The following is a 135,365-nucleotide window of genomic DNA, read 5'->3' on the forward strand; positions in this document are numbered from 1 at the left end:
GAAGCATCAAAGAGGAGAAACAAGGTGCATAGAGGACTGGGAGAGAAAAAACAGCATTAGAATAAGAGTAGTCCAGAAATAGGAGGGATCAGGCAGGGGAGCAATGCAAGGCAGACTAAGACAGGTTTAGAGTGCATGTGCGTAAATGCACGGAGCGTGACAAATAAGGTTGAGCACAGAGCTTGGAGATAGAACTGGATGAATCGCAATCGGAGTGGATCGCAAGCAGAGTGGAAGAATTTAGTGATAGTAGGAATCGGTGGAGAAGAGGAAGGCGGTTCCTCTTGTCCAACTCAAAAGAAAGTCACAGAATCAGTGGACTCTAAGTTAAGTATCTAGATATCTAATAGTTAGGTTCTTTGGGGGGGAAATTGAGTTGCTTTGCGTCTCTTGTTAGTGCCCCCAGGTGGCGCTAATGGGGAGCAAAGCCCCTAGTACCTGGGCGTGGCGCCACTAACGCATCTCGCGAAATTCAGTGGGAGGTTAGCGGCGGTGATAGCCGGTAGTGCCCTGCGGCGCTGGCGATGACATCAGTTTTAACAGCACTCTGGTAATTTTGTCAGAATTTGAATGAACATTCCCTTAATGCAGTAATATTGTAATAATAACATTGTTTACTTTTTCCAGCTAGTTTTAACCGTGCTGTACATACACGTAATAGATTATTGCTCACTGCAATTAGATTCCCACCACGATCCACTACACACTATTCCCAACCCAGATAGGACCAGATAGTATGCTGATGACACCCAGCTCTACTTCACCACCACTTCTCTCAACCCCTCCACGGTCTCTAAATTGTCAGACTGCCTGTCCGACAACCACTACTGGATGAGCAGAAATTTCCTCCAACTAAATATTGGGAAGACTGAAGCCATTGTTTTCGGTCTCCGCCACAAACTCCGTTCCCTAGCCACTGACTCCATCCCTCTCCCTGGCATCTGTCTGAGGCTGAACCACACTGTTTGCAACCTTGGTGTCATATCTGACTCTGAAATGAGCTTCCAACCACATATCTGCACCATAACTAAGACCACCTATTCCCACCTCCATAACATCGCCCGACTCCACCCCTGCCTCAGCTCATCTGTTGCTGAAACCCTCAACCATGCCTTTGTTACCTCTAGACTTGACTATTCCAACGCACTCCTGGCTGGCCTCCCATGTTCTACCCTACGTAAACTTGAGGTCATCCAAAACTTGGCTGCCCGTGTCCTAACTTGCACCAAGTCCCGTTCACTCATCACCCCTGTGCTCACTGACCTACATTAGCTCCCGGTTAAGCATCGCCTCGATTTTTAAATTCTCATCCTTGTTTTCAAATCCCTGTATGGCCTTGCCCCTCCCTATCTCTGTAATCTCCTCCAGCTCCACAACCCTCTGAGATATTTGCGCTCCTTTAATTTTGGCCTTTTGAGCATCCCTGATTTTAATCGCTCAACCATCAGTGGCCGTGCCTTCAGCTGCCAAGTCTCTAAGCTCTGGAATTTCCTTCCTAAACCTCTCCACCCCTCTACCTCTCTTTCTCCTTTAAGACGCTCCTTAAAACCTACCTCTTTGACCAAACATTTGGTCACCAGCCCTAATTTCTCCTTATGTAGCTCGGTGTCAAATTTTGTTTTATAACACTCCTGTGAAGCGCCTTAGGACGTTTTACTACGATAAAGGTGCTATATAAATACAAATTGTTATATTTCCTCCTCCTTCACCTGTGCTGCTGACCTGAGCACAAGGTGGAATGTGAGGGCAGGCCAGGGTGACCTATCATCTACCTGTGCCATTTTAAATATATATTTTCCCATACCTCACCACAAGGAAGTCCCTAGCCTCCTCTCTGTTCTTTTATTTCTCTCTTGCATTTTCTCTTGCTGTTTCTGTGCTATGATTTTGGAGAAGGTGACTGATATCAGTTGAATGTAACTGGGAGAGGCTAACTTGTTTGGGTTTGATGTCCAAATGTTCACATTTTCCAACAGGACATTGGATAGTGATCAGCTGCAGGAACCCTTGAAGAATTCCCCTGCCCCAGGGATACTGGGGCCAATTTAACATCTCGCTCATGGCCCAGCTGAAATCAGCTGACTGACCATGGAACATTATAGTTTCTGTGGTTAATCAATTACAAACTAAGCTATTGATTGGGCAATTGCTACTCTGCTTTATCAGATGGGATCGGAGCTTGTTCTCTGGAGAATCTCGGGTGCAAACCCCTTCCTGCTAACGCTGTCATACAGGACAGTGTATGTCAGCGTACTACAGGCTTGGTCTGCAGATAGGTATCGATTCACTCATAGCAGTAAGAGGAGATTAACCTTAATAGGAGTCAAAACTCTGATGGAATGGAGTCGAAAACACTGAGGGCCACAACTGAGGTTTGCAAGGGCTACATTTGGGCCATGCGCTGTATAATGCATACCCCTTTTTATGGTGAGCATCTGTCTCAGCTGATTTTGCAGTCCTCAATCAAGTGTTGCTGCAGGTCCAGCTCTTTAATCAAGATTTTCCTTTATCAGGAGGGACTCCCATTGCAAAATCTTGCACCACCCACTCCCAGTGCAGATGCAGTTACTTCATAACCTAGCATAATCACATTTTACGTGACTCAAAAAATGAGGGCTTATGATTCTGGTCTTCAAATGTAGACTTTATTTTTCAAAAATTGCTCTGCACATACACTGCTGGGTCAGTCTACACCCAGGCAGCTTGAATCCTTAAAAGTTTTCCAATCCACAAGCTATGCACTACCAAAAAATAATGTCCAGGATTGAGCCTAAGCAGCCAGGCCTGTGTGAACAATTAAACATTAGGAAGAGCAAAAGCATCTTCTTTGGCCCCTGCCACAAATACTGTACCCCTACAACAACAACAACTTGACACCGAGCCACATAATATCCACATAAGGAGATATTAGGACAGGTGACCAAAAGCCACAGATTCCATCCCCCTGCCCAAACACTGTCTCGGGCTGAATCATATTCTTTGCAACCTCAGACCCTACTTGACCCTGAGTTGAGCTTCTGATCTCATATCCTCTCCACCACAAAGATTGTCTACTTCCACCACCATAATATTGGCTGCCTCTGCCCATAGGGCAGCCCATCTGCCACTGAAACCGTATTGCTGCGCTTGTCAGTCACCTAGAATCATATAACACAGAGGCCATTCGGCCTATTGTGCCTGTGCCAGCTCACTGAAAGAGCTACCAATTTGTCCCACTCCCCTCCTCTTTCCGTATAGCCCTGCAAATTTTTCCTTTTTAAGTAGAGATCCAATTCCCTTTTGAAAGTTACTATTGAATCTGCTTACACCACCCTTTCAGGCAATGCCTTCCAGATCACAACAATTCGCTAAGTAAAAACATTTCTCATCCCCCCCTGACTTTTTTGCCAATTATTTTAAATCTCTGTCCTCTGGTTACTGATCCTCCTGCCAGTGGAAACAGTTTCTCCCTGTCTACTCTATCAAAACCCCTCATAATTTTGAACACCTCTATTAAACCTCCCTTTAAAATACTCTGCTCTAAGGAGAACAATTCCAGCTTCTCTTGCCTCTCCAGATAACTAAAACCTTGCACCCTCCATAAACCTGAGCTCACCCAAACCTCTGCTGCCTGTATCCTAACTTGCGCCAAGTTCCGTTCACCCGTCACACCTGTGCTCGCTGACTTACATTGGTTCCCGGTCCAGCAACGCCTTGATTTTACAATACTCAGCCTTGTTTTAGAAACATAGAAAAATAGGAGCAGGAGTAGGCCATTCGGCCTTTAGAGCCTGCTCCGCCATTCAATATGATCATGGCTGATCCTCTATCTCAATACCATACTCCCGCTCTCTCCTCATACCCCTTGATGCCTTTTGTGTCTAGTTTTCAAATCCTTTCATGGCCTTGATCCTCCTCTGGCCCTACAACCCTCCGAGATCTCTGCGCTCCTCCAATTCTGGCTTCTTCTGCATCATAGATTATAATCACTCCACCATTGTGGCCGTGCCTTCAGCTACCTAGGCTCTTAGCTCTGGAATTCACTCCCTCAACCTCTCTGCCTGTCTCTCCTCCTTTAAGATGCTCCTTAAAACCAATAAAGTTGTGCCTAAGAGTATAAATGAGAATCAATGAAAAGTAAATTTAGAAGAGATACCTGAAAAAATACAGTTTTGCTCAATGGTAAATGGTGTTGGATCCGTGATTCAGAGGATATGCTGTTATTCAATAATCACACGGATGCTGTATATTAACAATAAACAGGTCTTTACTGGAGGAGGGTAGTCTCAAGACTGGGGGTACAGAGGCATGCGCAAAGCTTATATACAGGTGTGGTCTCTGCCGGCACTACAGTATACAGGAGCTGTAAAAGTAGTTCTGACTTAAAGGCACATACACTACAATTCCTCCCCTTTTAGATTAGTAGTACCCCTAATATTCAAATAACAATTAACATGTCAACATTTACATTAAACAACAAAAGTCCATTTATAGATTCAGTCTTTGGGGCGGCTTCCTGACCCTTTCGGGATAGCGCCTTTCCAGAGGTTCTTGTTCTTGGTGCAGAGGCGATTCTGACCCCTTTTCATCGGGTAGTTCATCGGGTTCCACTGCTACTGGGTCTGAGGTAGATGCTACCGGTATGTTGGGTTCATCCCCAGGTACTCGAGACATGGGGTTGACGCGTTCCTGTGATGCTAAGATCTGATCGACGTGGCGTCTCACAATGTTCTCCCCGACATCCACTGTGTAAATTAATGGCACCTGCCTTGTACATATCGTTCCGGGTTGCCATTTCTCTGTTCGATAGTCACAGGCCAAGACTGGTTGCCCTACATTGAAGCTCCTTGTCGGCTTCTCATTGATGTGCTGGAATTGTTTGTCCTCAACATTTCTTCGCACATTTGGTCTGAGCAAGTCCAGACGAGATCTCAACCTTCGGTTAAAGAACATCATGGCCGGGGTCTGGTTGGTAACTGCATGTGTCGCATTTCGGTAGGCTAATAAGAAATTGTCCATCTTATGCTGTAGTGGAATTTCATCATCGCACATGGCCTTTATCGCCTTCTTAAAGGTTTGTACGAACCTCTCAGTCAATCCATTTGTGGCTGGATGATACGGGGCGGATGTGTAATGCCTTACCCCATTCCTTCTCATAAATTTTTGGAACTCGCCGGACACAAACTGTGGTCCATTATCAGAGCAAATCTGCTCTGGCAAACCGTTTCTGCAAATATGGTCCATAGGACTGCCATCGTTTTCTCTGTAGTGGTTGAAGACATTTTTATCACCTCAGGCCACTTTGAATGAGCATCCACTGCTATTAAGAACATTGAGTCCATGAATGGACCAGCGAAATCAATATGCACCCGTTGCCATGGAGAGGAGGGCCACTCCCATGGGTGTAGAGGGGCATGTGGTGGTGCATTTTGGACCTTCTGCCATCCTAAGCAGCTCTTAGTTAGGTCTTCGATTTGTTGATCGATTCCCGGCCACCACACATAAGCCCTAGCAAGGCTTTTCATTTTCACTCCCCCCAGATGACCTTCATGTAGCTCATTTAGCACTCTCTCCCTTAACTTGGGTGGAATCACCACTCTGGATCCACACATCACTGTCCCCTGGCATACTGACAGCTGTTCTCTTCTGGATGAGAATGCTGGCAACAGTGAGTAGCCATGGGTTGGCCATCCCCTCACCGTCAATTCATATACCCGAGACAGCGTCGGATCATTGCGGGTCTCCTTCTCTATGTCCGCGTTCGTTACTGGCAATCGTTCAATTATTGACGAATAAAATATCTTGATAGGGTCCACTGCTGGTGCTTCCTCCACAGTAGGCAGTGGCAGGCGCGATAGCCCATCAGCGTTCCCATGCTGTTTCGTGCCTTTATATTCTATTTCATATTGATTCGCCCCTAGAAACAGGGACCATCTTTGTAACCGCTGTGCAGTCATCACTGGAATGCCCTTCTTAGGATTAAAGATGGAGACAAGTGGTTGGTGGTCAGTCAGCAAGGTGAACTTCTGCCCATGCAGATAGTGGTTGAATTTTTTTACTCCCCATACTAGGCTGAGGGCCTCCCTGTCAATCTGGGCGTAGTTGCGCTCGGCTGAGGTTAGTGACCGAGACGCAAAGGCTAATGGCCTCTCCAACCCGTCTGGGAATTTGTGCGACAGCACCGCTCCAATACCATAGGGTGATGCATCACATGCCAAACGAATTGGTAGTGCTGGGTTGAAATGGGCCAACACCTCTTTTGATGTGATCAATTCTTTACACTTCTGGAAAGCTCGTCTACATTCGTCATCCCACTTCCATGGTACCCCTGTTTGCAGTAGGGTGTTCAGTGGGTGTAATACCGTAGACAAATTTGGTAAGAACTTGTGGTAGTAGTTCACCAGCCCGAGGAACGACCTCAGTTGTGACACATTTTCCGGTGCTGGAGCCTTGACTACTGCCTCAATCTTGTCAGGGGACTTATGTAACCCCTCTTCATCGATGACGTGGCCACAATACGAGATCTGTTTCTGGAAAAACTCGCACTTGTGGCGATTAGCTCGTAGCCCATACTCCTTTAATCTGGTGAGCACCTTCTCCAAGTTGGCGAGGTGATCACCATCATTTTCGCCCGTCACCAAGATGTCGTCCAAATAACACTGGGTCCCTGGAATCCCTTGCAGGACCTGATCCAGCACCCTTTTCCAGATAGCCGGAGCCGAGGCTACTCCAAACACCAGCCGGTTGTATTGATAGAGACCTTTATGAGTGTTAATCGTAAGGTATTGTTTCGAAGCTTCTTCTACATCCATTTGCAAGTACGCCTGGGCTAGATCAATTTTGGTGAAGCGTTTACCTCCAGATAGCGAGGCGAAAATATCCTCAATTCGTGGAAGCGGATATTGTACCGTGTGAAGGATTGGGTTCACTGTCACCTTAAAATCCCCACAGATGCGGACCTTCTTTGGTTCCCCAGGCGCATTACTCAACGACCTCTTCATTACAGGAATGATGGGTGTAGCCCACTCGCTCCAGTCCACATTGGACAGTACTCCTGAACGTTCCAACCCTTCCAGCTCTGCTTCAACAGCTGGCCTGATCGCATAAGGCACTGGTCTGGCCTTCAGAAACTTTGGGCTCGCATTTTCCTCTATTTTAATCGTTGCTGTTATTCCTTTTAGTGTTCCTAGTCCCTCCTGGAACACTTCTTTTGCGTCAGTTAGCATTTTTGAGAGTCGTCCAGGTGTGACGTCGTCATCCTTTTTTGCCTCAACCTTCAGTACCTGTATGGAATGCCAATCTAATTGTATCTTCCGGATCCATTCACGTCCTAGCAGTGGTGGTCCTCCATCTGGCAATACATATATATCCATTTTAGGTATTTCCTGGCCTTTATATGTCACTTTCACCCTTATTTTTCCTTTGGGGTAGACTTTTTGCCCCGTAGACGTCTTCAAGACAATCTCTGTAGCTTTCAAGGGTATGTGTGAAAATAGCCGCTTGTAGTCTCTTTGATTTATGACTGTTAGAGCTGATCCTGTGTCCAATTCCATTTTCAATTGGACTCCGTCTATCTTGAGTGTAACCCAGATAGTCTTGTGATCCTCCATTTCGGTCACCTTATGTAGTTTCAGACAACCCAGCTCCTTGCTTCCGGAGTCTGTGTCACTTTTCTGTTCGTCTGAACCACTGTCCATCACCTGGTGTACCTTTTTGTACTTCTCCTGTGGAGATTTCTTACTGTTGGTTTTCTTCCCAGACCTGCAGACTCTTGCTATGTGTCCTGCTTTCCCACACTGTCTGCACACTTGGTCCTTGAACCAACAATCTTTCTGGTCATGTGTTGTTCTGCCGCAGCAATAGCACTTCCCTGTTCCATAGGACATTTCATTGGTGCCATATTCTTGCGGTCTCCGTTGTATCTCTGCAGCGCCCCTTGCGGCTGCTTCGTGTGATACTGCCATACTGAAAGCTTTGTCCAGCATAAGATCCTTTTCTGATAGAAGCCGTTTCTGGGTTCCTTCACTTTGTAGCCCACACACAAACTTGTCCCTTAACGTATCTGCTAGTCCCGCTCCAAACTGGCAGTGTTTCGATAGCTTGCGCAGTTCCGTTAGGTACTCAGCATTGCTTTCGTCTTTGTGTTGGTTCCTTTTATGGAACTTAAATCGTTCTGCTATCAGCAGCGGTGTGGGGTTTAAGTGGTCCTGTAGGATTTCTACTATGCTTTCAAAATTCTTGTTCTCCGGCTTCTCTGGGGTTATTAGATTTTGCAGTAACCCATAAGTTTTTGCACCCATGGAATTTAACAGAACCAGTGCTTTATTAGCATCTGGCACTTCATTCGCCCTGCAGTACACCTCAATATGTTCCACATGTCGCCCAATCTTCGACTTCATTGTCGAACGTAGAGATACTGCCACTCTTCGGCATCCTTGGGTGTGAGTTAACTGTCAGAAATGGCGGCTCCCACGCTTCCCCTTCTTCTCCGCTGGCACAAAATGGCGTCTCCCGCGCTTTCCTTCCTTCCCGCGCTCGCCCTTCTTCTCCGCTGCGGTTTCTAAAAATGGCGTCTCCCGCGCTCTTCCTTCTTCTCCGCGGCTCAATGGCGTCTCCCACGCTCCCCTTTCTTCGCCCCGCGGACCCTGTTCAGCCCATGAGCCCTGGCTGTGCTCTGCGCGTTCTTCTTTTTTTTAATTTTTCGACGCCGCTCAGTCTAGAACCCGGCTGTTTCTTTACCCTCTCTCTCTCCGGTTTGTTTTATTTTTCTCGACGCCGCTCGGTGTTCAACCCCCGGCTGCGCCCTGCGCTCTTCACCCTCTGTCTTACCCCGTCGACGCTGCTCGGCTTTCTCTCCGCCGTCGGTCGGCTCCAGCCGCCGCTGCTCGGGAAGGGTCTGCGCTGGACCTGTCGTCGGTCTCTTGCTGATCATCGTGGCTGGGGAACCAAGCCCGGCTCTCCACAGCCTCCCCTGCGAAGTTCAATCTCTGCCTGACGGCTGGGCGGTTGCTCGTGGTCGACGCCCGTGTTCCTGGCCTCGACTATTTATTTATTTATTTATTTATGTATGTTGCAGGTAGATTCGAATTGACACTCGTCGCCACTGTTGGATCCGTGATTCAGAGGATATGCTGTTATTCAATAATCACACGGATGCTGTACATTAACAATAAACAGGTCTTTACTGGAGGAGGGTAGTCTCAAGACTGGGGGTACAGAGGCATGCGCAAAGCTTATATACAGGTGTGGTCACTGCCGGTACTACAGTATACAGGAGCTGTAAAAGTAGTTCTGACTTAAAGGTACATACACTACAAATGGTTTTATGAGAAGTTTGCTACAGCCCCATCTACTGGTTATAGTGAGACAAACAGTATTAAAAAAACTCGGCCCCATCTTGCCAACTGTCGAGATCTACACAGTACAGGCACTTGTCCAGTCCCTAGAATTCCACTGGCGTTGCCCAGATTTTAAGAATCTACCTAAACATTTTTAAGACTATACACTTTTCTCTAGTGAATTTGAATAAAAAACATGATTAATGATATACATGTGCGAAAGTACAATCAAGCTACATTTTCACAGTGCTGGTGCTGTTGAGGTCAATAACTCACTGTATGGAGTATCAACAGAAAATAATCCATCTCCAAGACCAATGATTTGCATTTTTCACAGAAAAATGGATGGAATTGTGGAAAACGATCTCCAAAACACCAGTAAACATCATACAATATCCCATAATCTCATAAGAACACAAATAGGAGCAGGAGGAGGCCATACGGCTCCTCGAGCATGCTCGGCCATTCAGTAAGATCATGGCTGATCTTCGACCTCAACTCTACTTTCCTGCCCAATCTCCATCTACCTTGATTCCCTTAGTGCCCAAGAATCTATTGATCCTACATTACAACAGTGACTTCACTTCAAAAGTACTTCATTGACTGTAAAGCGCTTTGAGACGTCCGGTGGTCGTGAAAGGCGCTATATAAATGCAAGTCTTTCTTTTCTTTTTTTGAATATACTCAACGACTGAGCATCCACAGCCCTCTGAGATAGAGAATTCCAAAGATTCACAACCATCTGAGTGAAGAAATTTCTCATCTCAGTCCTAAATGGCCGACCCCTTATCCTGAGACTATGCCCTCTGGTTCTAGACTCTCCAGCCAGGAGAACCATCCTCACAGCATCTACCCTGTCAAGCCCTCTAAGAATTTTATACATTTCAATGAGATCACCTCTCATTCTTCTAAACTCCAGAGAATATAGGCCCATGTAATAAAAACAAAAATTTTACTTATTCAGACACCATAAACCTTATTATAATCACCTAGGAGTCTGTGGTAGATTGATTGGTTGCTTACCTCTAGTTTTAACCATTAGAAATCTACAAAAGTAATGTTTTAGGTGATACAAGAGGTAATAATTTAGGGGGAGCACAAAATATGCTAAAAGAACTGTCCAAGGACAACATTGCAGCACCATTATAAATTTTAAGATTACCCTAATATTAAAGGGCAGTGGATTAAATTCTAGGACTAACCCAAATATGACTTACCTGTTTGACTACTGCAGTATTTTTTCAGCCTTCTGGTTGTATTCCAATTCCCCAAATAATGGGTTTCTAGCTTTAGCTGGATCATCAGTGGGAGGTGCAAAGTGGGGGCTCAAAACCCAGACAGAGGCAGAAGAAAAATAAAACAAACAAGTCAACTTGTGTGCTCTTTGTGGTCAACTCAAGATGGGGGGGGGGGCAGATCACCTCCCAGCCCCCTCAGTCAGCAAATGATAGATGTAGACCATTAAAAACTTTAAAAATATTCATAAAATGACTTGCGTAATTATTCAACATCAGCAGAGATAAATATTTGGAGTGACAGAGGCTAAGGTTCAGATGACTAATAACCCATTTGAATTTTACAAACAGAATTCCTCCATTAGATTATTGTACTGTCTTTGCAATCAACTCTCAACTATCCAGCATCCTTATGCATTTTGCCCAAGGTAATGACCTCGGGTAGATTATAAATGTTAAAAGTGCAAAAAAACTTTGAGAGACTTACAGAAGCTGGGAACATGCAAGCTTTGACTTTCAGACTCCAAGCCCCTGCCTGCATCAATGGCTTTATGCAGGTTGGGCAGAGTCCCCACTGCACAAGAACACACAGAAACCATGGAGCAAGATCAGGTCCGAGCACAATTTGCATCCTTTTTGCTGCACATCCACCAGGCTACAACTGGACTGTGCCAGAGGTACCGCAGAGTATTGGCCCCTAAGAATCTAGGCACTGCAGCTGAGACGCTGAAATTGCTCAATAGCCAACTATGTGGAGAGGCAGCCTCCCTCACAAGGAAGGATTTAGTGCCTCTACATTATGAGGAGAGATTTGTTGGACTTTATATGTTTTCATCAGAGAAAGAAAGATTGGGGGGAACTTGAGTCACATTTGATGTAGATGTAAGCAGGCTATTTGACTTCAGCTCTGATCATAGAATTTTAGGGCATTGGTCCAACAATAGCATGCCTTAAATAAGACCAGAGATTTAAAGAAACTTCCCCCTCCACACAGAGCAGTGGATATGTGGAACAGACAGCTGATGGGTTGGGAGATTATAAGGGGGCTAAGCAAATATTGAGATGATCAAACATTTAATGGAATACAAGATTCTTTGTGTTACTAAGACCAAGGGTGGGGGTTTGTCATCTGTGTAGGGCAGCAGGCTAAGGCTGAGTAACAGAATGCTGTGGATGGATAAATATTCTGAACATGTTTAATTGGCTTTGGGAATCAGGATATATTTACGCAGAACTTTCCCTCAGGAGATTTAAAGGGAAGCAAGTAGGCATTATGTGGTCTGTGGAATGAGTTGGCTAGAGATGCCAAATGGTCTTTCCACATTTCATGTACTTTTACATTAACGAATTGGTGATATATTAAAAGTGGTAAGTGGTCTCAGGATTTCAATGGTGCTGCCCTGGTACGTGATGCTGTCAACGTACTATTATGTGACAGTAAAAAGAATGGTGCACCAGCTAATGTTATGTGACACCCCAAACAGCGCTCTGAATCAATATTTGTCTCAGAAAAGAATCAGCGCTTGTGGGATCAAAAAAAATACAAATGAAGTAGGTAGTATATTTAATCCAACAGGACGATTTCATTGCGTTGAGCCTTTAAATTGAAGTCAAAAAGAAAAAGATTGCAGGATGTGCGCTCATGAATGCACGAAGGAATACAACCCATGGGTGGACACACATCTATATATTGAAGAGAAACAGAGCACCCTTAAAAATTCTTAGAGGACTACGGCTAGAAGTCCAAGTAGCTGGCGAGTAGCAAGAATCCTTGAAGCACCAGCGCCAGAGAGAAACAATCGACAAAGTTAAACCGGGACATGAACCAAAAGCCGATGATACCAAACTTGGAGGTGTGGCAAACAGTGAGAAGGATACCAATCGACTGCAACAGGACATAGATGGGCTAGCAGAATGGGCAGACAAGTGGCAGATGGAATTTAATACGGAGAAGTGTGATATGATGCATTTTGGCAGAAGGGATAGGGAGAGGCAATATACACTTAATGGCACAGTTCTAAAGAGTGTGCAGGGGCAGAGAGACCTGGGGGCTCGTGTGCATAGATCTTTGAAGGTGGCAGGATATATTGAGAGAGTAGTTAGCAAAGCATATGGGATCTTGGGTTTCATAAATAGAGGTATTGAGTACAAAAGCAGGAAAGTTATGCTGAACCTTTATAAAGCTCTGGTTAGGCCACAACTGGAGTATTGCGTCCAGTTCTGATCACCACACTTTAGGAAGGATGTGAAGGTGCTTGAGAGGGTGCAGAGATTTACCAGAATGGTCCAGGGATGAGGGATTTTAGCTACAAGGTTAGGTTGGAGAAGCTGGTGTTGTTCTCTTTGGAGCAAAGGAGGTTGAAGGGAGATTTGATAGCGGTGTATGAGATTATGGCGGGGTTGGATAAGGTAGACAGAGAAAGGCTGTTCCCATTAGTTGGTGGTACAAGGACTAAGGGACATAGATTTAAGGTTTTGGGCAAGAGATACAGGGGGGATGTGAGGATGAATTTTTTAACGCAGCGAGTGATAATGACCTGGAACTCGTTGTCGACGGAAGTGGTGGAAGCGGAGCCGAGCAATGATTTCACAAGGAAATTGGATAGGCACTTGAGGGAAATAAACTTGCAGGGCTACGGGGATAGAGCGGGGGAATGGGACTGACTGGATTGCTGCACAGAGGGCCGGCAAGGACTCGATGGGCCGAATGGTCTCCTTCTGTGCCGTAATGACTCTATGGGCAGGATTTTCATTGTGCCATGGAGTCGGGATTGGAGGCGTGCGGGGGGTTAAAATCCCGAAATCAGGGGTCCTGACCCCATCCCGCCCCCATGCCAGTTTCAAGGGAGGCGGGTACCCGCCCCGCACTGGGCCCACCTACCCGAGGTGGGAAGGGATTAGTGCCAATTAACTGCCTGTTAACAGGTAGTTAACAGGCAGTTTTTAGCCTAATCCCTATTTTTAAGGTTGAAGTGTGGGATTCCCGACGGCTCCAAACCACGCCAAGTTAGAGGAGGCGGGCCGTCGGGTTGAAGGACTTGGAGGGGTCGAGATGTCGGTGTTCAGGTGAGTGATGTGTGCATGAGTGCAAAGGTAAGTGTGTTTGGTGTGTCTAAAGTGATTAAAGAGTGTAAATTACCTTTTCTTACCTTTTCAGCCTTCCTTCCTTTAGGTTCTGGGAGTCTGTCATCTTACCGTCACAGAAAGCAGAATGGCCGCGAACTGTCAAAAGTGACAGCCTTCAGCTTTCTGTGCAGGAGAGATTTCTAACTGAGTCTGTGGAGAAGGACTCAGGTTAGAAGTAAGACTGTCAGTGTTTGACAGCTTCAAACATCTGTCAAAACCGCTTGACAGATGAAATTTTAGTCTGTGATGTCACCTGTGCCGGGTGGCCCTTAATTGGCCTGCTGAGCCCGCTGGGCAGGCTCAACAAGGTAAATCAAGTTAAAATCGCGTGGATTGGCCGCATCTCGATGGAGGCGGGACTACAACCCCGAAAGTTGTAGTCCCGTCTCCAACCCGACTCCTGAGTTAAATTCCTGCCCTATGACTCTAAAAGCTCCCTTCTGCTACCTGATAAGCAACTACTTCTACCTTGCCCTCAAACATAGACATTCCACCACCACCATCCCAAGCAATAATCATGGACCCCCTCCCACCACTGAGCAGTAAATTAACTTGTTGCATCTATCCTTCTAAATGCCAACCCCACCCTCCAATAGCTGCATACTGGCTGCAGTCTGTCACCAGCAAGACCACCTTACTTCATTCCCTCCCTTCGATGCTTTCCCATACATTTTTTTATTTGCTCCTGGGTTGTGGGCGTCGCTGGCAAGGCCAGCATTTATTGCCCATCCCTAATTGCCCTTGAGAAGGTGGCAAGCCACATTCTTGAACCGCTGCAGTCCATGTGGTTAGGGAGGGAGTTCCAGGATTTTGACCCAGTGCCGATAAAGGAACGGCAACATAATTCCAAGTCAGGATGGTGTGTGACTTAGAGGGGAACTTGGATGTGACGGTGTTCCCATGTGCCTGCTGTCCTTGTCCTTCTAGATGCTAGAGGTCACGGGTTTGGGAGGTGCTGATGAAAAAGCCTTGGCAAATTGCTGGTGCATCTTGCAGATGATTCACACTGCAGCCATGGTGCACCGGTGGTGGACCGAGTCAATGTTTAAGGTGGTGGATGTGTTGCCAATCAAGCAGGCTGCTTTGTCCTGGATGGTGTTGAGTTTCTCGAGTGCTGTTGGAGCTGCACTCATCCAGGCAAGTGGAGAGTATTCCATCACACTCCTGACTTGTGCCTTGTAGATGGTGGAAAGGCTTTTGGGAAGTCAGGAGGTGAGACACTCACTGCAGAATACCCAGCCGCTAACCTGCTCTTGTAGCCACAGTATTTATGTGGCTGGTCCAGTTAGGTTTCTGGTCAATGGTGACCCCCAGGATGTTGATGATGGGGGATTCTGCATTGGTAATACTGAATCTCAAGGGGCAGTGGTTAGACGCTCTCTTGTTGGAGATAGTCATTGCCTCGCACTTGTGTGGCGTGAATATTACTTGCCATTTATAAGCCCAGGCCTGAATGTCATCCAGGTCTTGCTGCATGCAGGCATGAGCTGCTTCATAATCTGAGGAGTTGTGAGTGGAACTGAGCACTGTGCAATCATCAGCAAACATCCACACTTCTGACCTTATGACGAGGTAAGATCATTGATGAAGCAGGATATACTTGGGAATTTTCCACATTGTTGGGTTGGTGCCAGTGTTGTAGCTGTACTGGAACAGCTTAGCTAGAGACTCAGCTAGTTCTGGAACACAAGTCTTCAGCAGGACAGCAGAGATGTAGTCCATAGTCTTTGCTGTATCCAGTACACTCAGCCCATTGTTGCTCACATAGAACCATTCTCCCCATTAGCTGTACTTCTCTGTCCCCAAATGCTAGATATCCAATTACCTCAATCCCTCTGTTATAAATCTCATCATTCATCAAGAAACTACTTGTGAAATAGCACTGGATGGCCAGCTGGTGGCGCCGTCCAAGGAGTATAAATACTCGGGCGTGGGCCCAGCCGGGCTTGGTTCCCCAGCCAAGACAAGGAACTAGTGAAGTACAACTAGACCTCCATGTTCTGAAACAAGTTGATTAAAGCCTTGCTTTATACTCAAACCAAGTGCGTAGTGAGTTTTATTACGTCACCCTCAACACCATGCTGTTCTAAATTCCCTTTTCTCAGCACACCCTACTTCTCCCCTTCCCTTTCCTACCTCCCCTCCTCCCCAACCCTGCTTGGCCTGAAAAATTTAAATTGGTCTTGACTACCCATGTGCAATGCCACAAGAATTCGACTAGTGCTTTATATAAATATAAAAGTTTTTGGAAGACAAGGTTATAGCAGAGGATAAATTTTCAAACTGTTTTCTACTTCAGCTATGGAATAGGCCCGAGTTTTGCTGCTATCACCTTTGGCAGTTGGGTCAGTTTGGGTCTGAGTCCCTGCTTGTGGGGAAATTACCAATCATAATCTTTTGACTTTGTTTAGTGTGTAAAATCGCAGTATATTTTGTTTGTTTTTTTAAAAAAGAAAAGTAATGTAGTGGTTTACCCGATTGAGACAAAATGCTGTGATTAATGTAGCCCCATATTAAGATGAGCAAGATTATGAATAGAAGTATCTTAATCCAGTTCTCCAGTACAAACCTGTCCATTATTCATTGAATTGTCTGCCTCACTGAAAAGCTAACAAAGTTAGCTGGTACAGAAACTAGCAATAAGGGAGGTGCTTTTCTAAGGTTTAGGGGAGAGTTAAGGTTTTTTGTTCAGGTGGCGTAGAGGAAACTCTGCATCTAACTCTTACAAGACCTTACGTAGTAGTAATAAGTACAACTAATAGGAAAATGTTCCATTCCCAAATATGAACATAACTCATCTTGGAACAAAAAAAAAATCAACCTTTTATTTTATTTTTTAAAAAGAAAATCTGTAAAACCAACAGTGTTTTGTCATAGCAAAGGTAAAGTTACTTTTTAATACACAGTTAATTCCATGGAAAAAGAAGAGGACATTCTCAAAGTAATACAGTCAGTGTCACTAACTGCTTTAAAAAGGGTTTATTTTCTTGAATGACAAGTTGTGTTAGCACAGATTCGATCCGTTTTTTTCTTCAGAGTTCAGCAAACAATTCTCAATCTGGATTGGCTTCCTTTGATAGAGGGTCAAAAAAATAAAGTTTTGCAGTTTCCTAATAAAACCAGACTGTTGGATAGCAAACTGGGCTACAGTCTTTTGAATTCAATAAGGAGCAACCAAACTCACCGGAAACAAATCTCATTGCTGCATTCAGAAATAGAACCCCCTCGAATGCGGTGCTATTTTGGATCCAGTGTTACTGAAGAAAATACTTCCAAGTGCAATGCAGACATGGTGAAAATGAACTTCCTATTCTGGAAAAAAAGACTTTAAATAACCACAACTGCAAATTAAGTTCTGGAAGAAACAAATTCAATGTTTTAAATACAAGGACAACTGAATCTTGGTTGTGGCTGCAATTCCATAAATTTGGTTCAGGTTATTACTGTGACATCTGAGCTTCCATTGCCTGCGCTGTCCACTCGGGGGCAGCCAGGCTGATCTTCTCCAGGAGATTGTTGACTTGGAAACAAAGGGACTGGATCTGTTTGTCCCATGTGGGCAAAGCTTCACGAGCTGGAAGAATAAGATATAGATATAATATTTTAGTCAAGTGCTAGTATGCCAATGGCAAAAAATATGCCCTTTGAAGAGTGCTGATGTACCAATGTACTGTGTCAGTGATAGAACTGTGATGCCCCAAACAGTAGGTTCCTGATTTTAGTTATGACAATGTAAAGTGGAGGGGTGGAGGGCAGGCAAAATTACATAGGAAGATAGGAACAGTAGTAGGCCATTCAGCCCCTCACGCCTATTCCCCCATGCAATTAGATCATAGCTAATCTGTACCTCAACCCATTTACCCAACTTTGCTCCATATCCCTTGGTACCCTTACCTAATCAAAATTGATCTATCTATATTAGTCTTGAAAATTTCAATTGACCTAGCATCCAGTCTTCAATGGGCTACAGAAAGGAGAATGAAATCAGTCAGGGCACCAAGTCCTAATCATTATCTGCTGACCCTCTGCTGGAATTCTGTGCTTGTGCATTCCTGGTAAGGGCAGGATTGGGCTCAGCACTAATAGCCCTGTTCGTCAAATAGTCAGCTGGTAATGACTGTCCAAGCCATCACATGAACAATGGCCACGTGGGTGAGGTATAGGATAGGCCACAGCAGTTTCCCAGCATCAGAAGAAAACTGGGAAAGGGTGAAAATTGGAAGGAAAAAAGTTAAAAGGTAGTTAAGAAAAAAAGACATTTTAATTTTTAAAAATGTGTGTAATTCAGAGGCCAGAAAATCTATTGTCCATTGAAGTTTGGTTTCCCCCTCCCCCCATGCTGCTCTTGGTTCAGATGACAGATGACCTCACCTCCAATAAGCTAATATCAGCCACTATAGATTTTCCTAATGCTACCTTCCAGTTTATTTTAGAAAAATTATTGCACCTTAATCATGATTTTTTTTTAATGTAAAGTATCCCCTACCACTTTTCCTTCCTCCCCCCAAAATACTAGATTAATTATTGACTATTTAAATTGGTCCAGTTCCTGTATATTCTATTCAGGGAGTTGCATTTCAAATCAGTTTTTTCTGACATTTAAACTTTTTTTTCCAATGGCAGTGCCTGGGTAGCTGTTAGCCAAGTTGTGACATGGAGTACGATTTCTCCATGAAAATACTCCATCCAGAATGGATAAGTGGGTTGGGAGGGAGGGGAGAAGAGAAATAATTAGTTGAAAATCAGTAGAATACTTTAGTGCTGAAGAATGTAATGCATTGTCACATCAGAAATCAACACAGAGGATAGCTGCTTGCAATTTCTTGTCTCCTTTACTTCAGAGAAAATAGAGCAGTAGGTGGTGAAGGTAGAGGGAAATTGCACATTTTAGTGAGAAAGGGATGGATGAATCAATTCAAATCTTTCCATGATAGGTGCATTCCACTAATAAAAATGCATCAAAAATACATTTTTATAAATAATTTTCTTTCCGCATATTTTAGTATCAATGTCAATTTTATTAAATGTATTCATTTGCATTTATGAATATCAACCATCAATTTTCTCCAGTTCCTTCTTCACCTCATTCATGTGTTAAGCCAACTGGGATTTCCAAAATATATAAGCACGCATCCATCAATTATGTTCAGCTAACCAACACAATTACCCCCTTTCCTAAAATAAATTCACTTTCACAATTTTACAGATTAAAAAAAAAGTTTTCCATGTGCAAATGCACCAAGACTTGAATAATTTTAGGGAATTATAAGCAAATTAACTGTCAAAATTGCTAAGGAGAGCGTATACATTAATAAATACTTAAAAAACAAGCTTGCTGCTTCCACTACAATACTAAAAGATAAAAGTAAAAATAGTGGGTAGGGTGAAAGGAGTAAATGCTCCACGCACACGCATATAGTCATCAATTTCCAGCATAATTTGATCTATAACTTCAGGAGAGTAAGCAATAATGTACTCTGTACTTTTATGAAATTTTGTAAAAATACAATTGTAATTAATTATTGATAACATTGCTTTTTCACAAGAAACTTAGGAAAAATACATTCTCTTCTCCAATGAATTATTATACAGGAAACTTTGGTTTATCCGGAGGTTATATGTCCGGAATACTCGGTCTAACGACCAAAATCAGGAGCCGTTTTCTATAAGTTTTTTTTAGTTCTCATTGCTTTTTTTCCCCAGTCAGGCACTGCAAGGTCTGTAGCTATAGCAACAGCTTCAGCTAGAGGCGCTTGCAGCTGCAGCCGACTGTTTAGAAGCTGTTGCTAAGCAACAGTGTTTGTTGTCAGATACGGAGATGAAAACTGTTGTGTATGTACCTTTAAGGGAATAACTGGTCTCAGACTGCAGTACCGGCAGTGACCACCCCTGTATAAAAGGCGCTAGCAGCCTTCTGTAGTCTCAGTTTCCCGATTATAACAAGTCTTTACTGAATGGAGACAATCAACTCCTGCTGTCCGTGTCTCAATTATACACGGACATAATATTGGCGACGAGCAAATACGAACTTACCTACAGTCTGCACCACCTCATGGGATCCATTCCTGAAGTGAAGTGAGCAGAGGTCGAGGCCAGAAGGAAGAAAGAAGCAGTAGAAACAGGCGTCTACGGTGGGCATCCGCCCCTGAGTCAGCGGAGTTGAAGATTGCAGGAGAAGCTGTCGAGAGCGGGGCTTGGTTCCTGTCGACGGTGCTTCAGCTAATCGGGCTGGTGGCAGGTAGTACACTGATCCTTCCTGGGCTGCTGCGGTCCAGAACTCGAGCGGGTGGCTTGCAACGGGGCCGAGCAGCGTTGTCGGGAAGAGGAGAGGGTGGAGCACACAGGGCGCGGCCGGTGCTACGAAGCCGGGCAGCGTACGGACCCGAGAAGAGGGAGGCAAGAGTCCCACAGGGTTGTTCCATGACGGCAAAATAATTTTAAAAAAATTTAAAATATTAAACGTGCAGAAAGCCGCGAGAAGCTGCAGGTTGCAATGGAAACCGCGGAAAGCAGCGCTAGCAACAGCGGGGAAGAAGGCAAAGCATGTGAGGCGCCATCTTAATCCAGCGGGGAAGAAGGCAAAGCGCGGGAGGCGCCATCTTAATCCAGCGGGGAAGAAGGCAACGCGCGGGAGGCGCCATTTTGTTAAATCGGGGAAGAAGGCAAAGCGCGGGAGGTGCCATTTTAGATTTCCAAGATGCCGAAGACTGGCTGTATCACTGCCTTTGATAATGCAATAGAGGACTGGACCATGTATGTGGAAAGAGTCGAGGTATATTGCGAGGCAAACGAAATAGCCGATGAGAAAAAGGCATCGGTACTGCTAAACTTAATGGGCGCAAGAACGTACGGCCTATTGCGGGACCCGATTACTCCAGCCAAACCGAAGGCGAAGAGTTTTAACAAAATTGTTGCTATCCTACAGGAACACCTAAACCCTGCACCGCTGCTGATAGCAGAAAGATTTAAATTCCACAGGAGAACTCAGCATAAAGATGAGAGCAATGCTGAGTACCTTACGGAACTGCGCAAGCTATCAAAAGCACTGCCAGTTCGGAGCAGGACTGGCAGATACCCTACGGGACAAATTTGTCTGTGGACTCCCGAGTGAAGGAACACAGAAAAAGTTACTCTCAGAGAAAGAGCTGACGCTAGATAAGGCTTTCAGCGTGGCAGTATCGTACGAAGCAGAAGCCAGGGGAGCTGCGGAAATACAACAAAAGCCACAGGAATACGGCACCCACGAAATGACACGGGGATTTGCAAAATGTTATCGCTGCGGCAGAACTAACCATGACCAGAAGGACTGCTGGTCCAAGGACAAAATATGCAGGCAATGTGGAAAGATGGGACACATTGCACAAGTTTGCAGGTCTGGGAAGAAGACGAACGACAACAAAAAGGCTACTAAGGAACCGTACAAGAAAGTACAAAAGAATCTATATTAACGATTTGGAGGAGGGGACCGAGTGTAACATATCAAAGTTTGCAGATGATACAAAGATGGGACGGAAAGTAGTGAGTGAGGAGGACATAAAAAACCTGCAAAGGGACATAGACAGGCTAAGTAAGTGGGCAGAGATTTGGCAGATGGAATACAATACTGGAAAGTGTGAGGTTATGCACTTTGGCAGGAAAAATCATAGAGCAAGTTATTATCTTAATGGCAAGAAACTGGAAAGTACTGTAGTACAAAGGGATCTGGGGGTCCTGGTGCACGAAACTCAAAAAGTTAGTATGCAGGTGCAGCAAGTGATTAAGAAGGCCAATGGAATGTTGGCTTTTATTGCTAGGGGGATGGAATATAAAAACAGGGAGGTATTGCTGCAGTTGTACAAGGTATTGGTGAGACCGCACCTGGAATACTGCATACAGTTTTGGTGTCCATACTTAAGAAAAGACATACTTGCTCTTGAGTCAGTACAAAGAAGGTTCACTCGGTTAATCCCGGGGATGAGGGGGTGGTCATATGAGGAGAGGTTGAGTAGATTGGGACTCTACTCATTGGAGTTCAGAAGAATGAGAGGCGATCTTATTGAAACATATAAGATTGTGAAGGGGCTTGATCGGGTGGATGCGGTGAGGATGTTCCCAATGATGGGTGAAACTAGAACTAGGGGGCATAATCTTAAAATAAGGGGCTGCTCATTCAAAACTGAGATGAGGAGAAACTTCTTCACTCAGAGGGTGGTAGGTTTGTGGAATTTGCTGCCCCAGAAAGCTGTGGAAGCTACATCATTAAATAAATTTAAAACAGAAATAGATAGTTTCCTAGAAGTAAAGGGAATTAAGGGTTACGGGGAGCGGGCAGGAAATTGGACATGAGTCTAGGTTCAGAATGGTCATGGCCCTGTGGGTAGTGGAGTGGGCCCAGGGGCCGTGTAGCCTTGTTCTGCTCCTACTGTGTTCTAATTCTGTGTTAGATTTCAGGAGATGGTTTTATTCCTGTTCCTGGCTGGGGTGGAGATCGCCTTTACAGAAGGTAAGTACTGTAGAAAATATAGGGACAGAGTGATCTCCTGGAAGAATTTCGATCGCCTAGATGGGTCGGAGAGGAATTTCCCAGATTTTTTTCTCCCAAATTGGCCATTGGGTCTTCATCTGTTTTTTCGCCTCTCCCGGGAGATCACATGGGTTCGGGTGGATGCAGAGTGATAGAAGATTTGAGGTTAGGATCAGATCAGCCATGATCTTATTGAATGGTGGAGCAGGCTCGAGGGGCCGATTGGCCTACTCCTGTTCCTATTTCTTATGTTCTTATGTAGTAGTTCCGAAGACCAGATGAGCGATAGTGAATCCGGGAACAAGAGACTAAGCTGTCTCAAACTTCACAATGTAATCGCAAAAGAGGATCACCGAACCATTTGGGTCACCCTCACGATAGCAGGGTCCCAAGTTAAAATGGAATTGGATACAGGATCAGCGCTAACCGTCATGAATCGACGAGACTACGCGCGGCTATTCTCACACATACCCTTGAGAGAGACATCCATCGTCTTGACGACGTATACGGGGCAAAAAGTATACCCCAGAGGAAAAATAAGGGTGCCTGTCGAATACAACGGCAAGAAAATACGGAAATTGTATCTCTACATACTGCAAGATGGTGGGCCACCGTTATTGGGACGTGAATGGATCAGAAAGATAAGCTTAGACTGGCACTCCATTCAGGCAATGACGGTGGATGGTAAAAAAGATGACGACGTCACTCCTGGACGATTGTCAACAATCTTAGCTAACGCCAAAGAGGTATTTCAACAAGAACTGGGCACTCTTAAAAGCGTAACCGCCTCGATAAAAATAGAAGAGAATGCAATTCCCACGTTTTTCAAAGCAAGACCGGTACCATATGCAATTCGCCCAGCCGTCGAGGCAGAGCTGGAGAATCTGGAGAACGCAGGCGTGTTGTCTAAGGTAGACTGGAGCGAGTGGGTGACACCCATCGTTCCTGTCATGAAGAAAACGTTAAACAATAAGTCTGAGGAGCCAAGGAAGGTTCGCATCTGTGGGGACTTCAAGGTGACGGTGAACCCAGTCCTTCACACAGTACAATATCCTCTTCCAAGGATAGAAGATATCTTCGCCTCACTATCTGGAGGGAAGCGTTTTACAAAAATTGACCTAGCACAAGCGTATTTGCAGATGGAGGTTGAAGAATCCTCTAGGAAGTATCTCACGATAAACACTCACAAAGGTCTTTACCAGTATCATCGATTGGTATTCGGAGCAGCATCAGCTCCGGCGACATGGCAAAGAGCGATGGAACAAGTCCTGCAAGGGATTCCGGGGACTCAGTGTTACTTGGACGACATCCTAGTGACAGGTGAAGATGACAGTGAACACCATAACAACCTAGAACAGGTGCTCACTAGACTACGGGAACATGGGCTACGAGCCAACCGCCCCAAGTGCGAGTTTTTTAAGAAACAGATATCGTATTGTGGCCACGTGATTGATGAAGAGGGGTTACATAAGTCCCCTGACAAAATTGAAGCAGTTGTTAAGGCCCCAGCGCCTGAAAATGTGTCGCAACTGAGGTCATTCCTCGGATTGGTGAATTACTACCCTAAGTTTTTACCGAATTTGTCCACAATTCTGCACCCACTGAACGCCCTACTACGAACGGGAGTAGCATGGAAATGGAGCAATGACTGTAAGCGGGCCTTTCAGAAGAGTAAGGACTTAATCACTTCAAGAGAAGTATTGGCTCACTACAACCCATCACTACCAATAAGACTGGCGTGTGATGCGTCTCCCTACGGCATTGGGGCGGTACTGTCACATAAATTCCTTGATGGTTTAGAGAGGCCGATAGCTTTTGCGTCACGCTCGTTAACTTCAGCCGAGCGTAACTACGCCCAGATTGACAGAGAGGCCCTCAGCCTAGTGTGGGGGGTGAAGAAGTTCAATCACTTCTGGTTGGTTGGTTTTCTTCCTTCTCTTCTCTTTCATACCTTTAAGTTGGTAAGTCCGATTGAATAGTGGTGTGATATTATCATATATATCCGGGCAGGGTCTTCATAACTAATAATAAGAAATTTAATTAATTATATAGAATGGAGCAGGTGATGTGTTACTGTTGCGAGATGTGGGAGCCGGTGAACCCCATTGAGGCTAACGGTGATTACATCTGCGACAAGTGTTTGCTGCTAGAGGAACTCAAGTTCCATGTTATGGAGCTTGAGACCGAGCTTCGGACACTGCGACACATCAGGGAGGGGGAGAAGTTCCTGGACTCTATGTTTCAGGAGATGGTCACACCTATGAAGTTAATTACTGCAGATGTAGTCCGTGGTCAGGGACAGGACGGTGTGACTACGAGTGAGGAAGGTACAGGGATCCAGGATGTAGTGTTGAAGGAGACGCAGCCCTTGTTCTTGTCCAGCAGGATCGAGGTTCTTACTCCCTGTGAGGGCAGGAGCGGGGACTGCAGGGAGGATGAGCAACCTGGCCACAGCACCGTGGTACAGGGGGCCATTCAAGTGGAGGGAGTAAAAAGAAATGTTGTAGTGGTAGGGGATAGTATCATTAGGGGGATAGATAGGGTTCTCTGCAGTCAAGAGCGGGAGTCCCGAAGGCTGTGTTGCCTGCCTGGTGCCAGGGTTAAGGATATCTCTTCTGGGCTGGAAAGAAACTTGCAGTGGGAGGGGGAGGATCCAGTTGTCGTGGTCCATGTTGGTACAAACGACGTAGATAGGACAAGGAAGACGGTTCTGTTAAAAGAGTATGAGCAGCTAGGGGTCAAATTAAAAAACAGAACCTCAAGGGTAATAATCTCTGGGTTATTACCTGAGCCACGAGCGAATTTGGCTAGGATAAATAAAATTAAAGAGTTAAATGCGTGGCTCAAAGACTGGTGTGGGAGAAATGGGTTTTGCTTCTTGGGACACTGGCACCAGTACTGGGACAGGAGGGAGCTGTTCTGTTGGGACGGACTCCACTTGGCCAGTGCTGGGACTAGAGTCCTGGCGAATCATATAACTAGGGCTGTAGAGAGGGCTTTAAACTAATTAGTGGGGGGGAGGTTTCTAGAGAGCAAATAATAGAAATGACAACAGAGAACGTCATAGACTTAGGTAGCAGTGGGGGAATTAAAAAACAGAATGTGTCAGGAAGGGACAGAAGGTATGGAGTAAAAAGTAAAGTACTAAAAAGGGAAAAAACAGGAACTAAGTGTTACAAAACATATTTGAAAGTCCTTTATCTGAATGCACGTAGCATTCGTAACAAAATGAATGAGTTAACAGCACAAATAATGACATATGGGTATGATCTTGTGGCCATTACAGAAACATGGCTGCAGGGTGCCCATGACTGGGAATTAAACATACCAGGTTATTTAACAATCAGGAAGGACAGGCAGGAAGGGAGAGGAGGTGGGGTGGCTATGTTAATAAAGGAAGGAATCACTATAATACAGAGAAATGATATTGGGTCAAAGGAGCAGGATAGTGAAAAAGTTTGGGTGGAGGTAAGGAATAATAAGGGGAAAAAAACACCAGTGGGTGTAGTCTATAGGCCTCCGAACAGTTGCAACTCTGTTGGACGGAGTATTAATCAGGAAATAGTTGAGGCTTGTAATAAGGGAAGCGCTATAATTAGGGGGGATTTTAATTATCATATTAACTGGACAAATCAAATTGGGCAGAGCAGCCTTGAGGAAGAGTTCATTGAGTGTATTAGGGATGGGTTTCTTGAGCAGTATGTAACTGAACCGACCAGGGGGCAAGCAACCTTAGATTTGGTCCTGTGTAATGAGACAGGATTAATTAAAAATGTCCTAGTAAAGGATCCCCTTGGAATGAGTGACCATGACATGGTTGAGTTCCATATTCAATTAGAGGGTGAGAAGGTTGGATCTCAAACAAGCGTGCTGAGCTTGAATAAAGGAGACTATGAAGGTATGAGAGCGGAATTAATTAGAGTGGACTGGGAAAATAGATTAAAGGGTAAGACGGTACATGACCAGTGGTGTACATTTAAGGAGTTATTTTACAACTTCCAAAAAAAATATATTCCACTGAGGAAAAAAGGGTGTAAAAGAAAAGATAGCCATCCGTGGCTAAGTAAAGTAATTAAGGATAGTATCCGACTAAAAACAAGGGCATATAAGGTAGCCAAATCTAGTGGGAGGATGGAAGATTGGGAAGTCTTTAAAAGACAGCAAAAAATAACAAAAAGATTGATTAAGAAAGGGAAGATAGATTATGAAAGTAAATTAGCAAAAAATATAAAAACAGACAGTAAAAGTTTCTATAGTTATATAAAAAGAAAAAAGGTGGCTAAAGTAAATGTTGGTCCCTTAGAGGATGAGACCGGGAAATTAATGGTGGGAAACATGGAGATGGCAAAAACACTGAACAATTATTTTGTATCAGTCTTTACAGTAGAGGACACCAAGAATATCCCAACACTGGACAAACAGGGGGCTCTAGGGGGGGGAGGAACTAAATACAATTAAAATCACTAAGGAAGTGGTACTTGGTAAAATAATGGGACTCAAGGCGGATAAATCCCCTGGACCTGATGGCTTGTATCCCAGGGTCTTGAGGGAAGTAGCGGTAGGGATTGTGGATGCATTGGTAATAATTTTCCAAAACTCACTGGACTCAGCAAAGGTCCCGGCAGATTGGAAAACTGCTAATGTAACACCCTTATTTAAAAAGGGTAGTAGGCAGAAGGCTGGAAACTATAGACCGGTTAGCCTAACATCTGTGGTTGGTAAAATGTTAGAGTCCATTATTAAGGAGACAGTAACAGGACATTTGGATAAACATAATTTAATAGGACAAAGTCAGCATGGTTTCATGAAGGGGAAGTCATGTTTAACAAATTTGCTTGAGTTTTTTGAGGAAGTAACATACAGGGTGGATAAAGGGGAACCAGTGGACGTAGTGTATTTAGACTTCCAAAAGGCATTTGACAAGGTGCCACACAAAAGATTATTGCTCAAGATAAAAAATCACGGGATTGGGGGTAATATTCTGGCGTGGGTGGAGGATTGGCTCTCTAACAGAAAGCAGAGAGTTGGGATAAATGGTTCGTTCTCAGATTGGCAACCAGTAACTAGTGGTGTTCCGCAGGGGTCAGTGTTGGGTCCCCAACTCTTTACAATCTATATTAACGATTTGGAGGAGGGGACCGAGTGTAACATATCAAAGTTTGCAGATGATACAAAGATGGGACGGAAAGTAGTGAGTGAGGAGGACATAAAAAACCTGCATGGGGACATAGACAGGCTAAGTAAGTGGGCAGAGATTTGGCAGATGGAATACAATACTGGAAAGTGTGAGGTTATGCACTTTGGCAGGAAAAATCATAGAGCAAGTTATTATCTTAATGGCAAGAAACTGGAAAGTACTGTAGTACAAAGGGATCTGGGGGTCCTGGTGCACGAAACTCAAAAAGTTAGTATGCAGGTGCAGCAAGTGATTAAGAAGGCCAATGGAATGTTGGCTTTTATTGCTAGGGGGTTGGAATATAAAAACAGGGAGGTATTGCTGCAGTTGTACAAGGTATTGGTGAGGCCGCACCTGGAATACTGCATACAGTTTTGGTGTCCATACTTAAGAAAAGACATACTTGCTCTCGAGTCAGTACAAAGAAGGTTCACTCGGTTAATCCCGGGGATGAGGGGGTGGTCATATGAGGAGAGGTTGAGTAGATTGGGACTCTACTCATTGGAGTTCAGAAGAATGAGAGGCGATCTTATTGAAACATATAAGATTGTGAAGGGGCTTGATCGGGTGGATGCGGTGAGGATGTTCCCAATGATGGGTGAAACTAGAACTAGGGGGCATAATCTTAAAATAAGGGGCTGCTCATTCAAAACTGAGATGAGGAGAAACTTCTTCACTCAGAGGGTGGTAGGTTTGTGGAATTTGCTGCCCCAGAAAGCTGTGGAAGCTACATCATTAAATAAATTTAAAACAGAAATAGATAGTTTCCTAGAAGGGAATTAAGGGTTACGGGGAGCGGGCAGGAAATTGGACATGAGTCTGGGTTCGGAATGGTTATGGCCCTGTGGGTAGTGGAGTGGGCCCAGGGGCCGTGTAGCCTTGTTCTGCTCCTACTGTGTCCTAATTCTGTTAGATTTCAGGAGATGGTTTTATTCCTGTTCCTGGCTGGGGTGGAGATCGCCTTTACAGAAGGTAAGTACTGTAGAAAATATAGGGACAGAGTGATCTCCTGGAAGAATTTCGATCGCCTAGATGGGTCGGAGAGGAATTTCCCAGATTTTTTTCTCCCAAATTGGCCATTGGGTCTTCATCTGTTTTTTCGCCTCTCCCGGGAGATCACATGGGTTCGGGTGGATGCAGAGTGATAGAAGATTTGAGGTTAGGATCAGATCAGCCATGATCTTATTGAATGGTGGAGCAGGCTCGAGGGGCCGATTGGCCTACTCCTGTTCCTATTTCTTATGTTCTTATGTACTACCTGCACGGTCAAAAATTTACTCTACTAACTGATCATCAACCTCTTGTCTCCATTTTCAACCCTCATAAGGGCGTACCGATAATAACAGCACAACGGCTACAGAGGTGGTCCCTTTTCCTAGGGGCACACCAATATGACATCGAGTACAAAGGAACTAAACAGCATGGGAATGCTGATGGATTGTCGCGCCTACCGTTGCTGACGGTGGAAGAAGAACTTGCAGTGGATCCAATGGAGTTATTCCACTCGACCATAGTCGAATGTCTCCCTGTGACGAATGCAAACATAGAAAAGGAAACACGAAATGACCCGACACTATCCTGGGTCTATGATTTAACGGTGAAGGGATGGCCAGCACATGGCGAACCACTGCTGCCAGCATTTTCGCCGAGAAGAGAACAGCTGTCAGTATGCAGAGGAACCTTGATGTGTGGATCCAGAGTAGTAATTCCACCCAAATTGAAGGATAGAGTGCTCAATGAGCTTCATGAGGGTCATCTGGGAGGGGTAAAAATGAAGAACTTAGCTAGAGCGTTTGTGTGGTGGCCGGGAATCGATAGAGAAATCGAAGAGATGACCAAGAGCTGTACAGGATGCCAGAAGGTCCAAAACGCCCCACCACAAGCCCCTCTACATCCATGGGAGTGGCCCTCATCTCCATGGCAAAGGGTGCACATTGATTTTGCTGGTCCCTTCATGGACTCGATGTTTTTAATTGCGGTGGATGCACATTCAAAGTGGCCAGAGGTAATAAAAATGTCCTCAACCACCACAGAAAAAACTATCACAGTCTTACGAACCATATTCGCCAGAAATGGGCTGCCTGAACAGATTTGCTCTGACAATGGACCACAGTTTGTGTCTGAAGAGTTCCGGAGGTTCTTAAAGAACAATGGTGTTAAGCATTACACGTCTGCCCCATATCATCCAGCCACTAATGGACTGGCCGAGGGGTTTGTCCAAACATTCAAGAAGGCTATCAAGGCAATGTGTAATGAAGATATACCCCTACAACACAAGGTGGACAACTTCTTGTTTGCCTACCGGAATGCGACACATGCGGTTACCAACCAAACTCCAGCCATGATGTTCTTCAATCGAAGACTACGATGCCGCTTGGATTTGGTTAAGCCAAATGTCCGAAGAGATGTGGAGAACAGGCAGTTTCAGAATATGAATGAAAGGCCGACCAGGAGTTTTAAGATAGGTCAACCAGTTTTGGCCCGGGACTACCGCACAGAGAAATGGCAGCCAGGAACGATCTGTACACGGCAAGGACCTCTCATGTATACCGTGGACGTTGGAGAGAGCATTGTAAGACGCCATGCTGACCAGATTCTAGAATCACTGGAAAACGTCAACTCCACACCACGATCTGATACACCTGGCGATGAAACCGACGTACCAATTGCATCTACCGCAGAATCGGTGATATTGGAAGCAGATGAACCAAACAACGACACTGATCCCGACTCAACCTTACCAGAAGAACCTGATACCCCAAAGAGGCGTTATCCAGACAGAATCAGGAAGCCTCCTCAAAGACTGAACTTATAATTGCTTAACCTCAACCAATGTATCTAGCAACCGTAATTGTGATTGTAATTAGTTATCATTTAGTTGTTAAATGAATGTTATGTACTGTTTATCTAAAAGGGGAGGAATTGTTGTGTATGTCCCTTTAAGGGAATAACTGGTCTCAGACTGCAGTACCGGCAGTGACCAGCCCTGTATAAAAGGCGCTAGCAGCCTTCTGTAGTTTCAGTTTCCCGATTGTCTCCATTCAGTAAAGACTTGTTATAATCAACTCCTGCTGTCCGTGTCTCAATTATACACGGACATAATAAAAACCTCCGTATGCTTCAACATTAACTTTGTATGTCCGGCAATTTTGATAGATCGGCAACAGCTCGGTCCCGTCAGTGCCTTATATCACAAAGTTTCCTGTAAAATGTAAATTAACTTTCCCAGTGGCTCATTTCACAAAGGCAGCACGTAGCTGAGCCATACAGACTGGGAAAATTCCAGGTTTGATCTCTAGTCTGTGTTGAGTTAGCAGCAGGAGTGCTACAATTGGCCTCCATGCTCCTGGCCTAGGAAGCGAAAATCAGCCAGACTCCCTGTTCTTGATTGCTATTCAGTGACTCCTGTTGAAAGGAAGTCAGGGGAGAACAGGATCATGCTATGTTATCTCCCGCAGTCAAAATGCCTATTGATTTCACTGAGTTGAGCCACAGGAAGAAGATCAAGGTCAGAGTAGAACTGTTCTAATATCTATTAATCAATGGAAGGCAATCATTTAGCAAGCAATCCTTAAGAAATCTGCTGGGATAGGTTAAAACACCTCCTGCTTGCATAGGGCGGACACCTGGGTTAATCTTCTGCTCACAACATTGGGATGACTGAGCTGAATAAGGTGCCCTCCAATGGTTCAGTTAGTGAACATTGTTAGCTCATACAAATTAGGAAGGATGCAGGATCTATCTACAGTCGTTGCTGAATGAGCTATCAATTTGAACAGCAGTTAGGCCTCCACAATTAACCTCAGCACACCTGGGCTATGGAAGGAGTGGAGAGAATTCGGCCAAATTTCCACTCCTGAATGATGTCCAATGGCCCCTGCTGGAAAGTGAGCTTGTAGACATGAGCCGAGGGTAGCATTAGTCTTGACTGGGATGCCTCCACAGTTTAACAGCCTGCCATTCAATGTTCCCTTTAATTTTTTGGGGGTGTGCGCCCCCTTTAAGGGGCTGCGCGGCCCATTCAAAATACCACACATGCACTGTTTTTCCTATTTAAAAGCCGGTGAACCAGCTGCGTGGGAGCTGCAGAGCGCTGCGCGGCCTTAACTGTCTAGTTTCACAGATGAAGAATGGGCATATGAATAAGGTAGAGACGTATGGTTAGTACCCGTGGAACCCAGCATAAATCACTGCCTGCAGGAGAAATAGGGACAAAATTAGGGGAATTTAAACTGAAGATACTTGGTGTGTACCGTAAGAAGTCCAGATCTCAATTTGGATTAGGACTGTCTTTGGTTTGGAGCACTACTAGATTATAAACCAGCCTTTAGTGTGCAACACTTTGATTGGGCCAAATCTTGTTGGAGCGCAGCATCTTCCAGTGTACATCGTTAGTTAGACTTTTTCCTGCACCCTTTCAGCTCGAATTCTTTTTGAATCATAAATTGTTGGAAGTGTGAGCTGATAATGTCATGGCAAGGGCAATAGGGCATCTGGGGCCTAAGTGAATGGCAGGACCAATAGCCTATCTCCTTAACCAATGAGATTTAAGGATCGAGAAAGAAACAGAGGGACAACGGAGAAGGAAGGTGAATTAGAGTCAAATCAGGTACAGAAAAGAGAAATAAAGAGAGGGAATGAACGATCGGATTAAGAGAGGAAAAAAAAGGCAGAAAGGAAAAGTAAGAAAAAAATTAAAAATTTGAAATTTTTTAAATCTCAAGAAAAATTTACTACATGCAGGAATGAGATGGAATAGTTTAAATTGATCACTTTCTGGGCTGGAGAGATTGGCATTGTATTAACAATTACCATGTCGTTAAAAGGGTACTTGCGCTCTTAATTACCAGCCTAACTTTCTGCGGCGAGTTTAATGGGCTCTTAAAAATAATGGGGAGGCGAAGGGTGAGATGCTGTGTATGCGAAGCAAACGGCGAAGGGATGTAAATTGACCAGAAAGATCTGGAGAGTCGCATCTCTTAATCCCCTGGACTTGCTGGCCGATTTGTGCATTAATAATGGGCTTGTAACACACCGTTATTTTTCCAGCAAAATTTGGCCCAATATCTTTGAAAATTATGAGGGGGCCAAATCAGGAGTCAACAATGGCTCACAGTTGGTAACACTCTCGCTTCTGAGTCAAAAGGTTGTGGGTTCAAATCCCACTCCAGATACTTGAATACATAATCCAGGCTAACACTTCTGTGCAGTACTGAGGGAATACTGCACATTTGGAGTTACCATCTTTTGGATGACGTTAAACTGAGGCCCTGTCTGCCCTCTCAGGTGGATGTAAAAGATCCCATGGCACTATTTCAAAGAACAGCAGGGGAGTTCTCCCTGATGTTCTGGCCAATATTTATTTTTTGTTTGCTTTGCAATGTTAGAAAGAGGAATTATACAGATTGAGTGCTTCAGAAACTTCAATTGCAATATAGGCAAGAACAGTAGAGAACTTACCAGGCTTTCAGCAGGAGCGCAAAATTGTGAATTTATAGTCACTTTTGAACATGCCTCTATTCTAAAAATGAACTATAAGTGATCATTCGCAACTTTCCTTCTTTCCCTCTGCTATAAGCTTACACATTCTCTCAGGTACAACAGTGCTAGTCACTCCCGCAAGTGGTCTGAGCACCTTAAAATTAGGAGAATGCCATACTGCCCAATACCTAACTATATGTTAGCATAACCCAGGGGTGTAACAATTGTGATCTGAACTTGATATTCATGTCTTTGACACGTGCCATCGTATGCGCCTCGACAACCTTTTAGAAGATGAACCGAGAAAACACTTGGTAAGACAAGACCAGATACAAATCATTAAGCTCTTTATTTCATAGCAAGTGAACATACAGAGCAAGAGTCATGATTGGACTCACTTAGTTCAAATGGTACAACTTGTCTTTGCGTAATACAAAATAATGAAATTGCTATGATTCCCCACATTAGTGGGTTGTCTTACTTGACTGAAATAAAATAACTTCTAACTGCCCTCCTTCATTCTAACTTTGACTCTATGGAAAGCTTGCCCTTGCAGTTTTCAGTTTTTAAAAACCTGACTGCCAGCTTGTGTTCCTGTTACTTTTGTCTCTCGCTGTTCATAACCAGAGGAGAGAGCTTATAGCAGACAACTCCTGCAAAGTACCCATGACTAGGGACCTCTCAACGTGAGGTGTTCATCAATTACTGAGACAGGTAACAAATTGCTTACTGTTTTCAGTCTTTGGGGAAATAACTTCAAGATTATTCCATTAGAATTTTAACTATCTTTTGTCTTGGTTTTTAAAAAAAATAAACTTATGTGAATACACTTTACTTTAAAAACGAAGCATTTAAATGTAACTCTCTTCCAAATCCTCAATGGAAAAATGGTCAAAAAAATCCTGACATCCTCCCTGTGAAAAGCACTTCCCTCATATTCAGTTCCTTTTCCCATAATAGATGGGAGTTCACCACAATGGAAACAATAGGCATAAAAGTCTGCCATACACTGATATATTATACTATCAGGTTGTCACAGCATGTCATCATTTAAACATGTAGGATTCTCTGTGTTATGAAAACTCAAACTATAGAAAGAGGAAAATTTCAGAAGAGAGGCACTTACAGAAGCACTTACTTTCAAAGTGTACAATTCCATCAATTTGATCAATAAATCCATTCATTCGCCCCTCAGTGATCATTTGAGAGGCAATTTTTTCTGCCTAGTGGAGAAAATACAAAAGGAAGCAATTCATTTACCAGCTCACCACAGATAGCAGTAAAACAGAAAAGGCAGAAGATCTATGCAAATCAACAGCTGAGAGGTGTTTAGCAAACCAAGGAAATAGCTAATTAACACTTTTATCATTAAAACTTTTAAATGAGCTAGAGAGAGAACTTTTTCATAATCATTACTGTAGATTTTTCCAGTTAAAGCTAGATACAGAATGAATGGTATTGCAAACTTACAACTTACTACTGTAATTTGCTTTGTACTTGGAAGAGATTCCAAGAGGTCGCCTGGGATGAAACTAAGACTTTGTTTCCCCATTCTACTGAAATATTTAGTCTAATCTCCTTAAATAAAAGTTAAAACTGTCATTTTTCATGTACTAGTATCATGAGAAGTAGTATTTGGAATTGAAAAATTGAAAAAAAGTTAAAGCTTTAATAATTTTGGCTTGGAACTCATTTGTATGTTACAGTTTTAGGTTTTTCTAAATCCTCCTTGTGTCCATGATTGGAAAGGTGTACCTTTTTTATACTCTGTCCTCAGAGGTGGTACCCGAGGGGATCAACAATTACGGTAGATCCAGTTATCTGCTTAATTCTGCTACGCTACCAAATTCTCTCTGAAATGGCGGATATTGCTGTAGAGACTAGGGCCTCAATTTTACCCCCCACCCCCCCTCATCTGGCAGGGGTTAAAATATCAGGATTGAGCAACCAGGTCCATTCCCCCCCCCCCCCCCCGCCCACTTTCAATTTTAACATACAGAAATCAGGCCATTGACGAGGTTCTCGCAAAAGGCAAGCGGTGTTCTAATTAACATTCCAAAGTCGCAGCCTGATGACATCATTGGTGGCACAATTTAAATTTAACTGGAAGGGAGAGGGAGGCCCGAGCTGTTGGCTGCCCAGCAGCTGATCCGAAGCGCGAGTTGCTGACTCCCGAAGATAAGTGCTAAAGATCTGCTCTTTTAGCACTCCTTGTGGGCCAGAAGCCTGCCCCTCTACCCCAATTATGGTCCCATCTCCCCTCCCTCGCCGATGTCCAGCCTCCCACTATCCCTCCCGATTGCAGGGCGGAGCTGATACTACCCGAGTGCCAGGGACCATCCCCAAGGGTCTTTGGCTACGGCCTCCTGCCGCTAGTTTTCCCTACCGCCCGCCGGCCAAGCTGTCAATTTGGGTACTTGCCGGGCGGGAGGCGGATCAACAATATTCTAATGAGGCCACGCCGTTAAGATCAACAGGGTCTTCATGTCCCCAGCCTTGCCAGGTTCTTCGCTCAATTAAATGCTCCCCCTCACCTTGTTAATATTGGGTCCCAGATGTTTACATAATGAAGCAAAAAAAGTCTCTATTTACAATAGTAAAATGAAGTACAAAAATTGGAGAGATATATATATATATAGCTAGATATAGATATACAATGAGAAAGTTTGCAATGAGTCAATCTCCCCTCCTAAACAGCATATATATTACATATAAAAATCCAAGATAAATGTCCAACTAAGTTTTGATGCTATAGGGTGAGATTAGCCTATTTCACTCTTTCATAAATCTTCAGTACAAACTTAGTGTGTCCCTTAAGCAAGGAATGAAACTATGTACCAGAATACATCCCGTTTCAAATTCTTGCTTTTTCCTTTTTAGATGTCAGAACCAACCCTCATTTAATGTATAAGTTCTTGGACAAACTCATCAATACTTCATCATACATATACAAAGGTACCAGGGAAAACAGGTGTAACAAATACTATGATGCATATCACAAAAGACATGATTACTTTAGATGTCTCTGATCATATAAAACCATACGATGGAACAAACATTCGCAACTCCTCAGATAATGAAGCAGTCCATGCCCGCATGCAGCAAGACCTAGACCACATTCAGGATTGGGCTGATAAGTGACAAGTAACATTCGCGTCACACAAGTGCCAGGCAATGACTATCTCCAACAAGCGAAAGTCTAACCACCGCCCCATGACATTCAACAGCATTGCCATCGCCAAATCCCCCACCATCAATGTCCTAGGGTCAACATTGACCAGAAACTTAATTGGACTAGACACAATTACTGTGGTTACAAGAACAGGTCAGAGGCTGGGTATTCTGCAGCGAGTGACTCACCTCCTGACTCACCAAAGCCTTTCCACCATCTACAAGGCACAAGTCAGGAGTGATGGAATACTCTCCACTTGCGTGGATGAATGCAGCTCCAACATCACTCAAGAAGCTAAACACCGTCCAGGACAAAGCAGCCTGCTTGATTGGCACCCCATCCACCACCTTAAACATTCACTCCCTCCACCACCGGCGCACCGTGGCTGCAGTGTGTACCATCTACAAGATGCACTGCAGCAACTCGCCAAGGTTTCTTCGACAGCACCTCCCAAACCCACGACCTCTACCACCTAGAAGGACAAGGGCAGCAGATGCATGGGAACACCACCACCTGCAAGTTCCCCTACAAGTCACACACCATCCTGACTTGGAAATATACTGCCGTCCCTTCACCGTCACTGAATCAAAATCCTGGAACTCCCTACCCAACAGCACTGTGGGAGTACCTTCACACGGACTGAAGTGGTTCAAGAAAGCGGTTCACCACCAGCTTCTTAAGGGCAATTAGGGATGGGTGGTAAATGCTGGATTTGCCAGCAACACCCACATCCCATGAATGAATTAAAAAAAAGTAGCTCCAAGCACTGGAGGATAAAAATGTAGTTCCAATATTGAAAGAAAGTAGTAACCTCCGTTCAGTCCGTAAGGGTGACCCTGAACTTCCGGTCACCAGTCACTTTAATTCACCGCTTCACTCCCACTCGGATGTCTCTGTCAGCCTATTACATTGTTCCAATGTAGCTCAACGTAAGCTCGAGGAACAGCACCTCATCTTTCGATTAGGCACTTTAAAGCCTTCTGGCCTCAACATTGAGTTCAACAATTTCAAACTATAACCCCTGCCCCCATTTTTCATGCTGTATGATTTTGCCATTCCCATTTGCAACATTTTATCTTTCCTGCCTCTTACAAAAGCACAGTATATTCCTTCAATTCCTTCCTCCCCTCCTAACCCCACCCCCAGCCCACCCCCCGATTCTGCACCTGCTTAATATGTTACATATCCAGCTTTTTCCAGTTCTGATGAAGGGTCCCAGACCTGAAACATTAACTCTGTTTCTCTCTCCACGGATGCTGCCTGGCCTGCTGAGTTTTTCCAGCGTTTTCTGTTGTTATTTTATATTTGAAAGAACGTAGTATGGCTCAAACCTGGTAATTACAAGCCAAGCAGCCTAACATCCACATTGAGAAAATGTTTGCGAGCATTCTATAATAAGATGGTATAAATGAATATATATGTCCGTATTTTGCGGTAAGAATAATGGTGAGGCCACAGTGCTCACCGTTATTAAGGAGTAAATCAGACGGCAACTTCTGGCATCCGCATATGTGCAATAAAATGTGGCAATCCGGAAGTTGCTGTCTGATTTGCCCTGCTCCTCCACAAGCTGCGCTGCACCAGTACCTCGCGGATAGACTCAGCATTGAAATCCATGTAAGGGTGTGAAGTTGCAGTACTTCCCACTAGTTACCCACTAAATATGCCAGAAAAAGTTAGGTCTTGTCCATTCAAGTGTAAGTGAGTTTTTAATGACGTGATATGTCTTAATTATTACCAAACAACCTCTCAGGCACTGAAAATTTAAACTTTTACAAGTGTGGAATCTCATTCCTTCAGAAGTTATTATTGGAGATTTTTTTTTTAAATTTAAGTTTTTTAAAACTTTTTCTTTCTGTTTCTTTTATCTCTCTTAATCTCATCTTTCTTTTCCTCTCTTTATTTTGCTTTCTGTACATGATTTTACATTGAATTAAATATTCTAAATTACACTTCCTGGTTTAGACTATGTGTGTCTCAGTGAGGATTCATCAATCTGGTTGAGGAGACACGCTGTTGCTTGTCCTGTTCACACAGATCCCAGATCTCCTGTAAAGGGCGCCGTGCTGTTTCAGACACCCGATGACCACAAGTTGCCGCTCAAAAGCACAAAAAGAGTCTGGCCAGCTGCAAGCGTAATGAGTGGCGAGTGCCGTTCATTTGCTGCTGACTGCAAATTCCAGGCCAATAATGTTTACAGGTAACATAAGCAGCATTGAGTGTCATTTTAGAAATACATTGTCATGCCATATAACCCAAATGAAATTCTTTCAGGGTAGCTAGGGTTTTAAAAGAGGTGGCTGCAGAGATAGTGGATGCACTGGTATTAATCTTCCAGAATTCCCTAGATTCTAGAACAGTCCCCAAGGATTGGAAGGTAGCAAACATAATCCCATTAATTAAGAAGGGAGGAAGAGAAACAGGGAACTATAGGCCAGTTAGTCTGACATCAGTAGTAGGCAAAATGCTAGAATCTATTATTAGGGACGTTGTTACAGGGCAGTTAGAAAATCGTAATATGATTAGGCAGAGTCAATATGATTTTATGAAAGGGAAATCGTATATGACAAATCTGTTAGAGTTTTTTGAAGATGTAACTACTGTAGTAGGATGGATAAGGGGGAACCAGTGGATGTAGTGTATTTGGATTTTCAAAAAGCATTCAATAAGGTGCCACACAAGAGGTTATTATCGCAAGGATCAGTGTTTCGGCCTCGGCTATTTACAATCTATATTAATGACTTAGATGAAGGGACTGAGTGTAACATAACCAAGATTACTGACGATACAAAGTTAGGTGGGAAAGTAAGCTGTGAGGAGGACGCAAAGAGACTACAGAGCGATATAGACAGGTTGACTGAGTGGGCAAGAACATGGCAAATGGAATACAATGTGGGGAAGTGTGAAGTTATCCACTTTGGAATGAAAAACAAAAAAGCAGAATATTTTTTGAATGGCAAGAGGCTGGGAAATGTTTGCATTCAGAGGGACCTGGGTGTACTTGTACATGAATCCCAGAAAGTTAACATGCAGGTATAGCAAGCAATTAGGAAAGCAAATGGTATGTTAGCTTTTGTGACAAAGGGATTAGAGTATAAGAGTAAAGAAGTCTTACTACAATTATACAGGGCATTGGTGAGGCCACAACCTGGCGTACGGTGTGCAGTTCTGATCGCCTTACCTAAGGAAAGACATACTTGTCTTAGAGAGAGTGCAACAAAGGTTCACTAGACTGGTTCTTGGGAAGAGTGGATTGCCCTACGAGGAGAGATTGAGTAGACTCGGCCTATATTCCCTAGAGTTTAGAAGAATGAGAGTTGATCTAATTGAAACATATAAAATTCTTTAGGGGCTTGACAGGGTTAATGCCGAGATGTTTCCCTTGGCTGGAGAATCTAGAACATGGGGTCAGTCTCAAAATAAGGGGTTGGCCAATTAGGACTGAGATGAGGAGAAATTTCTTCACTCAAAGGGTTGTGAATCTTTGGAATTCTCTACCCCAGAGGGCTGTGGATGCTCAGTCGTTGAGTATATTCAAGACAGAGGTTGATAAATTTTTGGGAACTGAAGAAATTAAGGGATATGGGGATAGTGCAGGAAGGTGGAGTTGAAGTAGAAGATCAGCCATGTTCTTATTGAATGGAGGAGCAGGCTCGAAGGGCCAAATCGCCCACTCCAGCTCCTATTTCTTATGTTCTTAAGTTCACAGATGAGAGTAATCCAGTAGATGTAATTTACTCGTATTTTCAAAAGGCACGTGATAAATGTTCTCGTGAGAGACTGCTAGGAAAAGAGAAGGCATGGAATAGATGACAAACTATCTGGATGGATTAAGAATCACATTAATAACATAAAATGGAGCCGATGATAGTAAAATGCTGTACCTGGGAAAAGGTAACCAAATACAAAATTCACAAGCCTCAAACAAGGTTCGAAAACACCACCACCCACCCCGCCCCTTTCCTGGCCACGGATAGTGAACATGTGGAAGACTTCCAGAGAAGACAGTTAAGTTGAGTCAAAGAGGCAGAATGATGTCTGCTGAGCAGGATCGCAGGGTGCAGAGATACTAACAGTGCTTTTTTTTAGTGGACGTAGGTGAGGGAACTTAGTGTACCTTAGTGTAAGGGATGAACAATTGTGCGAGAGGGCAGCCCATGGAAGAATAATCATAGTGGTCTCTGGATGAAGGACAACTGATGGATCAATTAGCCTTTTTTTGCTCTGAGTACAAATGACTATTGCTCAACAGCCATGTAATTTAGTTCAATCCAGATAAGTTTAGGGCAGCTGAAACAGAACTGAAAGTATCTTGCTTATCAATTTATTTTTCCAATTTTCTTTCCTGTTTTACTGGTGATTCATACTGGGCGAATGGTTCCACAGGCACCCGAATGTACCAACAAAATCTCACTTACTTGGCAATCCTTTATGTTTGAGCTCAGATAGTGAGTGTCAGCAGACTATTTGATAGTGGGGGGGCACTTCCCAACATGCGCCACTGGAAAGTGAACAGAAATGGGAATGATGACTGATTTTTTCAATCTTCAGCGAGACAAAGGCCAATGGTCAGATACTGTACCCTTCCCCTTGAAATCTGCCATCATCACCCACCTTCTCAAAAAATCCACCCCTGACCCTTCTGTCCTTGCAAACTACCGCCCCATCGCCAATCTCCCTTTCCTCTCCAAAGTCCTTGAATGTGTTGTCGCCTCCCAAATCCATGCCTATCGTTCCTGCAACTCCATGTTTGAACCCCTCCAATCAGGTTTCCACCTCACCACAGCACTGACATGGCTCTCATCAGTTACAAATGACATCCTATTTGACTGTGACCATAGTAAATAATCCCTCCCCATCCTTCTCGACCTGCCTGCAGCCTTTGACACAGTTGACCACGACATCCTCCTCCAACAACTCGCCCCCATTGTCCAGCTGAGTGGGACTGCCCTTGCCTGGTTCCATTCCTATCTATCCAATCATAGTCAGAGAATCTCATGCAATGGCTTCTCTTCCCGCTCCTGCACCATTGCCTCTCGAGTCCCCAAGAATCTATCCTTGGTCTCCTCCTATTTCTCATCTACATGCTGCAGCTCGGCAACAACATCCAAAAACACATCAGGTTCCACATGTACGCTGACGACTCGCAGCTCGACCACACCATCACCTCTCGACTCCTCCACTGATTTGTTTTTATCATGTTGCTTGTCCAACATCCAGTATTGGATAAGCAGAAATTTCCTCCAATTAAATATTGGGTAGACCGAAGCCATTGTCTTCACCACAAACTCCGTTCCCTAATCACTGACTCCATCCTCCTCACTGGCCACTGCCTGAGACTGAACTGGACTCTTTGCAACCTCGGCGTCCTATTTGATTGAGCTGAGCTACCGACCCCATATCCTCTCCATCACCAAGACTGCCTACTTCTACCTCTGTAATATCACCTGTCTCCGTCCCTGCCTCAGTTGATCTTCTGCTGAAACCTTCATCCATGCCTTTGTTACCTCCAGACTCAACTATTCCAATGCTTTCCTGGTCAGCCTCCCACCTTCCATCCTCCATAAACTTGAGCTCATTCAAAGCTCTGCTGCTCGTGTTCTAACTTGCACCAAGTCTCATTCACCCATCACCCTTGTGCTCGCTGACCTACATTGGCTCCTGGTCCAGCAACCCCTCCATTTTAAAATTCTCATCGTGGTGTTCAAATCCCTCCATGGCCTCACCTCTCCCTTTCTCTGTAACCTCCTCCAGTCCTACAACCCTCAGATATCTGCACGCCTCCAATCCTGGCTTCTTCCACATCCTCCTGTGGTTGATGTACCATTGGTGGCCGTGCCTTCAGCTGCGGAGACACTAAGCTCTGGAATTCCCTCCCTAAACCTCTCCGCCTCTCTATCCTCCTTTAAGTTGCTCCTTAAAACCTACATCTTTGACCAAGCTTTTGGTCACCTGTCCTAGTATCTCTTTATGTGGCTCGGTGTCAAATTATGGCTGATAATGCTCCTGTAAAGCACCTTGGGACATTTTTACTATGTTAAAAATGCAAGTAGTTGCTCCCACTACTGTCCTGACTGAGATCAGTAAACTTGGTAGAGCAAGAATCAAACTGATAACTTGTCTGGTCAGGCTTGGCTCTTTACCACAGTACTTACACATCAGGGAATTATAAGAAAACAGTTAATTCTTATTAACTTTTAGCTTTTGTCTGTAAAGTAAATTTCTGTTAAAAGGACAGTTTAAATTAAAAGGAATTCCAGTCAGAGCGTTAGCTGTTAACAAGTTACAGCACAGGCACAGAACAAGCAGGGACAGTCTTTGCTGATGAGAGATTCAGCAGAGGCAACAAACTGTCTTTGTTAACTTTGACTTGAAAAGGCACCTGCCATATTTCTGGAAAATTAGGGAGTGCGAGTCAAGTTATGGGAGTTATTCTTGTTAAAACATTAGTCCAGCTAATTGGATGAGGTAATACTTTGAAACATGTGGATTTTCACGTAGCCAGAGTGAAAGAAAAGTATAAAAAGAGGGTTATTAGAATAGATACTTCAGAAATTGACAAGGACTGATCAACCATTAAACCTTCCAACTCGAAACCTGTGACGCGGTGAATTCTCTGGTCTTGTATCGTAAGTTTGACCTTAAGTATATGTATAGTTATCAATAGTTATCATGGTATATGTGTCATTATTGGTAATGCTAGTTATCATTATATACTTATTCCCTATGAAAGCCAATAAATGTCTTTGAAGCTTATTATATTGTGCAATAACTTACACACCTATAAGAACATCCATTCCCTAACAAAATCATTCATCACTTTTTAATAACACTCATTACAAATCTCCTGTGGTCTATGTACCATTGGTGCTCCGATACATCAACAAAATGTATCATGCCAATTAGGGAAACGCAGGATCTATTATCCATATCACTGATTCCTGATCTCAGCCACGTTATTTCAAGGACTGTGAAACGGATGTACTGCATCACAAGGGAAAAATAAATGGTTGCTAGTCTGCTGTTGCACACCCATCAACCAGCTCAAGAGCAGCATGGCACAGATCTGAAAGCAGGTCCTCTAGAAACTCTACAGTATGGTATGCAGAGACCTGACCAGGGGAAAAAACTGGAAAAGGTAATTGTACACACCTCAACAAAATATTAATTTGTAGGCCCGATATAAGTTAGTTACAGCATGCTTCAAGTGTTTCAATGGTGTTTTAGGCAGATGTATTCTAGGCTAGGAATTTTCCCTTTTCTACTGTTGCTCCTTCTACAACAAAGATTCGCCCCTTTCATTTGTCGTTGTTCCTTGGTACTTGCAGGGGAGAACAAACTAATCACACAGCCAATGGGGACAGGAGAAGGAGAAGAGAAAGCCATAATTTCAGAGCCCGTGGTGTAGGGATAAATGGGTCATTTTCCAGTTGGCAGGCTGTAACTAGTGGGGTGCAGCAAGGATCAGTGCTTGGGCCTCAGCTATTTACAATCTATATTAATGACTTAGATGAAGGGACCGAATGCAATGTATCCAAGTTTGCTGACGATACAAAGCTAGGTGGGAAAGTAAGCCGTGAGGAGGACGCAAAGAGCCTGCAAAGGGATATAGAGAGTAGTAATCTCAGGATTGCTACCAGTGCCACGTGCTGGTCAGAGTAGAAATAGAAGGATATTTCAGATGAATACGTGGCTAGAGGAACGGTGCAAGGGGGAGGGATTCAAATTCCTGGGACATTGGAACCGGTTCTGGGGGAGGTGGGACCAGTACAAACCGGACGGTTTGCACCTGGGCAGGGCCGGGACCGATGTCCTAGGGGGAGTGTTTGGTAGTGCTCTGGGGGAGGGTGTAAACTAAAATGGCAGGGGGTTGGGAACCTGAGCAGGGAGACAGAGGAAAGGGAAACAAGGATAGAAGCAAAAGACAGGAAGGAGAAAAACAAAGGTGGCAGTCAGAGAAATCAAGGGTTTAAATCAAACATGGCCACAGTAAATAATAATTCTAAAAGGTCTAAGAGTGTTAAAAAAACAAGCCTGAAGGCTTTGTGTCTTAATGTGAGGAGCATTCGTAATAAGGTGGATCAATTAGCTGTGCAAATAGAGGTAAACGAATATGCTATGATTGGGATTACGGAAACATTGCTCCAGGGTGGCCAAGGCTGGGAACTCAACATCCAAAGGTATTCAATATTCAGGAAAGATAGGCAAAAAAGAAAAGGAGGTGGGGTAGCATTGCTGGTTAAAGAGGGGATTAACACAATTGTAAGGAAGGATATTAGCTCTGATGATGTGGAATCTGTATGGGTAGAACTGAGAAATACCATGGGGCAGAAAATGTTAGTGGGAGTGGTATATAGACCTCCAAACAGTAATGCAGAGGTTGGGGATGTCATTAAAAGGGAAATTAGAGAAGTGTGCAATAAGGGCACAGCAGTTATCATGGGTGACTTTAATCTACATATAGATTGGGCTAACCAAATTAGTAACAATACTGTGGAGGAGGAATTCCTGGAGTGCATACGGGATGGTTTTCAGGACCAATATGTCGAGGAACCAACTAGAGATCAGGCCATCTTAGACTGGGTATTATGTAATGAGAAAGGATTAATTAGCAATCTTGTTGTGCGAGGCCCCTTGGGTCGGAGCGATCATAATATGATAGAATTCTTCATTAAGATGGAGAGTGAAGCAGTTGACTCAGAGACTAGGGTCCTGAATTTAAATAAAGGAAACTACGATGGTATGAGGCGCGAGTTGGGTAGGATTGATTGGGGAATGTCACTCAAAGGGTTGACGGTGGATAGGCAATGGCAAGCAGTCAAAGATCGCATGGATGAACTACACAATTTGTTCATCCCAGTTTGGCATGAAAATAAAACAAAAAAGGTGACACAACCGTGGCTAACAAGGGAAATTAGGGATAGCATAAGATCCAAGGAGAGAACATATAAATTGGCCAGAAAAAGCAGTAAACCCGAGGATTGGGAGCAGTTTAAGATTCAACAAAGGAGGACAAAGGGATTAATTAAGAAGGGGAAAATAGAGTATTGAAACATAGAAGATAGGAGCAGGAGTAGGCCATTCGGCCCTTCGAGCCTGCTCCATCATTCAGTGAAATCATGGCTGATCATCCAAATTCAGTACCCTGTCCCTGCCTTCTCCCCATATCCCTTGATCCCTTTAGCCTTAAGAAATATATCCAACTCCTCCTTGAATATATTTAATGAACTGGCCTCCACCGCCCTCTGTGGCAGAGAATTCCACAGGTTCACCACTCTCTGGGTGAAGAAATTCCTCCTCATTTCAGTCCTAAATGGCTTACCCCTTATCCTTACTATGACCCCTGGTTCTGGACTCCCCGGCCATCCGAAACATCCTTCCTGCATCTAGTCTGTCCAGACCAGACAGAATGTTATAGGTTTCGATAAGATCCCCTCTCAATCTTCTAAACTTCAGTGAGTATAAGCCCAATCGACACAATCTCTCCTCATACGCCATTCCTGCCATCCCAGGTATCAGCCTGGTGAATCTTCGCTGCACTCCCTCCATGGCAAGAACGTCCTTCCTCAGGTAAGGTGACCAAAACTGAACACAATACTCAAGGTGCGGTCTCACCAAGGCCCTGTACAACTGTAGCAAGACATCCTTGTTCCTGTACGCAAACCCTCTTGCTACTAAGGCCAACATGCCATTTGCCTTCTTAACCGCCTGCTGCACCTGCATGCTTACCTTCAGCGACTGGTGCACAATAACACCCAGGTCTCTTTGCACCTCCCCTTCTCCCAATCTATTGCCATTCAAATAATAATCTGCCTTCCTGTTTTTGCCACCAAAGTGGATAACCTCACATTTATCCACATTATAGTGCATTTGCCATGTTTCTGCCCAATCACCCAACCTGTCCAAATCGTACTGGAGTTTCACAACATACTCCTCACAGCTTACCCTCCCACCCAGCTTTGTGTCGTCTGCAAATTTGGAGATATTACATCCAATTCCCTCGTCCAGATCATTAATATATATTGTGAACAGCTGGGGTCCTAGGACCGATCCTTGCGGTACCCCACTAGTCACTGCCTGCCACTCGGAAAACGACCCATTTATTCCAACTCTTTCCTTTCTGTCCGCCAACCAGTACTCTATCCAAGTCAATACCTTGCCCCCAATCCCATGTGCCTTAATTTTGCACGCTAATCTCTTATGTGGGACCTTATCGAAAGCCTTCTGAAAGTCCAAATACACCACATCCACTGGTTCTCCCTTATCTATTTTACCAGTTACATCCTCAAAAAATTCCAGTAGATTAGTCAAGCATGATTTACCTTTTGTAAATCCATGTTGACTTTGTCCGATCCTGTCACTGCTTTCCAAGTGCTCTGCTATTACATCTTTTAGAATAGACTCTAGCATTTTCCCCACTACCGATGTCAGGCTTACCGGTCTATAATTCCCCGCTTTTTCTCTACCACCTTTTTTGAATAGTGGGGTAACATTAGCTACCCTCCAATCCATGGGTACCATTCCAGAGTCTATTGAGTTCTGGAAGATGACCAGCAATGCATCTACTATCTCTAGGGCCACTTCCTTAAGTACCCTGGGATGTAGACCATCAGGCCCTGGGGATTTATCGGCCTTCAGTCCCATCAATTTTCCGAACACCATTTTCCTACAAATACTGATTTCTTTCAGTTCCTCCCTTTCATCAGATCCTATGTTCCCCGGCATCTCTGGGAGGTTATTTGTGTCCTCCTTTGTGAAGACAGAACCAAAGTATGTATTTAGTTGGTCAGCCATTTCCTTGTTTCCCATTATAAATTCCCCTGATTCTGACTGTAAGGGACCTACGCTTGACTTCACCAATCTTTTTCTCTTCACATATCTATAAAAGCTATTACAGTCAGTTTTTATGTTCCCAGAAAGCTTACTCTCATATTCTATTTTCCCTTTCTTAATTAATCCCTTTGTCCTCCTTTGTTGACTCCTAAACTGCTCCCAATCCTTAGGATTATTGCTTTTTCTAGCCAATTTATATGTCCTCTCCTTGGATCTTATGCTATCCCTAATTTCCCTCGTTAGCCACGGTTGTGTCACTTTTTTGTTTTATTTTTATGCCAAACTGGGATGAACAAATTCAGTAGCTCATCCATTCGGTCTTTGAATGTTTGCCATTGCCTATCCACTGTCAACCCTTTGATTGCCATTCCCCAATCAATCCTATCCAACTCGCTCCTCAGACCATCGTAGTTTCCTTTATTTAAACTGAGGACCCTTGTCTCTAAGTCAACTACTTCATTCTCCATCTTAATGAAGAATTCGATCATATTATGATCGCTCCGACCCAAGGGGCCTCGTACAACAAGATTGCTAATTAATCCTTTCTCGTTACATAATACCCAGTCTAAGATGGCCTGATCTCTGGTTGGTTCCTCAACATATTGATCCAGGAAACCATCCCGTAAACACTCCAGGAATTCCTCCTCCACAGTATTGTTACTAATTTGGTTGGCCCAATCTATATGTAGATTAAAGTCACCCATGATGACTGCTGTGCCCTTATTGCACGCTTCTTTAATTTCCCTTTTAATGCCATCCCCAACCTCCATCTTACTGTTTGCAGGTCTATATACCACTCCCACTAATGTTTTTTCCCCTTAGTATTTCTCAATTCTACCCATACAGATTCCACATCATCAGAGCTAATATCCCTCATTACAATTGTATTAATCCCTTCTTTAACCAGTAATGCTACCCCACCTCCCTTTCCTTTTTGCCTATCTTTCCTGAATATCGAATACCCCTGGATGCTGAGTTCCCAGTCTTGGCCATCCTTGAGCCACATTTCCGTAATCCCAACCAAATCATATTCCTTTACCTCTGTTTGCGCAGCCAATTCATCCACCTTATTACAAATGCTCCTCGCATTAAGACACAAAGCCTTCAGGCTTGTTTTAACGCTCTTAGACCCATTAGAATTATTATTTACTGTGGCCACGTTTGATTTAAACCGTTGATTTCTCTGACTGCCACTTTCGTATTTCTCCTTCCTATCTTTTGCTTTTATCCTTGTTTCCCTTTCCTCTGTCTCCATGCTCAGGTTCCCAACCCCCTGCCATTTTAGTTTAAACCCCCCCGAACAGCACTAGCAAACACTCCCCCTAGGACATCGGTCCCGGCCCTGCCCAGGTGCAAACCGTCTCATTTGTACTGGTCCCACCTCTCCCAGAACTGGTTCCAATGTCCAAGGAATTTGAATCCCTCCCCCTTGCACCATTCCTCTAGCCACGTATTCATTTGAAATATCCTCCTATTTCTACTCTGACTAGCACATGGCACTGGTAGCAATCCTGAGATTACTACCTTTGAGGTCCTATTTTTTAATTTACCTCCTAACTCCCTATATTCTGCTTTTAGGACCTCATCCCATTTTTTACCTATATCGTTGGTGCCTATGTGCACCACGACAACTGGCTGTTTGCCCTCCCCCTCCAAAATGTTCTGCAGCTTCTCCGAGACGTCCTTGACCCTTGCACCAGGGAGGCAACACACCATCCTGGAGTCTCGATTGCGGCCGCAAAAACGCCTATCTATTCCCCTTACAATTGAGTCCCCTATCACTATAGCTCTTCCACTCTTTTTCCTCCCAGCCTGTGCAGCAGAGCCACCCATGGTGCCAGGAAGTTGGCTGCTGCTACCTTCCCCTGATGAGTCAGCCCCCCCAACAGTATTCAAAGTGGTATATCTGTTGGAGAGGGGGATGGCTGCAGGGGTTTCCTGCACTACCTGCCTGCGCCTCTTACTCTGCCTGCTGGTCACCCATTCCCTTCCTGCCTGTACGCCCTTTACCTGCAGTGTGACCAACTCGCTAAATGTGATATTCACGACATCCTCAGCATCGCGAATGCTCCAAAATGAATCCATCCGCAGCTCCAGTGCCGCAATGTGGTCTTCAGTAGCTGCAGCTGGACACACTTCCCGCACACATGGTCGTCAGGGACGCAGGAAGCGTCCCTGATTTCCCACATAGAGCAGGAGGAGCACACTACGGGGCTGGACTGTCCTGCCATGACTTACCCTTTAACTAATTAATTAAAATTAAATGAATCCCACCAATTTCACTACAGTTAAATGATATATTTAAGGGCCCTGGTTTACAAACTGCCCACGCTACACCACAGAGACCTTAAAAACTGTAAACCACAGACTTAAAGTTTTAAAACGAGAGAGCGTGCAGGGGACATAAAAACTGACTGTAAAAGCTTTTATAGATATGTGAAGAGAAAAAGATTGATGAAGTCAAGCGTAGGTCCCTTGCATTCAGAATCAGGGGAATTTATAATGGGGAACAAAGAAATGGCTGACCAATTAAATACATACTTTGGTTCTGTCTTCACAAAGGAGGACACAAATAACCTCCCAGAGATGTCAGGGAACATAGGGTCTAATGAGAGGGAGGAACTGAAAGAAATCAGTATTTGTAGGGAAATAGTGTTAGGGAAATTGACGGCATTGAAGGCCGATAAATCCCCAGGGCCTGATAATCTACATCCTAGGGTACTTAAGGAAGTGGCCCTAGAAATAGTAGATGCATTGCTGATATCTTCCAAAATTTGATAGACTCTGGAACAGTACCCATGGATTGGAGGGTAGCTAATGTTACCCCACTATTCAAAAAAGGTGGTAGTGAGAAAACAAGGAATTATAGACCAGTAAGCCTGACATCGGTAGTGGGGAAAATGCTAGAGTCCATTATAAAAGATGTCATAGCAGAGCACTTGGAAAACAGTGACAGGATTGGACAAAGTCAACATGGATTTACAAAAGGTAAATCGTGCTTGACTAATCTACTGGAATTTTTTGAGGATGTAACTGGTAAAATAGATAAGCGAGAACCAGTGGATGTGGTGTATTTGGACTTTCAGAAGGCTTTTGATAAGGCCCGCATAAGAGATTAGCGTGTAAAATTAAGGCACATGGGATTGGGGGCAAGGTATTGACTTGGATAGAGAACTGGTTGGCAGACAGAAAGCAAAGAGTTGGAATAAACGGGTCTTTTTCCGAGTGGCAGGCAGTGACTAGTGGGGTACCGCAGGGATCGGTCCTAGGACCCCAGCTATTCACAATATATATTAATGATCTAGACGAGGGAACTAGATGTAATATCTCCAAGTTTGCAGACGACACAAAGCTGGGTGGGCGTGTGTGCTGTGAGGAGGATGGCGAGAAACTCCAGTATGATTTGGACAGGTTGGGTGATTGGGCAAAAGCATGGCAGGTGCAATAGAACGTGGATAAATGCGAGGTTATCCACTTTGGTGTCAAAAACAGGAAGGCAGGTTATTTTTTGAATGGCAATAGATTGGGAGAAGGGGAAGTGCAACGAGACCTGGGTGTCCTTGTGCACCAGTCGCTGAAGGTAAGCATGCAGGTGCAGCAGGCGGTTAAGAAGGCAAATGGTATGTTGGCCTCCGTAGCAAGAGGGTTCGAGTACAGGAACAAGGATGTCTTGCTGCAGTTGTACAGGGCCTTGGCGAGACCACATCTTGAGTATTGTGTGCAGTTTTGGTCGCCTTATCTGAGGAAGGATGTTCTTGCCATGGAGGGAGTGCAGCGAAGATTCACCAGGCTGATACCTGGGATGGCAGGAATGACGTATGGAGAGAGATTGGGTCGATTGGGCTTATACTCGCTGGAGTTTAGAAGAATGAGAGGGGATCTCATTGAAACTTATAAAATTCTAACAGGACTAGACAGACTGGATGCAGGAAGGATGTTCCCGATGGCCGGGGAGTCCAGAACCAGGGGTCACAGTCTAAGGATAAGGGGTAAGCCATTTAGGACAGAGATGAGGAGGAATTTCTTCACCCAGAGAGTGGTGAACCTGTGGAATTCTCTACCACAGAAGGCAGTAGAGGCCAATTCATTAAATATATTCAAGAAGGAGTTAGATATATTTCTTAAGGCTAAAGGGATCAAGGGATATGGAGAGAAGGCAGGGACAGGGTACTGAATTTGGATGATCAGCCATGATTTCACTGAATGGCGGAGCAGGCTCGAGGGGCCGAATGGCCTACTCCTGCTCCTATCTTCTATGTTTCTATGAGAGGTTAAGTGATTGGGCAATAAGGTGGCAGATGGAGTATAATGTGGGGAAATGTGAGGTTATTCACTTTGGTAGGAAGAATAGAAAAACAGAATATTTTTTAAATGGTGAGAAACTATTAAATGTTGGTGTTCAGAGAGATTTAGGTGTCCTCGTACAGGAAATACAGAAAGTTAGCATGCAGGTACAGCAAGCAATTAGGAAGGCAAATGGCATATTGGCCTTTATTGCAAGGGGGTTGGAGTATAAAAGAGTAAGGAAGTCTTACTACAATTGTACAGGGCTTTGGTGAGACCACACCGGGAGTACTGTGCACAGTTTTGGTCTCATCGGAGAAAGGATACACTTGCCTTAGAGGCGGTGCAACAAAGGTTCACTAGATTGATTCCTGGGATGAGAGGGCTGTCCTATGAGGAGAGATTGAGTAAATTGGGCCTGTACTCTCTGGAGTTTAGAAGAATGAGAGGTGATCTCACTGAAACATATAAGATTCTGAAGGGGATTGACTGGGTAGACACTGAGGCTGTTTCCCCTGGCTGGAGTGTCTAGAACTAGGGGGCATAGTCTCAGGATAAGGGGTCGGCCATTTAAGATTGAGATGAGTAGGAATCTCTTCACTTAGAGGGTTGTGAATCTTTGGAATTCTCTACCTGAAAGAGCTGTGGATGCAGAGTCCTTGAGTACTTTCAAGGCTGAGATCAATAGATTTTTGGACTCTAGGGGAATCAAGGGATATGGGGATCGGGCAGGAAAGTGGAGCTGGGGTCGAAGTTCACCCATGATCTTATCAATTGCAGGCTTGAAGGGCCATCTGGCCTACTCCTGCTCCTAATTCTTACGTTCTGATGTAGGAGGTAGGGGAAGAGAGAGAAAGAGGTGCGAGGAATCAATTCAGCTCCAGAGAAGATGCAGAAAAACTCATTTATATAGCTCATCATCACATTTCTTGGAAAATCCCAAAACGTTTCAAGTATAATTGATTTGTTTGAATGCAGTAATTGTTGCTAAACAGGCATATGCAGATGCCAGTTTGCACAGAAATAGTAATGTGATGAATGACATTACATTTTTGATGATATTGATTGGTGGAACAATATTAATCAGGACACCAGGAGCACTTACTGCTGTTCTTCAAATAGTGCTTTTGAATGACTTTGAATTCTGTGCATTGGGAGGAGGGAGCCACTGGAGGTCAACAAGAGCAGCGATGATGGGTGAGCGGGACAAGAAGTGGGTGGTGGAGTTTTGGAAAATTTGGAGTGCATGTAGGAAGCAGCTTAGTGGCAAGGAGGACATTTAGAAAGGAACAAAAGCATGGGTAAGCATTTCAATGCAAGATTGGATGAGGTAGGCACAATGGCAGGTATTGTTACTGATGTGGTAATACCCGAGGTGGTCTTAGTAATGGGTAGGATATAGGATTTGAACATCAGCTCCACGTCCAGTAAGACAGTGAGGTTGTACACCTTCTAGTTCAATCTGAGTGAGTAACCAAAGTGGGGAAATGAGTGAAGAGCAAAAATGTAGAGTTAGAGCCAAATAAGACAGCCTCAGATTTCCTTCAAGTTTTGGTTCATACACATCAATGTCTAATAGGCGGTCTGACAAGTGGAGGTTGTCATGGAAAGATAGAGTTGGGCATCATTGGCAAACATATGAAGATTGACCCAGGGTCTGTGGATAACAGCTCCAAAGAGCAGAGTAAATAAGAAAAGGAAGGAGCAAAGGATTTAACTGTTGGATATTCCAGAGGTAACTGTGCAGGCAAATGGATTGGCTCAAATGAGTCCAGTACCACTGGAGGATAATGTATTGTCAAGCAATCTTGGTTCAACAAATGATCACTTGAATTTCTGTACGCAATGAAGAAAGCTTGAGGTGATGGCACAATATAGGAGAATTTCAACGGCATAAAAAAGTGTGTGAAGCTTCACTATTGATATTCCAGATCTTCTAGACCAATACAACTTGAGACATGGCTATACTATTTTTGTGATCCTGACATAGACAGGTGGTGTGTGTCTAGCTTAAATGCTATAAGCTATTGTCGTACTGTCCCAGTCATAATTTGGAAGATGACTGACATTCCACCTTCAGTTTGACACAAAGCAGGCAATCCTCATCAAGCCTATTGGTCGAACGTACGATAAATAACAAAAGACCAACTGGTCCATCCAGCCTGTTCCATTCTGACCCCCAAAGGTAAGCAAGCTCCACGAGCCTGCAGACAAGGTTGAAACATTCGCAACCATCTTCAGCCAGAAGTGCCGAGCAGATGATGCGTCTCTGTCTCCTCCTGAGGTCATTGACAGCGCTATCAAGCGGCACTTACTCACCAATAACCTGCTCACTAATGCTCGGTTTGGGTTCCGCCAGGACCACTCGGCTCCAGACCTCATTATAGCCTTGGCCCAAACATGGACAAAAGAGCTGAATTCCAGAGGTGAGGTGAGAGTGACTGCCCTTGACATCAAGACAGCATTTGACAGAGTGTGGCACCAAGGAGCCCTAGTAAAATTGAAGTCAATGAGGATCAGGGGGAAAACTCGCCACTGGCTGGAGTCATACCTACCACAAAGGAAGATAGTTGTGGTTGTTTCAGGCTAATCACCTCAGCCCCGGGACATCACTGCAGGAGTTCCTCAGGGCAGCATCCTAGGCCCAACTATCTTTAGCTGCTTCGTCAATGACCTACTCTCCATCATAAGGTCAAAAGTGGGAATGTTCACTGATGAATGCAGTGTTCAGTTCCATTCACAATTTTTCAGATTATGAAGCAGTCCGTGCCCGCATGCAGCAAGACCTGGACAACATCCAGGCTTGGGCTAATGAGTGGCAAGTAACATTCGTGCCACACAAGTGCCAGGCAATGACCATCTCCAACAAGCGAGCATCTAACTACCTCCTCTTGACATACAATGGTGTTACCATCGTCAAATCCCCCACTAATACCACCCTGGGGGTCATCATTGACCAGAAATTTAACTGGACCAGCCACATAAATACTGTGGCTACAAGAGCAGGTCAGAGGCTGGGTATTCTGTGGCGAGTGATGCACCCCATGACTCCCCAAACCTTTCCACCACTTGCAAGGTACAAGTCAGGAGTGTGATGGAATACTATTCACTTGCCTGGACGAGTGCAACTCCAACAACACTCAAAAAGCTCGACACTATCCAGGACTAATCAGTTCACTTGATCGGCAACCATCCACCACCTTAAACATTCACTCCCTCCACCACCGACGCAACTTGGCTGCAGTGTCTACCATCTACAAGATGTACTGTAGCAACTTGTCACGGTTTCTTTGACAAAACCTCCCAAAGCTGTATATTCTGGCAATCTATTCCAGGAGTCAATGACTGTGAAAAGAAGTACTTCCTGCCATCTAACTGAAATTTGTGTTTTCGTATTTTGTACTGATGCAACCTGCTTCTCTCCTATCTAGCTCAAATAAGCTATCCACCAGAACAGAATCCATTCCCAACATCATTTTAAAGACCTTAACTACATCTCCTCCAAGCCTACATAACTCCAGTGAGGAAAAAACTGAGCCTGTCCAGATAATAAGAGCCCTATTCTGACTCTTCTCTAGGGTCTCAATATCCCCAAGCACGAGGATCAAAACTGACAAAACCTTTAAGCATATTTCAGGGTCCTTAAGCTTTGGCTCTGCCAAGCTAGGCCTCAGTTCTTTGGAATTGGGTAAGTAAGGTGTGCCTCTATGGGGAAAGACTATGCACTCTATCATGCAAACAGATACTCCAAGTATAGATTTCTCAACAGTTGGATTCAGACAGTCTTGGGGTCCACTTATACAACACCATGCAAACCAACAGTGAATCACTCACAAGTTTGCATCAGGTTTATAGAGCCAATTTACACTTGCTCCTCTAAAATCTGAATTCAACTTTCAGTTTTAAATGGGAGTGATTATCTGCACGAACATGTTTGTGGCCTGCCACGCATGCGCACCCGATCCCCTTCTGCGCATGCGCCGTGCATGCGCAGTACCCAACAGTTGCGGCTTACACTGTGGGCCACGCTTTCCTCAGCTCCATAAGGAGGTGGTCACTGGATCCGTTGGTGGCCGGGGGGGGGGGGGGGGGGGGAATCGGGGTGGGGAGAGAGAGAGAGGGAGGAGCGGGGGCAGGGGGGAAAGAGAGAGAGAGAGCGCGAGAGAGAGGGATTGGAGGGGGGGTAGATAAAGAGAGAGTCTTCGACAGCACCTCCCAAACCCACAATCTCAACCATCTAGAAGGACAAGGGCAGCAGGCGCATGGGAACACCACCACCTCCAAGTTCCTCTCCAAGTCACACACCATCCTGACTTAGAAGTATATTGCCATTCCTTTATCATCATTGGGTCAAAATCCTGGAACTCCCTCCCTAACAGCACTGTGGGAGTACCTTCACCACACGAACTGCAGCGGTTCAAGGCAGCAGCTCACCACCACTTAAGGGCAATTAGGGATGGGAAATAAATGCTGGCCTTGCCAGCGATGCCCACATCCCAGGAACAAATTTTAAAAATGTTTTTTTAAAGTAGCATTCAAATTCTGTGAGTTAATAAATTTGCATAATTATCAGCAAAACCAGGCACAGGTGTGGGTGAGTTTAAAGAGCATACGGGTCATAGGAACAGAAAATTGTCTAAGTGAAACTTTAAAAAAAATGGGGACAATTAAAGGGAAATGTCACATTAAATATAGCATAGAAACAGGCCATTTGGCCCACTAGTCTGTGTTAGTGTTTACACTCCACATGAGTCTCCTCCCATTCCATCTATCTCATCTCAAAATTCTGAAAGCCTTTAGAAAGATGCAAAGTTTATCTTAACCTATTAGCAATCTATGCCAAGACTAAAGGGGCAGGAGATTAAATAACAGGTAAACATGAAAAGAAAGGGAATCCAAGGTGCAAACTTGTGCCTGCAGGGAAGCACACAACCTCCTATTGGATGACTGCTGCTGTGAAGGTGGTGTTGCATGGGTGGTTGTGAAGAAAAATGTCCTCTGTGCCACTCCACAGCACCATTCCCATCAGTCTGTATTGCAACATGCCGGGAAAGACATGGATGCAAGCTTAAGGACACAACTAACTTGTACCTGTCACTGTCTGTGTGAGCCCTATGGTGCATGTCAACAGCACATGTCCTTACAGTAGATGGAGCAGCCATGCATCTGGTTCTCTGTTTACCTGTACACTGTGAAGACAGTTCCCCACAATCATAGCCAGGTAGTGGAACACAGCATGCAAAAATGGTTTGTGACATCTTGGTGTGTGCAGCCAATCAGAGTTTGCTGGCTCATAATCACCTTGACATACCTTTTTTCATGCAGTAACACAAAGCATGGCCTATCACAAAGCAGTGCAATGTCAACTGTGGCTCAGTTGGTAGCATTTTTGTCTCTGAATCGGTAGGTTGTGGGTTCAAGTCACACTTCAGAGACTTGAGCACAAAATCTAGGCTGATACTTCAGTGTAGTGCTGAGGGAGTGATGCACTGTTGCAGGTGGCGTCTTTTGGATGAGACGTCAAACCGAGGCCCTGTCTGCCCTCTCAGGTGGACGTAAAAGATCCCATGGTATTATTCAAAGCAGCACTAGGGAGTTCTCCCGGTGCCCTGGCCAACATTTATCCCCCAACCAACATCACTTAAACAGATTATCTTGTCATTATCTCATTACTGTTTGTGGGACCTTGCTGTACACAAATTGGCTGCTGTGTTTCCTACAATACAACAGTGACTACACTTCAAAAGTACTTCATTGACTGTAAAACGGTTTGGGACATCCGGAGGGCGTGAAGTCTTTCTTTTTATATTATGGTTGATGTGTTTCTGAAGAACCATCCAGTTTAATAGTTAGTCAGGCTTTCACACACATCTGTGCCATTAGCCCTGCTTTCAGAATTTACCTCAAGAGCTGGTTCCTCAGCAAGCACTGATCTCCTGCCAAAGCAAGGTAAGTTCTTCTCTGTCTACAGATGCAGGTGTATGGCAACTGCTCATTGGGCAAAGAGCACCCCTCACCCAGTCTGACCTATCTGCTATCCCATCGTTGGTCATCGCTTTTTTTCCCCCAAGCACTTCAGATAGGGGGATTCCCCTTGATGCCAGCAATGATATTCAGGGGGGAAAAAAAACTAGCATAAAGACTCACAAGAACCTAAGTGCCATCAGAAAAATCTTTTGAAGAAAAATAGTTCAGAATTGGCTTAAAATCTGTTGACTTTATCTTGATGTGTAAGATAATCCACTTTGGATCCAAGAAAGACAAATCAGAATATTTTCTAAATGGCGAGAGACAAGAAACTGGAGGAGCAAAGGGATTTGAGTGTTCAGGTAGACAGATCACTAAAAGCTAGTGCACAGATGCAAAAAGTTATCAAAAATGCTGATGGAATGTTGGCCTTTATCTCGAGGGGACTGGAATACAAATGGAGGAAGTGATGCTTCAGTTGTACTGAGCCTTTGTCAAACCCTAACTGGAGTATTGCATTCAGTTCTGGGTAGCACACCTCAGGAAGGATATATTGGCCTTAGAGGTGGGGTGTAACACAGATTTACCAAAATTATACCGGGACTTAGAAGGGTTAAATTGAGGAGAGATTGCATACACTTGGATTACATTCCTTTGAGTTCAGATGGTTGAGGGTTAATCTCATTGAGGTGTTTAAAATGATGGAGTAGGTGGAGAGAAGTTATTTCCTCTGGTGGGGAAATCCACAAGGGGGCACAATTTTTTTTCACACAAAGGATTGTGGAATTCTCTTCCCTAAAAGGCAGTGGATGAAGGGTCAGTTGAAATTTTCACGACTGAGATCGACAGATTTTTATTTGGTACGGGTATCAAGGGATATATGAACAATGACAGAGAGGAAAAGATCCTCTGGTCCATCCAGTCTGACCCACACAATTGTGACACCTTGTGTATCACAATATATACCTTCTCTACTCCATTAAAAACTATGTGATTTCCTAGGAGAGGCAAAAAAACAGATTCAAAACCCAGGCCAACTTGTTTGGGGGTGGGGAGCGGGGGAGAAATCTGGGCAATTCCTCTCCAGGTGATCAAAACTAGTCCAGGAGACAACTCCGGCTCTGATAATTACTTGCAGTACCTACCTTTTGTAAGAGGTGATCTCCACCCCAGCCAGAAGTAGGTCCAGCTCTCGCTTGAAGGAAATCAGCGGCATTCACCACACCGAGCCGGCAGCCTGTTCCAGAGATCCATTTTTCTCTGGGAAAATAACCACTTCCTGACATCTAACCTCGATCTGGCCTCATACAACTTAAAATTGTGAGCCCTGGTCCTCCCTAACCTATTTAATTGGAACAAACGGTCAACTGGAACACAGTCTATTCCCTTCATTATCTTACAAACCTCGATCAGATCACCCCTAAATCTACGCTTCTCTAAATTGTGAAGTCCCAGCTCTTTTGGCTTATCTTGTTAACCAAGATGCTTTAAACTGGGAATTAGTCTAATGACCATCCTCTGCACCCTTTCCAAAGCCTCACTATCACCCACCATTTGAGGAGACCAAAACTGGACACAGTATGGTAACTGAGGCCTGATCAAGGTCTTGTAAAAGGACAAAAAGATATGGATCAACGGTGGGGAAATAGGGCTGAGATACAGAGCAGCCATTGTGGTGTATGTGCCTTTAAGAGCCCCTGTATACTGTAATGCCGGTAGTGGCCACTCGGGCTATATAAGCCTGTATAGTGTCTTGTATCTGTTAGTTCACCTCCAGACTTTGTTCAGTAAACACCTGTGAAACCTACTCCTGCATTCCGTGTCTCCATTAACACACGGACACAACAGTGGCAACGAATTGGAAACGGACTTACCTGCAATTCGGCAGCACCTCAAGGAGATCGATTCCTCAGACAAAAGTCGAAGAAAAACAAGAAAGAAAAGAGAAAAGTGAAAGGCTGTGGTTTCACCGGCTGGCCGAGCTGGTGGCAGGTACTGCAGTGGTCCTTCCTGGGCAGCGGGCTGAGGCTCCATCGGCTGGCTCTGCAGCGGGGCCGAGCAGCGAAGGCGGAGGCAAACAGAGACAGAGGGGGTGAGCACTCTGGAGACGGCCGGCGCTGCAAAGCAGGTCGGCGTTCGGACAAAGCAGAGGAAGGGAAATGTCCCAGAGAGTCCGGCGGGAACGAGTCTCCACCTATTGAAAATAAAAACCGCGGAGAACAGCATTGTCAGCAGCAGCGGCGGGAAAGCACGGGAAGCGCCATTTTTTTCTGCAGGGAAGAAAGGAAAGCGCGGGAGGCGCCATTTTGTTTTCAGGATGCCTAAGGCTGGCAATATTAATGCTTTCGATAGCGATATAGAGGATTGGACCACATATGTGGAAAGAGTGGAGGTATATTGCACAGCAAATGAAATAGAAGATGATAAAAAGGCATCAGTACTTCTAAATCTAATGGGCGCAAGGACATACGGGCTGTTACGAAACTTAATCACTCCAACCAAACCAAAGGACAAGAATTTTAAGGAGATTGTTGATACCCTACAGGAACACTTAAACCCAACACCGCTGCGGATAGCGGAACGATTCAAATTCTTCAAGAGGAATCAGCACGAGAATGAAAGTAACGCTGATTACCTCACTGAATTAAGGAAGCTGTCAAAGCACTGCCAATTCGGGGCAGGACTGGCAGATTCTCTTCGAGACAAATTCGTCTGCGGTCTCCTAAGCGAAGGAACACAGAAAAGGCTACTTTCTGAGAAAGATTTGACACTGGACAAGGCTTTCAGTATGGCTGTATCATACGAAGCAGCCGCAAGAGGAGCTGCAGAGATACAGCAAAAGCCACAGGACTTCGGCACCCATGAAATGACACAGGGTTTCGAGAGATGTTATCGCTGCGGCAGATCCACCCATGACCAGAGGGACTGCTGGTTCAAGGACAAAGCATGCAGGCAATGCGGAAAGATTGGACACATTGCACATGTATGCCGATCTGGACACAAAAAATCCACGGACAGGAAAAAATCAATAAGGAAAAGTACAGAAAGGTACAAATGATGACGGACAGTAGCTCCGAAGACCAGAAGAGCGACAGCGACTCCGGAAACAAGAGACTAAGCTGTCTCAAATTACATAATGTAATTGCCAAAGAAGATTACCAGACCATTTGGGTTACCCTCATGATAGCGGGGTCCCCAGTTAAAATGGAGCTAGATACAGGATCAGCTCTGACCGTCATAAGTCGACGGGATTACGAGCGGCTATTTCCGCATATACCTTTGAAAGACACATCCATTATCTTGAAAACATATACGGGCCAGAAAGTATACCCCAAAGGAAAAATAAAGGTGCCTGTTGTATACAACGGCAAGGAAATACAGAAGTTGTATTTATACATTCTGCAAGATGGTGGTCCACCGCTGTTGGGACGTGAATGGATCAGGAAGATACGTTTAGACTGGCACTCCATTCAGGCACTGACGGTGACCAGTAAGAAAAAAAATGATGATGACGTCATACCTGAACGATTAAAAGACATCTTGGCCAACGCCAAGGAAGTGTTTCAACAGGAACTAGGAACCTTCAAAGGCGTCACCGCCTCAATAAAAGTGGAAGATGCGGCAATTCCCAAGTTTTTTAAGGCAAGGCCGGTGCCATACGCAATTCGTCCAGCAGTCGAGGCAGAGCTGGAGAATTTGGAAAAGGCAGGCGTATTATCCAAGATAGATTGGAGCGAGTGGGCAACACCCATCGTCCCGGTCATGAAGAAAACGTTGAATAATGATAAATCTGAAGAACAGAGAAAAATTCGCATCTGTGGGGACTTCAAGGTGACTGTAAGCCCGGTCCGTCACACGGTACAGTATCCTCTTCCGAGGATAGAAGATATTTTCGCCTCACTATCTGGAGGAAAACGTTTCACCAAAATTGACTTGGCTCAGGCATATCTACAGATGGAGCTTGAAGAGGCCTCTAAAAAGTATCTCACGATAAATACACACAAAGGCCTGTACCAGTACAATCGACTGGTTTTCGGAGTAGCATCAGCTCCAGCTATCTGGCAAAGAGCTATGGAGCAAGTCCTCCAAGGGATTCCGGGGACTCAATGCTACCTAGACAACATCCTTGTAACAGGAAAAAACGACAACGAGCACCTTGCCAATTTGGAGCAGGTGCTCACTAGGCTGAGAGAACGAGGCCTACGAGCAAATCGCCCCAAGTGCGAATTTTTCCAGAAACAAATATCATATTGTGGCCACATAATTAACGAGGAAGGGTTGCATAAGTCACCTGAAAAAATTGAAGCAGTCATAAAAGCCCCAGCACCTGAAAATGTCTCACAATTAAGGTCGTTCCTGGGATTGATAAATTACTATCATAAATTTTTACCGAACTTGTCAACTCTTCTGCACCCTCTTAATGAACTGCTACAAACGGGAGTAATTTGGAAATGGAGCGAAGACTGTAAACGTGCCTTCCATAAATGCAAAGGCTTGATCACGTCCAAGGAAGTTTTGGCTCATTACAACCCATCACTGCCAATCAGACTGGCGTGCGATGCATCCCCTTACGGCATAGGAGCAGTATTATCGCATAGATTCCCTGATGGCTCGGAGCAGCCGATAGCTTTTGCATCACGCTCATTGACCTCAGCTGAGCGTAACTATGCCCAGATCGACAGGGAAGCACTTAGCCTGGTATGGGGAGTGAAGAAATTCAACCATTACCTACACGGACAAAAATTTACCTTGTTGACTGACCATCAACCCCTCGTCTCCATATTCAACCCTAAAAAGGGTGTTCCCATTATGACAGCGCAAAGGCTACAGAGGTGGTCCCTTTTCCTAGGGGCACACCAATATGACATAGAATACAAAGGATCAAAACAGCATGGGAATGCTGACGGTTTATCGCGCCCACCATTGCCAACGGTAGAAGAGGCACCTACAGTGGACCCAGTGGAGATGTTCCACTCAACCATAGTGGAATGTCTACCAGTAACAAATTCTGCCGTTGAAAAGGAAACAAGAAATGACCCGACTCTCTCACGAGTCTACGATTTAGCGGTGAAGGGATGGCCAGCACATGGCGAACCACTGTTGCCAGCATTCTTGCAAAGAAGAGAACAGCTGTCAGTGTGCCGATGAACCTTGATGTGTGTATACAGAGTGGTGATTCCACCAGGATAAAGTGCTAAAGGAGCTTCACGAGGGGCATCTGGGTGGAGTGAAAATGAAGAACCTAGCCAGACCGTTTGTGTGGTGGCCAGGTATCGATGGAGACATCGAAGAAATGACCAAGAGCTGCCTAGGATGTCAGAAGGTCCAAAACGCCCCACCACAAGCCCCTCTACATCCATGGGAGTGGCCCTCATCTCCATGGCAAAGGGTACACATCGACTTTGCTGGTCCATTTATGGACTCAATGTTCTTAATCGCGGTGGATGCACACTCCAAGTGGCCGGAGGTAATAAAGATGTCCTCCTCCACCACGGAAAAAACCATCACAGTATTAAGGACCATATTTGCCAGGAATGGGCTGCCGGAACAGATATGTTCTGATAATGGACCGCAATTTGTGTCCGAAGAATTCAGGAAGTTCTTAAAAAACAATGGGGTTAAGCACTACACGTCCGCCCCATACCATCCCGCCACCAATGGATTGGCTGAAAGGTTTATCCAGACCTTCAAGAAGGCCATAAAGGCCATGGGTAATGAAGACATAAAACTTCAGCACAAGGTAGATAACTTCTTGTTTGCATACAGGAATGCAACACATGTGGTTACAAACCAAACTCCCGCCATGATGTTCTTCAATAGAAGCCTAATATGCCGGCTGGATTTGATCAAGCCAAACATCAGAAGGGACGTGGAGAACCGGCAATTTCAAGGCATGAATGAAAGGCCAACTAGAACCTTCCAGATAGGTCAACAAGTTTTGGCCCGGGACTACCGTACCGAGAAATAGCAGCCTGGAACTATTTGCACACGACTAGGACCGCTGATGTATACCGTGGACATTGGAGAAAGCATAATAAGGCGCCATGCTGACCAGATCATAGAGTCATCCGAAAAGGGACAACCTACACCACAACTCTATACGCCTAATGATGAAGCAGAGATACCCATAGTATCTACCTCCGATCCGGTGATACTGGAACCAGATGAACCCGACACTGGCATTCAAGCCGAATCGACCTTGCCAAAAGAACCTACTACACCACCAAAACCTACTACACCACCGAGACGTTATCCGGACCGAGTCAGGAAGCCTCCAGAGAGACTGACTTATAATTGATTAACTGCAGCAAATGTGTAGATTATTGTTCTTGTAATATGTTAATTAATGATTACTTAAAATATTATGTACTGGTTGTCTAAAAGGGGAGGAATTGTGGTGTATGTGCCTTTAAGAGCCCCTGTATACTGTAATGCCGGTAGTGGCCACTCGGGCTATATAAGCCTGTATAGTGTCTTGTATCTGTTAGTTCACCTCCAGACTTTGTTCAGTAAACACCTGTGAAACCTACTCCTGCATTCCGTGTCTCCATTAACACACGGACACAACAGCCATGATCTAATTAAATGGCTGAACAGGCTCAAGGGGCTGAATATCTTTCTCCTGTTCCTCTATTCTTACTAGTTCCCTTAACTTCTATATGTGACTCAGCACCTTGTAACCCTGGACACCCATTTATATGGGCATGATTTGGAAGCGACATGGGCCTGACAAAGGCTAGAAAAAGATACGGGAGGAGATATTACATCGCTCCCATGTCATTTGAATATTATAATGAAGCTCTCACTGATTTCAGGTATGAGCTTCTTCCACCCACTCCTGGAAATGCAAGTTATGCACAAAAGGGGAAGTGGCTGAGTATTATAGATTTCTGCCCCATTTTACATCCCATAAGAGGAAAATTGGCCTGGTGGTGTAACATCTGTCTTATCCACTGAGGTATGGCATGCAACCTAACTGTTTCCAAGAGAAGTGAAAGTGAGTTTGGCCTGGCATCAGATTTGACTATCTTTCATCAGCGGTACAAGGCTGTGATAAACTTCAAGGCCTGAACAGCTGATGGCATAAGAACATAAGAAATAGGAGCAGGAGTAGGCCAATTGGCCCCTCGAGCCTGCTCCGCCATTCAATAAGATCATGGCTGATCTGATCCTAACCGCCAATCCACTATGACAGGACTATCTCCTGAATCTAACAGAATTAGACACACGAAACAGGAGCAGGATCAGGCTACACGGCCCCTGGGCCTGCTCCGCTACCCACAGGGCCATGACCGATCCGAACCTAGACTCATGTCCAAATTCCTGCCCGCTCCCCGTAACCCTTAATTCCCTTTTCTACTAGGAAACTGTCTATTTCTATTTTAAATTTATGTAATGATGTAGCTTCGACAGCTTTTTGGGGCAGCATATTCCATGGACCTACCACCCTCTGAGTGAAGTAGTTCCTCCTCATCTCAGTTTTGAAAGAGCAGCCCCTTATTCTAAGACTATGCCCCCTAGTTCTAGTTTCACCCATCATCGGGAACATCCTCCCCGCATCCACCCGATCCAACCCCTTCACAATCTTATATGTTTCAATAAGATCGCCTCTCATTCTTCTGAACTCCAATGAGTAGAGTCCCAATCTACTCAACCTCTCCTCATATGTCCATCCCCTCATCCCCGGGATTAACCGAGTGAACCTTCTTTGTACTGACTCGAGAGCAAGTATGTCTTTTCTTAAGTATGGACACCAAAACTGTATGCAGTATTCCAGGTGCGGTCTCACCAATACCTTGTACAACTGAAGCAATACCTCCCTATTTTTATATTCTATCCCCCTAGCAATGAAAGCCAACATTCCATTGGCCTTCTTAATCACTTGCTGCACCTGCATACTAACCTTTTGAGTTTCGTGCACCAGGACCCCCAGATCCCTTTATACTTCAGTACTTTCCAGTTTCTTGCCATTAAGATAATAACTTGCTCTACGATTTTTCCTGCCAAAGTGCATAACCTCACACTTTCCAGTATTGTATTCCATCTGCCAAATCTCTGCCCACTTACTTAGCCTGTCTATGTCCCCATGCAGGTTTTATGTCCTCCTCGCTCACTACTTTCCCTCCCATCTTAGTATCATCTGCAAACTTTGATATGTTACACTCGGTCCCCTCCTCCAAATCGTTAATATAGATTGTAAAGAGTTGGGGACCCAGCACTGACCCCTGCGGAACACCACTGGTTACTGATTGCCAGTCTGAGAATGAACCATTTATCCCAACTCTCTGCTTTGTGTTAGATGGCCAATCCTCTATCCATGCCAGAATATTACCCCCAATCCCGTGATGTTTTACCTTAAGCAATAATCTTTTGTGTGGCACCTTGTCAAATGCCTTTTGGAAGTCTAAATACACTACGTCCACTGGTTCCCCTTTATCCACCCTATATGTTACTTCCTCAAAGAACTCCAGCAAATTTGTCAAACATGACTTCCCCTTCATAAAACCATGCTGACTTTGTCTTATTAAATTATGATTATCCAAATGTCCTGTTACTGTCTCCTTAATAATGGACTCCAAAATTTTACCTACCACAGATGTTAGGCTAACCGGTCTATAGTTTCCAGCCTTCTGTCTACTGCCCTTTTTAAATAAGGGTGTTACATTAGCAGTTTTCCAGTCTGCCGGGACCTTTGCTGAGTCCAGGGAGTTTTGGAAGATTATTACCAATGCATCCACAATCCCTACCGCTACTTCCCTCAAGACCCTAGGATGTAAGCCATCAGGTCCAGGCGATTTATCCACCTTGAGTCCCATTATTTTACCGAGTACCACTTCCTTAGTGATTTTGATCGTGTTTATCTCCTCCCCCCCTATAGCCCCCTGCTTGTCCAGTGTTGGGATATTCTTGGTGTCCTCTACTGTAAAGACTGATACAAAATATTCATTCAGTGTTTTTGCCATCTCCATATTTCCCACCATTAATTTCCCGGTCTCATCCTCTAAGGGACCGACATTTACTTTAGCCACCCTTTTTCTTTTTATATAACTATAAAAACTCTTACTATCTGTTTTTATATTTTTTGCTAATTTACTTTCATAATCTATCTTCCCTTTCTTAATCAATCTTTTTGTTATTTTTTGCTGTCTTTTAAAGTTTTCCCAATCCTCTATCCTCCCACTAGATTTGGCTACCTTATATGCCCTTGTTTTTAGTCGAATACTATCCTTAATTTCTTTACTTAGCCACAGATGGCTGTCTCTTCTTTTACACCCTTTTTATCTCAGTGGAATATACTTTTTTTGGAAGTTGTAAAATAACTCCTTAAATGTACACCACTGATCATGTATCGTCTTACCCTTTAATCTATTTTCCCAATCCACTTTACTCAATTCCGCTCTCATACCTTCATAGTCTCCTTTATTCAAGCTTAGCACGCTTGTTTGAGATCCAACCTCCTCACCCTCTAATTGAATATGGAATTCAACCATGTTATGGTCACTCATTCCAAGGGGATCCTTTACTAGGACATTTTTAATTAATCCTGTCTCGTTACACAGGACCAGATCTAAGGTTGCTTGCCCTCTGGTTGGTTCAGTTACATACTGCTCAAGAAACCCATCCCTAATACACTCAATGAACTCATCCTCAAGGCAGCCCTGCCCAATTTGATTTGTCCAATTAATATGATAGTTAAAATCCCCCATAATTATAGATGTTCCCTTATTACAAGCCTCAACTATTTCCTGATTGATACTCCGTCCAACCGAGTTGCGACTGTTCGGAGGCCTATAGACTACGCCCACTTAGTGTTTTTTTCCCCTTATTATTCCTTATCTCCACCCAAACTGTTTCATTATCCTGATCTTTTGACCCAATATCATTTCTCTGTATTACAATGATTCCTTCCTTTATTAACATAGCCAGCCCACCTCCCCTTCCTTCCTGCCTGTCCTTCCTGATTGTTTAATAACCTGGTATGTTTAATTCCCAGGCATTGTCACCCTGCAGCCATGTTCCTGTAATGGCCACAAGATCATACCCATATGAAGCTATTTGTGCCATTAACTCGTCTATTTTGTTACGAATGCTACGTGCATTCAGATAGAGAACTTTCAAATGTGTTTTGTGACACTTAGTTCCTGCTTTTGCCCTTTTTATTACTTTACCTTTTACTCCATGCCTTCTGCCCCTTCCTGACACGCTCTGGTTTTTAATTTCCCCACTGCTACCCAAGTCTATGACCTTCTCTGTTGTCATTTTTATTATTTGTTCTCTAGGAACCTCCCCCCCACTAGTTAGTTTAAAGCATTTGCTTCATATTCAGAATTGCTTGTCTGATGATCTCCATTTCTGAGCTGGTGTTGGGGAGTGCACTCAAACATTTTCAGAAATTATCTGGAAGAGGGCATCAGTAGCTTCATCTCAAAGCTTGCAGATGGCACCAAAATAACAAGGAGGGCTAATATTGTGAAAGATGGGTACAAAGTACAGGAGAACTTCAACAGTTTTTTGGAGGTGGAGGGAAACAATTGGCAGATTCAGCTCAAGACAGACAAGTGTAAAGATGCGCACTCAGAATGTGAAATCTATATATATATAAATCGGTACTTCTGTCATTCTGTCTGTCTGTCTATCATCGCGTGTGCGTTGCGGGTATGCACTCCAAAGTTACAGGGCGTACCTATGCGCGCATTACCTCCAAAGAAAGCTTACGCTTCCGAGACGGTTTTAAGCGTATTTACGTTTCGGCCGGGCTAAAATTGCGCCCGCGGTATCCCAAAACCTTCAACATTCCGCTCATTAGCATCTCATTATCCGCTCATTAGCGACAGAGTGACCTCGAGCTCGACCAATCGTACGCCGGGTTGCTGGCGTGTGCCACCGGGCGCGTGTGGCCGGGCTTTATCGTTCTGAACCGAGGTGAGTCGCCGCCATCTTGATTCCAAACTTTTCCTTTCTTTTTCCCGCTTTCTGCGTCTTAAAAAAAAAACGTTGCTTTTAAAACACATAGTTTTAAAAAAAAATGATTTAGAAAGTAATTAACTTATCTAATCTCATTAATTTTCCTACCTTTCCCCGTTTTTCCAGGTAGGCCTAGAAGCCTCGGCGTCTCCTCCGCACCCACGCCCGAGCTAGGCACCTCCCGGCCCCACTCGAAGGCTGGAGGGCCGAGCCTCAGCCCAGCGCCGCTAGGGTGCGCGCGCAGCAGGAGCTGAGACGTCTCTCTCTGCCGGGGCTTGCTGAGCGTCCAGCGTTACCCTGGCAACGGGCGCAATCGGCGGTCTTCACCTCGGGGGGAGGGGGGGGGCGGCCGCGACCCTCGGGGGGGGGGGGGGGCCGCGCTCGCAGCAGGAGCAGCTGAGACGCGGCGTCTCTCTCTCTGGCTTGGTTTCCCCTCCCCCCTCCCTTCCCCTCCCCCCTCCCCCCTCCCTTCCCCCCCTCCCTCCCTTCCTTCCCCCCTCCCTTCCCCGCCCTCCCCCTCCCTCCCTCCCTTCCCCCTCCCCTCCCCCTCCCCCCCTTCCCCCTCCCTCCCCTCCCCCTCCCTCCCCTCCCCCTCCCTCCCCTCCCTCCCCTCCCCCTCCCTCCCCTCCCTCCCTCTCTTCCCCCCACCCCTCCCCTCCCTCTCTTCCCCCCAGTCGCTCTCTCTCTTCCCCCCAGTCGCTCTCTCTCTCTCTTCCAACAACAACATTCCCTCAAAAAAGCCTCGGCACCACCGGGCACTTCAGCTAGTAAGCAATATAAGATTCATTGGAAAATACGGAGACAAATCAGGAATGGGATCTGGAATTATAGTAGATGAATCCCTCGAGACACTAAGCCAATAGTTGGCTGCTATCAAGAAAACAAATGAGATGTTAAGTTGTATATAAAGAGGAACAGAGTGTAGCTCAAAGTAGGTTGTCTGCTGCTGTAGAGTTTGTGGTCAGCTCCCACCTGGAGTGTTGGGTGCAGTTCTGCAACCTTCACTACAGGAAGGATGTAGCCGACCTGGAAAAGTTATGGAGAGGAGCTACTAGAATGATTAGATTAGAGAATAAAACATGAGGATTAACTCAGAACTGGGACGCTTCTTACTGGAGAGAAGCCTGAGGAGGACATGATTGAGGTATTCAAATTAGTAATGGTCAGGGATGTAATGAGGGTCAGTCAGTGATATTTGATTTGTCACAGGATAGCAGAACAATAGTACACGAGTACAAGCTGAAAAGGGGTAGATTCAGACAGAAGGTAAGCATTACTTCACTAAAGGGTTGGTCAGTTTTTAGAAATAGTTTAACAAGGAAGGTGGTGGGGGTAAGTAGAAAGGAGAAAATGGACAAACATCTAGAAGAGAAACACATCAATTACACAGAACAGCAGGAAGATGGACCTATGGTCTTTTCTGGCTGTTAGATTTTGTTTTTTTGAATTGTTGGATAATGCTGCAACATATCTTTCACAAACCCAGGCCATGAGCCAATGTTTAGCTGTTTGGTTGGGCTGACTATCATTAGATACAATATTCTTACACTGAGCCGAGAGAATTCCCAATCTTTTCAGTGTTAGATGGAATCCAATTCCAAAGATGGCAACTTCCTGTTTGAGACCGTTCCAATTAGTCCCACCAAAAGCCAAGTCTTGCACCTAGCATTCCTTCCAAGATGCCAATAATTATGCGTTGTTTGGATGCAGATCAAGATGTGGTCAGAAACAACATGTGCTTTGTTGAGCACTTTCAAATAATAGGGGAGTCAATAAATGCTAAATCTAAATAGGAATACCTCTTGTTGTGGAGCAAAATAGTTCAGTGAGGCAACTAGCGACTATAAAGCACAGCAAAGTGTTCAGTGTTTTCTTTTTGCTTTGTAATCAACCACTAGGTGACTGTTGCACTTAGATGATCCAAGATTGTTGATGTTATTTTCCAGATAGATGGTGAATGGGTTAACTATTGTCAAAATTACCCTTCTCTTGTTAGGGAGTACTTCTGTCCAGAGAAGTACTTCTTCCAAGAAATAACAACAGAAAACGCTGGAAAAACTCAGCAGGCCAAGCTACATCCGTGGAGAGAGAAACAGAGTCAATGTTTCGACCAGAAACGTTGACTCTGTTTCTCTCTCCACGGATGTTGCCTGGCCTGCTGAGTTCTTCCAGCGTTTTCTGTTGTTATTTCGGATTTCCAGCATCCACAGTATTTTGCTATCGTATTTCTTTCAAGATACTGGATACCACATTTTGCTGTAGGAGGTTTCCAACTTATACTTGAAAAAGGAACCACATCTATCACAGTCCAGCTAAAAGGGAGTATAGTCAGCCTCTATTAAAATTATTTCACAGTGAGTTTGTCAAGATTAATCCAAACCTTAGAAAAGTAGCTCCTACTTCAAATGGTGAAGTATTTCCAATTCACACCAAACCTCCAAAATTTTCAATAGGATTGTTTAGTAATGCTGAGTTATGCAGTTTTGAGTGCACTTGTGCTCATTTGGAAGTTGATTACTACTGAAGACCAGAGATATTTAATCCATTAATCTAGGTGATGGGACAGTGCCCTAATCCACTGCAATACAGTCTCCCAAAACCTTCCATCTGAAAGAAAAGACCAAGCTGCCAAGAATTTATATTTATTTTATCAAATGTTCCTGCAGTACCTAGCTCCCAGCGTCAATTCATTGCCTGTGTAGACGAAACGACAAAAACAACTTGTATTTATATAGCGCCTTTAATGTAGTAAAACGTCCCAAGGCACTTCACGGAGTGTTATAAGACAAAAGAATTGACACCGAGCCACAAAGGAGAAATTAGGGCAGATGGTCCAGGAGGTAGGTTTTAAGGAGCGTCTTAAAAGGAGGAAAGAGAGCTGGAGAGGTTTAGGGAGGGAATTTCAGAGCTTAGGTCCTAGGCAGCTGAAGGCACGGCCACCAATGGTTGAGCGAGTAAAATCAGGGATGCTCAAGAGGGCAGAATTAGAGGAGTGCAGATATCTCGGGGAATTGTGGGGCTGGAAGAGATTACAGAGATAGGGAGGGGCGAGGCCATGGATGGGTTTGAAAACAAGGATGAGAATTTTGAAATCGAGGCGTTGCTTAATCGGGAGCCAATGTAGGTCAGCGAGCACAGGGGTGATAGGTGAACGGGACTTGGTGAGTTAGGACATGGGCAGCCAAGTTTTGGATGACCTCAAGTTTACGTAGGGTAAAACGTGGGAGGTCAGCCAGGAATACATTGGAATAGTCAAGTCTAGAGGTAACAAAGGCATGGATGAGGGTTTCAGCAGCAGATGAGCTGAGGTAGGGGTGGAGACGGGCAACGTTACGGAGGTGGAAATAGGCGGTCTTAGTTATGGCGCGGATGTGTGGTTGGAAGCTCATTTCAGGGTCAAATATGACACCAAGGTTGTGAACAGTCTAGTTCAGCCTCAGACAGATGCCAGGGAGAGGGATGGAGTCGGTGGCTAGGGAGCAGAGTTTGTGGCGGGGACTGAAGATAATGACTTCGGTCTTCCCAATATTTAATTGGAGAAAATTTCTGCTCCTCCAGTACTGGATGTCAGACAAGCAGTCTGACAATTTAGAGACCATGGAAGGGTCGAGAGAAGTGGTGGTGAAGTAGAGCTGGATATCAGCATACATGTGGAAACTGATGCTGTGTTTTCAGATGATGTCGCCGAGGAGCAGCATGTAGATGAGAAATAGAGGGGGCCAAGGATAGATCCTTGGGGGTCACCAGAGGCAATGATGTTGGAGCGGGAAGATAAGCCATTGCAGGTGATTCTCTGGTGACAATTAGATAGATAAGAATGGAACCAGGCGAGTGCAGTCCCACCCAGCTGGACGACAGTGGAGAGGCACTGGAGGAGACTGGAGTGGTCAACCGTGTCAAAGCCTGCAGACAGGTTGAGAAGGACGAGGAGGAATAGTTTACCTTTGTCACAGTCACAAAGGATGTCATTTGTGTATTTAGGGTTAGGGTTGTCATTTGTGACTTTGATGAGAGCCGCTTTGGTACTGCGGCAGGGGCGGAAACCTGATTGGAGGGAATCAAACATGGAGTTGCGGGAAAGCTGGGCACGGATTTGGGAGGGGACAACACGTTCAAGGACTTTGGAGAGGAAAGGGAGGTTGGAGATGGGGCGGTAGTTTGCAAGGATGGAGGGGCCAAGGGCTGTTTTTTTCAGAAGGGCGATGTTGGCAGATTTGAAGGAGAGGGAGACAGTACATGAGGAGACAATGACAATGTCAACTAACATGGGAGCCAGAAAAGGAAGTTGTATGGTCATGGTCAGCAGTTTAGTGGGAATAGGATCAAGGGAGCAGGAAGTGGGTCTCATGGGCAAGATGAACGTGGAGAGGTCATGAGGGGAGATCAGAGAGAAACTGGAGAAAGGTGCGAGTTCAGGGCTAGGGTGGGGGGAACCTTAGAGGAAGTTTGGTTCGGTGGGCTAGGGGAAGGAAGAGAAGTGGCAGAGGCAGCTGACTGGATGTTCTCCATCTTAGAGACAAAGAAGTCCATGAGCTCCTCGCACTTTTTGGAGGTGAGGGTGGAGGAGACGGGGAGAGGAGTTTAAGACGACGGTTAGCAGTAGAGAATAGAAGCTGGGGATTATTTCTGCATTCCAGAATTATCCTGGAATAGTGAGCAGTTTTGGCAGACGAGAGCAGGACCCGATAATGCTTTAGGTGGTCCAGCCAGATCTGGCAGTGAATGGCTAAACCAGTTGTCCGTCATATCCGTTCAAGTCTGCGTCCCTTGGACGTAAGGGGGGTAAAATGAGGGCCATATCAGGGGAAACGGCCAGGGCGAGAGAGAGTGGTGGTTTTAATAGGGACTAGGGCATTAAAGGTGGTGGTGAGGGTGTGGTTGAACAGATTGGTAGCTGCAGAAATGACGCAGTGAATGGAGGGCCAAAGGCTGGACAGTTCAGATTTCAGAAGTGCAGTTGTAAGAGAGTTTTTTCCAGGGGCGGACACAGAAGGAACTAGAGTTGGGCAGTTGGGGAGGGCGGGGGGAGAGAAGGGGGATGTGGGTGGAGAGCAATACAAGGAAGTGGTCAGCGATTACCTTATTTGCGATTGACACGATGGGAGCAGCGAGGCCACAAGGGATGGCAAGATCGAGGCGGTGACAGTGAATATGGGTTCGGGAGTTCACATGGAGGGAGAGATTAAGGAAGGATAGGAGGGTAGTTAACTCAGAGGAGAGAGAGCAAGATGAATTGAGATGGAGGTTGAAATCACTGAGGATGAGAAGTCGCTCGGTGCAGAGGCTGAGAGAGGAAAGCAGTGAAGATATCTCGGTGGTAACATTTTTATGGTACTTGGGTGGGCAGTAGAGAACGAGAATTTTAAAATGAGAGGCGAGAGGGGTGGAACAAGGGGAGATGCTCAAAGGAGGAGAAAATGCCAGAGGAGTCAGGGGACAGACCAAGGTGTGATTTGGTGATGAGGGCCACACCACCATCACGGCGGTCTGGGCGGGGCAAGTGGTGGAAGGTATAGCCAGGCAGGGAGGCTTCATTTAGGGGTAAGGCGTCATCACCCCTCAGCCAAGTTTCTGTCAGGGGTATGATGTCGATGCAATTATCCACGATAAGTTCATGGATGGCAAGGGCTTTGTTCGCAAGTGAATGGACATTCTGGAGGAAGATGCGGAGAGGGTCGGTGATGGCTGATCCACTGCCAGCGTCCACAGCGTCAGCATGAAACCATGAAAAACCAAGTTCAAATAATCTATCCAAAGTAGTGCTCTCAGTAAGTAGGAAATATTCACTTCAAAAGTTGTTTTTCCTGCGTAAATAAAATGAATTAATGCCAGGACATAAACACTGAAGGCACATTCCGCCTGTTAAATAGAAGTTGTTTGGTGCCTCGCTGCCTGGGATTTTCCTTTGAGGTTAAACATAAGAAAATAAGTTCAGTACTTTGAGAGCTTACCTTGGCTGGCGGTATTTCTAGCAAAGCTCCAAGCTCTTCAAATGTAATATTATTGTACAGTTTACTGGCAGAAAGCAGGTTGTGCTCAATGACTGCCCTGTCCAGTATACTGGAACCTAGTATTAAGGGAGGAAACATCACATCATTACAATAGATACAATGTCACATGGATTTTTTAAATGACTAAACTTCAATGAAAATGAAACCTGAAACATTTGAGGGTTGGCAGTTGCTAGCCAAAAGTCTTTAAAGTTTGAAGTCACCAGAAAGGGGAATAGTATTGCAAAAAACATTCAACTTACAGACTGCAATAACTGTACTATAATGGTAGTTTGCACCTACGTTTTCCCACATGGCAAGCTCTCAGCTTCCCCACTGGGAGGAATAATCAGGAGAGCCCTCTCCAGCATCCCACCCTTAGCCCTACTTGTACAGGTAGACTATCCTTTATCCGAAAACCTCGGGACCAGCCGAGTTTCGGATAAAGGAGAATTTTGGATTTCGGAAGGTGGGTCGGCGGGGGTCCGTGCGCACGACTTACGCTGACGCTCAGCGTAAGTCAGTCGGGGTCAGCGGGGGTCGGGGCCGGCGGGGTACGCGGGGGGGTCGGCGGTTGTCGGGGCTGGCGGGGCCGGCGGGGTCCGCGGGGGGGTCGGCGGTTGTCGGGGCCGGCGGCGTCCGCGGGGGGGGTCGTGCGCACGACTTACCCTTTATCCGAACTTCCGCAACCGGAACCCTCTAAAAACCGAAGGTTTTTTCGTTCAGCGTAAGTCGTACGCACGACTTACGCTGAACGAAAAAACCTTCGGTTTTTAGAGGGTTTCGGAAGTCCGGATAAAGGGTAGTCTACCTGTACTTATAATTCTTATTATAATGCAGACTGCATTCATGTATCTGTGAGCAGCTCTTAGGCCGCTCACAAAGTTGCTGTATGACCAACCACTAGGAACAGTAGTCCAGGGTTTCTATCTTTCCCTTTAGGTGAGTTTCTGGCTTTTGCTCTACACCTTCCACGAGGAATCTTATTAAATTAGTAACTTAAATATGGGGAATCACGAGCATAAGCATGTCTTGTCAATTCATGGCAACAATAGTTTTCCAAATTGGCAAAAGTCAGTTTTAATAGTAGCATCCTCATGAGGATGAAGAGAATGTTAAATTCACAGCTCCTTTAAAGAAGACCTTGAGCTTCCTTTCAAAATAAATTCCAAGTGAATTTTCTGTTTCTAGAAAGTAGGAAAACACGCAGCACAAAATTTAGTTGAAGAACTAGCTTACATCATTTGCGTGGGGATAGAGACCATTTGCTTTATTTAATGTCGTCTTTAACTTGCATCATTTATTTGGGTGTGGAGATGCCAACTTCCTTCCTATATGCATTTCCAACCCTATTACTAGCTCAGTTGATGCTCTAAAAATAAAATCCAAATTTCTTTTCTCCAAATCTAAATTAGCTCCACAACATATTGTTAAAACACTGGCATTACACAGGTGATTTAAAGTGCTGTGCCACATAGCAGGGGACAAAGCACCCAGCTTGTACTGGCAGGCTGTTGCGAACATAATGAAATAAAAAGTCACCCGAAGGCACTCGTGCACAGTCTACTACCCCAGATGTGCCTAGTTCATGGCCCTCGGGCTACACACGGCTTCCAAGATCTGGGAATTCATTCTTAGCCCTACTTATACTTATAATTCTTATTTGCTGACTAGTCCTGTTTGAACTTTATTGGCCTGGTGGCCAGGATAGGGCTGCTTTTAGCACTGTTAACTCATTGATGAATAAACCAAAATCAGGACACCAGATCTGTTGGCATCAGCAGCTTGAGATATATGCCAATTATGCGAGCATGGATTGAAACACAATACGTGGCCTGAGGCTCCTTGGTATGCACCTACGCGGCTCACAAAAGCAAAAGAGTGGACAGCCCTGTGCTAGTCAGTTAAACAGTGTTACAGTCAGAGCGCCTGTACCAAGTGCCTGTGACACTCTCCACAGTAGATAGTGCCTGACTTGGCAAAATCAAAATGGAAAGGGGAGGATAAATTTAGAAATTATGGACAGCCAAGTACAGATCTAAGAGATAGATATATCTTCCCACAATTTCTCATCTCTGGTCATTTCAAGCCGACGAGCCAAAAACAAAATAAAAATCCATGGCGGTATCAAAGTACGTCCCACAATAGGCTAGACTAAATTAAAATTTATACAGTAAACAAAAAAAATATCCTTGATATCACAAAGTATAAGCAGAATACTTGATGACAAGGCATTGTACAGACAATTTATCCCACTCATGAACTTAACGCAATTCACCCCAGGGGATCAATTAATCAATGGTTCACCATTATATAGTCTCCATTTATTAAACTGTTTTCCAATTAAAGGGGTGGAAAGCTTCAATTGCTATTATCAGTGACTGAATTGTTAACATGCCAATTCAAACGGTAATAACCTGCAATACAAATATTGTTTTAAGATAATAAAAAAATTAATTCAAATTTTGCCTCTCCTCCGTCCTCATCTGAAGGCATTGACTCATGCTCAGGTATAGTTTCAGTGGCGATGGCAGCCATTTTATACCACAACCTAGTGGCTATTCTTCATGTGTGGATGTAGGCAGTATGTATTGGTGGGATATTCAACTGGGGAGGGCATCGCGACTAAACTCAATCACATTTGCCCCTTCTGTCCACTTACACAAACTTTCCATGGGACTCTGGTCAGAAATGGGAACCATGACTGATTCCTCCCCCAGCCCCCACCCAAGGGAAATTATAGCACTCGAAGGGCTGTCCAGGATGAAATCAGCTAACTCAGCTGACACTGGGAATTGAACCTGCAATCTTCTGCACTACACTGGGTGGTGTCTTCACCCAGGATGCCCTTTTTTGCTGCTCTTATCAAGAGCACCTTTTTCAACATAGACAAACTATGGAAATTGCTGGTGTCTTTTAGTGTACTGCAGTGCCCAGAGGAAAAGACTATTATATCTCTTCCTTCACTTATCCCAGAGACAAAATGCAGGGAAGTGGACCAGCTGAGTTGAGGGTGCTCAATCCACAATGACTTAAAAAAATTAACTAGTGACCCAGGAGGGATGAATCAAATATAATTAGGGCTACTGATTTATAGCAACAAAAAAAGTCAAAATCTGTTTTTATTGCATGGAATTGTGAGACTTTTGCTGCTATTCTGGGGATCAAGTTCTGCAATTCCATCCATTTTTCATTTAAAACTGTAAATCAGTGGCCTTGTTTAAAACAGCATTAAAAATAGGCTGCGTTTAGTGACATTACCCGGTGTAATTAACAAAATTTGTTGTTGCGCTACCAGGAAGTGGGAGGACAATAATACAATTAATGAAGTGAAATGTGTAATTTGATGCAGTCAGGCTGAAAACAGGCAGTACTGCATTGAAGTTCTCCACTGAAGCTCTCTACAGAGCTAAGTGCAGAATTCAACAATGTACAGTGCTTCAACACAGCACAGCACTAACACTCGGGCTGGACTTGAGCAACATCACCAGCACGCGCGTCATCGGCCTGGCAGTAATGTCAATATTCACGCTGTTAAAAATAAGGTTCACAGTTCCAACAAAGACATGTTTTAGGTTCATCATGCACAAATCATTCTGCTACGCACTACAAAAAAAGGTGTGAAACACACACCTTCAGGACAAAAACTGACTGTGAAGACTTTACCATCAGCAGTCGTTGCTTTCTGGTGAGGCATCAGCATGGCAGCAAACTCCTGCAGCTGGTTCCCTCGAATAATTCTATCCAGATACATTTTCTCTAGAATGCCATAAGCTGCAAGTTGCTGGCAGCGTTCATCCTTAAACAGGGTTGCCAGCATACGGGAACGCTGCTGTCCTACAGGGAAAACACAACCAACAGGATTGCTGTGAATTGTAAAACTTAACTTTGTTGCAATGCAGTATTTGTTCACAATGTTGCATCCATACTTAGAATTGGGTTTTCCCCCATTCTTACCTGAAAAATCATCTGCTTTGAATTACTTCTAATTTTTATATTTTTTTTAATATAATTAATAATTTCTATGACACATATACTTTTATAATAACCCTTGACATTTCACATAATAAAACTCAAAATGTATTAGAATGGTAGGAAGTTCAATCCAAGATTGCCAAATCTTTGACTTAGTGTGGAAAACAATGTAAAGGCCCAATTTACTTGAATAAATTTACTGTGCTGTGCATCCAAATTGCTTCCCAAAGTGGAGAAAAATTATTCAGATGTATGTCCTGAATTCAGCCCTTGGCCTCACTTTCTCACCCCTCTGTCCTATGAGTTTCAATACAGATGTACACAAAAACAAGATGTGACCAGAACAGATGTACGTACTTGTGCAAGCAAGTATCTCATTGATGTCTCAAATTCTGAGTTTTATTTGAATGTAAATGCCAAGATCTGATACTGCAAGATTCACCCTTCCCAAAATAGCTCCCAAAAGTATACCAGGGCTTTCTTTGGATCAATTCTGATTTGCCTAAAATAAAATTTTCTTAAGTGAATTTATTCAACAGAATTCTTCAATTTTGTGCTTTCACAATGAAAACAAAACCAAAAAGGCTGATACAGAGCCTGGATTCCAAAGCTTAATGAATAACAAGTCTGGTATATTTTCCACATTAAATTTTGACAGTGTATCATGTCATCTGATGAATTCATATTTGAATTAACTAACAGTGAAAAATGATTAAAGTGAACAATAAACTTGCCTTCAGAACCTAACAACTGGTTCTCCATTTAAAAGCTGCTTATGTACCAACAATGCAATTTGACAACCTTTAATATTAAACAGCAAAGCTATAATTTTATACCCTTCTGAATTGATGGCATGACAAAGGAATGCAGTCACTTTAAAATAGTCTAAAGTTTGTTATTAAAGCCAGTTAATTGCTCTACTGGTTTAGATTCCCAGCCACGGTAGTCAAATTCACATCTTAGACTTCAACGTATTTTTTTAGTTACACTCTATGGAAATGTTTCCAGAGGTTGCAACTGATTCACTAGACAGAGAATGGCAGACAGCTGTGAAAGAGTCTGCAGCCTAGACCATTCTTGCAGCCTTGAAGCAGAAACTTCAAAAAGGGATCAAATGAGAGTACAGTAATATGACATTAAAAATATTATTTTTTTTAGAAATGCACTAAATCCTTTTAATTTGTTGGTGCACTTATCCATTGATGGACCCCAGTCTACCAACAATACTTCAGGCATGCTGGTTCAAACTTAGAACTGCAATCCAAAATAGGACAACTAGACGTTTGTCGTACACATTGGTGTTAGAACTACCCACAGCTCCGACATTATTGGCCGACAATATAAATATATTACCTGCTGATGCAAGAATGGTGCAGTGTAGTGCATGCTTTAATGCCTCTAGTCGCTCGGTTTCATGAACTATAGACTTATATGAAAGTTCATTATATCGTTGGGCAGCTTCTATAAATTTCCTTCTATAGTCGAGGACACGAGCATAGCACACCTGAAGACAAAAGCATTGAAGAATGTTTCACTTTTCAGAAAATAAAAGCGTTTAAATATTGTGAGGTTCTAAAGCAGCTAGGTGATAAACATGGACACATTGCTTTGTTTTTCTGTAGAAGCTGTTCTTCTGGTTTACATATATCAAAGCTAGATATCAAAATGACTATGCTGTTTCGCATTAAAAAAATTGAATTAAGATTTGAAGATTAATTTACCACAAACTAATAGTGCATTGGCACAACAGATTTTATTAAGGGGTGGAGGAGGGAAGAAAAGAATGATTTGAGTAAAAAAATAACAAACATATACAGTGGAGTACCTTCCCTCTATCATAAGGTCAGAAGTGGGGATGCTCGCTGATGATTGCAGTGTTCTGTTCCATTCCCAACTCCTCAGATAATGAAGCAGTCTGTGCCCACATGCAGCAAGAGCTGGACAACATCCAGGCTTGGGCTGATAAGTGGCAAGTAACATTTGCGCCACACAAGTGCCAGGCAATGACTATCTCCAACAAGCGAGAGGCTAACCACCGCCCCTTGACATTCAATGGCATTACCATCGTCGAATCCCCCACCATCAACATACTAAGGGCCTCCATTAACCAGAAACATAACTGGACCAGCCACATAAATACTGTGGCTACAAGAGCAGGTCAGAGGCTGGGTATTCTGCAGCGAGTGACTCACCTCCTGACTCCCCAAAGCCTTTCCACCATCTACAAGACACAAGTCAGGAGTGTGATAGAATACTCTCCACTTGCCTGGATGAGTGCAGCTCCAACAACACAAGAAGCTCAACACTATCCAGGACAAATCAATCCACTTGATCAGCACCCCATACACCACCTTAAACATTCACTCCCTCCACCACTGGCGCACCGTGGCTGTAGTATGTACCATCTACAAGATGCATTGCAGCAACTTGCCGCGGCTTCTTCGACAGCACATCCCAAAACCACAACCACTACCACCTACATGAACAAGGGCAGCAGGCGCATGGGAACACCACCACCTCCAGGTTCTCCTCCAAGTTACACACCATCCTGACTTGGAAATATATCGCCGTTCCTTCATCGTCGCTGGGTCGAAATCCTGGAACTCCCTCCCTAACAGCACTGTGGGAGTACCTTCACCACACGGACTGCAGCGGTTCAAGGCGGCGGCTCACCACCACCTTCTCAAGGACAATTAGGGATGGGCAATAAATGCTGGCCTTGTCAGCGATGCCCACGTCTCGTGAATGAATTTTTAAAAATGGTTAAAAACTAAAAATGTGAGCACAAATAATTAATTCCAAGATTGGAAAGAATTTTATATTTTTGTTAGGACATGTCTTTTTCTTTATCTGTACATTTGAAGTTGCGTGGTTCTCAAAACACACAATACATCTGAAATAAATGCAATTTAATTATAATTAAGGGAGATATTTGGAGCGATAAAAAGAAAAAATACAAATGTAGGAAATCTGAGAAAAAAACAGAAAACTAGAAGTACACGTCAATCAAGACATCTGTGGAACAGTCATTGCACATTAAAAGCAAATTTCTCACTCTCTTGGGGAGCTGTGATGAATCATACATTTTTTTTGTGGTTACATAATTGGGGTATAGATTCCCCCTCCCACCCCACCCCAGTTTTCCATATATTTTTTTTAAACTGGTTTAAACCTGCTCCTCTTACTCCTTCTTCCTCTACCCCTCTAACCTCTCCAGGCAGACAGCTGCTATTGTACAAAAGCAAAATACTGCGATGCTAGAAATCTGAAATAAAAACAGAAAATTCTAGAAATACTGAGCAGGTCAGGCAGCATCTGTGAAGAGGGAAACAAAGGTAATCTTTCAGGTCGATGACCTTTCAAACAGATGCTGCCTGGCATGCTGAGCTTTTACAGCATTTTCTGTTTTTATTATAGCTGCTTATTGTATACAGAGCAGCAGCCAAAAAGAAAAGGAAAACATTTAAAAAAGGGATTAGGGAAGAAAGGCTTAATATTTTCTACAATTACCTCAATCATTTAACTAGCTTTAAAGAGATTGCTATAACTAATTGCTTGCAGTTTGAATGATTCAGTACAACTTCTACAATGGTCGCTACTTTATTGTGGTTTGTAGTTGGTGACTTGTTGATTGTAGTATTTTAAACTAAAATTCCAGTTGCTGCTTGATCAGTCTAGTTCACATTCTAATCTGATGGTCTTTTACTTATACTGAAGCCTTTAGAATTAGAATTCGAAGCTGCTACCAAACTGGATGGCGGTCAGTCATGCTCATGGATTAAAGTGGTTATTGTGGCAGGGTTTAGATTTCAGTTGTTTTGTCCTTTTACATTGGACTGCATCTTCCACAAGTTTTTCCTAAATCCAGAAAAACCCTTAAGTGGGTTTCACACAGCCTTTACAGCAGCTGTACGGTAGACCTATAATAAATTCATCTTTTGAAGCAATGGCTTTTGGTGCATGCACATTTAAAACCAATGGCAATGGTGATCTATGCAGAAAAAGCATGATCACAGTCAGAGGAGAGAATTTGGGACTGATAACAAAGCATTAAAGCTGAAGCCACAGCAAGTTGTTATGATGTGACATGCATTGCCTGAAAGGGTGGTGGAAACAGATTCAATAGTAACTTTCAAAAGGGAATTGATATATACTTGAAAGGGAAACATTTTCAGGGCTATGGGGAAAGAGTAGAGGAGTGGAACTAGTTGGATAACTCTTTCAAAGAGCTTGCACAGGCACGATTGGCCTCCTTCTGTGCTGTAACATTCTATGATTTCATTCATATGAGAGAGGAAGAGAGAAAAAGACTTGCATTTATATAGCGCCTTTCATGACCTCGGGACGTCCCAAAACACTTTACAGCCAACGAAGTACTTTTGAAGTGTAGTCACTATTGTAATGTAGGAAATGCGGTAGCCAATTTGCGCACTGCAAACTCCCACAAACAGCAATGTGATAATGACCAGATAATCTGATTTAGTGATGTTGATTGAGGGATAAATATTGGCCAGGACACCAGGGATAACTCCTCTGCTCTTCTTCGAAATACTGCCATGGGATCTTTTACGTCCACCTGATAGAGCAGATGGGGCCTTGGTTTAACATCTCATTCGAAAGATGGCACCTCCAACAGTGCAGCACTCCTTCAGTACTGCAGTGGAGTGTCAGCCTAGATTTTTATGCTCAAGTCTCTGGAGTGGAACTTGAACTCACAACCTTCTGACTCAGAGGCAAAAGTGCTACCCACTGAGCCACAGCTGACAAGACATTGAAAGACAGGTTAATGTCTTGTCAAAGGAACAACATTCAAAACATTAACCCATCTTTTCTCTTTTTTAGATGCTGAAAGATCTGTTGTGCAATTTGAGTATTTTCTGTAGATAGTGGACTAAACTTTATTTTCCATTTTTTCCCACCACTCTTCTAAATACACTGACTCATACTGGGTTTCATGGGTGGTGGCCATGCTCCAGTACCTCACCCAAGTACCCATTCTCTTTGGGAGACAGTAAGTGTCTCTGGACTACGCATTCGTGCAAGCCTAGTCAAACCTGATGTCCAAAGGGAGATTTTTCAACAATGGTCACCGAATCGTGAGCAGGAGTGGGAACCCCAGCTGATTTTCCTCCTCTCTGACCCAGGGATTCTAGGACCAACTTAATATCCATCCTAGTTCCCCAGCTGAGATCAGGTACCTCAGATCAGATTGGGAATCGAACTTGAGCCTCACATTATTATTTGAGATGGTAACAAGAGATGGGATTGCTGAACTCTTCATACTGTAGAAATATTCTCATTGATCCACTGGTCTTTAGCCGTGTAATGAATAGCTCTTTTTCAAAAGCAGAATTCTACCTTGTAATGTATCTGCAGCTGTTCATTGGTTGATTCATTTTGAAGGAGAGAGGCCCGGTTTATGTAAGCTTCTGCCTGCACAGGATCATCATCTTCCAAGTACAAACGAGCAATTTTCAGATAGGTGTCTAGTTTATAGTCCACGTTATATTGCCTGCAAAAAAATAAAAACATTTAAAAGTAAATAAACAAAGATGTTTTAAAAAAACATTGAAAGTGACCTGATTTGTTTCAGAATATGAACATATACATCTAGGATTTAAATTAGAAAAGTATTTTTTCCTTTGGAGACTAAACTCAAGGTAGTTCTTGTCTGTTCATTTACTGAACATTCAGCAAATTTCAGCTCTTATTTTAAAAGTTCCTGCCAACACATTTTGTTGTAAAAACCTGTTGTAGGCTATAAGACAAGATTGCCAAGAAGAAGCTGAGGTAATTAATGAATTCAGACAGCACAAAATATAAAACCATGTAAGTGCTCATACATCGCTGTGGAATGGTGGGGTGGGGATGGAGGGCTGTTTCCCCAATCCACTGAGTTATTTATCTCAGCCTTGTTGCTATGGGAAGGGACACAGGAGAAGCCAAGACGTTCCCAATAAGGAGTAAGGGAAAATCAGGAGACATTACCAAGCCAATTTCACACAATTCCCAGTGGATAGCTTCATAGTGATACTGGCAGAGGGCTGAGAGTAGGTCATTCACCCACCCACTCTCTTCCCAGAAGACATATGGCCCAGAGAGCCCCGATAGGGGAAGACAGACAAAACAGCAAAATACCCTGCAAAAACAAGTTATATATATTGGGAAGGCAGCAACTCTTCTATAACAATGTCTATGCTCAATGATCTAAATGTGCCATCTGTGACAATGTAACTGTCAAGGATGCAGGGGAACAAATTATAGCTGCACGTGCTGTGTCAACTAAACCAGCTATGCAGCGTTCGCCATTTACAATCTTTATTTAAGAGAAAAATTGGAATGTTTATTTGTGCAATGATTTGTGGGTATTAATTTAAAAAGCATCCACTTTGTTTAAAATAGCTACAATGGTGCACGCTGCATCGCAGAAATTAAAGAATGAAGACTCATCCAATACGCACTTTTGTCCAGTTTCTAATGGAATTCCCACTAATACTTGAGCAGCATTTCTCCAGTCTTCTTCCTTCTCATAAATGGTGGCTAGATGCTGTCTTATGGAGGCCACCTGAGAAAATAAGCACACCAGCCATGAATGCACTTCAAGGTAATGAAAACTAAGATAAATTATTTGTAGCTACTAAAGAAGTTGCTATTGAATCTATTTTAGAGTATTATACATTTTTTTTTTTTTTAAATCATTCTATATCATTGCATGGAAGATGTCCCCTGCGGACATCCCCCTCTCAAACAGATACACCACTTTGAGTGCTGTTGGGGGGGGGGGGGGGTGGCTTATCAGAGGAAAGCAGCAGCAGCCAACTTCCTGGCACCAGGGGTGGCTCTGCTGCACAGCACGGGAGGAAAAAGAGTGGGAGAGCTATAGTAATAGGGGATTCTATTGTAAGGGGAATAGATAGGCATTTCTGCAGTCGCAAACGAGACTCCAGGATGGTGTGTTGCCTCCCTGGTGCAAGGGCAAGGATGTCTCAGAGCGACTGCAGAACATCTTGGAAGGGGAGGGTAAACAGCCAGTTGTTGTGGTGCATATAGGCACCAACGATATAGGTAAAAAGCGGGATGAGGTCCTAAAAGCGGAATATAGGGAGTTAGGAGGTAAATTTAAAAATAGGACCTCAAAAGGTAGTAATCTCAGGATTGCTACCAGTGCCACGTGCTAGTCAGAGTAGAAACAGAAGGATATTTCAGATGAATACATGGCTAGAGGAATGGTGCAAGGGGGAGGGATTCAAATTCCTGGGACTTTGGAACCAGTTCTGGAGGTGGGACCAGTTCAAACCGGACGGTCTGCACCTGGGCAGGGCTGGAACTGATGTCCTAGGGGGAGTGTTTGCTCGTGCTCTGGGGGAGGGTTTAAACTAAAATGGCAGGGGGTTGGGAACCTGAGCAGGGAGACAGAGGAAAGGGAAACAAGGATAGAAGCAAAAGATAAGGAGGAGAAAAACAAAAGTGGCAGTCAGAGAAATCAGCAGTTTAAATCAAAAGTGGCCACAGTAAATAATAATTCTAATAGGTCTAAGAGCGTTAAAAAACAAGCCTGAAGGCTTTGTGTCTTAATGCGAGGAGCATTCGTAATAAGGTGGATGAATTGCCTGCGCAAATGGAGGTAAACGAATATGATTTGGTTGGGATTACGGAAACGTGGCTCAAGGATGGCCAACGCTGGGAACTCAACATCCAGGGGTATTCGATATTCAGGAAAGATAGGCAAAAAGGAAAGGGAAGTGGGGTAGCATTACTGGTTAAAGAAGGGATTAACACAATTGTAATGAAGGATATTAGCTCCGATGATGTGGAATCTGTATGGGTAGAATTGAGAAATACTAAGGGGAAGAAAACGTTAGTGGGAGTGGTATATAGACCTCCAAACAGTAAGGCGGAGGTTGGGGATGGCATTAAAAGGGAAATTAAAGAAGCGTGCAATACGGGCACAGCAGTCATCATGGGTGACTTTAATCTACATATAGATTGGGCTAACCAAATTAGTAACAATACTGTGGAGGAGGAATTCCTGGAGTGTTTACGGGATGGTTTCCTGGACCAATATGTCGCGGAACCAACCAGAGATCAGGCCATCTTAGACTGGGTATTATGTAATGAGAAAGGATTAATTAGCAATCTTGTTGTACGAGGCCCCTTGGGTCAGAGCGATCATAATATGATCGAATTCTTCATTAAGATGGAGAATGAAGTTGACTCAGAGACTAGGGTCCTCAATTTAAATAAAGGAAACTACTTTGGTCTGAGGAGCGAGTTGGGTAAGATTGATTGGGGAATGTCACTCAAAGGGTTGACGGTGGATAGGCAATGGCAAACATTCAAAGACCGCATGGATGAACTACAGAATTTGTTCATCCCAGTTTGGCATAAAAATAAAACAAAAAAGGTGACTCAACCGTGGCTAACAAGGGAAATTAGGGATAGCATAAGATCCAAGGAGAGGACATATAAATTGGCCAGAAAAAGCAATAATCCTGAGGATTGGGAGCAGTTTAGGATTCAACAAAGGAGGACAAAGGGATTAATTAAGAAAGGGAAAATAGATTATGAGAGTAAGCTTGCAGGGAACATAAAAACTGACTGTAAAAGCTTTTATAGATATGTGAAGAGAAAAAGATTGGTGAAGTCAAGCGTAGGTCCCTTGCAGTCAGAATCAGGGGAATTTATAATGGGGAACAAAGAAATGGCAGACCAACTAAATACATATTTTGGTTCTGTCTTCACAAAGGAGGATACAAATAACCTCCCAGAGATGCTGGGGAACATAGGGCCTGATGAAAGGGTGGAACTGAAAGAAATCAGTATTTGTAGGGAAATGGTGTTAGGAAAATTGATGGGACTTGTTAGAATAAAATTTTGCTGGAAAAGACACAAACAACAAATTCGCTGACTGGGACTAATTGAATCACTGCACAATCAGACATGCCACACCAACGCATGGCTGGAACAAAGTTCATCTCGTGTCCTGTTATCACAGTCCCAAGAACTAACAAGGTTCACTGGTATCCTATTATCGAACTAATCACATTCCGCCGGTGACGCGGACGGAACAAGACGGAACAAAGACCTTCCGCAATCACTGAAGAGGCAGAATTGGCAACACGAGTGTGTAAACTCCTGACTGGAGGAAAATAATGATATGCGCTAATAAACAAATTGATTGGATGAATGTAAAATGATCTAAAACCAACTTCTTGGAATTGTATATAAGCTCGGCACGTACTACAAGAAGGTGCTCTCTCAGACCGCGTGGTTGCAGACGCTTCTCCCAGAGCTCTGTCATTTAATAAAGTTGTCTCTCTTACTCAAAGTCTAGTTTCCGAGGAATCATTTTTCCTACAACAAATTGGCGCTGCGAGCAGGGTGCCACGGAGCTGAACAGTCGTTCGAATCAGTGGCCAGGGTGAGTAGTCAGATTTTTGACCGCCCATAAATCAGAGACACACGACAAGGCGACTGAACGGCGAAGCGGCACCAAAACGAATCTGGCACACAGACTGAGTGGGTAAGAGACACTACTTGATTTGTATTTGTATTTGTGTAATAGTAACTAAGAAAAACCTCGGACCAGGAGGACACTTGTCTCAGACACCTAGCCTCAGGCCGGTTGTTAAGAGGGCAAATGCCCCACGCGAAGGCCAGGACCATGAAGTAGGTGCCGAGACTCCAAGGTGTTCTAAAGTCGTGATACTAGTCGAGTATGGTTAACATTTTTCTGCATTATATCATGTTGCTAAGTGAACTAGGAGATTATTAGTGTCGGTGTTGTAGGACCCTGATCAGGTAAACAGGTAGAAACCCCGTCCAACAAGCAAGCGTTACACGTCCGGGCAGTTTTGAGAGAAAGACAAACCCGGACCTCTGAGAACGCTGGCATAGAGTGCGACAAGAAGCTCGGGTATTCTCGGAAGGAAAGAATAGGGGGGCTCTCTAAGGAACAGATCTCCAGACACGAAGGAACGATCGGTGAAGCAGCGGCAATGTCAGGTGAGGAAGTTAAGAGGGGACCTTCGGGCTCCCTCACATATTCTTATATGACAAACCGACAGTCGTTAATTAAGAAGATGCAGAAAGACGGTTGGGATGTGTCACAGACTTTAGAACTCCAGAGAAGCTGGTTGACTAAACAGACAAAGGATAAAACCAAGAAGGCAGGAGTGTTATTAGTACACCAACTAGCAGGACTCATTGAACAAGTAAACGTAATAAAGAAAGTTGCACAAGACAAAGTACAGATGGTTACGGAACTAGAGACAAAGGCGAAATGTCAAGCAAAAATTATAAAGGAATTAGAGTGTAAGGTATACGAGGGGGGGCGAATGGGGACCTGTCCAGACACCACCTCCCTTCCCCCATATTACAGTGCAGAACCAACAGCCCCTGCAGGCAAGGGGGACATTGAAATAGTTGAGATGGCTCCTGTGAGTCGGGGCGGGACATTGGCTAATCCCACCGCCAGTACCCAATAAAGGCGGAGGCCAGGAAGGCAGTCGTGGACATAGTGAAGGGGCTAGTAGAAAGGGGTATCCTGAGGGAAACCACGAGCACTACTAATTCCCCCACATGGCCAGTAGAGAAACCGGATGGGAGCTATAGGTTGACTATAGACTATACGGCCCTCAACAAGGTCACTCCTAAATTACACCCCATCGTTGCCAGCCCCTCAACAATTTTGAATGGACTATCCCCTGAACAGAAGATATTCACCGTTTTAGACATAGCTAACGGATTCTGGGCACTCCCATTAGATCCGGAATCACAAGAGAAATTTGCATTCACAGTAGGGGATAAACAATATACGTGGACCCGATTGCCACAGGGATTCCATAATAGCCCAGCTATTTTTCACCGCGTCATGAGTGATATCCTAAAACAGATAGAAGTACCTAAAGGAAGCACTATTTTGCAGTACGTCGATGACATACTATTAGCCTCGGAAACGAAGGCAGACCATCTGGCAATCCTATATTTAGTACTAAGGGCCCTAGAGACGGCTGGCCTCAAGGTAAGCCCTAAAAAAGCACAGATAGGAAAAACTCAGGTCCTATACCTGGGACATCTAATCTCCCAAGGACTGAAAGAAATGCCACAGGACAGGAAACACGCTGTCCAGGGCATGCCGAGACCTGTAACAGTACGCGGAGTCAGGAAGGTACTGGGGCTCTTTAATTACAGTAGAAATTTTATCCCGGGGTTCGCTAAATTAGCAGAACCTATACAAAGATTAGTGAAAGGGGGTAAACCCGCGTTGGAACCGATAGATTGGGGACCGGAACAAGAGGAAGCTTATACTCAACTAAAGTCTGAGCTAGTATCAGCCCCAGGGCTAGGACTGCCAGATATGAGTAAGGACTTCCACATACATTGCAACAATGAAGCAATGAAGAAGGGTTTTACACAGCAGTAGTTACACAGGATCATGGGGATAAAAGAAGGCCCGTCGCCTACTATTCCACAGCGGAGGGACCGGTAGTCACAGGGCTCTCCTGGTGCATAGCTGCATTGGATTGTGCGGCTTGGGCAGTAAAGGTTAGTGAGCCGATAGTAATGACAGGAAACATTATATTGCACACTAAACACACTCTGGTAGAGATGCTGAATACCGGGAAATTAAGATCCGTCTCGAACATGAGACGTGCCAAGTGGGAGGCCGTCCTCCTCCCTCCAAGTAAAGCAGTAACCATTGTTAGAGACACGGGGGAGAACCCGGCAGAAGGAATACTGGGAACTGGGGAGCCCCACAACTGTGAGGACGTAGATATGAACCTGGAAGAAGATAGGCTAAAAGACACCCCTTTAGCGACAGCGGAAGAGACGTTGTATGTAGATGGTTCACGCAAGTGTATAGATGGGCTGCCCCGAACGGGGTGGGCGGTGGTTAATGGCGAATTAAAAACCGTAGAGTCAGGACGGATTGATGGAGGCCTATCGGCCCAAGTGGCAGAGCTAATGGCTCTCACCAGGGCACTAGAGTTGTCAGAGAATAAAATCGTGAACATTTACACAGATAGTAGGTATGCCTTTGGGGTGGTCCACGATTATATGACTGCATGGGGTAGGAAGGGATTCATTACTACGGGAGGCAATCCCATAAAACACCAGCTGAAGATAGAAGCCCTCCTAGAAGCTAGCGACAAACCCCAACAGGTAGCAGTAATTAAGATTAAGGCACATCAGAGGGAACCGGACCGGACTAGCCCGGACTGGTTAAATCACCAGGGGAACCAGGCTGCGGACCAAGCAGCACAAAGGGCGCTAGAGCAAGAAAGGATCGAAGAAGTACCAATAGCCGCTGTGAGCAGCTCCGAGGACGAGATAAGTATTGACGAACTCCATGAGGACACCCCCGACGTCAAAAAAGGTACGTGGGAAGAACAAGGCGCAAAGCGGGGAAGCGATAATGTCTGGCGAAAGGACAACAGGGTAACAGCCCCCAAGTGCATTCAAAATACGCTATTAGAACTCCGCCATGGGCTTGTACACTCAGGGAGAGAAGCGATGATGGGAAGCCTCAGCAAAGAATGGTGGTGGAAGGGGATGGGAAGAGATATCGCGAGATACTGCCATCGATGTATCACCTGTGCGCAGTATAACCCCGGGCAACCCATAAAGGTCAAAATGGGACATCAACCAAGGCCGCGAGGGCCCTGGGAGCACATACAAATAGACTTCGCAGGTCCCCTTCCACCGTCACACGGCAAAACATACTGCCTCGTGGTCATAGACCAATTCACCCGCTGGGTAGAGGCTTTCCCCACGCGAAATTGCACCGCTTTGATGGTTGCCAGAGTCTTAGCTGAAGAAGTAATCCCCAGGTGGGGAATACCAATTCAAATGGACTCTGATCAAGGTACCCACTTTACCGGGAGTGTCATCAAAACGGTATGCCAATTAATGGGAATTAAACAAAAATTCCACATCCCATACCACCCTCAAAGTTCGGGCATGGTGGAACGAATGAACCGAACCCTTAAAAATGCATTGGCAAAGGCAATGCAGACGTCGGGGAAAACCTGGACTGAAGTATTGCCCATTATCCTAATGAAGCTGCGAGCCACTGAAAACCGAACGACAGGCTTGACCCCTTATGAATTGATGACAGGAAGGGCGATGCAATTGCCAGAAGGCATCATAACAGGTGGGGCCGATGTAGGCCCTTTAAAAGATAGACTAAAACGATACGTTCTGGAACTTAGCACTCAATTAAAGGAGATGCGAAAGAATGTCCGTGATAATCAGGAGGACAAGGATCGGGCAGAAGAGCTCACAATGACGGCTTATGTTCCCTCAGCGGGTAGTAAAGTCATGGTGAAAACTCTGCCTAGCAAACCAGGGTTCGCCCCAAAATGGAGTGGGCCATATGAAATCATAATCAGTGGGGATACCTGTGCCTGTCTAGACATAAGGGGTAAAGGAGTATGGAAGCATTGGACACAATTGAAAGACGACTGACTGGCTACCTTCTGAATCTGTTTTACAGGTGATCTGCATACCCTTTGTCATAAAATTCCTGTAAAGACTGGACTGTCGTGATATATTAATCATGTTTAGAGTATTATGGGTAATGGCATTATTTTATATTGTCACGGGAAGCGCGGTACCCCATTTACGTAAAGAGAGAGGATTGCATGTAAATACCTTTCTGTATATGTCATATATCTATGTGAAAAAAATGGGCCAAAGCTCCTGCTGCGTGTGCGCCCATGTGCCCACCCATACGGGGGGAGGAATCCCATTAAGGCCTATCCCCTTTAAGGTAGAGGAGATGGTAGGGTGGTTATTATACTCTAATACCACCTGGAATAAGGAGGATACCATACAAACCCAAAATAGCTTGAATCCAGATCAGCTGGAACATGAGTGGAAACAGGCAGGGTATAACCCCACGAACTTTAAAGGATGGTTTCATCCCCAGTACGATAATCGAAGGTATCCAGAAGAGCTATTAGTCAGCACAGGGGGAAAACTAAACAATGCAGAGGGGGAAGTCTGCTTGGTAAACTATGACGAGACAGGGTTAGTGGTTGGATGGAGTAAGTGCAAGTTTAATTACACTTTAACCAAAACCAGTACTAAACCACCAGGTGCCCTAGAATAGCCACACGTGGGAACGTTTAATTTATCCGAAGTGCTAAACCGGACTAGCAATCTACCCTGGAGGGGAATACCTGGGATCATGTACCAACTTTGAAACAAATTTGAGGCCTACAATAATACCTATTTCATTTGCGGATATAAGGCGTATCCATGGCTTCCACGAACCTGGACTGGGTCATGCTATATAGGATACGTAGTACCATACATCCATTATTTATCCTCCCTAACCCACCACTACGGGTACCAGTCGTTATGGCAACCAGCCAAGCGTGTTAAGAGAGCTATTACGGAAACCGAAAGATTCTGGGCTATAGCATTCCCCTGGTACGGAACAGGAAAAATAGCAAGGGAATCCATAAACATGGCAGCAGTGCTCGAGCAAATAGCCAACGATACGGCTGAGTCCCTGAGAGAAATGAGTGCCGAAATGGTGGCGATCCGGACCACCGCCTTACAGAATAGGACGGCCCTAGATTATCTGTTGGCGGCGCAAGGAGGCACCTGTGCCCTGATCGGGACAGACTGCTGTACATATGTCCCAGATAGCTCCGAGAATATCACGAGCCTAGCAAATCATATCCAAGAAGAAATAAAGAAGCTCCATCAACCCACAAGCACAGGGTGGCTTGATTGGTTGCTAGGGAAAACCGGGTGGGGAGTGTGGATGATGCAAGGGATAATAATAATAGTTGTAATTTGTATGTTGATGTGTTGTGCGCTGAGCCTTATAAAGTTGTGTTGCCAAACTGCTATGAAAACCGTGATGCCGATCGCCTCTATCGAGGAGGAACACACCAACCTGCTACCAAGGGACGAAGAACACCAATACAACACTGTCGAAGGAACAACCGAACCCCCGGACATAAGCCAGTGGCTGTAAGCACCGACGAGAGGGGGACCGAGGATGGTCATCTGGGAGCAAATGAATCGTGCTCCAGGACCAAGAGGAGGGACTGTTAGAATAAAATTTTGCTGGAAAAGACACAAACAACAAATTCGCTGACTGGGACTAATTGAAATCACTGCACAATGAGACATCCCACGCCAACGCATGGCTGGAACAAAGTTCATCTCGTGTCCTGTTATCACAGTCCCAAGAACCAACAAGGTTCACTGGTATCCTATTATCGAACTAATCACATTCCGCCGGTGACGCGGACGGAACAAGACGAAACGAAGACCCTTCGCAATCACTGAGGACTAACAAGGTTCACTGGTATCCTATTATCGAACTAATCACATTCCGCCGGTGACACGGATGGAACAAGACGGAACAAAGACCTTTCGAAATCACTGAATGGCAACACGAGTGTGTAAACTCCTGACTGGAGGAAAATAACGATATGCGCTAATAAACGAATTGATTGGATGAATGTAAATGATCTAAACCCAACTTCTTGGAATTGTATATAAGCTCGGCACGTACTACAATCGAGGAGAAGGTGCTCTCTCAGACCGCGTGGTTGCAGACGCTTCTCCCAGAGCTCTGTCATTTAATAAAGTTGTCTCTCTTACTCAAAGTCTAGTTTCCGAGGAATCATTTTTCCTACAACAGGACTGAAGGCCCATAAATCACCAGGGCCTGATAATCTACATCCTAGGGTACTTAAGGAAGTGGCCCTAGAAATAGTAGATGCATTGCTGGTCATCTTCCAGAACTCGATAGACTCTGGAACAGTACCCATGGATTGGAGGGTAGCTAATGTTACCCCACTATTCAAAAAAGGTGGTAGAGAAAAAGCGGGGAATTATAGACCGGTAAGCCTGACATCGGTAGTGGGGAAAATGCTAGAGTCCATTATAAAAGATGTAATAGCAGAGCACTTGGAAAGCAGTGACAGGATCGGACAAAGTCAACATGGATTTACAAAAGGTAAATCATGCTCGACTAATCTACTGGAATTTTTTGAGGATGTAACTGGTAAAATAGATAAGGGAGAACCAGTGGATGTGGTGTATTTGGACTTTCAGAAGGCTTTCGATAAGGTCCCGCATAAGAGATTAGCGTGCAAAATTAAGGCACATGGGATGGGGGGCAAGGTATTGACTTGGATAGAGAACTGGTTGGCGGACAGAAAGCAAAGAGTTGGAATAAACGGGTCGTTTTCCGAGTGGCAGGCAGTGACTAGTGGGGTACCGCAAGGATCGGTCCTAGGGCCCCAGCTGTTCACAATATATATTAATGATCTGGACGAGGGAATTGGATGTAATATCTCCAAATTTGCAGACGACAAAGCTGGGTGGGAGGGTATGCTGCGAAGAGGATGTCGTGAAACTCCAGTACGATTTGGACAGGTTAGGTGATTGGGCAGAAACATGGCAAATGCACTATAATGTGGATAAATGTGAGGTTATCCACTTTGGTGGCAAAAACAGGAAGGCAGATTATTTTTTGAATGGCAATAGATTGGGAGAAGGGGAAGTGCAAAGAGACCTGGGTGTTCTTGTGCACCAGTCGCTGAAGGTAAGCATGCAGGTGCAGCAGGCGGTTAAGAAGGCAAATGGTATGTTGGCCTTCGTAGCAAGAGGGTTCGAGTACAGGAACAAGGATGTCTTGCTGCAGTTGTACAGGGCCTTGGTGAGACCGCACCTTGAGTATTGTGTGCAGTTTTGGTCGCCTTATCTGAGGAAGGACGTTCTTGCCATGGAAGGAGTGCAGCGAAGATTCACCAGGCTGATACCTGGGATGGCAGGAATGACGTATGAGGAGAGATTGGGTCGATTGGGCTTATACTCTCTGGAGTTTAGAAGATTGAGAGGGGATCTCATCGAAACCTATAAAATTCTGTCAGGCCTGGACAGACTAGATGCAGGAAGGATGTTTCTGATGGCCGGGGAGTCCAGAACCAGGGGTCATAGTCTAAGGATAAGGGGTAAACCATTTAGGACTGAGATGAGGAGGAATTTCTTCACCCAGAGAGTGGTGAACTTGTGGAATTCTCTGCCACAGAGGGCAGTGGAGGCCAGTTCATTAAATATATTCAAGAAGGAGTTGGATATATTTCTTAAGGCTAAAGGGATCAAGGGATATGGGGAGAAGGCAGGGACAGGGTACTGAATTTGGATGATCAGCCATGATCTCATTGAATGGCGGAGCAGGCTCGAAGGGCCGAATGGCCTACTCCTGCTCCTATTTTCTATGTTTCTAAGATAATACAATCTCTTCCTCTAGATTTTTCATCCTCTTGTTAGGTCTCCATGCACGATTCACAATCGCAAAAGGCAGCAGAGGACCTGCTCCAAAGGCTGTATTGAATGCTGCTCTTGATCCAGCTGACATACAATGCTCAAGAGCAACTGGGTGACTCACCTGCAAATTTTCACTGCCTGTGGGGAACTAAGTTGTGATCTTCACCATCACCCCCAAGAATATGAATTAATTATACGTAGAGCTGCGGTTATGTCCCACAACATACCATTCCGCAGCACAGTATCTTTGAGCATCAACCCGCTATACCACCTCAACATAGATAAGCTTACGGCCAGTCCTATTGTCATGCCCAATTTACCAGCCAAACCTGCAACAATGAGCAGGCTATGACACTAAACTGGCTAACAAAAATAAACAGAAATGGAACCAATTTTTTTTTTTTTAAATATATAATTTTGAAGTCAGGCAAACGTACATGGTAAATGAAGAAATTAAGACGACATTTTTTTTGAACCTGAATTGACTGTTGTAGCTCGCTCAAGTATTGTATTGAGAACAGTCCATTTAATCATCCTCAATGAAGGGCAGCTCTGAGGATAGACAGTGAACTATAGATTATAAACATGTGCACTGTAGAACTTTTAAATGGGGATGATTGAAAGTAGGACAAAAATGGTTGTGTTCTGTTTTACAGCCAAATATGAAGGTTGCTGAGCTAGACGCCCTAAAGGCATTACATGATGTTATTTCCAGCTGACTTAAACTGGGACAGAATGGGCGAGATATTTTCATGCTACTTTGATTCTGGAAGCCCTCATACATTGCAGCTTTTATTCCTGAACAGAAATATTTTAATACATGTATTCTGAATTTAGAGATGCATTGTAAATAAGCTGTGATGATTCTCCTGTTTCACATTTTTCCAGTGACATGGATCAAATGAGAGCGACTCATTACAGTGTTTCACACTGTAGTTTACTCATCAACGGCAAGGATAAGTAATGTAAAATCCTGAGGTTTGGTTTGCTTTACAAACACAGTTGAAAGAAAGGACGTCAACTAAACATTTTCACAATTAAAAATAAAACTGTACATCTTTTAACATAAAAGAAATATTGCTGCTTACCTGCTCTTCAAATGAAATGACTCTAGGCTGGATCTTTTCCAAAGTGAAGTGATAGATTTCTTTGGCTGTACCATCAGGAAGATTCGGTAGGTGGGAGCAGAAGTCAGTCAGCAGTTGTCGGGAAATCACTAGACTGACATTTTCATTAACCACTGTATTAAAACAGAGATGGACACTGAATCACAAGCCTTCCATCGGTTACATAACGCTAAGAATTTACGGCCACTTGCTGCTATATTTCATTTTGGTTTGTCAAAAGGGTTAGGCTCTTTGCAAAACATCATTCACAAATACCAATGTAAAAATTTCAGATCACTGGCTGAATATGTGACATCTGTATTTCCTTTTGCTTGTTTTGCAAATATAAGTTGGTGGAAAACAGATTCTTTGCATATTAAGGATTCATTGCCAAATACTGGTAATTTTATGCAACATTATTCATTGTCGGCTTTTAACACTGAGCACAGACAAAAATGTAGTACAGCATTTCTGTTTGTCTGGGTTTGGCTTGGTGCCTGCCCCTTTAAATCCAGTTATAATATGCAAGATGCTTGAGGCCAGCTGCAGAAAAAAAAAACCTGAATCTGATACAAATATTTTGATGACATTTTCATGAAACGCAGACCATAGTCATTTGTTCAATTAAATGACAGTCAATTATTTTTGATTCTGAGTGTCAGTTATGAGAATCGAAACAAGCCACAGTAATGAGTGGACAATATAAGTAGCTGGATCTGTTGATTAAGCGGAGTGAGTAAAATATAATCAAACCGAATGGAATCTTCACAGGAAAAGACAAGGTAGATTAACTAGGTCCCACAGTCAGAAAAGATTACAAGAACAAAAAGTATATATAAAGGTATCTAGAAAAGGATAGTGTAGAATTTGTTTGCAGCCCTTTTACTTACTTTTTCACTTGAAGGTATGTAATAGTCTCACTACTGTAAATGTATAATTGTAATTACATCGATGTTAAAATACTCACTTGTTTGTGGTTTGTTTAATATTTGAGACTTAAAATGACACCTGATGTGAATGCTCGCTCTACTGTTTTTGAAGACTGGAGAGAGATCCTGTGGAACTATATGCTAAATTCCAGTAGCTCAAAAATGACCAGACAGGGTGTGGTGTTCATTATCCCAGGCATATTATTGAAAGCTTACCTAGATTTCAAGGCTAGATTAGACACTGTTGAAGATATTGGGACTTGCTCATAATGATCTAAGACATGGGAGCCAAAATAATCATCAGTAAGAAGGGTAGAAAAGACCCAAAAATGTAATAAACACCACAGAGGAGTTTATTTATCTGGATACTACCCACTCTGGAGCCAGCATTTGGCAACCATCTTTTCACTTTAACACTTAAAACATGTCCAACCATGGCTGCATTAATTTTGCCAACAAGTCAACTTTCCAAACCTGGGCTTTTGATAGTCTTAAAAATTCTGCTCAGCATAATCTATTCTACAATCATACACATGCATTATACAGTGTAATTTAATGCTTTTGATGAAAAACTTAAATAATTTTAAGAGAAAGCAGTGTTGTCACTGGGCTTATTTAATATACTGATACCAATATACACAACAAGAAAAATTGCACATAATGCCAAATGCTCTTAAATCATCACCTCCACTGTTGTCTCCAGGCATTTAAATTGCATCAGCCCTAATACCCTATAGTAAACCTAGCAGCAGGATCAATATACTTCGAAGTGCCTTACTTCCAGGTTTTCACAGTTTTCTGGTTCTTATACAGCTTTGTACTGGGGAAGACTGCTGTCCAAACCTTCACATCTACTGGGAGTATTTTACTGAAAAAAATAAATTTATATAGACCAACAAAAATGTACTCCGCATTCTCTTGCCGAGTGGTCCTGCACAGCACGTTGGCTGACAGAACTCAAGCAGCCTGAGGAGTCCTTCATACCATTTAAAAAAAATAATTAGTAGTGCAAGCCCTCATCTGGTGAACATGGGGTATGGTAGCATAATGGTTATGTTACTGGACTAGTAATCCAATGGTGAGTTTGAATCCCACCATGGCAGCTGGGGAATATTAAATAAATCTGGAATTTAAAAAAAAGCTAGTATTGAAAATGGTGAAACTACTGGATTGTTGTTAAAAACCCATCTTGTTCACTAATGTCCTTTCGGGAAGGAAATCTGCCATCCTTACCCGGTCTGGCCTATATGTGACTCCAGACCCACAGCAATGTGGTTGACTCTTAACCGTCCTCTGCAATGGCCTAGCAAGCCATTCAGTTGTATTCAAGGGCAATTAGGGCAATAAATGCCGGCGATGTCCACATCCCGTGAATGAATTTTAAAAATGCAGACTTTCTTTAGTCAGCTGCAATGCTTATAAACCCTAACTGAAGTTCTTTTAAGATTTGATATATCAACATTTTTTAAATGAAAAAGTACGTCACTGAATATACTGCCTAATAAAGAAAATAACAGCTGTCTTGAATGTATTATGTGGGTATAAAACTAAGTGAGAATTCGGCATTGGGAAAATAAAGGGACTGAAATGTAACCTGGGGAGCAGAAGACAGTGCAGCAAACCCCACCATTATGCTTTTCCAACATCCTGGTGATAGCCCTGATTCTCCAATTGCTCTGATCACTGCCACCTCCAGTGGCAGACATGTAACCAATGGCACATCACCCCAGTGTCAAGTGTTCCTTCCAGACACATCCCAAGTATGGATAGGCTACGGGGCCGGGGGGGGGAATTCTTAATCATTAGGCTGCTAGCACATAAGAAATGGGAGCAGAAGTAGGCCCTACGGCCCCTCAAGCCTGCTCCACCATTCAATAAGATCGTGGCTAATCATCGACCTCAACTCCACTTTCCCACCCGATCTCCATATCCTTGATTCCCCTAGAGTCCAAAAATCTATCTATCTCAGCCTTGAATATACTCAAAGACTCAGCATCCACAGCCCTCTGGGGCAGAGAATTGCAAAGATTCACAACCCTGAGTGAAGAAATTCCTCCTCATCTTGGTCTTAAATGGCCTATTCCTTATCCTGAGACTATGCCCCCTAGTTCTAGACACTTCAGCCAGGAGAAACAACCTCTCAGCATCTACCCTGTCAATCCCCTTCAGAATCTTGTATGTTTCAATGAGATCACCTCACATTCTTCTAAACTCCAGAGAGTACAGGCCCATTCTACACAATCTCTCATCATAGGACAGCCCTCTCATCCCAGGAATCAATCTAGTGAACCTTCGTTGCACCGATTCCAAGGCAAGTATATCCTTCCTTAGATAAGGAGACCAAAACTGTGCACAGAACTCCAGGTGTGGTCTCACCAAGGCCCTGTACAATTGTAGCAAGACTTCCTTACTCTTATACTCCAACCACTTTGCAATAAAGGCCAACATGCCATTTGACTTCCTTATTGCTTGCTGTGCCTGCATGCTAGCTTTCTGTTACACGAGGACACCCAAATCTCTCTCAACACCAACATTTAAAAGTTTCTCACCATTTAAAAAATATTTTGTTTTTCTATTCTTTCTACCAAAGAGAATAATCTCACATTTCCCTACATTATACTCCATCTGCCACCTTATTGCCCACTCACTTAACCTGTCCATATCCCTTTGCAGGCTCTTTGTGTCCTCTTCACAGCTTACTGTCCCACCTAGCTTTGTATCATCAGCAATCTTGGATACATTACACCTGATCCCTTCATCTAGGTCATTAAGATAGATTGTAAATAGCTGAGACCCCAACACTGATCCTTACGGCACCCCACTAGTTACAGCCTGACAACCTGAAAAAGATCTGTTTATCCCTACTCTCTGTGTTCTGTCCATTAACCAATCCTCTATCCATGCTACTATATTACCCCCAACCCCATGAGCCCTTATCTTGTGTAATAACCTTTTATGTGGCACCTTATCGAATGTCTTTTGGAAATCCAAATATACTACATCCACTGGTTCCTCTTTACCTACCCTGCTAGTTACATCCTCAAAGAACTCTTAATAAATTTCTCAAACACGATTTACCTTTCATAAAACCATGTCAACTCTACCTAATCATGTTATGATGTTCTAAGTGCCCTGATACCACTTCCTTAACAATGGATTCCAGCATTTCCCCAACGACTGATGTCAGGCTAACTGGTCTGTAGTTCCCTGTTTTCTCTCTCCCTCCTTTCTTGACTAGCGGTGTTACATTTGCTACCTTCCAATCCACTGGGACCATTCTAGAACCATGGGAATTTTGGAAGATCAAAACCAATGCATTCACCTCTTTTAAAACCCTAGGATGTAGGCCAACAGTTCCAGGGAATCTGTTGGCTTTTAGTCCCATTAGTTTCTCTACTTATATTAATTACGTTAAGTTCCTCACCCTCATTAGACCCTTGGGTCCCCACCATTTTTGGTATGCTTTTTGTGTCTTGTACTATGAAGACAGATACAAAATATTTGTTTTAACATTTCTGCCATTTCCTTATTTCCCATAAGAATTTCTCCTATCTCAGCCTCTAAGGAACCAACTTTTCCTACTCTCTTCCTTTTTACATACTTGTAGAAGCTTACAATCTGCTTTTATATTTCTTGCTAGTTTTCTCTCATATTCTATTTCTTCCCTTATCATCAATTTTTTGGTCATCCTTTGCTGGTTTCTGAAACTCTCCCAATCCTCAGGTTTACTACTATTCTTCGCAACATTATAAGCTTCTTCTTTCAATCTAATGCTATCCTGAATTTCTTTAATTAGCCACTGATGGATCCCTTTTCCTGTGGAGAAGTTTTTGTTCCTCAATGGAATGTATTTTTGTTGAGAATTATGAAATATTTCTTTAAACGCAAGCCACTGCTTATCTACCGCCATACCTTTTAATCTATTTTTCCAATCTACCTTAGCCAACTTGCCCCTCATACCTATGTAATTGGCTTTATTTAAGTTTAAGACTCTAGTTTCGGACTTAGGCAAGTCACTCTCAAACTTAATGTGAAATTCTATCATATTATGATCATTCTGCCCCAGAGGATCCTTTACTATGAGATTGCTAATTAACCCTGCCTCGTTAAACAACACATGATCTAAAATAGCCGGTTCCCTGGCTGGTTCTATGACGTATTGTTCTAGGAAGCTGTCCCAAATGCATTCCATGAACTAGTCCTCCAGACTACCTTTGCCCAGTCTATATGAAGATTAAAGTTCCCCCCAATTATTACCTTTGTTACAAGCTCCTACTATTTCTTAATTAATATTCTGTCCAATGGTATCGCTACTGTTAAGAGGCCGATATACTACTCCCACCAGTGTTTTCTGCCCCTTGTTATTCCTTATCTCCACCCATACTGATTCTACTTCTTGACCTTCCGAGCCGAGATCCTTTCTCTCTACTGTCTATATGTCATCCTTTATTATCAGGGCTACCCCACCTCCTTTTCCATTCTGCCTGTCTTTTTGAAACGTCAAGTACCTGAAACATTTAGTTCCCAACCTTGATCACCTTGCAACCACGTCTCTGCAATGGCTTAGATCAAAGCCATTTATCTCTATTTGTGCCACTAGTTCGTCTATCTTTATCTAAATTTTTTACCATTATTCCCTGCTTTGACCTTATTCTCTGCTGCACTGCTACCATTAAACCCTCTGTCCCTTCCCGTCACACTCTACTTATTTTTACCTAAATCGCTACACTGCTATATTGCCTTGACCTTTCTCTTTAGATTTCTAAATTTCCCCTCACCTGACCCCTCCCCCCACTTTTTTAGTTTAAAGCCCTATCTACAGCCCTAGATATTCGATTCGCCAGGACGTTGGTTCCAGCCCGGTTTAAGTGGAGCCCATCCTGACGGAACAGTTCCCTCTTTCCCCAGTACTGGTGCCAGTGCCCCATGAATTGAAAACCCTTCTTCCTACACCACTCTTTGAGCCACACATTTAATTCTCTGTTAAGTGTGCCAGGAGAGGATATCAGGGATTTGGGCACATGCCAGCCTTGATTTTTGATCCACTAATTGTAAATCCTGAACTAAAGGCAAAAATTTACCCCAGAACCTACAAGTGTTTTTCATAGTTGAAGACTGGCTACAGAGTGCACTTTTCACATTCCTACCATCATAATTTACTGACACCATGCTGACAGAAAAGACAAAAGTTCTGTATAAATTCAATTTCAGAGGAGTTTGATCTGAATTAAAAACATGGAAAGCCAGATTAGAACACAGTCTTGAAAAATTTAAATTAGTAGTGCATGTAAATGGAGAAAATTAAGTTCCAATGAAAAGGTCTGCCATTTGCTAAAAGCTTACTGTAATGGTACAGAAGGCACTTTCATAACCAACTAATGAAGGCTGGATTTAATGATTTTCATGATGATTTTGGCGAGATTGACAGTTATAATTTATTTTAGAAACCACTGAGCCAGCATGTAACTCATCTAGGAAGTTAGGCCCTACCAAACTGTTATAAGAACAGCCTCGTATTTTTTCTAATACTTTTTTTTGCTAATACATCTGAAGGGGATGCAAAAAGTGGATATATCTATCATACATTAAAAACATTGAGGAGTCTTAACATTCGAATTGTATTGCACTTGTAGGTGGCACAGTGAGCATAACATTACGTGACATAATGCTACATGACAGGGCCACCTTGAGGAAAAAGTGGAATCTCGCCTTTGGATCCACACAGCACAATAAAAATTAAAGTTATTTACAAAACGCTGGGGAAAATGACAACAAAAACCAAAATCCTACCAATATTAGAAATCAAATACCGGTTGAGAAAAAGGGAGCCCACCACAGCTGCGCCTGCAAAAAAGATAGCTGTACAAACTCCACAATCCAAAGCATGAAAGAAAAGCCTTCTAAAAGACAAGGGAGATTGCGGTAATAACTAAGTGAACACTCAGAAAAACCCGTAAGAAACCACAAGAAAGTGCAGCACCGGGCGGATGAACTGAAATCTCTCCCAATGTTCATTGAAAAAATGAAGGGCTGGTAAACAACTCATGTTTGCGTATAGCTAGTAGCAGTACCTGAAGGCACGGTAAACAAAACTTAAGAAATAAAGTTGGGGATCAAAAACAGAAAGCATGAAATGAAAACAAAGGTACCAATGCTCCCTTCAGGTGATGAAAGAAACCCACACCGCCACCAGCAACCCCCACCTCCCAAGGAAAAAACCCAAATCACCCCGCCCCCCCACACTTACTGAGGCAGACACCCGACAATCCACCACCTCCCATCATGCAGAGGTAAAAAAAGACTGCTATGCTAGCTATCACCACCACTGCTGAAGCAAAACAAGATCTCTGATGATCACTGCGACAAATTCAGCACACATATCCCCTTCTCCCTGGTAAGGCAAAACACCACTGCCCCTTTCCCCTCCCCAAACCCATCCCCTCATCTTCCTCTCTTCCCTTCCCTTCATTCCTCCTCCGCATCACTCCCCTTCCCATCTCTCTCCACCCTTCCCTCCCCTTGTCCGCCCTCCGTCCTCATGGTAGTGATAAGAGTTCCAGCTAACAGTATATACAACAACTTGAATTTATATAGCATCTTTAATGTAGTAAAATGTCCCAAGGCACTTCACAGGAACGTTATAAAACAAAATTTGACACCAAGCCACAAAGAGATATTAGGGCAGGTGAGGTAGGTTTTAAGGAGCGTCTCAAAAAAGGAAAGAGAGGTGGAGAGGTTTAGGGCGGGAATTCCAGAGCTTAGGGCATCGGCAGATGAAGGCACGGCCACCAATGGTGGAGCGACTGAAATCGGAGATGCGCAAAAGACCAGAATTAGAGGAGTGCAGCTATCTCAGAGGGTTGAGGGGCTGGAAGAGATTACAGAGATAGGGAGGGGCGAGGCCATGGAGGGATTCGAAAACAAGGATGAAAATTTTTTAATTGAGGCTTTGCTTAACTGGGAGTCAATGTAGGTCAGTGAGCACAGGGGTGATGGGTGAACGGGACTTGGTGCGAGTTAAGACACAGGCAGCAGATTTTAGATGAGCACAAGTTTACTGAGGGTAGAACGTGGGAGGCCAGCCAGGAGTGTGTTGGAATAGTCAAGTCTAGAGATAACAAAGGCATGGAGGAGGGTTTCAGCAGCAGATGAGCTGAGGCAGGGGCGGAGTCAAGCGATATTACAGAAGTGGAAATAGACAGTCTTAGTGATGGCACGGATATGTGGTCAGAAGCTCATCTCAAATATAGTGATATTTAATCACTTGGATCAGCAGTAGGTGGGATGAGACTTATTAAGAGAGCACCACTGCAAAACTGGTGGGGGGGGTGGGTGGATAGCAGTGTGAGCATGAAATTGGAGGGGAGGACAAGATAAATGTTGGCTTGAAATGGGGGACAAGAGAAGGAAAGTGGCATCTTGAGCTAGGATGAGGGTGAGAAGACTGTTTGTTTGAACTGGGGAGGGGAGGGGATGGTTTGGAGAGGAGAAGAATGCCACCTCAAACTGCTGAGGGAGGGGAGAAGAGTTACTTTTGGATTATCAGAGTACAGAAAAAATATAGCATGTAATACATAGTACAGTCTTTGCTCAATATAGCACATACTATATACTAAAGTACAATACTCACTAGCCTCGACGAAGGCCTTCAAAGCCTCCAGCTGCTCGGCCCCTGATAGCTGCAAGGCTTTTTCCAGGATTTGGCGATACCTATTAAAGGGCACAAAAAGACAACAGGTTAAGGAATTAATCCCCTTCCTTGCATCACTGTCCTTACACAAAATTGTACTTCAGGATTTTTAAAGGAAAGTGACACCATTTTTAAACTTACAAAAACAACTGTTCCCATTAAATTTAACTGGAGATGAGAATATCTGTGTCAAAGAGAAGAATTAACATTGCTTGTTTGAGTTCTAAGCTATACAAACGAGGGGATCCCAGGTTTGATTGCCAGACTGTGCTCAGTTCAGCTGGCTAAACTCAGCCAGAGCAGCAGTACAAGTACAACAATTGGCCAAAGGACCTCCTGGGCTAGGAAGAGTGGGGGTAAAAACTCAAGGTTCCCACTCCCAATTGACCCCGCATTTGTGGATGCTGGGCTCAGCTTTGACCCTCTCCACGCCCAAATAGCTTGTCGGCACTCACTACCTAGGCACGTGTGAAGAATGGCCATTTTGCACAAGGTACTAGAGGGCTGCAGTGACCATGGAACTGTATCACAGCACAAGTCAATCAAAAGATAAGAGAGGAGTAAATTGGAACAAGCATTTTAGCACAGGGTGAATAGGGCTGTTATAATCTATGTATATTACACTATGGACCTGATGTGAGCCTGCGTCTAATTGGCTAAAAGAGCAGATCCTACAGCAATAATGAAAGCTAAATAAGTACTGTAATAGGAAATTACACTCATGCATCTAAAATTATGTCCTATAGTTTGCATATCTAACCAATTCACTATTACAATACCGAACATTGGTTACTAAATTCACAAGACAGTGAAAACAAGATTTTTAATACAATTTTGGAGGGGTGTCTGCATTCAGTTTGTTATATCGAACTTCTGAATGCATATTATATTGGAGTTATGAAATTTATCAATAAATCTATGAAAATGCAGTCATATTAGCTATGATTAATGACCCCAATATTCATATTAATAAGCTTCACACTGGACCTTTATATTATGCGCTGCAATATTCATTCCATTCATGCAATAATTCTGTTAATGATTTTCACAAAACTATTTTTGCTCCTTATGTGAGTATCGTTGAATGTAGGAAAATATGGAATGAGAAATAGCCAACTGGCCCACCACGTCCATTCCTTCCACAGACCATGCATGCACAAATCACTAACATAGAAACATAGAAGATAGGAGCAGGAGTAGGCCATTCGGCCCTTCGAGCCCGCTCCGCCATTCAACGAGATCATGGCTGATCATCCAAACCCTAGCACCCGGTCCCTACACCGACAGCCATCCCACCCAAGCCCTATCCCCGTAACCCCACGTATTTAATCCCCCCCTAACACTAAGGGCCAATTTTTTTATCATGGCCAATCAACCTAACCCACACATCTTTGGACTGTGGGAGGAAACCGGAGCACCCGGAGAAAACCCACGCAAACACGGGGAGAATGTGCAAACTCCACACAGACAGTCACCCGAGGCCGGATTTGAACCCGGGTCCCTGGCGCTGTGAGGCAACAGTGCTAACCACTATGCCACCGTGCTATTTGATCTTTTGAATAAAAACTCAAAGATAAATTGAGTAAACGCAAGAACATAAGAATTAGGACCCAGAGTAGGCCATACGGCCCCTCAAGTCATTCAAAAGATCATGGCTGATCTTCGACCTCAACTCCTCTTTCCCACCTGATACCCATATCCCTTGATACCCCTAGAGTCCAAAACATTAAAGTGAGATGTCGAGCATCTGGAAAGAGCACCAGGATTTGGGTGGGTGGCTGGGCGGGGTAAAAAAACAAAAAGTTGAAAAAAGTGTACAAAGTGTGGAAATTGCAGAATTCGCCTTTAGGTAATTCGAATTAAGCTAAAAACCACAATATTGAGCATGAAATCAAAAGAGAAAATTCTAAAAAGTCTCTGTTTGTACAGGCAGGCTTGTGGCCCTCACTGAAAAGAGAAAGTGGCACAGAGTCTTTTACATGGACTTCAGATTGTGCATTCCATACCAGTTGCTTTCCTTGCTGTGACATTTGTGGCCAAGCTGTTCAAAAACCATCATGTTGCACAAGGCATTTGATTATCTATATCTATATACTTATCCAACAGTCCACAATCCTATATTCAGGTAACTTTTTTAAAGAGATTAATCAACATGTCATTAATTAACTACAAGATCACTTCAGATGAAGAAAGCTCTTCAGCCCATTTAATATCATCCTTCTGGAATACTACACCATCGTTAACATTACAGCATCTGTTTCTTAAATGAGTCCAATATCTTGGCCTCAAGCACCTTTCTTGGCAACCTGTTCCTGAAGTTGATCACACTCCGTGTAAAGAAATAATTGTTGTTTGTCCTGGACTCACAACCATGAAATTGAGCCCTCTTCACTTGCTCTCCTGGCATGTGTGAAATTATTATTTCAGATTCACTTTGTCTATTCTGTTATCTTATAGCAACATAGTAATGTGCTGGGTCGAAGACCATTGGTCCATCTCGCCACCTCTCCTCAGTCAATCCCACCAGCACTCTTAGATTGAGTTGTCAGAGCCTGGAGCCTCGTTTACCTTAAACCACCCATCAGGTTCCTTACCATGATTCTGGAATTAATAGTCCTGTATTTCTTTTATTAGAAAGAGAAGAACAAACTTGCATTTCTATAGCACCTTTCACGACTTCACTGCTAATGAACAGACTTTTGAACAGGCTTGAGGGGCTAAATGGCCTACTCATGTTCTTATCTCCCTATATAAATACAGTCACTGTTGTAATGTAGGTAAATGTGGCAGTTAATTTATGCATAGCAAGGTACCACAAACAACAATGAAACCAGATAATTTGCTTTAGTGATGTTGGTTGAGGTACGAATATTGGCCAGGAGACCGGGCAACCTCCCCTGCTCCTCTTCGAATAGTGCCAAGGAATATTTTACATCCACCTGAGAAAGCAGCCGGGGTCTTAATTCAACGTCTCATCTGAAAGACGACACCTCCAACAGTGCAGCACTCCCTCCATTACTGCACTCAAGTGTCAGCCTAGATTCTGTGCCCAAGTCTCTAGTTTGGAGCTTGAACCCATGACCTTCAAATTCAGATGAGAGTGTGCAAGCACTAAGCCAAGGCTGACACTATTAGGAATTCATCCAGTCCTTTTTTGAAACCTGCCAGGGTTTTCTGTTCCACCACTGTCATTGGTAATGCTTCACAATTCTATCACCCTCATATAAACAAAATGTAGCCCAAGTTTACTATTTTTCTTTTGACACCCTTAACATTAAACTGTGTCCCTTCATTTTTGTATACTGTATCCAACAGAAGAACTTCCTGCATCCAAATTCTTGATACCTGTGAAATTCTTAGACCTCTATCAAATCCCTCCTCTTCTGCAGAGACTAAGGCACCAAGGCAGACAATCCTCCCTCATAACTCAGCCCTCCAAGCTCAGGAATCAGCCTCATATCGCTCCTCTGGATTTCCTCAAAAAATTCTACATCTTTCATGTAATGTGGAGACCAAAACTGAACACTGTACTCCAGACGGGTCCTCACCAAGGCCAAATACAACTTCAACACCATCTCCTTAGACTTATAAATCTCTCCCTTAGCTAAACAGCCTAAATTTTATTTGTTTTCTTCACCACCTATGAACATGAACCAATAATTTTAACAACATATCCATGCACTCAGATCTCTTTCCTTCTGTTACCTCAAGCACATTGTCATTTAATATGTAATCTACATTCTTGTCTCTTCTACCCAATTCCATTACTTTACACTTATCTGCGTGAAATTCCATCTGCCACCTCAACAAAGCTTGATCAGGTATGCCTTTGGACGTTGGTTACTATTGTGATTGATCACCTTATCCAATTTGCTGTCATCCACAAAATTAAAACACCTCAGACAGTATCCGCTTAAATCATTTATAAAAATTATAACAGACACCACTTCTAAAACCACGCCTGTGGGACTCCACTAGCAACTGGTTATCACTCAGACATGTCTCCACACTCCCATCACCTTTCTCTGTCTACCTTTCAGCCACACATCAATCCAGCCTAATACTTTGCCATTGGTCCTATGGGCACACACCTTGTGAATCTGTCGCCGTCTCAAATGTCTTCCTGAAATTCTGGCTTTGAGGTTATGATTTCAGATCATTTATGTATACCAAGAACAGGAGGGAATCCCATCACAGATTCCCAGGCACGCCACTCAATAGCTCTCCTCACTGCAACTTAGCTCTTCTTATGGCTTTTGCCTGCTTCCTTCCCATTAGCCAGTTACTAATGAATAAATTGGCACCCGCCCTTGATTACCACTTACATTTTGTAAAGATGGCTTGCATGCAGTACTTTAATCAAAAACTCTTTCGGAAGTCCAGATACACTGGTCTTATGGCTTTCCACCCCTGCCACCCCACCCCAAAGAAAAAAAATAACCCAGTCAATAAGGGATGTCACCTTTGACTAGTCAGACGAGATCTACCCACTATGTTAGCTGGGAGTCTATTCCACACATCCGCAGCTCTGGGGAAAATTCTGATCTCAAATCTTGCCTAAGGCTTGTTAATTTTATACTCTCTCACTCTCAGGCCAATCTAAGAAACCTGCTTGCCACTACATGATCTATTCAGCATTTAAAAAACCTGCATTGTATCTATTATCTAATAAAACACATTCAGTGCTACAAGATGCGGTACATAATTTAGAGCACCAAGGTCCTTAATTATCTTTGTTTCTCTTTTCTGAGGCCTCTCCGGTGCACCAATGTTCTACTTGAGGCAGAGTGAACTTTTAAACTAAAAGTAGACGGCACTTCTTCATCGACCTGTTATAGAAAATGATCAAGCATGAAAAAAACTCTCCCTTTACAACCGAATGCCACCAATATAAGCACATGGAAGAGACTGGCACTATCCAATGAAAGCAATTCCCGCAATCAGCACTGTGACAGTTGTACCTCTCAGTGTGATATCACTATTCATCACCTTACCTGCATCTGCTTTCAGTTTTTCTCCCAAAGACAATTTTTTTTTAAATTTCTGTGACCCATGGAGAAAACTGCAGGGACCTTTTCCATACAATAATTATCCAGCAAGGCGTTAATGTGATCTGACATTGAATAATGTACAAGTGATGAAGTTGCAATCAGGATCGGCCTTTGAATAAATATCCTACTCCTCAAATCCCTGATATGTATCCTGTATTCATTTGGTTTCTCCAGCACCAGAGAGTAAAATCTGGCAGAGGTTTATTTGATGGCTAAGGTTACCAACATGAACAAAAAACAAACAAGGCATCTAGGAAATAGCAAAGTAGCAAAGACTTCCCTGAATACTCCAGTACAGTACTCCTATCACAAACTCCTATCCAAAGGCACTCAGTCTTCAGTGACAATCTGCAAGATTACTGAAAATGGTCTTGCAATCAGATTAAGGCAGTAAGTGAATTGAAGAATTCCAACATCGTCATGAATTAAGCAGGGAACTGTACATAATGTAATTACATTTCCACAGGAAACTCCATTATGATTTTGCATCCAAGAAGTTCAATAAAAACGTATGTGGCAACACTTGAAAAAGGGGTTGTACAGACTATCCCGATGCCTCAGTGAATGATGTGGTACGGAGACGTTCAAGTCAGAAAGGTCTTAGGTTTGATACCCGAGCCTGTATTGTAAACATAACTTGTGACATCAACTTAAAAATAAACTGTACAACAATCTCATTAACAATTTACTACTAATGTTAAGTCTTTTTTTTCCCAAAGCTTTTTTTCCTTGAATGCATGTTTTAATAAGGAGTGGTTCCTAAAGACTTTTTCTTTCCCATTCTATTACAACTTGTCTGCAAACTAAGACTAATTAGTACTATACTATAATATAGGTCTACTCTCCTAAGTAGTAACAATATGAAATGCATAATCAATCCTGCTGGAAAGGAAACCATTCCCAGCAGAAGACAACTGAACGCTGTGCCACTGTAAATCATAACATCAAATGACATTGTGTCTTAATAACTCACGAGTGTGTCTTCCCTACCAGTCTGCAGCTCAAAATTCTCTCTCAAAACACATCTAAATTTGGACGGTATCTGTCCAATATTCTGTTTTAATGAAATCCTAGTGACAATGCCAAAATTAAATAATTGCATTTATATAGCGCCTTTCATGTGGAAATGTTTCAAACCCGTTTTACTTTGTGAAGTGCAGGGACTGTTGTAATGTAAACAGTTTGCTTTTTGGTTAACAGATGGCAGGTTCCTGTGACTGCATTTTTGTAAAAGTGCTATTAACTTCATTTCATTGTACATCGTAAGGAATAATATGTAGCACATACATATAAAAATAAGTTACCCTTTTTAGAAACAGTTTTTTTTCCACAATTTTAAAATAGATTCAAGTGATTTTTCTCCTTCTCTCCTAAGGCAGTTGAGTGACACATGCTAAGGCAAAGATTCCCAAACTTTTTTTGCTGCATCCCCTCCTTTTGAGATTCATGTCGCACTCACACACCACCTTTTTCTAGGAAATAACACACTGCAGTCAAGAACCAGTAAATGGGAATCCCAAGTCCAAGTAGGAAGGGTCGTACTTCTTATTTTCCTTTTGCCCGGCTCTACTTGTTCCTTCCCCACGATCAACATCCTCAATTTTATGCTGCAAAAAATGCACCATTCATTTACAATTAATGAACACCAAATGTCATCCTCAGTTATATAGAGCCAGGGGACACTGACATGGCATAACCACATTGGTCAATGATGCTATGGTATTTTGCACCAGTAATCTCAGGATTCAAGGGACAAATTCCAAATGTTCTTGTGCCCCCCATAAACCCGTCACACACCTGCTCCTCAGTCTGAGAACCTCCGAGCTAGGGTTTGATCCCGTGGTCACTGGTAACCCTGGGTAGCTTGCGTAACTGGTCATTCTTCATGCGAGTACTTACAGGAGATTTGACTGTAGAGGACATTACAACCCAGCATAAATCTGTCCACCCTCTCGCCCAGGTACAGCGAATAGCATCACCAATGCCGCTCCAACTGAGATCAGTTAACTCAGCACAAACCAGGAATTCAACCTAGGATCTTCCTGGTTTAAAAGCTTTAGTACAATACCAGGTTGTGCATAGGCTAGCTGAGAAATCAGAAGAGGCCCAAAAATTGTTTATACTTGCATCCTGACACTAAAGAGACAGAAGTCTGCCAAATAAATACAGCTGAATCAAAATCCTTCTTCCCGTCTCTCCTAAATGTGCTTCTGCTAGAGCTTTCATAACCAGCAGCAGCCCCCAAATACTTCACCCAAGTGGGCATTCTTCATGAATGAGCATCATAGCGGAGTCCAATCCTGTTCCCATCCTACATCCACACACTTTCCAGCAAGTCACTGGATAACAATCCGTTTCCCCCCTCTCTAATCTGGGGCACTACTGTCCATCTGAGATCAGCTATCTCAGCAGACTGAATCTGGGATGATCATGATCAACATGGTTTGGTGCCTTTACACTACGGGGGGAGCTCATTGAATCGTGGAATCCTTGAATCGTGGGGGTGAAATCACTGTTGTCAATAATTTTAGCAAAAAAGGTCAGTGAGTAAAAAAATGGGCTATTCATACAGACATTTTGCTAAAATTTGACAGCAGGAACTTCACCCCCTCCCAGATCTATCAAATGTGCGAACAGATTTTGACCCCCAGGTACCAGTGACGGGGGAGGGGAGAGACTGACACAAACTCACTCAAACACACGGAGCGACGGATCACATTCAACACTCAGACGTCAACCTAGGTGATGGCGGCCGGCTCGGTAATGATGAGCGGTCTCCAGGCTGGGGACTGAGTGCGGGCCGTCAGGAGACAAAGCTCCTCCAACTGCCTTCTGCAGCTGCCGGGGATTGGGCCGCGCCCCCCGTGGGCTGTACACTCTCACACGTCTCCCTGTCTTACTCACTTGCCGGCCAGATCCTTGTGGGAGCCGCTGGAGTTCATGAGCACGGACAGCTCCTGCCTCATCGCCGCCGCCGCCATATTCCCCCACCCCCAACAAGGAGCTCCCGACAGCGACAAGAGCGCTTATCTCCCGTCACCAGGGGCAACAGCGCCACCTCCCATTTGGAGGTCTACATTAATCCTCCGGGAGCAAGAGGATCGCCTCCTGAAAGTGAGGATTCCTACTCCTCAATCAATGCTTGACACATTGTGTATTTGCAATTTTCATTCCTTCCCGAATACCAAGCTGATCGTCTTCCCATTCCAAGTTTTTTAAAATGTTTATCTGAATATCTGTTTAGATAAGATCAAATGGACTGGAAGGGTCTTCTTCATCTAAAACCACCTTCTGATTTTGTCAAGTAAGATGGAAAGAAAGTTGCATTTATATAGCACCTTTCCAGCCAATGAAATACTTTTGAAGTGTAGTCATTGCTGTAATGTAGGAAATGCAGCAGCCAATTTGCATACAGCAAGCGCCCATAAACAGCAATAAGTTAATGACCAGATAATCTGTTTTTAGTGATGTTGATTGAGGGATAAATATTTACCAAGACACCGGGGATAACTCCCCTGATCTTCTTCAAAATAGTGGCATGGGATATTTTTACGTCCACCTGAGAGAACAGACAGGGCCTCAGTTTAACGTCTCATCCAAAAGACAGCACCACCTCCGACAGTGCAGCACTTCCTCAGTAATGCTCTGGAGTGCCACCCTAGATTTTTGTGTGCAAGTCTCTAGAGTGGGACTTCAACCCACAACCTTCTGACTCAGAGGCGAGAGTGCTACCAACTGACCCACGGGTGACACCGATTGAGTTTGAACCAGATCTATCCAGTAATTTTAAATGGATAACTGTTTTTCAGCTGTGCCTGGTATCAAGTTCCATTTCCATCTGGATTAAAGAACTACGTATTTTGTTGAAATTGTTTGCAAATAATGTCTTCAGTGTCCTTGAACGAGGTAGGAGAAATATAGAAAGGGGCTAGAGTCATAGAGTTATACAGCACAGAAAGAGGCCCTTCGGCCCATTGTGTCCGCGCCGGCCATCAAGCCCTGTCTATTCTAAACCCATTATCCAGCACTTGGTCCGTAGCCTTGTATGCTATGGTATTTCAAGTGCTCATCTAAATGCTTCTTCAATGTTGTGAGGGTTCCTGCCTCTACCACCCTTTCAGGCAGTGAGTTCCAGATTCCAACCACCCTCTGGGTGAAAAAGTTTTTCCTCAAATCCCCTCTAAACCTCCTGCCCCTTATCTTGAAACTATGCCCCCTGGTTATTGACCCCTCTACTAAGGGGAAAAGTTCCTTTCTATCTACCTTATCTCTGCCCCTCATAATTTTGTACACCTCAATCAGGTCCCCCCTCAGCCTTCTCTGCTCTAAGGAAAACAACCCCAGCCTGTCCAGTCTCTCTTCATAGCTGAAGCACTCCAGCCCAGGTAACATCCTGGTGAATCTCCTCTGTACCCTTTTCAATGCAATTACATCCCTCCTATAGTGTGGCAACCAGAACTGCACACGGTATTCCAGCTGTGGCCTAACTAGCATTTTGTACAGCTCCATCATAACCTCCCTGCTCTTATATTCTATGCCTCAGCTAATGAAGGCAAGTATCCCATATGCCTTTTTAACCACTTTATCTACCTGTCCTTCGTAGCGAGAGGGTTCGAGTACAGGAACAAGGATGTCTTGCTGCAGTTGTACAGGGCCTTGGTGAGACCACACCTTGAGTATTGTGTGCAGTTTTGGTCGCCTTATCTGAGGAAGGATGTTCTTGCCATGGAGGGAGTGCAGCGAAGATTCACCAGACTGATACCTGGGATGGCAGGACTGACGTATGAGGAGAGATTGGGTCGATTGGGCTTATACTCGCTGGAGTTTAGAAGAATGAGAGGGGATCTCATTGAAACTTATAAAATTCTAACAGGACTAGACAGACTAGATGCAGGAAGGATGTTCCTGATGGCGGGGGAGTCCAGAACCAGGGGTCACAGTCTAAGGATAAGGGGTAAGCCATTTAGGACAGAGATGAGGAGGAATTTCTTCACCCAGAGAGTGGTGAACCTGTGGAATTCTCTACCACAGAAGGCAGTTGAGGCCAATTCATTAAATATATTCAAGAAGGAGTTAGATACATTTTTTAAGGCTAAAGGGATCAAGGGATATGGGGAGAAGGCAGGGACAGGGTACTGAGTTTGGATGATCAGCCGTGATCTCATTGAATGGTAAAGCAGGCTTGAGGGGCCGAATGGCCTACTCCTGCTCCTATCTTCTATGTTTCTATGTCCTGCTGCCTTCAGGGATCTATGTACATGCACACCAAGGTCCCTCTGATCCTCTGTCCTTCCTAGGGTCCTACCATTCATTGTGTATTCCCTTGCCTTGTTAGTCCTTCCAAAATGCATCACCTCACACTTTTTAGGGTTAAATTCCATTTGCCACTGTTCTGCCCATCTAACCAACCCATCTATATCGTCCTGTAGCCTGAGGCTTCCCTCCTCGCTATTTACCACTCCACCAATTTTCGTGTCATCTGCGAACTTACTGATCATACCTCCTACATTCATATCTAAATCATTAATGTACACTACAAACAGCAAAGGACCCAGCACCAATCCCTGTGGTACACCACTGGACACAGGCTTACAGTGACATACCTGATCAGTGATCACTTTCTTACAATCCCTGCTGGAACTACATGATATGAAGTAAGGCAGAATACAGCTCAACTCTAATGCTGCTCCACCCACTGTCGGGTGCCCTGCCAATATTAATTGTCTGTGGTCAAAGTTGAAGAAGGTTCACTGACTAAAGTACTGGAGGGTTGCTGGGGCCTGTGGAAATATTCCCTAGTGTGATTTACCACCTTCAGGAGAAGAGGGAGGAAAGTACAGCATGTGTAAATGCATCAAATTAGCTTAATTTAACAATAGGTTGAAATCAATTCAGATGAAAAGATTGAACTCACTTACTTCACATCAACCTCCATGGGATGGGGAGCAGACAATCCACTAGGTGCTGGAATTGTATTGAGTGGAATGAGACTTGTGTTCACTTATGTTTCAATGTGCTGAATGCAGCTACTCTACCTTATTCCCAGAATTTTCACTGTCTCAGACAAGAACCTACCAGACATAAAACAGATCATGAGAGATAGTCCTGCATGAGATGATGTACAATCTTCGGGTGCGCCCCCAAAGGAGATTGTGACTGGAGGGATGAAGTTAGGGATGGGCAATAAATGCCAGTTTTGCCAGCGATACCCACATCTTGAAGAATGACAACAAAAATATTATTATCTTATTATAATGGCTGAGTGCTGTGTTCCTGTTTATGAAAATAAGTAAATCCACCCATGGTCGACATATGGCTTAAATCCCTCTGCAGAATAAAAACTGATAAAAATTTCTACATAATGTTTGTGGAACCCATTTACTGTGGACAGTTTGAAGTCAGCACTGATCAATGAGTTCAGCCAGTTCATTCCACTGTACTTATCTTTCAGCTTCAATGTAACAGGACTTTTATCACACTCATTCTACTTTCTGTAAGTTTGTAAATTTTGTTCTAGTGCAATTGTAATTAGGAGTTCAGGTGTATCATAAATCAGCCACTTCAGTGTCATCGATGTTTGTCAGATCTTCTACTGTTGTCAGGAAAAGTCATAGTTGCTTGATGTACAAACAGAGTCCCATACCCCATTAGGTAGTGCTATGGTTGCCATTGATAATGTTCCCAATGTAATGATTCTGGAGCACACTTAGTGCGTAACATAAGGCATCTGTAACTCAATGAACTAGATGCTAGCAGTATGTCTGTATTACTTACATAGATTATGTACATAAAGTATGCACTGGTAACAAAGCTGCTAAGTTCCAGCAGAGGAGAACATGGAGACTTAGCCCCTCATAGTGCAGATACCAGAATAGAAAATAGTATTCAATGAAGCTTTATTGACATGTTCTAATTCCAAACCTTTTGACAGTAAAAATAGGCTTTCTGCTGTGTTTCTTAGCGTTAATTATGAGAGTTGATAAAACACATCAGTGTAGAAATTCATCTCGGGCAGTGGCGCAAAATGGGCGTTAGCTGATCGGCTGCCCGTTATCCTCAGCTCCTGATCTTCAGTGACATTGACTGCAATAGACTGAATATCGGGCACTGCGTATAACGGGCGGCCAATCCAACACAGCCTGCTTTGCGCCACTGCCCGGGATGAATTTTTATCCCATCAAATTTTGTTCTTCTGGTTGCAGTACAGTGCGTCCAGGTTTCATATAGAATTTATTATTCTACCAATTCCTATCCCACAGTCTTCTTCCGTTCTTTCTCACTTTCACTTTGGCCCAGAGTTGAGTTTCAAATCCCATATCCTATCCACTCTCAAGATCTTTTATTTCCACGTCCAAAACATTACCCATTTCTCCCAGTCTCACCCCCAATAAATTCCGTCATCCAAAACTCCACCAGTCACATTCTATCCTGGATTAAGCCCCAATCAACTATCTCCCATCTCCACACTGACATTCATTGGCTTCCTCTCCCTCAAAGGATCAAATTTAAAATCCTTGCCCTCATCTATAAACCCCTGCATGCCTCACCCTATTTCTACAGTTTTCTCCAACCTTGCATCCACTCCCATGTCCTCTGACCCTCCGACTCTGGCACCTTGTGATTCCCCCTTCCTTCGCTCCACCGTCACTAGCACAGCCTTCAGTCCTGATCTTCCAAATTCTTCACCAAACCCCTCCACCTCTCTACCTCCATCTCTGCCTTTAAAACCTTCTTAAAAGGTATCTCTTTGGCCAAGCTTTCAGTCATCTCTTTTAACACCCATTTCCCCTTTGTGAAGTGCCTTTTTGTGTATTAAATGTGTTATATAATGCAAGTTGTTGTTCCTAATCACTGAGAACGTACGTGATAGACTAAGAACCAGGTATGAAGTTATGTACTGTATGATTCACCTATAGCCCCATTCCCACTAAACTGTTGACCACATAACTTCCCTTCCTGGCCCCCCTACCAACTTGGAGTGTAAATGGTTCCCTCTCCTCAGGTACTGTCCTCTCCCTTTCAAAATCTGCATCCTCAAAAAACCCACCCTCGATCCTGCTCTCCTTGCCAATTGCAGCCCCATCTCCAACCTTCCGTTTCTCTCCAAAGTCTTTGTATATGCAGTTGCTTCCCAAATCCATGCCCATCTTTCCTGCAACTCCATGTTTGAATCTCTTCAATCAATCTCGCCATTCCTCACAGTACCGAAATGGCCCTAGCCAAATTCACAAATTACATCCTCTGTGACTGTGATTTTGGTGCTTATCCCTTTTCAACCCCTCTGCAGCCTTTGATTTGGTTGACCACCATCTTCCTGTAACACCTTTCCCCCTTTGTCCAATGCAGTGTGACTGCCCTCACTCAGAAACACTCTTACCTATCTAATCGTAACTGAAACACCTGCAGCAATGGCTTTTATTAAAACATTGTACAGGTTCGCCACCACTCTTGAAACCTTCACTGCCTTGTGTTGTCAAACTGCTTGTCCAACATTCTATCTTGGGTGAGCTGCAATTTCCTCCAGTTAAACATTGGGAAGACCAAAGCCATTGTCTTCAGCACCCTCCACAAACTCCATAGCCTTGTCATCAATTCCATTCCCCTTCCCAGCCACGGTAAGGCTGAACCAGGCTGTTCACAACCTATTGGACCCCGAGCTGAGCATCTGACTCTATGTCCTCTCCAGTACAAAGACTGCCTACTTACCCCTCCATAACATCATCCACCCCAGCACAGCACAGAAGGAGGCCATTCAGCCTGTTGAGCCCATGCCGGCTCTCTGCAAGAGCACTTCAGCTAGTCCCACTCGCCTGCCCTTTCCCCGTAGCCCTGCAAGTTTTTTCCTTCAGGTACTTATCCAATTCCCTTTTGAAAGCCACAATTAAGTCTGCCTCCACCACCCTTTCAAGCAGTGCATTCCAGATCATAACCACTCGCTGCGTAAAAAAGTTTTTCCTCATGTTGCCTTTGGTCCTTTTGAAAAATCACCTTAAATCTGTGTCCCCTGGTTCTCGACCCTTCCGCCCATGTGAACAGTTTCTCTCTATCTACTCTGTCTAGTCCCATCATGATTTTGAGCACCTCTATCAAATCTCCTCTCAACCTGCTCTGCTCCAAGGAGAACAACCCCAGCTTCTCTAGTCTGTCCATTGTAACTGAAGTCCCTCATTCCTGAAACGATTCTCATAAATCTTTTCTGCATCCGCTCTAACATCTTCACATCCTTCCTAAAGTGCGGTGCCCAGAATTGGACACTATACTCCAGTTAAACTAGCTTGGCAGGGGGATGGGAACCTGAGAGTAGATTCAGAAGAGAGAGAAGCAAAGCTGGAAATAGAAAGCAAAAATTAGTAAGTGAGTTTGGAAGGCAGAGGAAACAAATAGACAACAAGGGAAGTTGGCAGCTAAAAGGTATATACTTCAACGCAAGGAGTCTAGGGAATAAAGCAGATGAGCTGAGGGCACAGATAGACATGTGGGAGTATGATATTATAGCTATTACTGAGACATGGCTGAAAGAAGGGCAGAAATGGCAGCTCAACATTCCTGGTTACAGCGTTTTCAGACGAGATAGAGAGGGTGATAAAAAAGAAGTCTTACTCCAATTATATAGGGTCTTGGTGAGACCACACCTGGAGTACTGTGTACAGTTTTGGTCTCCTTACCGAAGGAAGGATATACTTGCCATAGAGGGAGTGCAACGAAGGTTCACGAGATTGATTCCTGGGATGGTGGGACTGTCGTATGAGAAGAGATTGAGTAAACTAGGCCTGTATTCTCTTGAATTCAGAAGAATGAGAGGGGATCTCATTGCAGCATACAAAATTATTACAGGGCTTGATAAGGTGGATGCTGGGAGAATGTTTCCCTTGGCTGAGTGGTCCAGAACCAGGGGTCACAGCCTCAGGATAAAGGGTAGGCCATTCAGGACTGAGATGAGAAGAAATTCCTTCACACAGAGGGTGGTGAATCTTTGGAATTCTCTACCCCAGAGGGCTGTGGAGGCTCAGTCATTGGGTATATTCAAAACAGAAGTCGATAGATTTCTGACTAGTAAGGGCATCAAGGGATATGGCGATAGGGCCGGTGAATGGAGTTGAGGCAGAAGATCAGCCATGATCTCATTGAATGGCGGAGCAGGCTCGAAGGGCTGAATGGCCTGGCCTGCTCCTATTTCTTATGTTCTTATGTTCTTAAAAAGGAAGGGGGGGTCGCAATATTGATTAAAGAAACAATTACAGCTGTGAGGAGGGATGATATCTTAGAAGGATCATCCAATGAGGCCATATGGGTTCAACTGAAAAGCAAAAAAAGGGCAATCACACTGCTAGGAGTGTACTATAGACCCCCAAACAGTCAGAGGGAGATAGAAGAGCAAATATGTAGGCAAATTTCTGAAACATGCAAAAATAGGGCAGTAACAGTAGGGGATTTCAACTTCCCTAATATTAGCTGGGATAAAATTAGTGTGAAAGGTATAGAGGAAGCAGAATTTTTTTAATGCATTCAGGAGAACTTTTATAGCCTTTACGTAGCAAGCCCAACAAGAGAGGGGGCAGTTCTGAACCTTGTTTTAGGGAATGAAGCTGGGCAGGTGGAAAGGATATCAGTGGGAGAGCATATTGGTGGTAGTGATCATAATTCAGTTAGATTTAGCGTAGTTATGGAAAAGGACAAGGATAGACCAGGAATAAAAGTTCTCAATTGCAGAAAAGCTAATTTTACAAAGCTGAGATGTGATTTAGCCAAAGTGGACTGGAGTCAGAAGCTTGAAGGTAAATCAGTGGCAGAGCAGTGGGAGGCATTCAAGGAGGAGATAGTGAGGGTTCAGAGTAAGTATGTTCCTTACAGAAAAAGGGTGGGACTAATGAATCTAGAGCTCCCTGGATGTCAAGGGGTATACAGGGAAGGATAAAGAAAAAAAGGGAAGCTTATGACAGATACCGAGGGCTCAATACTGCAGAAAGCCTAGAGGGGTATAGAAAGTGCAGGGGTGAAATTAAAAAGGAAATTAGGAAAGCAAAGAGAGGGCATGAAAAAATATTGGCATGTAAAATCAAGGAAAACCCAAAAATGTTTTATAACTACATTAAGAGCAAGAGGATAACTAAAGTAAGAGTAGGGCCTATTAGGGGCCATAGAGGTAACCTGTGTGTGGAAGTGGAAAACATGGGTATGGTTCTTAATGAATTCTTTGTGTCTGTTTTCACAAAAGAGAGGGATGATGCAGAAATTGCAATCAGGGAGGAGAAGTGTGAAATATTAGATGAAATAAACATAGTGAAAGAGGAAGTATTAAGGGGATTAGCATCTTTGAAAGTGGAAAAATCCCCAGGCCCAGATGAAATGTATCCCAGGCTGTTAAGAGAAGTAAGGGAGGAAATAGCAGAGCTCTGACCATCATATTCCAATCCTCTCTGGCAACCGGTGTGGTGCCAGAGGACTGGAGGACTGCTAACGTGGTACCATTGTTCAAAAAGGGAGAAAGGGATAGACTGAGTAATTACAGGCCAGTTGGTGGTGGGAAAATTATTGGAAAAAGTTCTGAGGGACAGAATAGAGCTTCATTTAGAAAGACACAGATTAATCAGGGACAGTCAGCATGGATTTGTTAAGGGAAGGTCGTGTCTGACTAACTTGATTGAATTTTTTGAGGAGGTAACAAGGAGGGTCGATGAGGGTAGTGCGTTTGATGCATGGCAGACTGGTCACGAAAGTAAAAGCCCATGGGTTCCAAGGTAAAGTGGCAAGTTGGATCCAAAATTGGCTCGGGGCAGGAAACAAAGGGTAATGGTCGAAGGGTGTTTTTGTGACTGAAAGGCTGTTTCCAGTGGGGTTCCGCAGGGCTCAGTACTAGGTCCTTTGCTTTTTGTGGTATATAGCAATGGTTTTGACTTGAATGTAGGAAGTATGACTAAGAAGTTTGCAGATGATACAAAAATTGGCTGTGTGGTTGATAATGAATAAGAAAGCTATAGGAAGATATCAATGGACTGGTCAGGTGGGCAGAACAGTGGCAAATGGAATTCATTCCGGAGAAGTGTGAGGTAATGCATTTGGGGAGGGCTAACAAGGCAATGGAATACACAATAAATGGTATGACACTGAGTAGTGTAGAGGAATAGAGGGACCTTGGAGTGCATGTCTACAGATCCCTGAAGGTGGCAGGACAGGTAGATAAGGTGGTTAAGAAGGCATACGGGATACTTGCCTTTATTAGCTGAGGCATAGAATACAAGAGCAGTTATGCTTGAACTGTATAAAACACTAGTTAGGCCGCAGCTAGAGTACTGCGTGCAGTTCTGGTCACCACATTACAGGAAAGATGTAATTGCACTAGAGAGGGTGCAGAGGAGATTTACGAGGATGTTGCCTGTGCTGGGAAATTTTAGCTATGAGGAAAGATTGGATAGGCTGGGGTTGTTTTCTTTGGAACAGAGGAGGCTGAGGGGAGACCTAATTGTGGTGTATAAAATCATAAGGGGCCTAGATAAAGTGCATAGGAAGGACCTAGTTCCCTTAGCAGAGGGGTCGATAACCAGGGCGCAGAGATTGAAAGTAATTGGTAGGTGGTTTAGAGGGGATTTGAGGAGAATTCTTTTAACATAGAAACATAGAAGATAGGAGCAGGAGTAGGCCATTCGGCCCCTCTAGCCTGCTCCACCATTCAATGCGATCATGGCTGATCATCCAAGTTCAGCACCCGGTCCCTGCTTTCTCCCCATACCCCTTGATCCCTTTAGCCTTAAGAAATATATCCAACTCATTCTTGAATATATTTAAATGAATTGGCCTCTACTGCCATCTGTAGTAGAGAATTCCACAGGATCACCACTCTCTGGGTGAAGAAATTCCTCCTCATTTCTGTCCTAAAAGGCCTACGCTTATCCTTAGACTGTGACCCCTGGTTCTGGATTCCCCGACCATCGGGAACATCCTCCCTGCATCTAGTCTGTCCATTCCTGCCAGAATTTTATAAGTTTCAATGAGATCCCCTCTCATTCTTCTAAACTCCAGCGTGTACAAGCCCAATCGACCCAATCTCTCCTCATACATCATTCCTGCCATCCCAGGTATCAGCCTGGTGAATCTTCGCTGAACTCCTTCCATGGCAAGAATATCCTTCCTCAGATAAGGCGATCAAAACTGCACACAATACTCAAGATGTGGTCTCACCAAGACCCTGTACAACTGCAGCAAGACATCCTTGTTCTTGTACACAAACCCTCTCGCTATGAAGGCCAACATACCATTTGCCTTCTTAACCGCCTGCTGCACCTGCATGCTTACCTTCAGCGAATGGTGCACAAGGACACCCAGGTCTCGTTGCACTTCCCCTTCTCCCAATCTATTGCCATTCAGATAATAATCTGCCTTCCTGTTTTTGACACCAAAGTGGATAACCTCACATTTATCCACATTATATTGCATCTGCCATGCTTCTGCCCAATCACCCAACCTGTCCAAATCATCCTGTAGTTTCTCGGCATCCTCCTCACAGCACACACGCCCACCCAGCTTTGTGTCGTCTGCAAATTTGGAGATATTACATCTAATTCCCTTGTCTAGATCATTAATATATATTGTGAATAGCTGGGGTCCAAGGACCGATCCCTGCGGTAACCCACTAGTCACTGCCTGCCACTCGGAAAAAGACCCGTTTATTTCAACTCTTTGCTTTCTATCTGCCAACCAGTTCTCTATCCAAGTCAATACCTTGCCCCCAATCCCATGTGCCTTAACTTTACACGCTAATCTCTTATGTGGGACCTTATCGAAAGCCTTCTGAAAGTCCAAATACACCACATCCACTGGTTCTCCCTTATCTATTTTACTAGTTGCATCCTCAAAAAATTCCAGTAGATTAGTCAAGCACAATTTACCTTTTGTAAATCCATGTTGACTTTGTCCGATCCTGTCACTGTTTTCCAAGTGCTCTGCTATTACGTCTTTTATAATGGACTCTAGCATTTTCCCCACTATCGATGTCAGGCTTACCGGTCTGTAATTCCCTGTTTTCTTTCTACCACCTTTTTTGAATAGTGGGGTAACATTAGCTACCCTCCAATCCATGGGTACTGTTCCAGATTCCATCGAATGTTGGAAGATGATCAGCAATGCATCTACTATTTCTAGGGCCACTTCCTTAAGTACCCTAGGATGTAGATTATCAGGCCCTGGGGATTTATCGGCCTTCAATCCCATCAATTTCCCTAACACCATTTCCCTACAAATACTGATTTCTTTCAGTTCCTCCCTTTCATCAGATCCTATGTTCCCTGACATTTCCGGGAGGTTATTTGTGTCCTCCTTTGTGAAGACAGAACCAAAATATGTATTTAATTGGTCAGCCATTTCTTTGTTCCCCATTATAAATTCCCCTGATTCTGACTGCAAGGGACCTACGCTTGACTTCACCAATCTTTTTCTCTTCACATATCTATAAAAGCTTTTACAGTCAGTTTTTATGTTCCGTGCAAGCTTACTCTCATATTCTATTTTCCCCTTCTTAATTAATCCCTTTTTCCTCCTTTGTTGAATCCTAAACTGCTCCCAATCCTCTGGATTACTGCTTTTTTTGGCCAATTTATATGTCCTCTTATGCTATCCCTAATTTCCCTCGTTAGCCACGGTTGAGTCATCTTTTTTGTTTTATTTTTATGCCAAACTGGGATGAACAAATTCTGTAGTTCATCCATGCGGTCTTTGAATGTTTGCCATTGCCTATCCACCGTTAACCCTTTGAGTGACATTCCCCAATCAATCCTACCCAATTCGCGCCTCAGACCATCGTAGTTTCCTTTATTTAAATTCAGGACCCTAGTCTCTGAGTCAACTACTTCATTCTCCATCTTAATGAAGAATGAGATCATATTATGATCGCTCCGACCCAAGGGGCCTCGTACAACAAGATTGCTAATTAATCCTTTCTTGTTACATAATACCTAGTCTAAGATGGCCTGATCTCTGGTTGGTTCCTTGACATATTGGACCAGAAAACCATCCCGTATGCACTCCAGGAATTCCTCCTCCACAGTATTGTTACTAATTTGGTTAGCCCAAATTTTCACCCAGAGGGTGCTGGGGGGCCTGGAACTCACTGCTTGAAAGGGTGGTAGAGGCAGAAAGCCTCATCACATTTAAAAAGTACTTGGATATGCATTTGAAGTGCCATAACCTACAAGACTACGAACCAACTGCTGGAAAGTGGGATTAGGCTGGATAGCTCTTAGTCGTCCGGCATGGACAAGATGTGCCGAATGGCCTCCTTCTGTGCTGTAAATTTCTGATTCTGTGATTCTATGTTTGAGGCCAAACCAATGTTTTATAAAGGTTCATCATAACTTCCTTGCTTTTGTACTCTATGCCTTTATTTATGAAGCCTAGTATCTCGTATGCTTTTTAAACCGCTTTCTCAACCTGCCCTGCCACCTTCAATGATTTGTGCACACATACTCCCAGGTCTCTCTGTTCATGCACCCACTTTAGGATTGTACCCTTTAGTTTTCTTGCCTTTCCTCGTTCTTCCTGCCAAAATGTATCACCCATGCTATATCATCTCTAGTCTTGATCATTCCATTACTTTCCTATCCAGCCTCCCTTCCACCACCCACCATAACCTTCCACTCATCCAAAACTCTGCTGACTTACATTGGCTGCTGGTCCCCCAACACCTCCAATATAAAGTTCTTATCCTCGTGTTTCAATCACTTCATGACCTCACCCCTCCCTATCTTGTAACGTCCTCCAGCCCTACAACATCCCATCCCCCCAAGCTCTATGCTCCTCCAACTCCAGCCTCTTGTGCATTCCCCTCTCCCTTTGTGCTACCATTGGCAGCTGTGCTTTTAGCCAAATATGTTCTAGGCTCTGAAATTCCCTCCCTAAATACATCCACCTCTTCACCTCCCTCTCCTCCTTTAAGACCCTTCTTAAAACCTTCTAATTCCCCCTCCTAATATCTCTTTATTTGGCTCAGCCACTTATTTTACTGAATACACCTCTATGAAGCACCTTGGAATTTTTTTTGCCTTAAAGGTGATAAATAAATGCAAGTTGTGGTCCTAGATAGTACCACAGGATATCTGGTATATAGTGCTCAATGAGTTCGTTAACACCTTCTTTCTCTGCCACTTTTGTATCCTCCTAGAAATGAGCACAGATTTCCTCGTCTTTCATATATTCTGTAAAGTTTCTATTCCTCTGCATGTTCAGCAGAGAACAACAGTTTGTCAAATCATTCCACAAAAGAAAAAAAAAGACTTGGATTTATATAGCGCCTTTCACACCCACCAGATGTCCAAAACGCTACACAGCCAATGATGTACTTTTTTTTAAGTGTAGGAAACACAGCAGCCAAATTGCACAGAGCAAGCTCCCATAAACAGCAATGTGATAATGACCAGATAATCTTTTTTTTTAAGTGATGTTGATTGAGGGATAAATATTGGCTAGGACACCAGGGATAACTCCCCTGCTCTTCTTCAAAATAGTGCCATAGGATCTTTTACATCCACCCAAGAGAGCAGATGGGGTCTCGGTTTAACGTCTCATCTGAAAGATAGCACCTCCGACAGTGCAGCACTCCCTCAGCACTGCACTGGAGTGTCAGCCTAGATTTTTGTGCTCAAGTCCCTAGAGTGGAACTTGAACCACACAACCTTCTGACCCAGAGGCAAGGGTGCTTCCAACTGAGCCACAGCAAGAATCTGGGAAACATTTGAAGACAACTGCTCCTTTGTGTTAACAGACTTGATTTTTCAAGACAGAAACCTTTGAGTTCATCTTTTTGCAGATGAGAAAGCTTTGATGATGAAGAAAATTGGCATAAAATGCCTTGATCTGTTTTCAGTGACATTTCTATCTCCAGGTAATTTCAGAATTTTCAGTTTTGGCACAAAACCAAAGCAAAATCCCTCTCACGATCTTCTCTCTGCAAAAGCTTTTTTCAGTCCAGCAAAGGCCGATAATAATAATATATATACCTCTGTCATCAGATCTTTGAACAATGCATATATTCTTTTGAATTGGATTGACTCATCATTTTGGATATAGTAGCTTTTTAAAGCATTGTACAGCTTCTGGAGCCCTGTACTGTGAGCTCAGTACTTAACCAATTTTTTGGCCAGTGGCTTAATTAACTTTGTGCACTTTGTTTATAAAACACATAACACTTTTCAAACCAAAAGTCAATGTTAACAGAAAAGTCATCAACTTTGAATTCTGTTGTTGTGTCTGCTTTGTTAAAACTTTTTTGTAAATTGTATTGGCACATTTTTGGTATATTTTGCTTATCAAGGGATCTTATGGTGACAAATGGAGAGAAAAAAATAAATTTTCAGGAATCCAGCAGCAAACACAGTTAAATGCAGAATAATTTTTGTTCTCTGCCCAACAATGTACCTCAATTCCAACTCAAAGTACCCTCTAATACACTTATATTACATTTTATCATTTCCTACACCAGCCATCATGTACCCTAGGGTTAAGAAAGATTAATAATTTTCCCATTAGAAACTGTATGAGTCTGTGCAAATCATTTAACATACTTACAAGCAGCAGGTAAGTTTGAGGCTGTATTTGAACCCAAATCTCAGATGTGAAATTTGTGTTTAACCCACTGTATCACCCAGTCGCCCAAGACATAGATTAAAGAATTGTGCACTAGCTCTCTTTTCATGACTATATTCATACCACACAAATCATTGATATATTATCATCTGAAAATATGATAAAATTCTACTTTGGAACATTATTTTGTTTCAGTACTGCATCCATCTTTTCAAAATTGTATCCTGCAGTTTGAATTTCAGTAGTTGATGCTAGACATCTATCCAGCCTCGTGATAAAGGCACGGCTCAGTACATTACTAAACTGTGTCAGCTGTGGCTCAGTTGGTAGCACACTTAGCTGCTAAGGTAAAAGGTTGTGGGTTCAAGTCCCATTCAAGGGACTTGAGTACATAAATCTAGGCTGACATTGCTGAGGGAGTAGTGCACTGTTGGAGGATGCTGTTTTTTGGAGCAGGAGTTGGCCCCTTGAGCCTGCTCTGCCATTCAGTAAAATCATGGTGATCTTGGGCTCAAAGCCACTTCCATGCCTGCTCCCCATAATCCTTATCTTGCAAAAATCTGTCTATCTCCACTTTAAATGTATTTAATGACCCAGCCTCCACAGCTCTCTGGGGCAGAGAATTCCACAGATTTACGACCCTCTGAGAGAAGAAATTTCTCCTCGTCTCAGTTCTGAAAGGGCGACCCTTTATTTTAAGACTGTGCCCCTGAGTTTTAGATTTCCCCATGAGGGGAAGCACCCTCTCTGCATCTACCTTGTCGAGCCCCCTCATTATTATCTTATATGTTTCAATAAGATCACCTCTCATTCTTCTAAATTCCAATGAGTCTAGGCCCAGCCTGCTCAACCTTTCCTCATAAGTCAACCCCCTCATCTCTGGAATTAACCTAGTGAATCATCTCTGAACTGCCTCCAATGCAAGTATACCCTTCCTTAAATAAGGAGACCAAAACTGTATGCAGTACTCAAGGTGTGATCTCACAAAATACCCTGTACAGTTGTAGCAGGACCTCCCTGCTTTTATACTCCAACCCCTTTGAAATAAAGGTCAACATTCCATTTGCCTTTTTGATTACTTGCTGTACCTGCATGCTAACTTTTTGTGTTTCATGCACAAGGACCCACTTAAACTGAGGCCCTGTCTGCCCTTTCAGGTGGATGTAAAAGATCCTGCGGCACTATTTCAAAGAAGAGCAGGGGAGTTATCCCTGGTGTCCTGGCCAATATTTATCCCTCAACCAACATTACAAAAACAAATTATCTGGTCATTATCACATTGCTGTTTGTAGGAGCTTGCTGTATGCAAATTGGCTGCTGCGTTTCCCACATTACAACAGTGACTACACTCCAAAAGTACTTCATTGGCTGTAAAGCACATTGAGACATCTGGTGATCGTGAAAGGCGCTATATAAATGCAAGTCTTTCTTTCTTTTTAAACCACACAGGCCAGACAGGACCCACTTCAATTCCTGGTTTCTGCTGAATTAGTTGACCTCAGATAGGGCAATAATTGCTATGCTACAATTGATCTCAGTACCCCTGAACTAGAAAGGGGAAAAACCAGACAGTTCACTCTTTTTGAAAAGTATTTCTGTATGGAAATTGGGTGAGAACAATCAAGTCTGGAGGTGAGGGTTTCAGCGGCAGATGGGCTGAGGTACTGGAGGAGACAAGCAATGTTATGGAGGTGAGACAGTTGTCGGGGCAGGGGATAGAGGCAGTGACAGGGCAAGGGCGACATTGGAGAAATTATATCGAGGTGATATAACAGTGGATAAGATTTTCAGCAGTGGTGGAGCTGAGGTAGGAGCAGAAGATGGTAATATTGTAAAGGTGGATGTAAACCATTTTGGTGATGGATAGGATGTTGGGTTTAAATCTCAGCTCTGGATCAAACAGAACAGCAAAATTTCACATGGTCTGCTTCAGCCTGGACGAGTGGTGGGGAAGGAGATGGAATCAGATGGGAGGGTTTAAAATGATTGGTTCAATCTTCCAATGTTCAATTGGAGGAATTTTTGACTTATCCACAACTTGATGGCAGACAGCCGATCTGACAGTACAGAAGTAGTCATGGGTTTGGTGGATGCTTTGGACATGTAGAGCTGGGTATTATTAGCATATGCATATGCTGACAGTATCACCAAGGGACAAAATATAGATAAGAAAGACAAGAGGCCCAAGAACAGATATTTGATGGATATGAGAGGTGATAGTACAGGGGAGGGAGAAGAAGTCATTGCTGGAGATGCACTTATTGCGTTAGATGGGTAGGAGTGAGGTTAGAGTTCAGGTGGTAGTTCGAGAGGATGGATGGGTTGAAGATGTTCTGAGGAAGGGAATGATGACAGCAGCTTTGATGGGAGGAATGAGGACCCATTGATAATGTCAGCTAGCATAGGGGCCAGGAAATGGATTTCAATGAATGAGAAGGGGATTAAGAGGGGTCTCATGGTAGCGATGAATTTAATGAGGACAGGGTGTTGATGGAGGTGCTATGGTAAAATTAAAGGGTTGGGACTAGAATGGGCGAGTGACTGAGGAAGGAGAAAAAGTGGCAAAGGTAGTTGTATGGATGGACTTGACCTTAAAAGTAAAAAGTCCATGAGCATTTCACACTTGCTGTTTCATGTGAGGGTCAGGGCAGATGAGTTTAAGAAGGCAGATAGTCATGGAAAAAAAGCATGGCATTGTCCTTGCCCTCCAGTATTAAATGAATTAGGCTGAGAAAAGTGAGGCACAGTAATGCTTGACATGTTTGAGCTAAATCTGATTGTTAATGACTAGGTCAATTGTGCGGTAAGTACACTTGAGCTTGCAGGAGTGAATACTGGGGACTGTATTGGGGGATCGACAGGAGTAGGAGATGGTGATTAATTTTCACAGAACAAGGATATTGAATATAGAGTCAAAGGAATGGTTTAGCAGATTGACAGCAGCAGAGGTGTCATAAAGGGTGGAGTGTCACATGAGAGGGAGTTAGAAGTTTGAAAATGAATTTGTGATGGAGCTGGGAAGACAAATTCCATCGGCAAATAGTGAGAATTGTGGATTTGGAGGAGGAAAGAGGGACTTGGGTAATACGGTAAATAGGGAGTTGTTAGCTATAGCCTTGTCAGTGATTGTGATCTCTCTCATGTGCAGAGAGGTCACGTGAGATGATGAGGTTAAAGAAGAGGCTATAGATATGGCTGCAGGAGGTTATTTGAAATATATATTTTGAGAGTGAGTAGGGAATGATGAAGTTGAAGGCGAGGAGATTGGGAGAGTTTAGTAAGTTGAAATCACTGAGGATAAGGAGTCATTTGGTGCAAAGGGAAAAGGAAGAGAGAAGTGAGGGCGTCTTGATGAGGATTTTGGCATGGGACTTGGGAGGGAGATAAACTGAGTATTTTGAATGAGGGATGGAAAAAGGCGAGGTTCCTGAAGAAGGAGGTTTTAGAGGAGTAAAGGTAGAGGCCAAGATGTGACTTGGTCATGCTGCTGTCATGGTGGTCAGGGTGGGGCAAGTGATGGAATACATAGTCAGATGGAAAGTCTTCCTAAGGGGGAAACATAGAAACATAGAAGATAGGAGCAGGAGTAGGCCATTCGGCCCCTTGAGCCTGCTACGCCATTCAATGAGATCATGGCTGATCATCCAAACTCAGTACTCTGTCCCTGCCTTCTCTCCATATCCCTTGATCCCTTTAGCCTTAAGAAATATATCTAACTCCTTCTTGAATATATTTAATGAATTGGCCCCTACTGCCTTCTGTGGTAGAGAATTCCACAGGTTCACCACTCTCTGGGTGAAGAAATTCCTCCTCATCTCTGTCCTAAATGGCTTACCCCTCATCCTTAGACTGTGGCCCCTGGTTCTGGACTCCCCGGCCATCGGGAACATCCTTCCTGCATCCAGTCTGTCCAGTCCTGTTAGAATTTTATAAGTTTCAATGAGATCCCCTCTCATTCTTCTAAACTCCAGCGAGTATAAGCCCAATCGACCCAATCTCTCCTCATACGTCATTCCTGCCATCCCAGGTATCAGTCTGGTGAATCTTCGCTGCACTCCCTCCATGGCAAGAACATCCTTCCTCAGATAAGGCGACCAAAACTGCACACAATACTCAAGGTGTGGTCTCGCCAAGGCCCTGTACAACTGCAGCAAGACATCTTTGTTCTTGTACTCGAACCCTCTCGCTACAAAGGCCAACATACCATTTGCCTTCTTAACCGCCTGTGCACCTGCATGCTTACCTTCAGCGACTGGTGCACAAGGACTCCAGGTCTCGTTGCACTTCCCCTTCTCCCAATCTATTGCCGTTCAGATAATAATCTGCCTTCCTGTTTTTGCCACCAAAGTGGATACCTCGCATTTATCCACATTATACTGCATCTGCCATGCTTTTGCCCAATCACCCAACCTGTCCAAATCATACTGGAGTTTCTCTGCATCCTCCTCACAGCACACACGCCCACCCAGCTTTGTGTCATCTGCAAACTTGGAGATATTACATCTAGTTCCCTCGTCTAGAGAAATCATTGCCTGTGAACGTGTTTTCTGTCAGTGCCACGATGTCAACAGAACCATCCACAATGAGGTAGTGAATATCAAAAGCCTTGCTTGTGATGTAGCAAAATTTCTGGAGGGTAACAGAGAGGGTCAGAAATAGTTTTAACTGCTCGTGGGGTCAGATGGGTGGAATGAAGTGGGGGAAATAGGTTGGCAGGGGTTGGGGAGCGGAGGGAGGTTAGAGAAATCTGCCCAAAATAGATTACCTGGTCATTTATTTAATTGATGTTTGTGAGACCTTGCTGTGTGCAAATTAGTTATTGTATTTTCCTACATTACAACATTGACTACAATTCTATGTACTTCATTGGCTCTGAAGCACTTTGAGATGTCCTGAGGCTGTGTGGGCACTATATTAATTTGTAAGTTATTCCTGTCTTTTTAAACCACTCAATGTCATCCTCCGAATCCCATTTACATTTATATAACACTCTAAATATAGAAAAATGTTTCAAGGTGCTCAACAGAGGCAAAATCAATGTATTTTGCCTTGCAACACGAATTGAGTTATCCCTTGAAGACTTGCTTGTTTACAATCTCTACTAGTAATCAGAGCTAGGCAAATGTTAAGACAAATATTTAAATTTGGTTATGCTGGTACAGATTACACATCATTTAAATATAGCCCTATGTTTATTTTTGGCACTCATTAAAATGTCACTTTTTTCCCTTCTTTTGTTGACAATTTTTTTGTCAATTTTTCCCCTCTTCTAAAGGCGTTAACTTCTTACTGGGTTACAGTTCTATGGGTGATGTGTATCTTCCAATATCTCACCAAGTGGCCATTTTTTTGTGTGACAGTGTTGGATCTTTGATCTGTGGAGGCTTCACAGCCAAACTGAATCCTGCTCTCACAGCACATCTGCATTTGCACTGTTCCAAGTAGTGACAGGAGCGGAAACGAGAGAAGATTGAAACTAGTCTAAAATCCTGTTAGAGACTGGGGAATTTGCATTTTCAGTCTGTAGCATGATTTCATAGGTCCAAACCCTTCAGCGCGGTTCTCTGGCTGGTTTTAAGTAGCACTCACTACTCACCCTGCCAGCTGCTGTTTGCAATGGAACCAAGTTCAAACAATCAGGGACAATTACTGTAAATGGCTTGACCCAAGGGACAGCGGAAAGGGGGACCCACTTGAAGGGTCTTCATTATTATGATAAAATGTGATTTTTTCTAAAAAGAAATTTCTTTCATTTTATTTTACAAAAAGTAGGGATGGGAAGTCCTTTGCACGTTAACTATTCTCTCGAGACTTTGCTTTTCCTTTAGCCTGTTTCCGTGCTGTAATTTCTACGTAATTCTAGATTGAAACGACTTCAACACCTCAAATGACCCTTCAACGGCAGTGTGGAAAAGTGGGCGGGGCTCCTGTTGAACTCCTGGGCGGTGGAGTGGGCGGGGCTACTCACACTACAAACCGCGTCGTTTTGAGAGGTGATGAACGTAGTGACGTAGGGCGGGATGTGTAACTTGCGGCGCGCGCGCTCCTGGAACTGCCGAGTGACTGATGACGCAAGGCTGAGCCCCGGGGGGGGGCGTTCAGTGATGAAGGGGCGGGGTTTGTGTTTCACTCCTGCGAGCGACGTGCTTCGCGGAGCGAGAGCGTGGTCTCCAGGGTGCGGGATGATATTATGGGATGTTAGACGAGGAGGAATGGCGCTGGGCGCGTGATTTTGAACAAACAGGTTCGGTCTCTCGGTGACGAGAGTTGTGTGTGCAGTTACCGCCGCCGCCTCAGGCCCGAGGCACACAGCCGCTGCCAAGACCTCCATGCCGCCCGGCTCCAGCTCACAGGGGCCCGGCAGGACAGCCGGTGAGTTGCCTGACAGCGCCGTCAGCGAAGCGGGTGTGTTGGTGTCAAATAGTGAATGTGTCGGGAGATGGAGGCTGCTCCGGGTCTGGCCCGAGTGTGACGGCGGGGGACGATGGGGATGGGGCGGCTTCCAGAGCTCCGTAACACCAGCTGATGGCCGCATCTTGACAGGAGGTGGGAGTGAGAGTAAACCCGGCCGGACTGGAGTGGGTGCTCTCTGGTCTGTGGACCCCCTGATCCGGGCTGGAGTGGGTGGTCTATGGACCCTCTGATCCGGGCTGGATTGGGTGGTCTATGGACCCTCTGATCCGGGCTGGATTGGGTGGTCTATGGACCCCCTGATCCAGGCTGGAGTGAGTGCTCTCTGGTCTATGGACCCCCCTGATCCGGGCTGGAGTGGGTGCTCTCTGGTCTATGGACCCTCTGATCCGGGCTGGATTGGGTGGTCTATGGACCCCCTGATCCAGGCTGGAGTGAGTGCTCTCTGGTCTATGGACCCCCCTGATCCGGGCTGGAGTGGGTGCTCTCTGGTCTATGGACCCTCTGATCCGGGCTGGATTGGGTGGTCTATGGACCCTCTGATCCGGGCTGGATTGGGTGGTCTATGGACCCCCCTGATCCGGGCTGGAGTGAGTGCTCTCTGATCTATGGACCCCCCTGATCCGGGCTGGAGTGGGTGATCTCTGGTCTATGGACCCCCCTGATCCGGGTTGGAGTGGGGTGATCTCTGGCCTATGGACCCCCCCTGATCCGGGCTGGAGTGGGTGGTCTCTGATCTATGGACCCCCCCTGATCCGGGCTGGAGTGGGTGGTCTCTGATCTATGGACCCCCTGATCTGGGTTGGAGTGAGTGGTCTATGGACCCCCCTGATCTGGGCTGGAGTGGGTGCTCTCTGGTCTATGGACCTCCCCTCCCCTCCCCTCCCCTGATCTGGGCTGGAGTGGGTGGTCTATGGACCCACCCTCCCCTGATCCGGGTTGGAGTGGGTGGTCTAATTGGACCACCCCCCCTCCCCTGATCTGGGCTGGAGTGGGTGGTCTCTGGTCTATGGACCCCACCCCCTCCCCCTGATCTGGGCTGGAGTGGGTGGTCTCTGGTCTATGGACCCCCCTCCCCTGATCCGGGTTGGAGTGGATGGTTTCTGGTCTATGGACCTCCTCCTCCCCCTCCTCCTCCCCCCCTCCCCCCTCCCCCTCTCCCCCCCTCTCCCCCCCCTCCCTCTCCCCCCCCCCCCCTCCCCCCCTCCCTCTCCCCCCCCCTCTCCCTCTCCCCCCCTCCCCCCTCCCTCTCCCCCCCCCTCCCTCTCCCCCTCCCCCC

At 44.1% G+C, this 135,365-nt stretch overlaps 1 protein-coding gene across 4 annotated transcripts; it reads right to left on the reverse strand.

Moving 5' to 3' along the window:
- Positions 1 to 16,489: 16,489 nt before the first annotated feature.
- On the reverse strand, positions 16,490 to 113,127 carry cops4 (COP9 constitutive photomorphogenic homolog subunit 4 (Arabidopsis)). Of its 4 annotated transcripts, none has more exons than XM_085964771.1 (10): positions 113,009 to 113,127; positions 104,994 to 105,073; positions 96,417 to 96,568; positions 84,486 to 84,589; positions 83,383 to 83,536; positions 79,378 to 79,528; positions 77,716 to 77,886; positions 74,011 to 74,126; positions 33,965 to 34,061; positions 16,490 to 17,252 (listed from the first exon to the last, which is right to left on the reverse strand). In XM_085964771.1, the coding sequence occupies exons 1-10, from the start codon at positions 113,083 to 113,085 to the stop codon at positions 17,119 to 17,121; spliced, it is 1,236 nt and encodes a 411-aa protein (XP_085820897.1). In that variant the 5' UTR covers positions 113,086 to 113,127; the 3' UTR covers positions 16,490 to 17,118. The 4 variants fall into 4 exon arrangements, with proteins under 4 accessions (XP_085820897.1, XP_085820879.1, XP_085820906.1 ...); XM_085964753.1 differs by having other exon boundaries at positions 77,683 to 77,886; positions 113,009 to 113,125; XM_085964780.1 differs by having other exon boundaries at positions 33,977 to 34,061; positions 113,009 to 113,124.
- Positions 113,128 to 135,365: the final 22,238 nt, after the last annotated feature.

Source organism: Somniosus microcephalus, chromosome 2 (genome assembly GCF_052327205.1).
Source record: "Somniosus microcephalus isolate GS21.2 chromosome 2, FLI_Smic_1.0, whole genome shotgun sequence".
Lineage (NCBI taxonomy): Eukaryota > Metazoa > Chordata > Chondrichthyes > Squaliformes > Somniosidae > Somniosus > Somniosus microcephalus.

Bases quoted from the DNA above. Each gene is read 5' to 3' on its own strand.
- cops4 (XM_085964753.1), bottom strand. From the start codon at position 113,085: ATGGCGGCGGCGGCGATGAGGCAGGAGCTGTCCGTGCTCATGAACTCC. The intron at 105,074-113,008 runs GTGAGTAAGACA...GCCCTTTAATAG, and splicing joins CACAAGGATCTGGCCGGCAA to GTATCGCCAAATCCTGGAAA. The intron at 79,529-83,382 runs GTAGAATTCTGC...TTTTGTCTTCAG, and splicing joins AGCTGCAGATACATTACAAG to GTGTGCTATGCTCGTGTCCT.